Below are 144,179 nucleotides of genomic sequence, written 5' to 3' on the forward strand. Positions count from 1 at the left end.
GCCCAGCTCTGGGGCCCCCAGCATAAGAAAGACATGGACCTGCCCGTGTGGGCCACAAAGATGATGGTGGGGCTGGAGCACCTCCCCTGTGAGGACAGGCTGAGAGAGTTGGGGTTGTTCAGCCTGGAGAACAGAAGGCTCCGAGGAGACCTTATAGCGGCCTTCCAGTACCTAAAGGGGGCTACAGGAAAGATGGGGAGGGACTCTTGATCAGGGACTGTAGTGATAAGATGAGGGGTAATGGTTTCAAACTGACAGAGGGCAGATTTAGGTTAGATATAAGGAAGAAATTTCCTGTGAGAGTGGTGAGACACTGGAACAGGTTGCCCAGAGAAGCTGTGGCTGCCCCCTCCCTGGAAGTGTCCAAGGCCAGGTTGGACGGGGCTTTGAGCAACCTGGTCTAGTGGAAGGTGTCCCTGCCCATGGCAGGGGGGCTGGAACTAGATGATCTTTAAGGACCCTCCCAACACAAACCAATTCTATGATTCTGTGATTTCTACCACAGCCCTTTGACACCCTTCTCTCCATTGCTCCAACTGCTCAGAATAAGCACAGAACGAACCCGTAAAACTGTCAGAAGTTTACATTTTTCCTCGCCCGTTCCCAGCCGCTCGCACACCCAGCTGGCCAGGAGAGAACTGTTACCCCGGCTGATGGGAAACGCGCACAGGGCCCCACGCAGGGCTGCGGGGCAGCCCGGCAGCGCGGCCATTCCGAAACCGGGAACCGCAGCCAGCGCAGCCCGAAGACGACGACGCCTCCCGGAGGGCCTGAGGAGAGCGGCCCGGCGTACCCCAGGGGCCGTCATTCGGCGGCCGTGAGCCCCAGTACGCCGCGCCGCAGGGCCCGGCTGGCTCCCCCGCGACGGCTGGCGGCAGGGCCGGCCCGGCGGGGCGGGGCGGGGGGGAGGCCGGGGGCAGCCTCTCCCACCCCGGCCCGGGGAAACCGCTGACGCCCTGCGGCGTCGCGCGACCCGCGCCCCGCCCCCCGCTCGTGGTCCCTCCCCCGCGGTGGGAGGGGCACGCGGCGGCCCGCCCCCACCTTCCCGCCGCCTTATCTCGCGCCGCGGGGATAGCCACTTGCGTGTCGCCGGGTGCTGACGTCACGGCGGTGCGCCGCAGAGGTAGCAGCTGGTGCCGGCTCGTGGCGCGAGCTTCGGAACAGGCGGAGGTCTTTCGTGCCGGCAGCCGCCAGCCGCGGCCGGGGGCCGCCACCGCCCGGGGCCCTCCTTGCCGCCGCGGGCCCTCCTGCCGCTGCGGGCCGCGCCGGTGGGCCCCGGGGGGCGGGCTGCGAACTGCCGCCTCGGCGTGGCTGGGCGGCCTCCCGCCCCTCTCGGCGGGGTGGGCGGGCTGGTGGCGGGACGCGTGCCGCGGAGCTAGTCGGTGCTGGGCCGGGGCGGGTGTCGCGCCGTGCCGGCGGGAGGGAGGGAGGGAGGGAGGGAGGGAGAGGGTAGGCCGGGGAGAAGGGGGTAAGGCAGCCTCAGCGCGGAGCAAGCAGCGCTCGGGGGCGGGAGCCCCAGAGTTACAGCGTAGCGAGCGGTGCTGCTCTTCGCCCCCCGCGTAGGCTGCTGGTCCGCCTCCTGCGTTTCTGTCGGCGCTGCCCGGTGCTGTGCCGTGCCAGTGCAGCGTGGCTTCCGCGGTGTGTGTCGTCTTCCGTGCTGGCTGCTGTGGGCCGCTGAGGATAAGGCAGCTCAGCTTTGTACTTTCTGTGGCTTGGCAATGGCGAAGTGCTTTCTCTGAGTCAGAAGAAAAGAACCGTTACCTAATTCCGGGGAGCTCTTTCCTTGTTTCTCCTTGAAACGGTTTCCAACCTGGGTAGAATTGATGGGAAGGCCTCAGAGGAACATGAGCCATGAAGCTGTGTGGTTTATTGACAGAACTTGGTTTTGTAGTAAAGGGCAAGTGTTCACCTTTAATGGTGTTTATCTTCTTTCTACAGGTTGAAGAACAGTAGTTGAAGCTTTGCTGCAAAGCAGATTATTCTCTAAATCAAAGGCAGGGTCAGTGCAGCTGTGGTGAGTTATTTCTCTGGTTTGTTACCTTAGAAGACAACAACATGTAAAATGTAGGAATGTGGTCATAAATACAGTACTGATACTGGTTCCAAATTATGCTTCCATGTACCTTGCTTTCCATGTCTCACACACGAAGTGATGTCTGTAATGTATTTGCTGTGCTTTCAAATTAGCATTCATAATATGCAACAACTACCTCAGTCTTCACAAATAGTGAGTTCCCTATGGGTTTTAGTTTCTTGAAACTTCCTTTCAACACCAGTTTTTCACCACTCTTTGCTTTTCTCATCCTTTCATTGTACCATTCTGCAGAAGGATATTTAGTACCATATGAATAAATGACATAATACAAGCTTTCATTTCCCAAGCTTTACATATTAAGTTTTAAAACTGTGTCATCAGAAGCAGATTTTAACTGTGGCTAAGCTGAAATGGTTTAAAGCGCTCTTCAGAGTGTGAGGGCAGACTGAAACTTCCATTTCTGTTTTTAGATCTTGCACACTAATTTGTTATCATGTGTTCTGTCATATCTTTTTGAAAACCTGTTAAAATGAGGTGAGCTAGGAAGAAGTCAAAGGAATACGATCGGTCTTGTGAGGTTGGTCATCCTGTAAGCTTACTATTAAACATGAAAAATATTCTTGTGTTGCTTCTGTGTATCCATTTGATTCTGTTGTCAATACTGAACCCTATAACAGTTTCTTATGAGTTAAATCCAAGCAAATTGTTGGAATAGTCTCACTTTTTTACTACCTCTCTTTTTTCTGTTAGGAGTTTTTGCTCAGTTTGGTGCTTTTCATTTAACCTGGAAGGCCATTCTTCTCAATATTTTTCATGTAATCTGACTTCTCGTAATATTAATGTCAGCCTTGCTCACTGCTGTTCTTTATTCCTGTGTTCCTCCTTGGTCTTTGTTCTATCCTTTGTGTCTTCTGCATGATGATTTTTCTTTCAGACCCAAGTTTTGGTTTCAATGTTGCCTTTTTGTAAAAATAAATTTGTGGAAGTTCTGTTCCTCTGTTTCTGTCAGCAGTAGTGTGGGGGGGGAAAAAACCCTGTAACTCTTTCCTACTTAGACATTTTTATTAGTCGTGGCTTAAATTGGGCAAAGTATAGACAGCCTTGTTCATTTACGTAAAGAAAAATCTGGGGTTTTTTTGAAAAATCTTGGTAATGCTTAACATGAGTCATTGTAGTGATTGTGGTCATTAGTGTAGTTGTTTTAAGTAGCACCTTGAACAGCCAGGATACTGCTGGTACTTTTTGTTTTACTGCTCAGTAGGAATACTAACATATGGCATGATTGATATGGGGTACTATGATGTTAGAAAAGAGACTCATGGGAAAGTTTATGGAAGGCTGGACAGAGATTGGCTATAACTCCTAATGGTTCCTGATTTTGACAGTGTTCTTAAAAGCATTGCTAATATGTTGTATTAGTATCACTGTGAATGCTAGCATTCTTGTTACTTGTTTCAGAAGGTGACCCATAAGTGGTTCTTGTGGCTTTTCAGAATGGTAACTTTGTTTTTCCTGTTTTCCTGAAAACAAAAGCGCTGGAAAAGACAGTCTTTAAATTTCTGCTTGAACCTACCAAGGTGCAGTTTGTAGCTTTATTTATTTGTTAGTTATACAGTCTGCTGACAAGAAGTGTTTGGCTCTGTCCTCTTTGCAAGTGCCCTTTGGGAAGTTAGTTTTAAATGTCTACAAAGTTTTCCATTAGCTTCCACTTTTAGCAGAGTCCTCAACTTCTCATAGGTAACTTGCTTTAGAGCCCAGACAATCTTGGTAGCTCTGGTCTCTCTCCAGTTTCTACCCTTCTTTCTTGAACTGGGGAAAGGGAGAACTATGATGACAGAATTGAAGACAGTATTCTAGAACCAATCCTGGATGCTGAGATAATGGATAATGGATAATGGATGGATAACGACATGCTTAGAGGCTCTTGCTGCATTGCTCTTAATGCAAAGACATAGTGGGCTACTTTATTATCAGTGAGAACACATTGTATTTTGGGTGATGTATTTACCACTTTGTCTCCTCATTTCATAGAAACTTAACTGAATCCATTCTTGCTCCTCATTACAGTGGAAGAGAATGTATTGAATTCTTAACAAAAGATAACAAAGTACAGGATTAATTGCTTGCATATCAGTGAGTTGTTATGCTGCATTCTTTGAAGTCCAGAAAAAATGAAGTGTGGAGGCATTTACTGATGAAATTCTTTGTTTTGTTCTCTTGCAGTTCTTGACTTGTTTTTGTAACTGATGTGATTTTTAAAATTTGGATGTATTTCAGTGTTACAGGAAAGGTGGCTGGATACTCTTTTGCCTGTTTCAAAAGGATTGACTACTCAGGAAAAACATTTAAGAGACTTGAAATATTCTCTGAAGTAAACTGAGTATGCAGGTACTTTCTTCAAAAGGGAATTAAAAGAATGAAGAGTAGAACAGAAGTGAGTCTTGGAGTTTTGCCAGTGAAAGGGGAGGAAGGAGTTAGGTCATGGGAATGGAAGTGCAGGACACTGGATGGTAATGATGAACAATTGGTATTGGTACATGTGGTTTCTCATTGTGCTGAGGGGTAGCATTTGATGTGTTGCTTATCTTCTAGGTGTAACTGAGTCTGTTTTTTTCCCTGTCAAGTGAGACTTGAGAATATGCTGTTGTCTCAGTTCTGTGCATATTCAGTGGGATCTTGGAGAGCAGCTTTTCCTTGTTGTGTGTGATTAGGCTCTTTTCCCTCATACAAGAAGAAATTCTGGTGTGGCAATAGAGCCAGGTTTGCATTTGCAACTGACAGTATTGAACATTCTCTAATGGAAGGGATTTCTTTTCTTTCCTCCCCAACCTGCTGTGTGCTACTTAATTATGACAGCAGTGGGTATGGGCAGCAGAAAGCAACATTCCTGAAATTGCTCAGTGTTTATTGTGAAAACAGTCTGTGATTAGTAAGTAAAGATGGGAAGTGCTGATCTTAACCAATGATTAAACGTGGAAATTCTGGCCTTTGTGACTTGAAGTGCAGCCTCTGCCTTCCATGTAAGAAAATGTTGTTTCTAAGATTGACAGACTTTACCAGCATTTCTATACATGCCTCGTGGCTGTGAAGGTACCCGAAAGACAGCAGCTATTTAATACCTCCTCTGCTCATCTCTAAGACAATCTGTACAAGTTGTTCAACAGTGAGTTAAGCTCTAGATGTACGCAGCAGACTGGGGAAAAATTCATTGTCCCTGTGATGTAACCCATCTATGGTGTAACCCATGTCCCTCTGCCTTTGCTGTGCAACAGCAAAGCCAGATTTGTAAGAGGTGAAAATTGTCTCTATCCCACAACGTTAGAGCTGATATTCGTGGACCTCTGCTGTTCTGTGGGGTCTAAGAGCATCTGTATGACCTCTGTGTAAATTATGATCTGATTGAGGCCCTAACACATCAGTTAAAAAAAAAAAGGATAGTGGAGGGGGTCACAACAACTTAAGATTGGAAAGATCTGGGTTTAAACTCCTAAAGTACAGCTATGTTTTATCTGCAGGAATTGATTTCACAAAGGCACCTGTACATGGCAGTAATTAAAACTGTGTTTTGGGAGGATCCCATTAAGACAAGGAATAAACTGATGCCCTCATTGAGTAAATCATCTTTACCAAGTGTATGCAAAGGATCAAACTCCCAGTAGAAATCCTGTTGGTGAGAAGGAAATTCAAGGAGAGACTTTGTCAGAGTTGAAATTGCCTGTTAGGACCTGAGCCTGTAATGACTTAGGACACTGTTGGAAATCTGTATTCCTCCTTCCTCTCCTAGCCACTTCTGGTGTCTGTGGAACAGTGTCCTCAGATGGCTTGACATTTTGGCTTCTTTTTTGGTCCACAGCCCCCACCCTGCTTTTGGCCTTTTGGGGGCAATTATGAAGTTGGCTCTGTCATAATATGTAAGTTTGCTCTAAATTTACATTTTTGTTAAGACAGAGAAACAAAAGAAGGTTGATATAGAGGGGATTAGATCCCAGGAACTTGTGGTTTTGCTTTTAGGAATTAGGTTTACTTGAATGTTCTATAGCTGACAGGATTGCTGAAGGTATGCTATTGTTTTGTTTTTCTGGATCTGGTAATTGATTGCTTTTAATTTTTTAATATTTAAGAAAATAACTGCTTTTCTTCCCTCTAGTGTTATGATTGATTTTTGTGAGGAAAAGGGGGGTTGATAATACCACGGCATTGCATTTTGTTGGGAAGGGAGATCCCTAAATGTGGCTACTCATTCACTGTTATGGTACTGGTAAGCACCCTGCTACAAAGTCATGGATCTCCTGACAGCTGTCATAGTGTTTGTTAAAACTGCAGTTTGGTAAACACCTTAAGCAGGTATAAGCCAGCAGTGCTGCTGAAGAAGCAGTGTATATGTTGCACAGTGAAGAAGCTGCTTGTGCCTGTTCTGCCTGCTTTTTATGCCTTCCACTTTTACCTGTCTAGCAGTGTGGTGTGGAAATGATTGGGGAGTTTGATCCAAACAAAACTGTGCATTTTTCCACTCCCTCCAGCTTCAGGTATTTAAGGGGTACTGGGACAAGCAGAAGATCGTAATCCTTATTTTGGTGACCATACCTCTCTGTATCAGCTTAACTTTTTTGTACCTAGCTTAAACTGCAAATTCGAGTCTGGCGCAATAAGGATTGATTTGAAATAGTTTTTTATTTTTCCTTTTTATATTAATGAAAAATAAGGCTAGTGACTTACCAGGAGAAAGGAGAAACTGTTTAGAGGAATTTCTTAAATGTAAAGCAGTGGACAGCTACTTGTTCTGTATGGGTTCTGATAAGTTTGCAATGGGCTCTTCAAAATCCCAGCCATAATGAAGCATTGTTGTCATTTGTGCATCTTGCCATTTGTATTTGGTATACATGTATCAGATGTTTTCAGTTAATTTTTTGCTATCTAAATCATACAGAATTTATGGCTTCCTTAAGTTTATAAATAACATAAAATATTTTATCTAAAAGTTGCCCCATCTTCAGGGAGGTGATTATTTTAATCTTTGATTTTGTTATTTTGCTTGTGACAGCCTCATCTAATGTTGCATGAGGACTGTTGTTTAATTGGGGTCAAAAAGCAACTGTGTAGCAAATTCATGGAAGACATTCTCTTGAGGGCTGTTAAATTTAAATTCCCTGTCTCTTACTAAGAAATCCTTGAACCACAGTTTTCTGGAGGATGGAAGAGCATTATTCAGAAATATCACTAGATGATTGTCCTGATTTGGGCATCTACTGTGGTCTTTGACAGGGGCAGAACACTGGGTTAAATGAACTCTTTTTCTGACCTACTAAGGTTGGTTTGGTTTTTCTTGGGTTTTTTTTTGAGTAACAGCTGCTCCAATATTTAAATGAAAATACAAACCCTTTCAAGAATGAGAAGTGTTAAAAAGAAGCTTTGCAAATATTTGTCTTTGGGATTTTTTGTTGTTGTCCTTAGATCAACCAGCTAATTATTTTGAAATAAGATAAAAATCCTCATGGTTTTTGTGTATGTATTGTACTAACTTCAATAAGTAAGTCTTCTGATGAGAACTGTCCTAAGTACATAAATTTTTAGTAGAAGCACTGCTGTCTTGGGGGCACCTTCCTTTTCTGCATCAGATTTGAGGGTAGCTGAGCAGTAATTTAGCTGACATGATCTTAGTTTTGCAGAGCAAAATCAGTTGTTACATAAATGCTCCATAATCCATTTTTTCCTCAAATGAACATGTCCTTGCAATGAATCTTTAGCAAATATCTGGGTATGTGCTGCAGATTCACTGTTGCTACACATACAGTAGTTCTCCAAATAATGAGAAGCCACAGGAAACTCTTCAGCAAAAGGCCTAAAATCAGCTTCTCTGAAGTTGAAGTTATTTAACATTTTGTACACCATTTTACATACACATGCTCTGCCAGCTTACTAACTTTCAGAAGTTCTCACTGGCTTTCATCTAATAATAAAACCAATAGTCTGCTATTTTTTAGTTGAGTAGGCACTTCGAAATTATACTTTATCAGGTCTTGTTTGATGGTGTAAGATAAGACTATTTCTTTGGACAGTAATTTGACTTTTGAATGGAAACAGACAAAATCACTTCATAACATGAAGTATAATTTTGGTCTTGCAGGAATTGAGCTATGATCTCCTCCTTAGTGCGAACCCTATACCTACTACCGTTATGTTTTTCTCTCATATACTTCTTTTTGTCTCTCCCTTTCCTTCACTATCATTTATAGGTGCTCTAAAATTGTTAGCTATACTATGTCCTTCAATGCTTTAGTGTTTATACAGTAAAATATGAATATATCTTTTTATTGTTGTTTTTGTGTGTACTTATTTTACTTGTTTTTTGTGCTGTGAATATGAAGCTCCTATTGTGTTCCTTGCAAGTTAACTCAGTGTTTTTCAGTGTTGTTATGTTGCTGCTTCCTGGCCAATTTTGGCTGTGCATGATGAAGGCAGCCTAAGGTACTCAAGATGTCAAAAATACCTGCAAAAAAGAAGGAAGTTCAGGATATTGCACCTAAAGACCAGTGTTACTGCCTGTCCTGACAACAACATTATGTACTAATATTTCATGATTTTTTTAATGGAAAAATTAAGCTAGCAGGACTTTTAATGTAACATCAGTCTTGCCTTGACATTGATTCTTTGTGCTGGGCACTATTCCACATAGGATAAACCGGTACCAATTGGATTTTGTAGTCTAAATTGGGGTCTTGGTTCCCTGGAAATTCATGGTCTGTGGAGCAGTGAGCTGAGAATGTTTAAGTTATGCAAAGCTCTCGTAATTGCAGGAGTATTTTAGAGAGTCTGCGAACTGATAAAGATTGAAATGACTGACATGAGTAGATATGAAGAAATAAAGTAGATTGGTTTTGCAGGGTGAGGTAGGTTGACCTTGGCTGGCTGCCAGGTGCCCACTGAGCTCATCTATCACTTCTGGCTTCTCTACCTCCTCTGAAGCAGCACAGGGGGATACGGACTGGGGGTTATGGTCAGTGCATCATGTGTTGTCTCTGCTGCTCCTTCCTCCTCTCACTCTTCCCCTGCTCCAGTGTGGGGTCCCTCCCACGGCAGACAGTCCTCCATAAACTCCTCCATTGTGAGTCCTTCCCATGGACTGCAGTTCTTCATGAGCTGCTCCAGCATGGGTCCCTTCCACGGGCTGCAGTCCTTCAGGAACAGACTGCTCCAGCGTGGGTCCCCCATGGGGTCACAAGTCCTGTCAGCAAACCTGCTCCAGCGTGGGCTCCTCTCTCCACGGGTCCACAGGTCCTGCCAGGAGCCTGCTCCAGCGCAGACTTCCCATGGGGTCACAGTCTCCTTTGGGCATCCACCTGCTCTGAGTGGGGTCCTCCAGGGGCTGCAGGTGGAGATCTGCTCCCCCGTGGACCTCCATGGGCTGCAGGGGCACAGCCTGCCCCACCATAGACTGCACCAGGGGCTGCAGGGGAATCTCTGCTCTGGTGCCTGGAGCACCTCCTCCCTCTCCTTCACTGCCCTTGGTGTCTGCAGAGTTGTTTCACATATTCTCACTCCTCTTTTCTGGCTGCAGTTGCACAGGGGTGTTTTTACCCTTCTTAAATATGTTATCACAGAGGTGCTACCACCATCACTGATGGACTTGGCCTTGGCCAGTGGTGGGTCTGTCTTGGAGCTGGCTGGCATTGGCTTCTAGCAGCTTCACAGAAACCACCCCTGTAGCCCCCCCACTACCAAAACCTTGTAGTTTAAAACCCAATACACAGGGCAGTTATAGAAATTAAAAAGATGCATCACATGGGAAGTATAAAGCAGAGGCTGAGTTACTTGTTCTATTCAGTTAATGCTGTAAAGAATTATCTGATATTATGGTTCATACTTTTGAAAGTATACTCTCTTTAACCTTAGGACCTTCAATTTTTAGTCTTGTTAAGGATGATTGGAGACTTACAGACTGAGAGTTCTTTGTTTCTTAGTTGTGCAGGGCTGTTAGTGATATAAAAGGTCTTTTAATCTTGTTGCAGTTCTGTTAAGGTGATTGTTTTCTCAAAAAATTATAATTTTAAACCTATGTCAGAATAAGATCTCATTTCTCTAGCTTTACCATCACCATAACAATTTTACAACTCAGTCTTTTTTTTCTTGAAGGCTGGGAAAATAAACTGGGTTTCTTAGTGTTAAACAAAAGTAGATCCTCAAGCCTGTTGAAGTGAAACTGTGCTTAGTTGTTTATTTAGAAAGCTTAAGTATATATTTAACATGTATCTGTATTACAATGTTTACATAGGTTACAAACAGGAGTTTTTATATACAGAAAACCAGTTTTAATTGTCAGACTTCATAGTTGCTTTTATATATGTTTTTAATTTGTTGTAATGCTGTTTCTGTGGTCATAAATGTAATCTGTCATCTCAAAAGCAATGCTTAGTTTTGTCTGTAGAGTTCAAGAACGTATTTATATTGGAAATAAGGCAGTTGGCATTCTTGATTCAGCTGATTAACATTTTGTATGCTAAATAGATAATGAAGGAGTACAAATTTATTAAGGAAAATTGAGTTTCATTTAGGACTCCAATTGTGAAACCATAATTCATCCTCTTTTAATCGATATAAAATGTCTAGATCAATTTGAATTGGAATTTAACTACCTGAAATGAGTAATTTTCTCTTTTGGTGAAAAACTGAGAAAATACAAAAATGTTAGTACTCTGCCTCTGACTCTTTCAGACAACCCCATGGTTTACTTCACCTACAGCTGAAGACATCACTAGTTGTGTTTTTTCCTAGTTTGCTGTGCTTCACAGGAGAGGTAACTTGTTTAAAATCAAAATATTTCCTGTAATTCCTTAAATCTAGTAAATGTGCTTGTAATAATAGACTTAATGCTTGCTTTCTCTGCTGAGATTTCTGAAAGCAAAATAGTTTAATTGGTGTACCTTGATACTGCCTGTGAGTGGGTGTAATGCTATCTTACGCAGTGTAGCCTAATGAAAAATTAGTGTGGGGTGTTTAGATATTATGAATGGAAAATACATGTCTATATTTGCTGTCTTCTTTTCTTACGTGTTTTTCCTTCTTTTTAAATGTTCTCAGATTTTCATGGATCTCAACAGTGCTAGCAGTATTGTTTTGCAAGTCTTGACCCAAGCTACTAGTCAAGATACTGCAGTGTTGAAGCCAGCTGAGGAGCAACTGAAGCAGTGGGAGACACAGCCAGGTTTTTATTCAGTCTTACTGGTAAGATACAGTGGAAAAGTACTATTAAGTAAACTTCGGGTAATTTTGAATGTGGCTCTCTAGAATACTGTTGAACCATGACCTCTGTCTGAGAGAAGCCTTGAGTCATCATGCTCCAGCTACTGGTATCCTTATGCTGTGCTGTGGTAGGCATTGTCATCGCTGTTTCTCAAAGCAGAGTCTTTTCCCAAGTATTCAGGAGAAGGAGAAAATCCAACTTCTAGTTGCCTGAGGGAGTGGGCTCTAGTGCTAAACCTGTTGTTGGCCTAGTGTGAATTGTATAGTGGGAGGCCAAGAGGACCCTTGTCAAAGGAATTACCATTACTACCCCATGAGGCAGGGACACTTGTGTATACCAAGGCAGTAACCACCTTTTCTTCATTGTGGAGGTGATACATCATGATGTTTCATAGCAGTTCCCTCATGCTTTTCATTGGACTAAGTTTGATACCCAGCTGGGATTGCTTGCCTTGTCAGGGGAGAGAGACTCCCAGGGAGATGAGCACCCCAGGCTGGTAGTAAGGTTCCTGAAATGGGAAAGGTGAATACTTCTAAAGGTACTACAACCATTGATGAGGTAGATACATTTAATATGGTGCAAGGTGATGAAAACATAGTCAAAGAAGGAGACCCAACTGTTTCAGAGAAGACACTCGGAAGTTAACAGTGTTGTTATTTTATGATTTCTATGTGTATGTTTATAATAGTCTTAAAAACACAGATAAACTGATTTTCCTACAAACATCTATCTTCAGTGCATAAGATGAATGATTCAGAGTTGTGGAGTGACATGTTCTAGTCTCTGTAGACACTCCGTTTTGGGGTTTTTTTGGAAAGTTGAAGGCAAGTTTGGAGATTTAGGGAAAGGGGTAAAAAAATGTTACTTGAGCTGTCAAATTGGGTTTTACCCAGTGCCTTTGCTGGTGATAAGTGATCTTGATAGAAAACAGCAGAAATTGCCACCGACTGGGCATTCTTTATTTTCTGGATGTTTGCTGTGAGAGTTTACAGCTCGGATTGTAGACAAGTTGAGTACTCACAGTTGTAACTGAAGTTGATGTGAGTTAGTTTTAAATATAAGGGCTAAAACTGCAGCGTTTAAAAGGATCAAATGCTGTCAATTCTGTTAATGTGGTTAAATAGCCCTGTTTATGACACATCAGCCTTTCTTCAAGTGTGAAATGTAATCTTCCAAACTAAATAGAAGTAGAGAATCTCTGTTTCATCATAATCCAGAGCTTGATATACAGAACAAGAGTCACCATAAAGCAGTCTGATAGGTGCTAACAACATGACAACAGGGTGCAGCATTTTGTTTAGAATTCCGGTAGCAGTTGGTGACCATCCAAAAAGCATGTCCCACCGTTTGTGTTCTCTGTCTCTCTTTACCCTTTCTAACACTCAATATATCTCTTCTGCATTGTGATGGACAGTAACTAAAGTTTTTATGTCCATTTTCTTGAACCCTCTTTAAGAGCTGTTTCAGATTCTCATGTAGTAAAAGCTCCTTTACCAGGGTGAGGTTCATTCCTATGAGGACAGGTAACAAATATCAGAATAAAGTATAATTAGATTGTAGTAATTGGTAAGTCATGACAGGAGCAGAATAAAGTCACATCCCTTAATATTAGTAAAATTACAAACACAAATGTTAGTGATTGCTTACATCTATAGTCATATTATCCATCAACATAGAATCACAAGAGGTTTTTATAAAAACACACCCTTTACCAATATATATAAGTACAGTCTTTGAAGTCTCATCTGGATATATTTCAAAGTGACAAATATTTTGTTCTGTATTGAGATGAGTGTCTTGAGCCTTAATAGTATAACTTTCACAAATAAACCCCTGTTGTCCACGTACAATACATACGTCCATATCAACAGTTTGCCATTTGTTCCCATTCCACTGGGCCCATGTTGCATCAGATAAAGTATAGCTCCATTATGCTTCAACCCTAGTGCAATGATAGGATATATAGGGTATACCAAAGCATTGTGTATGGTCAATACAAAAACTGTGGTCTTATCGTCAGTGGCATTGTAAGTGAAATTAACCAGATACCACCAGGGTTGGAATTCCCTCTCAAATTCCGTTACATTATCCCAAATCATCTTCCGAATTTCAGTAGGTAAGGTACCTTCACCTTCTCATATAATTGCAGCTGCCATTGATTGTATCCATAACTGAGCTTGGATGCAACTAAGGGCTAGAGAGACGTTATTTTGCATTGTCCTTACTGCATCTTGTCACAACCCGGACTGGAAGCCCAGAGAGTCACAATGGTTCTGTGATCCTCTTGGGTTAAATTAAGGTGAAACAACACCAAACAACTGGTTAAAATGTTTTACTTGAGGTAGAGAACAATTTAAACTTGGAAAAGGATAATAAGCAATGTGGTCTCTTTATAAATCTATAAGAAAGGAAAGAAGAAAGAAAAGAAAAAGAGAGTCAAAGAAATCTAGTCACCACCCCTGGATCCAGTGTTGTCTCAGGTCGGGTAATCCTGGGTGGTGGGTGCACACACAACAGTTTTCTGTTTCCTTTTAAGTTCATCTTATCAGCTGATTAGTATACTAGACAAAGAGAGGCAGGTATTCTATGAACTCATTTCCATGAGAGATGAGGAAAAGGTGGAGCATGGGTTCTGTGCATGTGTTGGGGGGGGAATGGGGTACTTTAACCCTTTTGTCCAATTGAGTCAGTAGTTGTGATCTCCCCCTACCACCTTTACCTTTTCCTCAGTTTTCATTTCTTGGGCAATTATCCAGTCATTAGCTCCATCTGGTGTTGGTTGTTTCTTTCCTACCACACTTTTAGCTCTTCTTTGAGGCTATAGCCATAAATTAAAGTGTAGGTCTTAACCTGATATGGTTTTACTCAGTCTACATCTCCTCCCTTCAAGGCTTATCTAAGGAATTTGGTTATACAACTGCAAGGAAGCAGAGCCATGCACCCTTCGATACTCTCTGTGCTTCCCTAGGCAGATAATTCATTCTGTAAACTAACCACCAAGGCCACAACTTGTCCTTGAGGTTTTCTGTGTCAAAGAATGTTTGAGACAATACTTCCTTTGGTTCTTTACACATCTACTTTTAACTGGTGGTTCCTTTCATTTGTTTCTTACCACTGAGGTGGTATGTCTGATAATAGCCACTGGTTAACTCCTAGAGCTAAAAGAGGATTGTAAAGGGTATTTCAGCCCTTTCAGGTCACTGATTACTGTGGCCAATTTATTAGCAAGCACCTCAGCATCTATGCTGTTTAAGACTCCTAGCCATGTTCCCAAGATGCCAGTTACATCTCTCTTTGGTTGCTGTGGAGAGATGAAAGTCTGTCCATGTAACCAGGTCAACCATCCTGTGTAGGATGTACTTAATGGGGAACAGGTAGGTTTAACAGTACAAATATTGGTCTGCATTGATAATTCCACCTGTTTGAGAGAGTAAGATGAGTTAAACAGTACTTGCTGTTGACCTGTGGTTTTGATCATGTAAGGACCACTGTTGAAGGTGTAAGGGGTTAAACCATTAGGAGGTCGTGTTAGTATAAGCTTAGAAATTTATGGGGGTGTAGTTGCCACTGTTGTCTAGGTGGGTGTTATGTTAGGCTTGATAGTGTTTATCTTAAATTTAAATGTTAGTCCCAATTTATGATGAGCCAAGAGCAAGCACATGTTGTACTAAAGTAAAATTATGCCAACAATCTAATTTTTCAGAAGCACATAGTTTCTTATTTCCACCTCTTGGCTATGTATTATTTACAGAAATCTGAGTTGCTTTCTCATGTGTAGACCCCTTTACCATCCAACATCTTATCTAAATCTCTTCTCCTGCCTTTCCCCAAATTTGGGGAACTTTGCCAGAAATGTTATTCTGATCTCAGCCCCATTCATTTTCCAAATACACTTCAGTTCCATGCATAACTGTGGTGGACAGATTAAATTTCCCTTGCTAGAGTGTATTTCCATGCCTCCTGTGTATTTGATGTGAGCCTGAGACCATGGCCACTCTGGGATTACTTGCCCACAAATCAATGGGAGTTGTATCAAGATCAAAGAAAATCTCGTATTGATTTTTGAATCTTTGGAGAGGGTCTTCATCTGACAAGATGACCTTCCACTGAGGTTCTTTTAGCGCTGATGCTGGTTTTACCCGAGTGTAGTGAATCCAGAGTTCAATTCCTTCTACCTTGATTGCAGTATGGGTGATCAGGAGGACTTGGAATGGTCCTTTCCACTTTTAAGAGGTTCATTGTTCCAAGTCTGGATGTGTACTGAATCTGGATGACAGGGATGTGCTTGAACATCTGGGGTCACTGGGGAAGCTAAAACAACAAATCTATGCAAAGATAAGAGTCCTCTTCCTGAAGATGTTGCGTATTCCCTTAAAACATGGTTTCCCATTATATGGCTGTCCCCTGGAAAAACAGTTATTTAGTAAGACCTTCCATATAGAATTTCATAGGGGATCACCTTTTCTTTGGAATTTGGTTGAATTCTTGTTCTTAAGGCTAAAGGAAGAGCCATTGGCCATTTAAGTGGTATTTCTTGGCAGATTTTACTAATTTGTCTCTTCAGACTCTGATTCATTCTTTCACTTACCCACTAGATTGTGATCTCCATGGGGTATGTAGGTCCCACTTGATTCCTATTATTTTGGATAGTTCTGCACAACCTCTGCTATGAATGAGGTCTTCTATCTGATGACATTCCCAATGGAACCATGAATCTGGGTATTATTTCTCCTAATAGGACTTTTGCTACCTCCCTAGCTTTGTTGGTGTGACAGGGAAAAGCTTCAGGCCATCCTGAAAAGGTATCAGCCAAAACTAGCAGGTACTGAGATTGTCTTGCTGAGGTAGTTCTGAAAAATCTATTTGTCAGTAGTCTCCAGGGCAATTGCCTCTTTTTTGGTCCCTAAAGGGGGTCTTTATATGAATGGGGGTTAGTTTGTAAACAGATCTTACACTTGTTTACCACTCTCTTAATTCCTGTTATCCTTACGCTGAGCACTTGGCTTCTCAAGCTATCTATAATAGCTTCTATCCCCCGATGTGTTGCATCATGTTTATCTTCTGCTAGCTGCTTCATTACAGCCTGTGATACTATGACTTACCTATAGTGACCCACCACCCTTCGGGATTCCAATGAGCTTTTAATATGGCTGCCAACTGATTATCCTGGCGCTGATATTCAGGTGCCCCTTTAGGTAAGTTTGTTTGTCTGGATGCTATAACAACTAGGATGCTTTTGTCTGCTACCTCTTTGGCTATTTTATCTGCCAATTGATTTCCTATATTGGCTGGAGTATGTCCAAACTGATGGGCCTTGCAGTGCATAGTGGCTACCTCTCTCAGTAACTGAACACTTTCTAGTAATTGCTTGATAACATCCCTGTATTTGATTGGAGATCCCTGTGTTGCTAGTAGTGCTCTTTCCTTCCATATTGCTCCATGGGCATGTACCACTCCAAATGCATATTTGGAGGCTATGCAGATGTTGACCCTTTTTCCTTTTGATAGTTCTAATGCCTGTTGTAGTGCTCCCAGTTCTGCCTTTTGGGCTGACGTGTTTATGGGTGAGGGTTGTGCTTCCACAATCTTAGTCTGAGTCACAACTGCGTAGCCAACTCTTTGTTTTCCTTTGTGTATGTAAGTGCTCCCACCTGTAAATAATTCCTCCTCAGGGTCTTCTATCGGTGTGTCTTTTAGGTCTTTTCTACTTGAATAGACCTGTTTGGTTTGGAGACAATCATGTTGTAACACTTCTTTTCCAGGTACGGGGTCTAGAAACATTACAGGATTAAGGGCAGTAGTTGTCTTTGGTTCCACATCTTCTTGCTCTAGGAGGACCACTTGGTACTTTAACATCCTGCTTGGAGACAACCAGTGGCCCCTCTTGTGTTCCAGTTTGGAAACCACCATGTGAGGCGCGTAAACAGTCATTTTCTTTCCCATTGTTAATTTCTGGGCTTCTTGAACTAGTAAAACAGTGGCAGGCATGGCCCTTAAACACGCTGGGCATCCTTTTCTAACATTTTCAAGCTGTTTAGAAAAATATCCCATGGCTCTCTTCTGTGATCCCATGGCTCTGAGTTAATATTCTCAGAGCTTGGTGTAGTCTCTCATGTACAAAGAGTTCGAAGGGTTTAGTTAAATCAGCCAAGCCCAGGACTGGGGCAGTCATCAAAGCCTTCTTTAGGGTTTGAAAGGCAGATCTGCATTCGGGAGTCCACTGCAATATCTTTGATTCTTTGAGTGTTTCATACAATGGCTTCACAGTTAGTCCATAATTAGGAATCCACAGCTGGCACCACCTGACCATTCCCATAGTTCCCTCACTGATTGTGGTTCTGGTGTTTGTCAAATTGCTTCCTTCCATTCTGTTCACAGGCTCTGCTGTCCTTGTGAAATGGTGAACACCAGATATAGGACCTGGGTCTTTGCTATCTGTGCTTTTTCCTTGGATACACAGCAGCCAGATTGTCCTGGAAAGTCTAGCAGACTAATAGTTATTTGAATGCACTCATTCTGCAAGGGAGCAGCTATCAGAATGTCATCCACATATTGAAGAAAAGTTATATTTTCATTCTTTTTTTCTGTATTTCCAGTTCTCTTGCCAGTTGGTTTCCAACCAAGTAGGGCTATTTTTGAACCCTTGTGGCAATACAATCCAAGGGAGTTGTGTCTTCTGGCCTGTACTCAGACTTTCCCATTGGAATGCAAAGTGTATGACTGTCCAGCTCCAGATGTATGCAGAAGAAAGCATCCTTTAAATCAATACTGTGAACCATTTATAACTTTCTTTCATCATTGTCTATAGGGTGTAAGGATTAGCTGCTATGGGTGCTATGGGTGTATGTGCTGCACTATCTGATTAATGGCCCTAAGATCTTGTACCAAACTGTACTCTTCCAAATGGGGCTTCATTACCAGCAAAATGGGAGTATTGTAAATTGATTGACATTCTACCAGCAATTTATATTGCATAACTTATTAATTAAATTCTCCAATCCTCTTCTGATTTTAAAGGATATTGCTTCTGCCTTACCGGTCAGGTGTTAGGTTTTAGTTGTTTCTTACTGGTTCTGCTGCTCTTGATCTCCCTGGAATACTGGTGGCTCTGATGGCGTGACTGCATTTTCCACCTCTGCTGGAATCTCTTCCTCCACCTTTGGCTGATGTAACATAAGAACTTGGGCCTCCAGAGCCTTATTCTCTGGAATATGTACCTGTCCATTCTCAAAAGTTATTCAGGCATCTAATTTGCTTAGTACATCTCTGCCTAGTAGAGGCATTGGACACTCCGGCATGTATAGAAATTGATGTGTTAACAACTTATTGCCTATTTTGAATTTCAGGGGTTGGAAAAATGGCCTGTTCTCCCTTTTCCCAGTGGCACTAACTACATTCACACTATCTTGATTAAAAGCTCCTCTACAGGTATTCAAGACAGAATATGCAGCTCCAGTGTCTACTAGGAAATCTACTTTCTCATTTGCCAGCATCAGTGTAACTAGGAGCTCAGCTGAGGATGATTCCCCTGGTCCTCTTTGTCTTGTCCAAAGTCATTAACATTGCAGCATGTTTGGGAAAGGTTCCACCCACTCTCTCCCTTCCTGGACATTCCCCTCTCCAGTGTCCACTTTTCCTGCAGATAGCACACTGGTCCCTAGCCAGTGACTGGTGCTCGAACCCACCTCTTTCAATCCTGCCCTGGCCTCTGTAACCCCCTCTCTGTGTCTCTTGTTCTGTTAATTAATCTCCTTTCCCAGGATTGAGAAGACAATCACTTATACTTTCTAAGCTGCTTCCAACAATTTATTAAGGTTTCTAGAATCCTCCCCCTCCAATCTTTGAAGTTTCTTCTGGATATACAGAGCTGTCTGCCCTACAAACAAGGTAATTAAATGCAGCGCACCTCCTTCCTTCTTAGGATCCAAATTTGTATATCTCTGGGCTGCAGACATTAACCGCAGGGAGAGGGAGACTAGTTTTTCACTTTCTTACCTGATACAATTTAGACAGATTAATAGCCTTTGGAATAGTATGCTTCATGCCAAAAATAATTAATTTTTGGTATCTGGTTAATGGTTCTCCTTGAGCCAATTTCTTGGGATTCACAGAATCACAGAATCATCTAGGTTGGAGAAGACCTTGAAGATCATCTACTCCAACCATTAACCTAACATTGACAGTTCCCAACTACACCATATCCCTAAGCACTATGTCAACCCTCCTCTTAAACACCTCCAGGGATGGGGACTCCACCACCTCCCTGGGCAGCCCATTCCAATGTCTAACAACCTGTTCTGTAAAGAAATGCTTCCTAATATCTAGTCTAAACCTTCCCTGGTGCAACTTGAGGCCATTCCCTCTTGTCTTATCACTCATTACTTGGTTAAAGAGACTCATCCCACGCTCTCTGCAACCTCCTTTCAGGTAGTTGTAGAGGGCAATGAGGTCTCCCCTCAGCCTCCTCTTCTCCAGACTAAACACCCCCAGTTCCCTCAGCCGCTCCTCGTACGACATGTGCTCCAGACCCTTCACCAGCTTCGTTGCCCTTCTCTGGACACACTCGATAATTCAATGTCCTTTTTGTAGTGAGGGGCCCAAAACTGAACACAGTCATCGAGGTGCGGCCTCACCAGTGCCGAGTACAGGGGTAAGATCACTTCCCTGTCCCTGCTGGTCACACTATTTCTGATACAGTCCAGGATGCCATTGGCCTTCTTGGCCACCTGGGCACACTGCTGGCTCCTGTTCAGCCGGCTGTCAGTCAACACCCCCAGGTCCCTCTCTGACTGGCAGCTCTCCAGCCACTCCTCCCCAAGCCTGTAGCGCTGCTGGGGGTTGTTGTGGCCCAAGTGCAGCACCCGGCCTTTGGCCTTATTGAAACTCCTCCAGTTGGCCTCAGCCCATCGCTCCAGCCTGTCCAGGTCTCTCTGCAGAGCCTCCCTACCCTCGAGCAGATCAACACTCCCACCCAACTTGGTGTCATCTGCAAACTTACTGAGGGTGCACTCGATCCCCTCGTCTAGATCATCAATAAAGATGTTAAACAGGAGTGGCCCCAAAACCGAGCCCTGGGGGACACCACTCGTGACCGGCCACCAACTGGATTTAACTCCGTTCACCACAACTCTTTGGGCCCAGCCATCCAGCCAGTTTTTTTACCCAGCAAAGCGTGCGATCATCCAAGCCTCGAGCAGCCAGTTTTGCCAGGAGAATGCTGTGGGAAACGGTTTCAAAGGCCTCACTAAAGTAAAGGTAAACAACATCCACAGCCTTTCCCTCATCCAGTAAGAAGGTCGCCCTGTCGTAGAAGGAGATCAGGTTTGTCAAGCAGGACCTGCCTTTCATAAACCCATGCTGACTGGGCCTGATCATCTGGTTGTCCCGCACGTGTTGTGTGATGGTACTCGGGATGAGCTGCTCCATCAGCTTCCTGGGCACCAAAGTCAAGCTGACAGGACTGTAATTTCCCAGATCATCCTTCTGACCCTTCTTATATACGGGTGTCACATTGGCCAGTTTCCAATCTGTCGGGACCTCCACAGTCAGCCAGGACTGCTGGTAAATGATGGAAAGCGGCTTGGCGAGCACCCCAGCCAGGTCCTTCAGCACCCTCGGGTGTATCCCGTCTGGTCCCATAGACTTGTGTATGTCTATGTGATGCAGTAGGTCACTGACTGTCTCCTCCAGGATTATGGGGCGTTCGTTCTCCCAGTCTCTGTCCTCTGGCTGAGGAGGCTGGATTCCCTCAATACAACTAGTCTTGTTATTAAAGACTGAGCCAAAGAAGGCATCAGGCACCTCAGCCTTTTCCTCATCACTTGTTGCCATGTTTCCTCCTGTGTCTAGCAGGGGTTGGAGGGTCTCTCTAGTTTTTCTTTTGCTGCTGACATACTTATAGAAACATTTCTTGTTATCCTTGATTGCTGAAGCCAGATTAATTTCCAGCTGGGCTTCAGACCTCCTGATCTCTGCCCTGCATAGCATCACAGCATCTTTGTAATCACTGTGAGTGGCTAGCCCCTTCTTCCAAAAGCTGTAAACTCCCCTTTTCTCCCTGAGTTGCAGCCAAAGCTCCCTGTTTAGCCAGGGTGGTCTTCTCTGTTGCCAGCTTCTCTTACCACACCTGGGGACAGCCTGCTCCTGAGCCATTAAGACTTCCTTCTTAAAGAGCATCCAGCCTTCCTGGACCCCTATACCCTTCAGGATCATCTCCCAAGGGATCCTTTGAAGCAGGTGCCTAAACAAGACAAATTCAGCCCTTTTGAAGTCCAGGATGTCAGTTCTGCTTCCCCCTCTCCTGGCCTCTCTAAGAATAGAGAACTCTATTATTTCATGATCGCTGTGCCCTAGTCGTCCTCCAACTGCCACATCATCCACCAGTCCTTCTCTGTTCACAAAGAGGAGATCCAGCAGGGCACCTTCTCTGGTTGGTTCTCTCACGAGTTGCGTCAGGAAGTTGTCTCCCACACATTCCAGGAATCTCCGGGACTGATCCCACTCTGCTGTGTTGTATTTCCAGCAGATGTCTGGGAAGTTAAAGTCTCCCACAAGAACAAGGGCAAGCGATCATGAGATTTCTCCTAAATGCCTATAGAATATTTCATCCACCTCTCTGTCCTGGGTGGGTGGCCTATAGTAGACTCCTACTACAACATCTGCCCTGTTGGCCTTCCCCCTGATTCTAACGCAAAGACACTCCACCCTGTCTTCACTACACTTGTACTCAAAACAATCATAACAGTCCTTAACATACAGCGCCACCCCACCACCTCTCCTTCCTTGTCTGTCCCTCCTAAAGAGCTTGTAGCTATCAACTGGCACACTCCAGTCATGGGAGACATCCCACCATGTTTCTGTAACAGCCACTACATCATAATTTTCCTGTTTCATCATGGCTTCAAGCTCCTCCTGTTTGTTACCCATGCTGTGTGCATTGGTATACATGCACTTCAGATGGGCTGATGTTTTGCCCCCTTCCCCCTTCAAGTCTAGTTTAAGGCTTTCTCAATGAGCCCAGCTAACTGCTGCCCCAAGATCCTCTTTCCCCTCTGGGACAGGTGCATCCCATCTAATGCCAAAAGTCTGCAAAAATCCTGTATACCAACCCATGATTGAAAAATCCAAAGCCCTGCCGGTAACACCAGTCTTGGAGCCACAGGTTCATCTGTTGAGTTCTCCTGTATTCTTCATCCATCCCCCCAACCGAAGGGATGGAGGAGAACAGAATTTGTGCCCCTGACCCCTTAATCAGTTTCCCGAAGGACCTGAAATCTCTCCTCATTGCTTTAGGACTTCTCCTGGTAACGTCATCACTACCTACCTGAAAAACCAAGAGCGGGTAGTAGTCCTTGGGTCTCACTAGAGCAAGGAGTTTTGCCGTGAGGTCCTTGACCCAGGCCCCAGGGAGGCAGCACACTTCCCTATGAGTCTGGTCTGCATATTGGGCCTTCAACACCCCTTAGAATGGAGTCACCCACTACACTGACTCTTCTGGGGTTCTTTTTAGCACTGGTTTTAATACCTGGTCCAGAACGACCTGGTCTTGGTGGACCTTGGTCTTCCTCCTTGTTTGTCTCATTCTCTTCCTCCTTCTCTTCTTCACTCAAAAGTTCCAGGGCCCCAAATCTATTGTGAAGGGACACCATGAAGGGTGAGGGAGGTCGGGAGAGGATTTTCCTGCCTCCCTGAGTGGGGACCTGTTTCAAGCCTCCCCCATCTCTCAGGTCCCCTCCTTCTGCCTGGTAGCAAGAGGGTGAGGGATCACCTGCCTCGTTTGGAGCCTCCATTTGCTCCTGTTGGTTTAGGGGTGCTAGGGTGTCACTCCACCAATCAATCTCCCTTTCACACTCCCTAATCCTTCTTAATCTTGTGACCTCTTCTTTGAGTTCTGCCACCAGGCTGAGCAGGTCATCCAGCTGATCACAGCGCACACAGGTGCTGTCACTGCTGCCCTCCGGCAGGACTGACAGGCTCAGGCACTCCCTGGAGCCCGGGACCTGGACCGCTATGTGTTTGCGTGGCAGCTCCGTCTGGGTCGCCACATTCTTTCTGGTGGTGGTTTTGACGCAAGTGGAGACCATGGTTCAGTCTACTCATGGAGGACGATAAGATGAAACTATCTCAGATAAGTTCTAGACTCAGATGGACTGTGCCCTGTCCCCTCGCCCTGCCTGCGCAACTGCCATGCCGCAGCCTTCTGCCGTGCCAGGCCCCGTTCGCCAGCCCTGTTCCCCCGCGCTCCCTGGCGGCTGCTCTTGTACATGAGGGGCGTGGGGCGTTGTCTTTCTGGTCTCCGCCCACTCTGAGTCCCCTCTGCCCTCATTCGCAGGTCACTCTTCCCACTCGGGGTGAGGTGACTTGAGGCTCTCCCCCTTCCCTGGGCTTCGGCCTTCTCATCTTGCTGTTTTGCTGTGGGTTTTTGATGCTTTCAGAAGGGTCCCCTGCTGCTATCCTCCTCTTCAGAGCCCCTCTCCTTAGCAACTTCCATCGGGATCCACTGGTGGGAAGTGATCATTTTTAGTTCCTGGTTGGGCATTCTGGGCAGGTATCCTCTCAACCTCCTCTTTTGCTTTAGCTACTACCATAGTTCTTTCGTCAAGAGTTAACAAAGTGTCTAACAGCACTTGCATATCATTCCGATCTGGATCTTGAGTTTTAATTATGGTTTCAAATATTTTCACTACCTTTTCCGGATCTTCTCTGTGTGTCCCTGCTAATTCGTTCCACAATCTCAAGTCGTGAAACTTTAACTGTCACTGGCCCTTGCCAAAGAGGGGCTTGCAGGACCTCCTCCCTTTCTGTGTCCTAAGTTCCATCCTTCTTGTTCTCAGTTCTACAGGACTAATCCCTCCTCCTTCATCAGAACCGGAATCATTTTCTGCTTCTCCCAGTCTCTCTCACCTTGGCAACTGCTGTACTCTGTCCTGGGGCTACCAATAAATCCATGTCCTCTTCCCCTGAATTTCCATACTTAATACAATGCTTTCTGATACTACAGGCCAAACAACACCTCTTTAGTTTCTTTTCTTGATCGTTTTCTAAAGCTAAAACCATAGGGTCACTTGGCAACGTACCACAATCCTTTTGCCATTCTGGTTGATTTTGCAATGAAAAGAACAAATCAACATAAGGCACTTGCATTTCCCTTCCCTCTGACAAAACAACATTAATTGTAACAGAGTATTATACTTCAAGGTTCCATTCTTTGGCCACTTTTCTTGATCTTCTGATATGTAAAATGCCTGCTAATGATTACAGTATTCAACTAATTGTTTTCTGGGAAGGGGATCACTTCCGACATCCTCCAATGTTTTAATATACATCTCAATGGCAATTTCTTTAAAATACCCCTCTCAGACCCCTTAGATGATTGACTGGACCCCATATTAGAACAAACAAACAAGTCACACGCACAAACACTGCACTATCTAGCAAAAATGTACAAATTGCAGTTATGAGCTCAACAGTAACCAATACCCTGGCTGTCACTCCAGCTGCAAGCAAACCTTTGTTCATACAGCTGCCACTCTGTGCAATCAAGCCTGGCTGTTACTCCGTGCAATCAAGTCTTTATTTTTGTCCAGACCCCCCTTTATATCTCTTAAAGCCTGATCCAACGGAAAAACATTTCACAGGAATATCTTTCAGTAATGCCATAACAAATCCTAGGGGACTTGCTCGAAATTCACCAGACCAGGGGATTGGAGGATCTCCCTGTAAAACCTTCAGTGGTGCCAAAGTCCTCATGATCCCATGACTCCATTGAGCATCAGAAGCGCTGTCCCCTCTATGTCATCAAAATTGTCACCGAAATTGGGAGTGAACCTCTTTAACAGCAATGTAGCATTAAGAAGTAGGCATTCTCTTTATTGCAGCGCTGGATGCACAGGGAATTGCTCTACCTAATGTGCCCACCAAAAGACAAAGGCACACTCATTATATACAATAAAAGAAAAATATTCATGTAATTTCTGAGAAGTACCCGCCTATTTTAGGGAATCTAATGCATATGTTAATACATTGCACAAGCGTACTAAAATTTGGGGAAGGGTTGCTGAGGGGCTTCCAGGGGGTCTTCGGTGGTCTCTGGTGGTCCCTAGTGGTTGTTGAAGAGGTGTTACTTAGTGTCTTTTCCATGAACTCTTGAGTTTTTCTTTTATGTAAGGTCTTGTCTTGGCTCATTGCTCTGTCTGTAAAGTTTCTCAGGTTTCTTATCTTGGTTTCCACAGTTGTCTGCCCTTCCCAGGATGTACCCATGAGAGTTGCAAAAATTGTGTCCTTGAGTGCATTCTTTCCTGAAACCCCTTACATTCTTGCTCGAGGCCCCTTGCAACACTACTAGGTCACTGTTTTGCAGTCAACATTGGTAGTCAGGATGGTTCTTGGCACATATAAAGATAATGAAGAAATATCCTGGAAACTGGATTCTGACTAGAATGAGAAATTATTTTGCATTGTGCAGTGCCACAGACTTCTGAGCTGTGATATTAAAGAGTGTAACAAGTGGTTGGTCCTAGGAACTATTACCCTTTTATCCCCTGCTAGCTGGATGAGATTAGAAATACATTTGGCCTATATGTTGGGGTTTTAATACCTCAAGTATTAGGGCTAGTGATAAACATCTTTTTAATCCTTAAAAATTGATGTTTAACACATTCACTTATCTGTTAAATGCTGACTAATACATTTTGTTTATATACACCTGTACATACAGAGGTGTGTGTATTTATACATATGCCAGTGCATGTGCTGATACAGTTTCTAGCATGTCTGGTGTGTGTTGAGTGGTTTATAACTGAATCTTTTTTTTTAAAACAGAATATCTTTACAAATCATACCCTGGATGTGAATGTAAGATGGTTAGCTGTGCTGTACTTTAAAAATGGAATTGATCGCTACTGGAGACGGGTTGCCCCACAGTAAGTTCTGATTTTTCTTCTACTTAACCTTCTACAGTAGGTTTTGTTACAACTTGCCAAACTGGAAAACAGTAAATTCCTTGGTTGATAGAAGTTACTTTAGAATTCATGGTGAAACTGTTAAAAATGATTTAACATTAGGGCTCACTAATGAACCCTTCTGTTTTCATGTTACTTCTTACAGCTATGTTCATGTTTTACTTTTGAAGACTTAAGTTTCAAGGCTGTTTTGTAGCCTTGAAGTGATTTTGAAGTGATGTCATAAGTATTATAATGCGAACATCTGGACTTTCTGATAGTGGCAGACGTGAAAGGTAGGAAGTCTCTTGGAGAGATTATTAGGGCACTATTTCATTTAAACTGATGCATAATTCATATAGATTGTGTACATGAGAGAAGCAATAGCTGTCATGATCGCAAGTTCTGATCTTCATTTTTTGTTGTTCTGATAACGCATGACAAACGCTTTCAAAAAAGCTAAAAATCTAACCAGTATTCTTAAGCACCACATCATTTACTTGAGTTATAAATAGTGCCATCATAATTCGTAATACCTGCAGAATTATATACTTCTCAGAGTTCTGTGTGAAGTTTTTTCTTTTTCCTTTAAAAAGTAAGTGTAATCTCAAAAAGAGTTTCAATTTTCCTTTGTTGTTTTCAGAAACTAAGAAGGACCTGGAAGTGTTCAGTTTGTCTCTTAAATGCTAGTCATATAAATAGGTGGGACATCACTGTCAGGTAGGGTGTAAGTTGGAATTCCAGGTCCAGTGTTTTATGGATGTTTAAATATTTTTAGTTTAATCTAAGCTAGTTCACAAAGTATGCCATAATTTTCATTGTGTTCTTTTTTTGAGATAGTTTAATGTATTTTGCCTTACATTGTAAGGTTTTCCAAAGGTCTGCCAAAAGAGAGAAATTGGTGAAATTCTGCATCTGTAGGACACTTTGTAGACTCCTTTGTTACTATGTAAAACACTAGAGTTTTTGTATATGTGGATCAGTATACAGTTGTGAAACACCTGCAAGTGTTTGGATTGTCTTTTTTGTGAGAGGAAAATACCGTCTTTTGCAAGGAAAATGTCATGTATCTTTGACATTTCTGGTTAAAGTGATGAGGTAACGCTGCTTACATTACTGGTACTTAGCAAGCATTATTTTAAGCAATTAAAATGTATTGTTTCAATTTGTTAATGTTTTTGGATAGATACTAGTAGCACTTCTGGTGAAAAAACCATGGTTCATTTCCTGCAGAAGTAATGACTGCAATTTTACTGTTTGAACTGAGGTAAAAATTGAATAACAGTCTTTCAATATACTTTTCCTGTTGCAAATCTAATGTGACTGGCTATTATTAAAGATTCCATGGCATAAATCTATATTAAATTTCCAGTATAACTCCAGTTCTTCCCCATTTATAATTTTTCTGTCATAAATTTAATGCAATTAAAGTATGAAATAAATTTTAAAAAATTATTGGATGCTGTTAAAGATTCCATGTAGTAAATATGTATTAAATTTCCACTATGTTCACTTGTTTTTCCATTTTTAATTTTCTTTCTAAACTTATATGTCACATCTTGTCAGTATTTTGCACTCACCCACCCAGGTCACTTTTCTCTTAGCAGAATATGTTGAGGGCATTTTGAGAAATGCTGCTTTTAAACTGTAATTTCTCAGTTTATTGTTTTGTGAACCAATCGTACTTTGGATAGCATGATTTTTGAAGGTTTCATTGTACAGGCTGAATTTTTGTTCTTTCAAATTTCTCATCTTTCATCTTGTCTCTCGCATCAGCAGCTGTCCCATGTCCATCATGGGAGTACCTCACAGCTTTTTCTGATCTATTCAGCCTGCTTGACCAGATGTTGGATTTGGAGGTGACTGGTTTCTACTGCCTTTTGAAGGAAAGGATTGATTTTTCATACCTGTGTTTTTGTCAGTGGGATGCTAACTCAGGTCTATCTGCTTTACTCAGCTACTGATTTTCACAAAATCTAAGGAAAAAAATCACATCATGGCCAAATGTATTTTAAATTTCACCAGTAGCTTGAAGAATTGTGAGAATTAGAGTGAGGTTCTTGCAGACAGATTATATATTCATAGAGCCTTAATTCCGTAGTAATTCAGAGTGAAATACAGTTCTTCTAGAACTATTTGTCTTGAATATTTATGTACTTGTGGAGAACTTTCAATCATCAAGAACTTACTGGGAAAGTTAAATGCCTCTATTGTACAAGTGTGCTGAAGTTATTTTCAGCTGAATCAAGCAGGACTAGCTTTACTCATCTGCTGAGTGTTCGTGGTTTCTCAGCTGCTACTACTGCAAAGCAGGATAATGTTGAAATTGTGAACTCTTTGGACAAGTTCAGTACTTGAGTGTTTCGTTATGCTAATGTACATAGCAACAGAACAGTGAATACAAACAACTTTTTGGTAAGAAAAAGTGATCCTTCTAAAATATTTTGCTCTTTGCACATGTTCACTGATGCTGTTTGTCCTATTCATGTTACTTATTACCTACCTGCCTTGGACTTCAAGCAGCATTTTCCAGTGAGAGTGATTTTAGAGATGGGCCTGTGAACTCTTCCCCTCCTGCTTTCTCAGGCTGCTTTCCAGATTGCTGTGGAGAAGAGCCTAGGGTTGTCATAGCCTCTTTTCAGGCACAATTTGGCCTATTTTTTAAAATTTGTTGTCAGTTTCCTCCAAAGGTGCTCTCACTTCATGATTTTGTATATGTGTTTATTTTCTTCAGAAATGGCTTTTCTTGATTTTGAGTATTATTAAGAGTTCTTTTTCTTGAAAGTGTTTTTGATTTTACAGGGAGTTACTCTGAAATTCTGTCTGTTGTGGACTTTGTTCTCTGATTTGATTACTATGTTGGCAACTTTAGTAATACTTCTCAAATCCATGTTTTCATTTGTTTGATAACTGTAACTCTTTGGATTTGGATTTCTGGTTTGCAAAATAATAGTCATCTTTTTAAAAGCTCAAAAATATCTTTTAAAATATTTGGATATGTGTTTCCCCATACCACCAACGCAAAAAACCATCAGAAACTTTGCAATTGTAAATTGTGAAAGACTACAACATAAATACTTAGAAGTTCATCTTTAGAAAGACTTGTTTTAACTTTTCATTTGGTGTAATTCACTGTTGAAGGCAAAGTGTGTTGAATGATACACATTCTTCTTAACTTCTAGCCTGCCTATGACTTTCGTATGTGGGCCTTTCTTGCAATGTATGAAAGGAGGACAGAGGCAGTGCTGCCTGCGGCCGTGCCTGCGCCTGCTGTGAGGGCGACCCGGTGTCGGGGTCCCCTCTCCAGCAGATGTCACTGCCGGGTTACCTACACAGTAAATCCTCTGGTGAACCGCTAGAGATTTCCATTCCCGTCACATAATGCAGTACACCACTTGCGTCTGCATTGATTTCTTAGATATTTTTTCATTACTTTTTGCCAACTTTGCTTATCATAAGCTTCTGTATTTGAGGCATTCATCCTCATGAGTCTACTTCTTTTCCTTTGTTTTGTTTGTAATGGCAAAAGCTTAATTACAGCAGTTTTATTTATAGTAAGTAAGGAATTGAATGCTTGCTGCTCTTGGAATATACGTAAGATACGATTAATGTAAATATGAAAAACTAATTAAGGCAAGGGGCCTCATGAGTGCACAAACAAGGTAGCCGAAATAGTGTAGTATAACAGGTTTTTCTTTTTACAAACCAGGTTTTAGGTGCTTTCTGTTATCCCTGAAAGTGAGTCACTGTGCAAACTACACTTAATTGAGATTAGATTTCTTGATTGCATTAATAATAGCTTTCAAGTTTTAGAAACCACTTAAAGTATGTCTGTGTGTGTGGAAATGATATACTGCATTTTTAATTAAAAAATAAAAAGGAGCACAGAGATTTATTTCCCTAAAATATCATCGTGTGGCTTTAGATTAATAGCTGAAATAGTTCCCTGCAGAAGAACTTACCGTTGCAGAAATCTTTGTAAACTTTACACAAAATGTTGTTGGGCGTAATTTAATTTTATGTAAAAAATATCTTAAAGCCTGTCTTGATAGTCATTTAAATGTGGTACCTGAGTGCTATAAATTACTTTTGAAAATAAGACCTAGTGTGCAGTTCTGAGTCATGAGTGAAACAGTAAATTGCCCCCCTTGTGTACTATACTTAGAATGATAAGTCTTTGATTTAAGAGATAGTGAGTACTTGTTATATACAGGGGGGGGGAAGTTAAAATATTGTTGCAAATGTTTGATCTTAGGGTAAATCTTACCTCTGTTTTTTATTATTTTGAGATGAATATTTAGTACTTGTCTAGATTAGTGTAAAAGCTGTGTTTTATGGAGCTTTGGGCATCATTTTAAATCTCATTATATAAAACTACTAAGTTAGTATCTATGCCTGAGGTCAGACAACAGGAAGTGGTTGTGTTGGTGTGTTTAATCTTTTTTATTTCCAGCTCCTAGACTTCATTAAGATGTGATGAGTGCATGCGTACTTCTAAATTGTTGCAATGTCAGGTGAAACACTCATCTAAACAACCCTGCGTAACAACTTAAGTCTTTGTATGTACAAGAAACAGCTTTCTAGGTGCTATCAGTGAATGAAAGTGCATTTTTTTTTTTCTGATTGTGTAATCTATAAGTATCAACAAAGCCTTTTTAAAAGCAGTTTGTTTCCTTCCTGGAACTTAAAATTACATGGGTCATATAAAGTCTGTAGTAGTACAGGAGTGATGTATGATACTGTAACTTTTAGTCTTTAACTGATAGAGGTCACTTAAAAGGAAATATAAAGATAGCATAAAGTTGCACTTGATCAAAAATTAATCTTTGTGGGTTAGAATTTATCCTTCTTACTAGTTTTCCCTGCATCTTTGAAGATTCAAAGGTATAATTTTCAAAGGATCCATATTTTTAAGTGTAGCTATATGACTTGCTTGTAGAAAAGGATTTGTGGTAGAAAAGGATTATTGCTTTTGCCAAAAGCTGTCATCTGATACTGTGATTGCCTTGTGCCGAGCACCTTTTTGTCATTATACATAGTATACATCGGCAAAGTCATGCTCCAGTCATCAATCCCCACAGTAATAATTGTATAATGACTGTCTAATAACAATCAGTTTATAGTTTGTACAGTTTTCCCTTATTTTCATAATATATCTGTGTACCTTACTCTGAACTTTCTCTTGCCATTTGTGTTTTCAAAGGTCACATCAAAACCTGAGGTTAAAAGGCCTCATAAATATTTGTCTATTTCACTGTTCCGTCTCTCTTTAAATATCTTTGAGATAGTGGAAAGACAAGGGATTTTGTCGTGTGGTTTATCAAACTGAGATACATTAGTTCCAGGAAAGTTATGTATAAAAGCAATCTTCATCCTGTCAAACACAGATGCACAAATGGAAATGATCATTTAGTTTCAGTCTAGTAATAGTGACAAAATAATTCTAAATATGAATTAATAGTTGTTTTAATTGAAAGTTAAATAATATTCTAATATATTGTGACAGTGCTCTTTCTGAAGAGGAAAAAGCTACATTGCGTGCTGGACTCATCGCCAACTTTAATGAGCCAGTGAATCAGGTTAGTGGTGAACGATTGTTACTCTCCCAGCAAATGCTTTTAATGGTGTATAATTTGGTTTCTCTCTTTACAAAGTGTTTAATAATAATAATAAAGTTGACAAGTTGCAGTTTACATGTTGCCTTTCAGACAGATCTTTATGTTGCAGTGAGATTTTTCTCCACAGATCATAATTCGTAGAATCCAAAATCATAGAATCATTTAGGTTAGACACAACACATTTTTTGTTGGAGTGGCAGTTTATGTTGTCCCTCACTGGTTATGCAACCGCTTGGTGAAATGGCTTAGGGAATGGATGTAGCCCAGAAAACCCCCCTTCTTTCCTTGAGTGGTTTTTCTTTTTTCAGCTGTATCTGTTCTCTGATCTGACTCCCAGTATAGCCATAGAAGGAAGTGTGGTGGTGTAGCAGGAAGGAGCTGTTGAGAATGCTGCATAAACCCACCTAAGCAGTATTGCTGTCACATGTCTAATCACAGCATTAATGAATTTAAATAGGCACAATAAAGCTTCAGTATGATAGTGTCTTGTCTTACATACAGTGACTAAATTTAACCTACAGTTTTGATTAAAATAAGAATTTATAAATTGAGTATAGAGCTAATGTTAGGGGCTCAGAATATGCATATGCTAGATGATTCAGTCTTCCTTCTGCAAACTTATTCTTGCTCATGTAAGTATGAGATTCTGCAAGGAAGTATTTGCTAATATTTTAAGCCAGGTCTTAAAGAACCTTTCCAAGAAAATACAGAAATTATTTGCATAAGGTAAAACTTAAAAAGAAAAGGTATAGCAAACAAATAATTCTGCAGACAGTTAAGTTTCGACTTTTCAGGGTTCCTCGATGGGATTAATGTTATTTGTAGGATTAGAGCAGTGTATCAAAATTAGGGTAATGTAGTCTTTGTAGAAGACCTTTGTGCAATGACAATATTGAGTAGAATTTTTTTATTTCAAGTGGAATTTTTTAAAATGCTAGTCGGCATAGAAAATATCTTTAAATTTTTAGTGCAGGTCTAGTTTCAATATGAAAAATGGGACCAATTATTACTTATTCCATGTCATGTTGCACCATAAAGCGTGTCATTTATGCTACTACTAAGGAGTATAAAATTTATCAAATTTTTAATTTGGAAGCAGTTGCATGATATTTACATTTCTAAAAACCTAATGTTAACTGCATTGTATGTAAAACAATTCAACCTTTTAATAATTTTTCCATATCACCATTAGTATTTAATCAGTTTGCTAAGACAATAGTATGGTATATTTTATAGTTACAAATTCCACTGCTGATGAAACAGTTCTGCAGTTCTGAGACTATAGTTGCAGGCTGAGATTGGAACCTTTTTAACTGACACTTTAAAGACTATCAGCTTTATATATTTTTTTGTGTGTCCTTATGATATTTTTGGGATGTAGTCTTTTAAGATGTGAAGGGCTTTGTTTTATGCTAGCAGCCTGCTCCTAAATTTGGTCAAACAATTGTTGTGATATCGAAGTATGTTTACAGAGTCCATTTCCCCTTCCTTCTCCCTTGCTCCCCAATCTGTGTTGTACATATTGTGAGGTTTCCTTTCAGAGGCAGCTTTCATTTAGTCCCCAGTCTGCTTGATATGCCTGAGTTTTGATATCTTGTGTTCCTGATAAGTGCTCTTTTCCAGTTGCAGATACTTCATAACACAGTTGCTATCTGCTTGTGCTTTCTGCATCACCGAAGGTAGAAAAATTGACCCTTGTATCTATAAAAAGAAAAAAACAACCCAAAAATATAAGAATTAGACATAGTTTTGAGATGTGATGATACAGTCTGACTTCTGAGGAGGGGGAGAAGAAAAACAGAACATACCGTCTGTTGGGAGCATAATTTCCATGCCCTCTGAAGATACTTACCATATGGGGGGAACAGAGGAAGAAAATATTCCTTGAAATGTATGACAGCAGATCTTTTTTCACTGAAAAAGCCAGTCCTCTAGGGAGATGTACTCTTGGCATCCCTGGAGAGGTTGCTTCTTGTATCACATATGGAGAAGAGTTTATTTGCTCCCTCCTGCCAATCGACATCACTTGATCCAAAAATAGATTAGAGTCTCAGCTCTTCCTTGCTCTTCCTCAGTGTCGGTTTTCTGAAGCAGTTTTTCTCCCTAAGCAAGTGAGTAGGAATGAATATTGTAGGAAGTTTTGCATGGTGGTCAGACTTCAGATGAAATGTCGAAGGAAGCAGTAAAGGAGGACATGGCTATTCCTTCTTATGCCTGTAAATTGCTTGGATTCCTTTTGGTAGCATAAGAAGGTAACTTCTTCCCTAACCTGGAAGTGTGGTGGTGGTTGTAAGGGTATGTTGAAGGTGAGAGCATCTTCTTCATTAATCCAATCAAGGACCTTTTCAATGTGAAAAGAGTAAGAACAGGGAAACAAGAATATTAAATTCTGGGATATTCGAGGTGGGGTTATGAGACACTATAACACTATACAAAATTTATTAAGGAATGTTTAGAGGAAGGGAGCTGTGTAGTAGCAAAGTGGGGAATAGACAGAAAGAGGGTATAAAAGGGCCGGTCATGTGTAAACCATGACTGGTCAGTACCTGTGTCTCAACAAACCCTGCACCTAAACACCACTGTCTGTCCTGTCTTCTGATTGAATCCTTCACAGCCTTTCTATGTAATTTCACTCTGTTCATTGTGTGTGCATGCTGCAAGGACTAGGTGCCAGCTACTGGCAAGACTGGTGTGAGTGGGATTTGGTGCCAGCCACCAAAGTCAGGTGGTGGGGGTGGTATAGGTGCCCCTAGACTGTGGTGTGAGGAGCTGGAGTGAATGAGACTCTCAGCTTCAGACACTGGGACAGAACTGTGGCTTACAGGCACGTGTGCCTGAGGGGAGGGAATATCTGTGTCTAAAAGCTAAAACTCAGGTATAGCAGAAATAAGGGTAATATGTATTCATCAGTCTCTGTAGAAAGTGATAGAAAAGATCACAAAGCAAAAAATGGTTCTCAAATATTTCTTCATTTATGTGATTTCTAGAACAAATAAGTTTAGTGGTCTTTATGTAGAATTTAAACAAGGTAGCCAGCTTAGCATTTTATATAAATATTTACTATAAACATGAAATAGAAGAATTTTTTCTCCACATCTATTTGTATTCAGCAAACTTAAAAATAGTTTGAGAAAAAACACAGTTCTAGCAATCCATATTAGGCTTTTTGATTCAGGTTTTATTTGCCTGTTAATTTCTGCATTGTACATTTCCTAAATGATCTTTGACTTTGTGGTATCTATGTCATGTTTTTGCTTTTTTGCAGATAGCAACTCAGATATCTGTACTGATTGCTAAAGTTGCCAGGGTGGACTGCCCAAGGCAATGGCCAGAACTTATACCCACTCTTGTAGAATCTGTGAAGGTCCAGGATGATCTTCGACAACACAGAGCACTACTTACCTTTTATCATGTTACAAAGACCCTGGCATCCAAACGGCTTGCTGCAGATAGGAAACTTTTCTATGATGTAAGTAATGTGATGCAATATTGTAGAGCGTGCAAACCACATATTGTACATGCTTGCCACTTCCCATGGTTAGCTGGCAGTGCATTAATGGCAGGTATGTTGACTTTAATGTCCTGCCTTGAAACAGACGTGCTCTTACTTTGGTGCATATACGTACAGTATGGAGTAACTGGAAGTCAGGTTCTAGGGAAATGTTTGAGATCTTTATTTATTTTGCATGCAGCTTGAGTGTTACTATAATAACTTGTGTTAAGAAGCAGAGCATCATCTATAGAACAATATCTGCATATCAGCCTTATGTTATCATGCCATGCAGCAGATCTTATTATATATGAATTTGGAGTGGTTTTGGAAGTGTGCTGTGGATTCGTAATTCAATATAGTCTTTAAAAAATACTGGGTTTTAGGCTTCCATCCCACAGTATTTTTGGTTTTTATCATCAGTGGGAATGTGTTTGGGGTTTTTCCAGATCAGCTTCTTTCTCCAGGTTAATTAAAAGGCAAGATGTGAATGCAAATGCCAAATCTTGTCTCATGCAGTTTACATTCTCCAGTTGTAAGAATCCACTGATTAGAACACAAATTTACCTTTGGCTTTAGGCTGTTGCATCTCCAATCTCATTTGGAGTTAGGCAGTGATGTAGTACAGTTAACAATTCAGTGAGTTAAACATCTTTTCCAAACATGTTGCATTTGAATTTCAAAATTTTATTTTATTCCACCATTTTAAAGAAAATATTATAGCTCAGATAATGAAGACCATTTCTGAGAGTTTACCATTGTAAGAAAAAATTTTCTGGCTGTATGATTATTAAAGTGAAATTTTAATTGTCAGGGGTCTGAGAAACTGAGGGCCGGCTCTTGTAAAAGGACAGAACTGAAATATGATGCTAGGTGATGTCTGTGTAGAGGAACAGTGTTTTCTCTCTCTGCCATGTATAGGTATGGGTGAATATAATCTCTGTATAGGAAACATTTGTTTATGTTTTGAAATTTATTAGGCTATTATGCATAATCTGGACAATTGAACAATACAGGTTTTGGTATACTCACAGATATTAATTCCAAAGCAATAGAGAGCGAGCAAGATAATGACTTCTTTTCTAGAGCTCTCCTAAATCAAGATGTTGTGTATACAACCTGGATATGCATCTGGAAATACTGTTAATGTTCAAGGTTAGAGCGACAAAATCAAAACCAATCCCAAAGCCCCACCTTCATAAAATAGCCACATTCATACCCTCCCAGTAGAGGAACAGAAAGGAATTTATAGGTTGTAAGGCCCAGTAATTGTTGTTAAAGTTATCATGTCCAACAGTACCTTTGCTGTATTTCCACCATCTTATGTGGTTCAAAAAGAGCTTAGTTACCTTCAGTCATTTTTATGTTTCCAAGAAACTCATTAAGTTTGTGTGAACCTTTTTCCTTATGGAACGCCATGTTTCCAGTATGGTATTTTCTCTGTATAGTCTTTTATTTATAGAGTGGGACAACTTCAGACATGCGAAGTAAAGGCTTATGATATTTTTTTTTAGATTTGTAAGCTAGTTCTTTTCAGAAATATCATTGAAATTTCTATTTTAATAAGCATGCTATTTAAGCAGGCTTTTTATGCTTAAGTGTTGGTTTTTAACTTGTCGATAATGTTCAGTATCAAAAGTTCCTCTATCATCCCCTTTGATGTGAATGAAAATTTTCAGTGCATTCAGTTTCACTGTGTTGGGAACACTGTATATGTTCAGTTTTTTTAACTTTAGGTGGGAAAAGGAAACTTCCTGAGCATCTGGCAGTATAGGGTTCACATTTATAAGGATTCATTTTTTTTTAATAATGACTGAATTGGATGACTTCAAAGTCTGCTTCTTCTGTCTCCTGGGAATTCACATCTGTTGGGTGGCATGTGACTTCTCTTGGGCAGTCAAAACGCCTTACGGAACAGAGCCATTTGAAGCTAGAAGTTCTAAAAGCTTTTATTTTTGAAATAACAAACTTTCTTGATACTTTCAGATAAGTAGTTGCTGTTGCAGTGTTGTGGGGTTTTTTTAGTGTTTGGAAACACTTGATAAATTTTTCATGTAACATGGTACTTGAAGATTACAAAGTCATGCTTACAGATAAGGCATCCCCTATTGAACTCTCTTACCTGAGGTTTAACAAGAAAAATGTTAGGTGTTGTACGGATTGTGATACACTAACTTTTAAAAACGCAGCTGACTTACCACTTCATTTTTCTGTTAAGTAGTACAATTATGATCACAAGTGCATTAACGATCTCCAGGGTAGAATTGGCTGCTTTAGTACAAATAAAAAAAATGTAATATCTGGTTATGTACTATTGGTGACATGCTTATAAACATCTATTTTCTTGCCTGTTTTCTGGACTTAGTCTATTTAATGAGAGTAGTAGCTCTTGGAAGTAAAACCAGTGAGTTTTATTTTTCCGTCTAATAAAAATGGGTTAAAACCTGTGATATTTGGGTTTTTTTTTTGTAAGAGCACATACCCATATAGCACATATTGGAGAAGTGATACCATGAATTTTCTGCAAGTCAGCAAAAATATCAGATGTAGTTTTTAACCCATTTGAGCCTTCCTGTTGCTTGTTTGCCCTGGTTTTGAAAGAATGCTCTTAGATTTTTACAGTCTATCTGAAAAACTTTTTTTTTTCCCCTGAAACTAAAGTTCTGCACAACTTCTATCTTAAACTAGAAGCACTTTTCTTTGCAGTCTTACCATGAAGTGCAAGAAGGTTTTGGGTGCATTGTGTGTTACTGCATACACACTATTCCGTTTAGTCTCTGTTGAAGTTCGGTGAGGTTTTTTATTGACTGTTCTGATTTCTTTACTGATTTGGCGATTGCTATCTGTTTGAAAGATGGTCATAAATAGGAATCTTGACTAGGAATCCTCATGATCACTGATAGCCTATGAAATGCAACATTGAACAGGTCTGCCATCTTTGATTTTACTGATACTATTGATCATGAACAGTTTTTATTTATGAAGAAATTTCATATTTATTCTGTAACTTGGGTATCTTCTTACCACCACCAGCATGCTTTGCCTGTTTTACTGACTACAGGAATTTAAGGCATCTAGCCCCATGACTAGGTCTTTAGGTCCTGCCGTAATACAAATTATAATTGCTAGTTGAATGATTTCAAATGTAAAAGTGTGGTGGGTCCTCCTAATGGATACTGTGTGTATTTGTGGTTCTGTCCCTCCAATTTTTAATAAAGCAATTATTGTTTAATTTTTTGTTTAGTACTAAGGTACACTGATCAGATAACAAACAAACGGGTTTATCCAGAGTATATTCTACCATTAGGACTATTATTGCTGCTTGGAATTGTTTTGTTCAATTTTTATCTGAGTTGTTACTTTTTACTACTATGATTAGTATTGGTGTAGTCTATTTAAGAGACATCCCCCCAATACTCAAAGTCAACCTCCAAAATGTGAGTAGGTTGAAAGTATTGGTAATAATTTAGTGATGTGCTTTTGCAACTCCACAAACACATCATTGAATTATTAAGAGTTTCTGCTGTCTCACCTTTACTCAAAGGCACTAAATCAACAGGTCATGTGCTTTTAATTCTGTTGATGTAACACACAGCAGAATAAGTACAGTTTCTTCCTTAACTATGAAGCTGTCAAGTGCTACCATAACTGAATGAGAAAATCTTTATTTTCTGTTTATACTTCAGATATCTTAATCAGGTAAGCACTGTTTGGAATCTGTAACATGAACTGTCTGAGATTTGTTCAGTGCTATCTGATTAGAAACTATTTGTCATTCTATATTTTAAATCATTTGAGGCAAAAAGTCAGGGTTTGCAGCTGTCAACAAAATAAAGTTAGTTTCAGTGCAGGCATTGTTCAATACAATTTATATTAGAGAGGTAACTGCTAACGGTGTCCCAGAGTAAGCTGATTCAGATATTAACTGTGCTGCTTACACTTTAAGTCTTGTAGAAGAGGAGGTGACGAGGAGAGCTGGTAGTCTTTTGAAGCCTCATATCATATTATAGACCTGTGGCCATAATGACAATCAGATAAGAAAGGAGGCCTAAACAGTTGCCTTTAAAGTGGTAGAGTCATAGACCAAGTAGGAAGGGAAGCAGGTGAGTCTATCATAATATCAAACTAAGACAAAATGTTTTTGTGGAAAACATCTTTGGATCAGTACAACAAATAAGCAAGTGAGACACTGTGGCATGTGATATACAAGAAGATGGGTTAAATATTTTAACTGACCGAACTGGCCTTTAACATTTAGGAAGTTGTTATGCTATAACCAAATTCGTGAAATCAAATGGTTGTTGGTCTGTCTTCCTTCTGCAGCTTGCATCAGGTATTTATAGCTTTGCGTGTTCCTTGTGGAATCATCATACCGATACGTTCCTACAGCAAGTTTGTACAGGGGATGAAGCTGCAGCTACAAATTCACTAGAAAGAACCTTGTTGTCATTGAAAGGTAATAATATAGGAAGATATTAAATATAAGGAATCAAATAAGTTACTTCACAGTGAACGAGTAAGACTTCTTTGGTAAAGAGCATTCTCTAACAAAGCCATGCCCATTGGGAAAACCAGTAATCTTGGTTTATTTTACTTGTACCTTTAGCAAGGCAGAAGGGGCATTGTTCACACAGAAGGGGGAGAAGGTACTCTTGTTTCTCTGAATGTACCATTCTGATATGCATGTTGTAAGAAGTCAAAGTCTAGGAGGTGGGAAAGTGGATGGCATAACTGGGTTCTTTTACATGTGTTGTAATTTAGGCTTGCATCTATCTATCTTTAGGCAATTAATGGAGGAAGCTGAGCTATGAATTTTGTTGTGTTAAGTTCACTTTGTGTTCAGTCAAGACATAGCCTTAGGAGTCAGTGTAGGTTTTAGGTTGATGCTGAAGTACTTATCAGTGAAATGATTACATATCCTTACTGTACGTTGCTACTTTGAAGAATTGAGATGTTTGTGTGCAGTCCTTGTGGTGTAGATGGTACCTGTCTTTAATTGTTTCAGAAGGTGCAGCATGCAGCTTCTCTGGGTTATTGGCAGTGATAAACCTGAGAATTCATAAGATGGCTTATGGGCCTTATTTGACTGTACTTGGCCCTTTTCGTGCTGCAGAACCTCTCAGGTTGAAAACTTACAGCTTTTGCAGAATTATTCTTGATTTAGTAATTTTTGTAGTTCTCTTCATTATTTTACATGTAATGTACTGAATTTTAAAGTAATTTCAACAAGATTAGTTTCATGTTAGGTATGGTTGAGGCATCCAAAGGCCTGAAATTAAATTTATTTTTTTAATACAGAGAATTGGAAGACAGGCAAAGTAACTGTAATTGTAACCATGTTCTGAAATCTGTTGGGACAAGGGCTGAGAAATATCTACACAAATAACACATTTTTTCCCTAGTGCTTCGTAAACTGACAGTCCATGGGTTTGTAGAACCTCATTGGAGTGTAGAGGTGATGGTAAGTGACATATATCTGTTTCTAGTTCTAGATTAGAAATCTTTTGTGATGATTTCATGTGTTGTTAGAGCTATGTTTAGAAAACGTTGAAAGGCATGCATTTGTGTTATGTAAAGAAAGGTCAAGTAACACATTCTCAAAGTGTCCTCACATCATTTAAGAACCATCAGATCCTAGCTAAATCTTAAACACTGTGGCACTAATGGCATGATGTTTAAAATAAAAGGTACCCCTTCCAATTTGTGTCACAGGATAGTGACACCCTGTTGCCTACTGAAAGATATCCTATGTGTACTGTCCCCCATAATTTGAAGAGGATGTTTTCATTTAATGATGAATGTAATGTCATACTTGTCCTATCAAATTCTATTAATAGAATTTGTCTGAGATGAAAGCTTGTTATATGCAGCCCATCTAGGGGAAGAAAAAAACCCAAACCCAAGTATCTCCCTTAATCCCAAACACTGCCTGCTTCGCTGAAGGAATGGGATACCTATGACCTTCCTAAACTAGGAAGTTGAGAACAGGAAAGAACTGGATAAGCAGATTATAAAGCACATGTCTATATTTACCTATACCTCTTCTCTTAGAGATGCTGTACTGTTTGTGTGGTACTAATAAGGTCAGCTTGGATCATCTATGCAGTCTGCTAGCTAGCTAATTATTTGTTTTGTGAGGAAATTGTCCAAGATAATCAATTAGTTCAGTTAAGAGATAAGATGATGTCTGAACTGCCTTCAGTTTGACTCAACTTTCTTCTCATAATACAGTGCAAAATAAGCTTCATCTTTAAAAGACACGTACCTTTATATTTTTCAGGGTTTTCTACATGCAGTGTTTGAACGGCTAAAACAGTTTCTGGAGTGTAGTAAGTATCTGAATATTTTTTCCTTGGTTGTTAAATATTAGAAGCTGGATGAGAACATATTATGGTTTAGTGCATCATCAGTAATCATTTAGGTGCAAGGTATTTTTATGAGTGCAAAGCTATTACTTTAAATGCTGCTGAAACTGTCACAAAAGGCTTCAGTAAAAATGTCCTTTTATAGCAACAGACTAAAATCTCACCAAAATTATACTTGGCATTATAATGCCAATGAAAATTAAATCTTAAACCATGGATTGAGAAAGTATTCATATTAAAGTATATAGATGCTACTAAATCCCAGATCATTTTGAGTTTTCTACATTGAGAGAGTTTTAGGTTTATTCTTTTTCCTGGAGTTTGTCATATATTTTGGTATGTGTCAAATGGGAAATAAAGACCACATTCAGCTGCATGTACTTTGTCAGCTGCGTGGAAGAGTAGTAGTATGAGACGGGCAACCACAGGTTAACACAGTCAACAGAAATATAAGCATAATTGGGAGGTGTTAGTGCTTTTGCAGGGAAGTTACCTGAAGCAAGCAAAAAGGAGATGTTAGGCAGTATTGCATGTGAACTCACTCCTTTTTTTTTCTTGTTTGTACACTTGTAGTAGACCCGGTGCAAGCCATTCATTCATTTGAAGCCTATTAGGTCGTTCTTTCAGGATTCAACACTTTTTCCTAAGAATAGATAACTAAACTGAGTAGAAATAAGTCTGATTTAGATGAAGATACTTGGCTCAGGAACCTGTCCTTAGGTGAGACAGGCTGATCTGGGCTCTGAGCCTTGTTTCTAGAAGAGATGGAAACTGCCACTGTGTTCAATGCCAGAATAAAGTACATTTTTTTGCTCTTCTAAAATGCAGGCTTCTTTGCATGCAACTGTTTGGTCCTTCTACTATACTATAGTCATGCTTTTTCTGACTTTCATTTTTGGCAAGATAGTTGCCTAGCTTTAATAGACTAAATTGAAGGCCATCCCATCCTAAAGCTTAGTGGTTATTGTATTCCCTAGAACATGAAGACTGTGTGGTTTGAATGTCCAAAGATATGAACTGAGCTGCACCTTCACATTTCCACTTTTCTAATCAATAAGTTGTTTTGCAAAATCAGGCATGATTACCTTACAAGATTAGTGTTTACATTTATTATATCGTGTTTTTTGCCTGTATGTCTTCATTATGTCTCTTTTTGTTTTTCTCTTTTTTATGAAAAAGCTTTATCTGTTTTTTGTAAATTCAGAATGTTTTCCAGTGTCCATAATGAATTATTTTTGATTAATTAAAAAAAAATTTAATGAATTAGTTTTAAGTTTCTAGAAAAGCACGTAGTATTATGTAGTAATGATGTGCCATAGTTTTAATAAAAGGGCATTTTCATCTTTTTCAATGCTTTTTTACTTGTCTGTGTTAGCATTTGCTTGTATTATTTTAACTATCTTTTACCACCACACTGTCTCTAATGATGTCCCGATTGTTTTATTTGACTGGTTACAGTGAATTTTACTGCGGCTGAGAGAAACGGTTAAAGAATTTTTTTTTTCCAGTACTTGTTACCTTGAATTTGACTTTGAGTTTATTCTGCCATAGAACTGTTTGCTGGCTGCTGTAACTGTTGAACTCCAGATAAAACAAGTTGTTCTCCAATTTAATCTTTTAAAGCTTAGCTATCCATAAAGAAAAGGAAAGTCTGAAAAAATCATAGTTGTTAAATATCTGATTTACCAGGTAGAAGTATAAGAGCAGAAAATGTATGCAGAGATCGTCTAGAAAAGACTATAATTCTGTTCACTAAAGTGGTAAGTAAATTCTCCATTCAGTTACTGATAGTTTACTGTTCTGGAGGATCAGTCCCCCTTCAGGTATGTATGTGTGTTAAAGCTGTTTCAGATCTTTTAAAGAAATGGAAGGTACTGCAACTTAAAACTTCTTTGTTATGAGATATATTTTTAAATTTTTTTGAAGGAAAAGGTATCTGTTTACTCATGCTGACATAAGTTGCAGGAGTGAAGAATACATTTCCGTAGCTCAAACAAAATTAAATGCATTCCTTAAGTAAATTACTTAGCTAGGATTTGCTCAAAAAATTCTGGAAGCTTTGTGAAAACATTGGTATCAGCACTGATGAATAAAGAAGAGATAAACTTTTCATCCTATCTTTTATAAGTTGTTAGATTGGTATTTCTAAGGCCCTGTTAGTTCTATTGAATAACTAGCCACTTTTAGTTTATTGAGAGAAAATTAGCAACTCTCTTACCCTCTGTGAATTTTGTATTAGATAACACATTTGGAGTTGTCAGCTAATTCTGGGAAACCATTAATTGCATATATTATCGGAAGGTATTTTTAGCATTGTCACTTGCTCTGTTTTTAAAAGATATAAAACCTACAGAATTCCCATTGTTTTCAGATTCTATTTTGGGGCCATGGATCTTATTTAAATATTCAGCCTAATTAGCAGAAGTGGGAGGCACCTGTCAGCTTCACCAAAATTGAACTGAAGGTGCTCTGACCCAACATTTTTAGTCTTTGTCATAGTACTTCTTACTTTGAACTAACAAGCAAAGTACGTGAGGCATATGCATCTTTTTACTTAGACCTGAAGAGAAAATACACTTTAATAGATAATCTACCACCTGTAGAAATTCAGGTGCAAACATTTAGGCTTAGGCATTTTTGTAGTAGTAAAAGGAGATCAAAGGAATTGACCAGTGCATTCTAGACCACTAGTTGTAAAAGCTAAGCTGAAGATGCAAGTGCTTGTACTGCAGTGGAAGAGGAGAAAAAATAATAAAATATTATTTCTCTCATGCTTCTTTTACTTAGAATAATTCCAATAGGGATGAATTATCTGATAAAATGTTCAGGGTTTTAAGTGTCGCTGTGTTTTATATACTGTGTTGCTAGCAAGCTGGTCTAGCTGAAAATGGGTATTGTTTTTTAAGCTTAAAAAAAAGGTAATTTTGAAAATGAATCACGAATTTCAGGGCAAAATAATGCCTTATTAACCATTGATACTGATTTCTTCCTAATTTCCCATCTGTGTTCAGTTTTCTCTTCTAGAATTTCCTATAAATTGGCACTTGGTTTTGGTAACTAGTTTATGAAAACATTTAATAAGACTTGGACAAAAAGTGTTTAGACTTCTCTTTCTTGCTCTTCTACTTCTCTAACTTTTAGCTTTTGGACTTCCTGGATCAACATCCATTTTCATTCACCCCTTTGATTCAGAGGTCATTGGAATTTGCTGTAAGCTACGTTTTCACAGAGGCTGGTGAAGGAATTGTATTTGAGCGGTTTATTGTACAGTGCATGAATCTCATTAAGATGATTGTAAAAAATTATGCATACAAGCCATCAAAAAATATTGAAGGTACTGTTATTTGCTAAAAACATTTTTTATATCTTTAGAAACATTTTACTAGTTGTTCCCAACAGTAAAACTCCTTTGAGACATTCTTCTGAAGCCCTTAATGATTTAACAGTTAGAAATGTATACTTCTGTCTCTATATTGATAATTCTTATTTTGATGGTTAAAGTATTAATATACCTAGACATTGGCTTGCTAAAGTAATTTTAAATACACAAGGGGTGTGAATATCTTTTCATTATTGATTGTTTTACTTTTCATTGAACTAATTTTAGAAAGTATTGAAGTGTGGAATTTGGTTTATTTTCATCAAATGGTTTGATGCATCTTTCCCTTGAGAAACATTTGATAAAATGGGGTATTTGCTGTAACACACTAATACTGGTACTCTGAAATACAGAGACACAGTGAATTTGACATGCAGTTGAATATAAAGCAGTTCATGTGTTCTGCTTTGTTGGACTGTGTTTCATTCAGAATCTTCATACACAGCTGTACGTATGGATAATGAAAAATAGAATTGAACTATATTAAAAAAAACCTTCCACATTTGGTTTGACATTTATCAATGACTATATAACAATTAGCATTCTCTTTCTAAATCTGAAGAAAGTTTCATGAGCATACTGGTATGTGTCAGAAAGATTACACAAACCCAGCATTTAAAATTCTTCAAAATATTTATGTATTTCAGTGTTATTCCGTATTTTTATAATATGTTAGAATGTCATAAATCCACTATTAACAGAAATTTCTGCTTGCAAAACTTCATAGTTGTGTTTGAGTTCTTGAAACAGAAAAGTGGTCACTTGAGACAAGAAGAATATAGCACATTCTGATAAAAGCTATAGCACTTGACTTTTTGAGAAGTGGGTGATTAAGAAAAAAATTAAAATAGAAAATTTATTTTTCTTAATTTCTGACTGACATGTAGTGTATGTCTTGGTTGTATAGCATACAGTATTTGGTTTTATTGCTGCTTTCTTTAAGCAATATTAACTCCTAAAAACCTGAAGTTATTTTTAAGGCGATTTGGATAAACTTTTTGAATGGGTATATGTGAAACTTTCTTTGAGTTCTGTGTGTTTTTAAATTCAGTAGTGCTAAATAAAAAAACCCAAAACCATCAGGTAAACAGTTTTTCTTTTCATCTCTGTAGTAGCTGAAAAGCATTATAAATAGTCTGTGAAGCCCTAACAACCCTTTAGTCTAATTGTGCTGTTAGAGAACTTGCTTAAAAGTAAAGGAATTTGGGAGTTTAACTTAAAAAAAGGTCCACCTGAAAGTCTGTTATGAAAGCCTGCCATGAAAATGTATTTTCCTTTTTTTTTTTTTCTCAGAGGATAAGGATTTCTTTCTAATTTTACTAGACTATTGTTTGATCATTAAGCCGCTTAATTGTAATTTGGAATTTTCTATGTTTTCTTGCAGATAGCAGTCCTGAAACTCTTGAAGCACATAAGATAAAGACAGAGTTTTTCACATATCCAACACTAATGGAAATATGTAGGAGATTAGTCACTCACTATTTCCTGCTGACAAAGGAGGAATTAGCCATGTGGGAAGAGGACCCGGAAGGCTTCAGTAAGAAATATGCTGTGTAGTTGGTTGCAGTTTATTTAGATATTGGTGTAAGAGTTTCATATCTGCATGGCCTCTAGAAATTTCTTACTGCAATATTGGCTGGTTTATTTTCTACAGTCTTGTCACATGGACAAATATTCCCTATAGAGATAGTTTCCGTACCAAGAGGTTTCTCAGTAGTCTTATACCCACATATCTAAATACTAAACTATTTGAACCGTAGTTGAAATAATATTTTTTCATTTTGTTCGTGAAATAACAGCTGTAGAAGAGACAGGAGGAGATTCTTGGAAGTACAGTCTCAGAGTAAGTATTTAAATTTGAAATAAAACCATTCAACATTTCTGGATACTTTTCTTGATAGTCTTGATAGAGAGATGATATTTGGCAGAAAGATAAGCTTGTGCTTCTCAAAAAAAATTTAGTTAAATTTCATTAGAATATATAAATTAACTTTGTTCCATTGTATAAATTAACTTTGTTCCTTTATCAATGTTCAAATGTGCTGAAATACACTGGAAACTATGCACTTCATATTTTAGGAGGGAGGGAAAAGGAGTTTGCTTCAGCATTTGTATTGTGTAGTATCTGGTGGTGATTAAACCCAGTAGAAGTTGTCTCTACTTTAAACTGGTAATTGATGATATCAATTATAACTGTTAGTAGACATGATGAATGAAGAAAGTTTCAAATGCATCTATATTAGCATTTTTGTTCAAATCCGGAAGTATGCTGTTGTAGTAAATCTCCCAATTATCACTGCTGTGTCTTCCTCTGCAGAGACATCTCAAAGTTTATTTGCTATGTTATATTAATTTTAAAACTAAAAAACTGAACCCTGTGCATCTAGTGTGTTTCAAGTGCAAATGGGTATTCAGTCCAGATGACTCAGAGCTAATTGAAAAAAGAAACTGTGACATACCTACAGTGGTCACTGGCTCCTCTACACCAGCTATTTCACTCGACAGCTCCATTGTTGTTCTACTGCAGAACTGGCCAATAGAGATACAATCATCAAACTCTTGTTAGAGTTAAACATACTCCATAGTAGGAAGAGTGGTATTTCATATAATACTAATTTTGCTGCAGTGTATTTCATTTTAAATTACGACCTTTGATGTGAGCTATTCAGCATAAAATGTATTTTAATTCCCTTTATTTTGGTAGATTCTAAAACAGATCTTTTAATTTTTCAGCCATGCACAGAAGTTCTTTTTATTGATATTTTCCATGAATATAATCAGACTCTTACCCCTGTGCTTTTAGAAATGGTTCACAGTCTGCAAGGTAAGTTCTTTAAAAAATAAAGGAACTGTAAAATGTAGAATTGTTTACATTCACTTTTGTCAACTGTTAAACAATTTTACCTTTGTGATATCTAATTTTATATAGTTCATTCACTCTGTATTTTTGAAAAGGCATGTTAATATTTTAGAATTATTTCTAAACCTACCGTAAGGAAAATGCATTATGTATCTAGGAAGAGGAAATCCTAAGGATTCTTTACTTTTCATCATAACTATTTTAGATGACTGATAAAGATTGGGGCATTTCTACTTTCATGAGGTCTCACATTTTCTTGAAAATGGTCAAAAAGCTTAATAAATTCTGTAGCTTACTGGGAACTTCCTGTTCAAATGTTGCAAGGCAGTTTATGGTAATTCTGATATGTCTGCAAAAATCCTGAGGAAAAAACCTTTAAAAGAAAAAATTGAAGTTGTGCTCTCATTTTGGAGAGTCTAGAGGACTTTTATGCAGAAATGGAGAGTCTAGAGGACTTTTCTGAAGAATCTGCTTTAAAAATTTAGTGGTTTTCTGTATGAAGATGGAAGTCTTCATAGACTGAGGAATGCTTCAACTTTTCTTTCTTTTCCATGATTCTTTGCACCCAAACTATATTTTATAGTGGCTATGAAAGATAACACATGGTAGCTGCTGCCTTGTTTTCCTTGTCATTTCAGCTTAGGTTGTTTCCCCAGGTTGTATCTTACCTGACTTAAAATATTTTTATAGTTGAACTTATCAGAATGGATCAGTACTTTCTATGAAATAGAAATAAATGCTCACTTTCTGAGGGTGGTTTCTGACTTCACAGAATCTCTTCATTAAATACTTTGTGTACATAAGTTTCAGGATAGCTTGCTGTGATACTGGGAATGGTAAAAGGTTCCTTATGACAGGGTTTTATTTTGTTTTCCAAGAATTATGGAAGTTAATACTTTCATGCTAAAAGGTATACATACGCTTTTTTTTTTGCTCCTGAAGCCCCTATTAGTCATTTCTGGATGTTTTCAACTTGAAAGTTACTGCTGAAGTACTAGATGATATTAAGAATTCATTAATTCTTAAGATTTTGGAAAATCTTTACTTATACATTGTAAGTACACATGCACACATATATAAAGTATATAGAAACTAGGTCTAGGACTCTGCTGGAAATAGTATCATGTGGTCGACAGTCTTAAGCCATTTGCAGGTTTTGAGTCTGTTCTTGCATGTTGCTGTTAAAAATAAATTTTCAACTCTGAAGTCAGTCAAAAATGGGGTATGAAAGCTGAGATTTGATTTTGATGTATTCACTGAAGAAAGTATCAAAACGAAAATAATTGAACTTGTGAATTAAACAAAAATAGTGAAGCAGTCTTAATTCACAGCATACTTATTTAAAGTGTGTTAGTGCAAAGTTGTTTGCATTCTTTGTTTTAGTTATGCTTTTTTCTTTATTTCATCTTTGTCTTGTAGCATCTACCAACATGGAAGATACCAGTGCTATACTGATTAAAGATGCTGGTAAATTAAATTTTACTTTACCTTTGAAGTTACAGAGCTGCCTTTGTGTATGTGCTTGACTTCTTAAACTTGCAAATTCTTCATATTATTTTTTAAGACTTTTGGAAAGTAAGACCTCAGTCCTCTTTCTACTTTCACTTGATGTCAGTCTGCACTTTTCAAAATGCTTATGTAAAAAATATGGTGGTTTTTTTAGCTCTTTTGTGAAACAAACTGTTAGACAATCTCCCTTACTGTCCTTTCCTCTCTGCAAATAAATGAGCTACAGTGCTTCCATGGAGATACTCTGTCCGTTTTACAAGTAAGGAGATTTTATGGCAAAACAGAAAAATTGCCTGAGACCTCTGATGACACCATTCTTGATGTTAGAATAAGACCTTCATTGTTCTTATGGTTTTTAACTATTTTCAAGAGTCTGAATTTTCTTCTGTAATAACCTTTCTTTTACTAAAATTTCCTCCACAGTTCGCTTCATGGTCTGCTAATGTCTCCTTCAGAAAGATATGCTTTAGCTTTGTTTTCTTTGTTATGTTCAGGTTATAAAAAATGTTTTTTGAAACTTAAATTAGTCTGATTATATAGTATCAAAAATTAAACATTTAAGCAAACAATAAGCATAACTATTGTTTTTCCCCAGTGTATAATGCGGTTGGACTGGCTGCTTATGAACTATTCGATAGTGTGGATTTTGATCAGTGGTTTAAAAATCAACTATTAGCAGAACTACAGGTTTCTCATAACAGGTAAACACCTTGGTTTGTTATGCCTTCATCATTTAAATATGAACTGTTGATATGAATCTGGTAAGATATAATGTCTAATAACTGTGAACTTGAAAAATAAATATTTAAATGTATCCACTAAATGAGCAGAGGTATGAAATACATATAGATAACTGATAGTGTCACAGAAGTGGCAGTGTTCCTGACAGCTTCTGTTTGTTTAAATTACTGTGGTGGATACTTCCAGGGTTCTGTAAAAATATTGTAAGTCTGTCCTCTTGCATATATTTGAGTTGACTAAACTCTTGCAGGACAACTACTTTTGCTCATTTCAAGAAAGATATTTAGGCCTCCTGAGAGCCCAAGAACCCTTTAGGCAGCAAAGTCCAGTGAAATCTGTGGAAACAGTCTCTGTAAAACTGTAGCTTAGCCAAAATAGTGATTTGTTCTTCTCTACTAGTTCAAATACAAACCTTCTGTAACAGTCTTCGGTTAATTTTACCAGTAATAAAGTGGGGAAGTAAGGATTTGGGTTGTGTTGTAAAGTGTGAATAATTACAGTCTGGTTCTATGTAAAGAGTATTATTTAGCCCATCTGCTGTGGTTTTTCTTTCTCACCAAGGTCCCCTTCACTTGGATGGCCTTCCTATTAGTACCTTTTTTGTTTAGCAGATGTCATAGGGTGTTTTGAAAGATCGTTTTTGGCATCTCAGTACAGATGGAACTGTCCATCTCCACAACTGACAGAGAAGACAGTGTTCTTCCCTATTCCTCAAACTGTCACTCTTCTCTCAGGGGAAGGACAGTGACTGCTATTGTATGTGCTAATCCTCATCAGATGAGTTCTGAATCACCCTTTGACTCTGAATAAGTATGTCCTATTTTTCTCATCAGTCATTATCAGTGACCCTAATGTCCTTTGAAGAATTTTACAAATTTTTCCTTCTACGTTTGCAGTTCATTTTACCAGCCATAATTGTTATCTGAAATAGAAACTAATTTGTTTGCTAATACCTTTAGGAACTAGTATAAATTGTAAATGATTTTTGATAATGAGTTGCTAGCCAGCTTTTTGTGTTTTCAAATGCTGGTTATAAACATTTTCTTTACAAATACAGTTCAGTTGCATGTAGAATGGAAAAACCTGCTAAACTTACAAATATTAAAATGCTTCTTTTCATTAAAATATACCTTTTAAAAAATGAATTATTTAGTTTTAGATATATAACCTTATTTAAGAGTCACAGAATAATTGCCACAGTTGTTTACCTGATGTCTCCTAATGTTTTTATTCTTATTAGTCTTTTTTTATATGGTCTCAACTTCACCTTGCTATCTGCTAGTGGCCAAATACTCTAATAGTTAGGCTAAATGTCAGAAGAGCAGGAAAGCATGGGAGATCTTGTATATATGATCCTTTTTTGTTGTGCAACACCAGCACAGATCTCTGAATAAAACTGCCGTGGTATTTGTAGCACATGCTGGCTTTGCCATTTTTGTTATGCACACATGTGGCATAAGTAAAACTGACAGCAGTCTTCTACGGCTGATATAGTTGAATTTACAGTTGGGAAGACACCTGATCTAATCATTTAGTTGGTATTTGTGATATCCCAGGATGAAATTCATGTGGGGACAGAAGCTTGCAGTACAAGTAATCCAGAAGTTTGAAGCCTTGTTTGCTTGGACTGCTTCTACTGCCAGCATCTCTGGAGACCACCATGGCGATAAGGGAGATGGTATTAGTAGTTTGAATGAAGTGCTGCTTTAACAACAGCTTCAGGAATACATATGGAGTTCAGATAAAGCATATTGGAGGGTATGATCTGCTGTCCCACAAAATGTCCCATGATGATTAGCATGCTTATTCACAAACTGGTTTATGTTTGGGAACATAAACCTATGTATTGTCAGCAGTGACTGTACTTTGCTGTGCTTTGTTTTCTTTGAAAGTTTCATTGTCTGTTGATAGTGAGTCTGTCAACCATAGCCATAGCAGTAGGATAAATATGGGATTAATGAAAAAATATTCTCAAAGATTTTTAGAAACATTTCGTTGCCAAATTTATCACTTACCATAATATTTAGTTTTGTACTGATTAAGGAGAAATTTTTCTGTAGTATGAAAATAGTTTACTGAATACAGTTTTTTGCAATAACTCAATCTTAAGACAACTTTTTCTGCTGAAAGTATTGATGTGACCTACTTTGGTATTAAGTAACATACCTTTGACTTGAATGTCTGAATGCTGTCCAGACTGCTTAAAGTTACTCTCCTATGACTATTGCAACAGAAGCTGTCTTATTTTGGAATATGGTCACTTTTCCCATGTGAGCTTTAGGTCCAGCAGGCTCAATCTGGTTATACTTAGTGTGTGCTCTAGTGATGTTCTAAGAGGTGAGCTTTTTCCAGAAGTACTGAATGTAGAAAAGGTAGGACCTCAGAAATGAGCACCTTTGAGCAGAAGAATTTCTAGGAACTTCAGTCATTTAAAAAATTTATATTTTTTAACATAGGTACTTATGTTGTGTCATTTAAAACTGTTCTGTGTGATAGTGGTTTGAAAACTACCCAATGACAATCTCAAGAAAAATCTCTTGATTTTTAATGTTGTGATTTTTACAGGGTTATATTGGGCACGAGTATTCTAAGAATAGAAAAGGTTGTATCATCACAGCTTCTCTAACAAATAGAAGGACAAGTTAGTAAGGCAGTGTCTTAAGTCATGCTTCAGCATGGGTTGTTCATGCTTCACTGACACTTAATCTCAAGCAACACTGGAACGTTATTCCTCATTAGCTTTGTGTTCCAGTCTAGTGAACTGCTGTATACATGCTACTTTCACAACTTTAATTTTTTCTGAAGGTGTGCTTCGTTAACTCTCATGGTTATGGGAAAGTTTAGTAAATCACATTTATTAAATGTAAAGAAGCCTCGATAATTTCAGTTTAAATTGCTGTCTTGATTGCTTACAACGCAGAAGTTCATCAAATGAAAAATACATTTAGGGTAACATGGTAAAATAATTTATTAGTTAAAATTCTGTGAGTAGGGTTCATCTTTGCATGTCTGCAAATTAAACACTTAAATCTGAGCTACTCTTTGCGATCAGCCTTTATAATCAGTGGAGAAAAATAGCACCTCTCTGGAAAGCTTTTCCAAATCATTATGTTAGACAGTTCAGCTCATTGTTCTGGTTCTTCTTTCCATTGACTCTATGCTGTTTGATTTGCCCTCCTGTTGCAGCAGTGGTGCAAGATTAGGTAATCTCAGTTCTTTCTGAGAACAGTTTTAGACTGATGACATGAAATACTCTGGCATTTGTAATGCAGTACTTAAGCTTGCATTTTTAAATTTTTAAACCTAAATGTTTGAGCATAAAAGGTGAAAAGCAGTAGATACCATGATGTCAGTAATAAATATAAGATATATTTTTAGTTTCTTTTATTGGTGTGCTATGCACAGAATAAACTGTATCTCTAGTGAGACCTTCAAGATTCAGTCATTTAGGATGAAAGGTATATTTTTCAGACTAAGTTGGTGTTTCCTGAGACTTCTAGTGAAGAGTTTTGATGAAAGAATTCTGCACTAAAGTTCTAAAGTCGGTCTTGAAAAAACTAATGGGGAATAATGTTTTCCTAGTGATTCTTAGATTTCTTTTTCATCAGAGAATTCTAGAATAGCAAGTATGATGAGTTCATGAGTACAATTTTTTTTTCCCCTCTACTTTTAAAGATACAAACCAATACGCCGACGAGTAATTTGGTTGATTGGACAGTGGATTTCTGTAAAATTCAAATCAGACTTGAGACCAGTGTTATATGAGGCGATTCGTAACTTGCTTCAAGATCAGGACTTAGTGGTAAGTAAAAATAAGTAATGTTTTGAATTATACATTTGTTCTGTAAACACAGGTGAAACATAAATACCATACCTTGTGTAAACTTGATTGAAAAATTTCATAACATCACACCGTAAAGTCTGTTGTGCCTTGCAAAAGATAATCTGCTGAGAAGTTGTGGGGGTGTTTAATTGTGGAGATGTTGAACAACAAGGTCAGACATGAAATGAGCTCTTAAGATTTCACTAGGTGATGACTTTGGTGGGAAAATGAATGGCAATAGCATCAGTCTGTTTTTTTTTCTACGAAGAAAGTTGTGAAGTGTCTTGAGATAAATAATTTATAAAGAAATGAACACTTTGTGTAGATAAAACAGGGTTATTCTGTGACTAGTCCCTGCATTATATAGCATTATTTAAGCATCAACATAGTTATCTGTTAACAAAATGATAAATAGCATCGGTTGCTAAGATGGTTGAGTACCAGTCTGTGGTTTTCTGCTACAATTTTGGTTTAGCAGGTGAAGTTGAATTGAGAAGCTGGTTTTGTGATTTTCTTTTGTTTTTATTTTTAAACAGACCTAGCAGGCAACAAATATAACAAATAAGCCTAGCTAGACTGTTAGTTAAATATTGGCAGTCATAACAGTTATTTCTGTGATTCCAGACAGGAATGTGCTTCTGTGTTGATGTTATGACTGTTTTCACTTAAAGCTTTCTGAACATCTGAATGTCTAACAGTGAAGAACATGCTGACTTGTTGAGTTTATTTGATTCTGTGCTTTTTGGGTGACAGCAAGTTGTGAGATAATCCCAAGTAAACTGCTTCTTTATTGCAAGAGTTTTTATCACAGGCTAGATATCTTCTTGTTTAATTCCTTCTTGACCTTCATGAAGGTTTTGCCAGAGTGGTTTCTCCAGGTGGTACCACTTTAGTGATGGCAAAGAAAATGTAAAGGATACTAAAATGAAGGCAAATGAAAATGTTTGAGTTGAACTAACTGCATTTCTTAGAGGATGACAGAACACATAGAATGATTCAATTGCCAAAACAGCAACTGGTTTGATACTGTCAGATATTATGTTGATAATCAAAATGTTTAATGGATGTATGCATGATGCTTCTTGACTTTTGTCTTTAAGGTCCGTATTGAGACAGCTACGACACTGAATTTAAATATCCTTTTATTGGCAAAGATGTTTGGTTAGTTCTTAATTCAGAGTTACTGGAAATTAAACAATTTTAAACTTATTACCAAATTCTTCACATTATAATTTTTGTATATCCATTTAATATTTGCTTATTTGAGTCTTGTATCCATCTGCAATCAGTATTGTTGTTCCTTAATAGTTGTTTACCTGTAGATGACTTTGAGTTCAGAACTGACCAGTTCTTACCGGTAAGAGCATTTATATGGGCGTAGATCCATAGAGGAAGCCAGGAAAAAACATTTTCCAATTTAATTTTAAACCAGGAAAAAAATAATTTCAAATTTCATTTTAAACCACACTATTTAGCAATCTCTGTGTATGTATTTTTTTGTCTTCATAGGCCAAAATTTGTGAAGACATACTGCTTCTGTTAAGGTTGCTAATATGCAATATATAGACAATTCAAAATGTTTTAGAATTAACTATTACAACTTCCTAGCGTTGTGTTTGGTGCTATATATACTGTGTGCTACCAGATGCTAAGTTTCTTCATGCTAAGACAACATGAATACTGTCTTTAATGTCTCCACACCAATGTGACTTTCCCTTACGTCTGTTTCACACAGTACTTTCTAACCTGCTGTTTCACACAAATATTAAATACAAGTGTATGACTAAAATAGTGCCTTAAAAACATAGACCTTCTTGGTTTCCTATATTTGTCCTTTACAGTGGTCATTACTGTTGTTATTAAGTAAACAATGAAATGTTGCTGTAAATCTAAAGGTTTATTTTGATATCTCAAACTTAGCAGATGCTCTTATTTCATTATGACTTCCATGTTAACTGCAACTCTCTTGAAAACAAAACAAATGCAAAGTGCATCTATACTGTAAACACTGGAATTGTTTAATATGTCTTTTTCAGTTCAATATATGTCTTGTCTACTGAACCAAAAACTGGTAGACTGTACCTCTGCTTTTACCCTAACATAGTGCTCTTTCTGGAGAGACGGCCTTCAGCGTTATAGTATTTGAACTGAAGACATATTTACACTTGCTAAAACATGAAAATTACATATGTTCAAACTAATCACTGTTGAACTGTTTTGTAAGAGCATATCTGATTTTTTTAATCCTGTGTAGTCAGTGATTGGTTAGTGTGCATTTTTCCACATGAAAGAGTAACATTTTGCACACTCCATAAATGTCTTTCAGAGTTCATAGATGTTTTAGAATTGTAAGCATACAGGAAAATCACCAGTTCATGTCACCAATTGTATTTCTGATGGTCTAATCTGTAGTTTATTTTTCTTTTAGTATCTGGAATCCATGTTTACACTGCTCTTTCAACTACTTCAGGAAGTAACACAATGTGACACCAAAATGCATGTTCTTCACGTTCTGTCTTGTGTGATTGAAAGAGTCAGTATGCAGGTATCTTATAGATTTCAGTGTTAGCTTTGTACTAAGAACACAGAGGAGGACTTGATGTTGTTAACTTATACAAAAATAGTAAGAAAAAGTCATTTTTTAATAGACTGGTTATTGTTATGGTAGGTGCCTGCATTCTTTGCATTACTTGGTTATCTTTTCACTTTTCAGTTCTCATTTAGCTTTTGTGTAAAATGTTCTTGCTCAGTTACTACTTTATTTACTATGTATTTTTTGCATTGACTCATCTTTTAGGGTACAGACTTTCACTGCTTATCTTACTGCATTTCTTGCAGTTTTCTTTTTTTAATTGTAATTAATTCTAATTGTCTTATATCTGGACTAGTATTTTATTGAGTCTTACATATTAAGAGACATCTGAGGGACAGAATGCTTCACACTGCTAGGGACTGTGCAGTTAAATTTGTAATCTCTTGTTGGCACTGATAGGATCACAATTGCCTATAGAGCACTCCTCTTAACTGCATGAAAAGTTTCAAGTTCACATTATGAATTTTCAGTACTTTCTTGTAGTTTTAAAGTATATTCTTCAGCTTATACATAAAGAAATTGAAGATATTTTTGCAGAATTAAAAAATGAATTGTTGACTGCTTTTGTCTTAGTTTTTTTTTGTGGTATTACTGTATTAAGGACAGAGATAATGCATGGTCTTGAGCTTATCTCCTCTTTCTACAATTAATCCTCTCTGAGAGCCAAATGAAGCTTTCCTAATTGTCCCTTGTAGGAAAAATCAACATGACAGAAGATTTCCATGCATTTTAGATCAGCTAGAGAAGCAGCAGAAAAAAACAAATTGAGAAAGAAACTTTGAGTCTGTTTAGGTTAATTCCTAATTAAGTACTTTAGAAGACAAATAGATTAACCTTTTAGTATTGTAGAGCATAATAGAAAAAAATTTAGGTTGGGACAAACCCTCTAGAAGTTATGCAGTCCAACCCCTGCTCAAAAGATGGATAACTTCAGAGGTTATTCACCTTTTTAGTATTTTTTTACCGGAATTGTGTCTGGTCTTCCTAAAGGATTCTGTTATTTAGGAATCCTGTCTAAATGAAGAATATATCAATATGAAAATATCTCTGGTTATCAAATTAAGTATTTTTTGTGTTGTATTTACTGCTTAAGCCTTATTGCCATGTACAAATGTTATCGTAAGTAATATGTTTTCTTCAAACCACTATGCAGTCAGAAGTTACTTCAGTCACAGAGTATGGAATATTGTGTTTTAGGAAGAGGAAAGAGGACTAAATTAAAGCAAACTGTATTTTTACCATGACAAAGCAGCTCTTAGAGAAGCTCTTAAATATATCAGAATTTAGTGGGATAAATTAATGGTCTTGTTTCACATATTAAGAAACAAATTTGTATTCTGAACTTCAGGTACGACCATATGTAGGATGTTTGGTTCAGTATTTACCACTCCTTTGGAAACAGAGTGAGGAGCACAATATGCTACGATGTGCCATTCTAACCACCCTAATCCATCTCGTCCAGGTAGGGGATCAGAATCACATAAATGTTGTCAGTATCTCCTACAGTTCTTTCTCAGACATGCCTACATGTTCTGTGTGTGTATATATATGTATATATGTAGGTAAAATTAAGGTACATTTTGGTTTTATGGCTTTTAAGTCTCACAGTAAAGTTGGTTCTCTGGTAGTGGAGGTAAACACGGCTAATGTTAAGCATTTAACTATTATGTTGCCGGGGGCTTGTTCAGTAGAAGCAGTTCTTTAGGCAGATTTGCTTGTGTTCTGGAGGGTTTTGGTTTTGTAATCTTGGAATTGAGCTTCCTTTAGTGACTCTATGGGAAAGAGCTTGTTCTGGCTTCCTGTATTTCCCAGCCAGCATTAAGAGTATTGGTCTCTTAGAATTGTTGTGTATGGTTCAGACTTGATTCTGCAGTGTAGGCACATCTGTTTCCTTCTTGCTTTCCATTCAGTTCCTAGGGATGGGGAATTTCTATTTTGGTTGCAAATTTTCTGTGAAGATGAGACATTTTTAAATCATAGGCCAAGATATGGGCTACCACAAGTTTCACTTTGCCTGTTCTTTAAATTTGCCTATTAATTCAGGTTAGTGTCAAATGTTTCTTGTTTAATTCATAACTGTTAGGTTTAATGTTGCTCAGGGGTGGTGTTGGGATTGACTAATTGTGGGTCATCTTTTTTGTTTAGAATTCCAACCCTTTTATTGTTACCATTTTCACCATTACCTTCCTACTGCATAACCTCTGATCCCTATTACGTCCTTTGGCAATGCTTTCTGCAACATTTTTATATAGCATATGGGAAAAAATACTTCATTTCATCCCTTAAATTTCCTAGCTTTTCTGATGTTCTTTTCTGCTTTGTTTATATGTGATATGAAACAGAGATAATAGGAGCTCTGAGCTGCCTGCTTTGTTATGTAATTGATTTGTATCACATCCTGTTACTTGTATTTCAATCTCTTTGGTTTTTTTTCTTCTTTTAAGAATTTATCTGCTCATAGTTTTCTTTTTAGCTATATTTGAATGTCTCCTTTTTAATATCCATTTTAAAACAGGTTGGTCAGAACTATGAAAATGTCTGAGAGTCAGGGACTACTATCACCTTACTTTTGTTCATGACTGTGACTTCTAAGTGCAATAAGTGATAGTAATACTGAGAATAGAGGTGAACATAGTGATTCTCAGACCATTGTTTTTCTGTAGATTTTTGATTTTTATATCTGTGTGTTGCTTGGTTCCAGATTTTGCCTTATCATATTCATAGCTATGTTGACCAATATTGTATTTAAATGGAAGTTGCTGGTAATCTGTAGTCAGATAAATGAGTTTTGATGTTTTAAAAGCACAGTATCATTAACGTTAGAAAAGACCCTTAAGATCATTGAGTCCAGCCCTTAACCTAGCCCTCTCAAGTCCATCACTAAACCATGGCCGTAAGTGCCTCATCTGCATGTCATTTACCATTTTATACCCATTTTCCTGGGCAGCCTCCTCCAATGCCTGATAACTCTTTCGGTGAAGAATTTTTTCTTAATACCCAATCTAAACCTCCCCAGCACAACTGGAGGTCATTTCCTCTCATTCTATTACATGTTACTTGGGAGCAGAGACCAACACCCACCTCACTACAACCTCCCCTCAGCCTCCTTTTCTCCGGGCTAAACAACCCCCATTCCCTCAACTGCTCCTCATAAGACTTCTTTTCTAGTACCTTCACCAGATTTGTTGGTGTTTGGACGCGCTCCAGTCCCTCAGTGTCTCTCATGTCAGGGCCCAAAACTGAGCATGGTATTGGAGGTGCAGCCTTACCAGTGATGAGTACAGGGGGATAATCACTTCCCTAGTCTGCCTGGCCACACTATTTCTAATATAAGCCAGGATGCTGTTGGCCTTCTTGGCCACCTGGGCACACTGCATGCTCACATTCAGCCAGCTGTTGACCAACACCCCCAGGTCCTTTCGTACTGGGCAGCTTTCCAGCCACTCTTCCCCAAGCCTGTAGCGTTTCATGGGGTTGTTGTGACTCAAGTGCAGGACCCGGCACTCAGCACTGTTGAACCTCATATCATTGGCCTCGGCCCATCGATCCAGCCTGTCCAGATTCCTCTGGAGAGCCTTTCTACCCTCAAGCAGATCAATATTCCTGCCCAGATTGGTGTCACCTGCAACTTACTGAGGGTGCACTTGATCCCTCATCCAGACCATTGATAAAGATATTAAGCAGAACTGACCCTAGTATGGAGGCCTGGGGAACACCACTTGTGACAGGCTGCTGCCTGGATTTAACTCCATTCATCACAATTCTTTGGGCCTGGCCTGTCAGATCTGGGTGGCAACACCATACTGGCCTCCACCAGTAGTGACACCTCAGAGGACCCACACAGTGTCAGATACACAAACACAATACACGCAAAGATGATCAGAAGGCTTTTAGTACTTTGGCGTCCCAGCAGGGGTTAAATAATTCAAGGATTAAATAATCCTTGAACTTGAAATATATAGCAATATCTGTGCTGTTTACAGTAAAAATGCAAACAGAATGTACTGTGTTCCTGAGAAAAGTTTGACAAATAAAATAATACATGGTTATATTGCCTGCAGGATCCTTGCTATTAAGCACTTCTTTCATATGGACGATCTTTAATGTGCCATCCTACCTACTCCAACCCCTACTATATTTCAAAAAAATGTAGTAGGACTTGCAAAGATCAAGAGATCTGCTCCTAGGATGTAGGGCAGTGTCGATATAGAAACAGACTGCATATGCATACAATCTTGGAACTTGCAGAAATGCATGACTAAGAAGATAGTATTGTAGAGGTTAACAGTGGAGAAAAAGTGGAAGGAGAATCACTAGACATTGCCACTGAAGGAAAAATTAAAGTTCATTTGAAAGTGGATTTAGTTCAAACAAAGAGAAGATATATTTTCACAATAAACAGATTATGGAACTTCTTGTTACTGGCCCCTGTGGAGGCCAGAAGTATAGGTGAACACAAATTAGACAAATTTATGGAAGATTCTTTTCCTTTTAAGACAAGTTTGTTTAAATAATTCCACAAAGAAGCCTTAACTTAGAAACATCAAATAGTTTTAAATTTAACACTTTCCAAATATAGTAATTATGCAAAAGCAGCATTCAACTAGCCTCAGTTCTCTTAAATAGTAATATTACAAATTGGGCAGTAGTTCCCAGTTTAAGAATTCCATTCCTTTTAGTATTAGTTTTAATTTATGATTAGTTTTGACAATAGTTATCTCTATTTTTTTTTTTAATTTGGGTTTTATTATTAAATGATTGCTGAAAAAATTCTTTACGCTGCATTCTTGAGAAGACATCTTTGTCTGTAGCTCATGGGTCATTTGAAAAATAAATCACTGTGATCATTCTGTGAATCTTTGTGTAGCAATGAAAACAAACCCTTCTCCTGATTCTTAGAATACCTTAAAAGATTTAGTATGTGGTAGGGTCTAAAGAGTAATAACATTTTATTTAGCAGTTAGTCCTTTAGTATTTAGTATTAGAGCTGTGACTTTTTCCAGAGAGAGAATGACTAGTGAATGTTTTTACGAATGTGTATTGTTTGTAATTCTTGCAGACCATTGATAAGCTGCTTGTTTCCAAAAAACTTATGTAATTTTCTCAAGACATGTTGAGAGAAAGCTTAGGAGTATCAGACTATTTTGTTGTATGAAATGGATGCAAGCTCAACCTTTGATTTCTTTAATGCACATTTATAGTATGAGAATAGAAAACAGTATCACAGATATTTTTCAATGCTATTCTTGAAATGCTTGATTTGATGTTTTTGAAGTATTTTACATTTTTTTATTTACTTCTATAGGGACTGGGAGCAGACAGCAAAAGTCTCTATCCTTTTCTACTTCCAGTTATTCAGCTAAGTACAGATGTTTCTCAGCCTCCACATGTCTATCTTCTGGAAGATGGTTTAGAGTTGTGGTAAGAATTTTTTATCAGTTTCTAATTTTTAAAACGTTATTTTTGTATCCTCAGAAGAAAAAAAGTTAAGAATTTAGATGTTCTTGTTATCTTACATTGACATCATCTATATCATACCTTTTCTGAGAAGAGATGAGGTTAGGAAGTTAATAAAAGAAACACAGTTAAAAATAACTGAGTAGGTAACCTATTTTCAGGCAGTTGATACTGTGATAATGAACAGCAAGACAAGAAGTCTAGACTCACTATAATGTGCATGCTAACTAAGTTGGACATGCTTGACTTCAGAAGCATGATGACCTGATGATTCTCAGAGGAGGTTGCTGGAAGAGATGGTGAGTTTATAAGGATAAAATGTAGAAGTTATGTTTCAGATCTTAAACTATTTGGTGACTGAACATAAAACAAGAAGTGGCACTATGATCAGTTTGCCACGAGCCCAATTTGTTTATTTCTGGTACAGCTGACACTCTAGGAGGAGGAAACTGTTAACCTGGACCAAATTCAGCACATCTCTTTCCTGCAGAATAGGAATATATTGAGTTTGTCTTGAAATAGTGATGTATTCTTTTGATCTAAATTGTAGGTGGGCATTTGAATTACAAATTCTTAACCTACAAATGATCTGTGCTATGTGCAGCAAAAGATTTATAATGCTGTTGATGGTGGGGCAGCAAGTCAAAGTGCAAGATCTCCACAAAATTTGAGGCCTTTTTAGTGTATCAGTTCAGAACATTTATATCTTCTTAATAATACTGATCTTGAGGTGGTTATTCTGATGCCTGTGCAGAAGAATGATATTTTAAGATGTCCGAGAGCATCAGAGGAATCTAGATTGAGCTCACGGAGACAGTTGGGACTCTAATGGCTTCTTGAACCAAGAGCAGAAGCGCAGCTAAGATACTTTACATAATCAGAAATGTTATTTAAATACAGTAATCCCACATCTAAGATTTAGGAACAAACTGGAATGTGTTGCTGTGGTTTTAAGTTTGAATTTAATTTATAGCTAGTTTTCAAACCTCAGGAATTTTAAATTGTTATAAACAATGCAGAGCATATAGTTATGCTTTTATGTATGGTAATCAATGCATCATTTCAGACCTCAAAAAAAAAAAAGCAGAGATTTGAGCTGGTTGCCACCACAGCTGCTCCTTTGAGGTGTAGAGCACTACATGCGTTATCCTTACACCATGAATATTCCCCTCTACCCATCTTCTTTTAGTTCCCAAGTTGGATACTTAGACATTCTCACTGTTGCATTTTGGAGGTTATGTTGTCTTTATTAAAAGGCAGTAGCATGTTTTTCTTTTTTTTCCTATCTTAGCAAGACCCATGCCTATACAGATGGGTGTGTTGTAGGGAATACTGCTGCGCTTGAAATATGCTTCAAGTAATTGTGTTATACATTATTTAAAGATCATATAGATGGTTATTAGAAGTTACAAAGTCTTACATCTGTCAAAATGATTGCTCAATTTTATTCATGGATCATCTGAAATACTTTGCTTCATCTATTCTTAGGTTAGTGACGTTGGAGAATAGTCCATGCCTTACACCTGAGCTCCTGAGCATATTTCAGAACATGTCTGCCCTTCTTGGTATGTCTTTTACTAATGAATTTCTGGGGTTTTTGCTACTGCTTGTGGTGTTCATGCATTAAGTAATGCTGCTGTGACTACAAGAACTAAGGGGGCTTGTAAAATTGTAACTAATAAAAAATGGAGAACAAGCTTTTATTGTTTGACTTTCCCATCTTCTTTAATATTTATTATCTACTTACCATAGTTCTCTTTTTCACTAAATTGAAGCTGCTTTATACCCAAAAGATAAGACAAATTTCAGTTTATAATTTCAGAGGTTTTTTTAAGTTCCTGAAATTTAACACCAAATGTGCTGAGTTTTAGTGATATTGTCTATATGGAATACTTGCCTGTTTTGCTTACAACCAGAATGATGATTTCTAGTCTGAAGAATTGAAGCTTCCATTATTAGCTTTTCTATTACTCACTTAATAGCTATGTAGGATATTTTCAAACTACCTAAATATGTCTATAAGCATATTGGTCAAGCAACACTGAAATTAAAAGCCTGAGTTGTTGACAAAATATAAACTTATTAATGAGGATTAAGATTCACTGCTTAGGAAATACTGATATTTCGGGTGCTTCTGCTTTGTTATTAAAGGGAGTATAAAAATTTTGTAGTTTAATTTTATCATGTAATTATGTTTTTGTCTAATGAAATCTTTAGCTGTCCTTTTGTAGGTTGTGGAGCTAATATAGCAAATACGTTAGTTTTTTAGAGGAATGTGTTTATAAAATTAGAAGTTCACTTTTTAATTGACTTGGTTTTGGTACTTATTATTTTATTCTGACTAAAGATCACTTGAAAGTTACGTCATGGTGGGTAGGTGCAAGATGACACCTGTTATTTCTCTGTGTATACTAGATCTCTAATGACAAAACTGCTGAGGAAAGTAGTGTTTTGTAGTGGTTTTGCTATTTAACTCCAGAGCTAGCTTTCAGGTTCCATAGCTGCCAAATACTTACTATTTGTCTTCATTCATATCTACACTCCTACCCTTCCTCCTTGTTCTATGTTAGTAGTAGATAGTATCTGCTACAGGAAGCTTGCACTATATAAATGGTTGTGATTTACATAGTTGTCGCGCTGTTGATCTGCTTGAATTAAATTCAGAAATACTCTGTATTTGTGGCTTGTTTACATTTCCTACTGCTATTTTCTCCCCACCCTGTCCTCCCTAGTCCTCATGTGATACTTTCTAGGGTAGACATGAGTATGAATGGAAACCTCATCATACTCTTCTAAGAAAAGGTGGAGGTATTCAGGAATAACTCTACACTTCTAACAGTTTCCTTGTTTTATGAATGCATCTTGGAGATGCATAGGAGATGCTTTCCTTTGGAAAAAAGTATAACCTTGAGGGATTGTTCCTTGTTCTCAAAAATAAAAGCTGTTGTATGATGCTGGTAGAGCAAGTAGTACAGTTAAGCTAGGTAGGTTTTCCTTAAGGTGAGGTTTCAAACATGCTTATGTCAAATTGTTTTTTTTATCAGGGATAGAGGTGAGTGGCAAAACCACAGCAGCTGATGTGTAATCAGACTGATTTCCTCATATAGACTTCTGGTACTACTTTACTTCCTGAGCATTTTTCTGAGAAACTTGTTTTCAGAGTGCTCTCAAATAAGCAAATAACAACCAAAATAAAATTTATTTTCAACACAATTGACTGGCACTCCGCAAAAATACAAATGGCAGGTTCAAAAGCCCGTGAGAGGAGAATAAAACTATCACCATGCAAACTCCGAAGGTTTAACAACAACCCAAAATGCTCAGTCACTCACCTAAAACAATGAGGTCTCTCAACCTCGGGAAATTTCTTAAGGCAGAGTACTGTCCCAAGGGGAGAGTCCTTGACCACAGCATGCTACTTCAGGAGGGACCAGCTCCCCAGGGGACTCCATTTATACCTGAGCTGAATCTGATCTGTTGTCAATATCAGCCCTTATTGGCTGAGGGCCCCAATTACTGTAAAGTCCTGAGAACAAGTGCATGGAAAAAGGAAATCCATGGCTGCTACATTTCAGCAGCCAGGAAGCACCATTTTCATTGGGTGGGTGCACCTGCCACACAGTCAGAAATTTTGATTGCTGTAGGCCAAAATGGTTTACATTTTGCCAGAAGATGGAAACCATTCTGGTATACTCTTTGCGGGCAGTTCCCTTCTGTTTATATCAGGAGAATCAAGCTGGACAGCCTTCACATGACATAGCTGTGGCACTGTGATGTTGAAATAGAGCTTGAACCTTGGATTAGTGCTAACCTCATTTTAAAACTTGGTAGTTATAAAATCAGTACGATACTGCTATTCAGTACCCCTCAGGCAGGCACTTCATTCAGTATACTTGAAGAAGGGATGCTTCACTTAAATCCAGTGCAACAGCACAGTTTAAGCTGCAGCCACCTGCAGAAGAAAATGCGTTGATGAGTGATGATGAACTGTGCAAGTTACAGAATCACAGAATCATCTAGGTTGGAAAGGACCTTGATCATCTAGTCCAACCTTTACCCTAGCATTGGCAGTTTCCAACTACACCATATCCCTCAGTGCTATATCGACCTGACTCTTAAACACTTCCAGGGATGGGGACTCCACCACCTCCCTGGGCAGCCCATTCCAACGCCTAACAACCCGTTCTGTAAAGAAATGCTTCCTAATATCTAGTCTAAACCTTCCCTGGTGCAACTTGAGGCCATTCCCTCTTGTCTTATCACTCATTACTTGGTTAAAGAGACTCATCCCCAGCTCTCTGCAACCTCCTTTCAGGTAGTTGTAGGGGGCGATGAGGTCTCCCCTCAGCCTCCTCTTCTCCAGACTAAACAACCCCAGTTCCCTCAGGCGTTCCTCACACGACCTGTGCTCCAGACCCTTCACCAGCTTCGTTGCCCTTCTCTGGACATGCTCGAGTAATTCAATGTCCTTTTTGTAGTGAGGGGCCCAAAACTGAACACAGTAATCGAGGTGCGGCCTCACCAGTGCCGAATACAGGGGTAAGATTCCTTCCCTGTCCCTGCTGGCCACGCTATTTCTGATACAGTCCAGGATGCCATTGGCCTTCTTGGCCACCTGGGCACACTGCTGGCTCATGTTCAGCTGGCTGTCAATCCACACCCCCAGGTCCCTCTCTGACTGGCAGCTCTCCAGCCACTCCTCCCCAAGCCTGTAGCGCTGCTGGGGGTTGTTGTGGCTCAAGTGCAGCACCCGGCATTTGGCCTTATTGAAACTCCTACAGTTGGCCTTAGCCCATCACTCCAGCCTGTCCAGGTCTCTCTGCAGAGCCTCCCTACCCTCGAGCAGATCAACACTCCCACCCAACTTGGTGTCATCTGCAAACTTACTGAGGGTGCACTCGATCCCCTTGTCTAGATCATCAATAAAGATGTTAAACAGGAGTGGCCCCAAAACTGAGCCCTGGGGGACACCACTCGTGACCGGCCGCCAACTGGATTTAACTCCATTCACCACAACTCTCTGGGCCCGGCCATCCAGCCAGTTTTTTTACCCAGCAAAGCGTGTGCCCATCCAAGCCTGGAGCAGCCAGTTTCACCAGGAGAATGCTGTGGGAAATGGTGTCAAAGGCCGTCCTGAAGTTGAGGTAAACTACATCCACAGCCTTTCCCTCATCCAATAAGCAGGTCACCCTGTCGTAGAAGGAGATCAGGTTTGTCAAGCAGGACCTGCCTTTCATAAACCCATGCAGACTAGGCCTGATCATCTGGTTGTCCCGCATGTGTTGTATGATGGTACTCAGGATGAGCTGCTCCATCAGCTTCCCAGGCACCGATGTCAAGATGACAGGCCTGTAATTTCCCAGATCATCCTTCTGACCCTTCTTATAGGTGGGCGTCACATTGGCCAGTTTCCAATCTGTCGGGACCTCCCCGGTCAGCCAGAACTGCTGGTAAATGATGGAAAGCGGCTTGGCGAGCACCCCAGCCAGGTCCTTCAGCACCCTCGGGTGTATCCCATCTGGTCCCATAGACTTGTGTGTGTCTATGTGATGCAGTAGGTCACTGACTGTCTCCTCCTGGAATGTGTGGGGGGTCATTCTCCCAGTCTCTGTCCTCTGGCTGAGGAGGCTGGATTCCCTCAATACAACTAGTCTTGTTATTAAAGACTGAAGCAAAGAAGGCATTAAGGACCTCAGCCTTCTCCTCATCACTTGTTACCATGTTTCCTCCCGCATCCAGCAGGGGATGGATACTCTTCCTGGTCTTTCTTTTGCTGTTGACATACTTATAGAAACATTTCTTGTTGTCCTTGATTGCTGAAGTCAGGGTAATTTCCAGCTGGGCTTTAGACCTCCTGATTTCTGCCCTGCACAGCCTCACAGCATCTTTGTAATCACTGTGAGTGGCTAGCCCCTTCTTCCAAAGGCTGTAAACTTTCCTTTTCTCCCTGAGTTGCAGCCAAAGCTCCCTGTTTAGCCAGGGTGGTCTTCTCTGTCGCCGGCTTCTCTTACAACACCTGGGGACTGCCTGCTCCTGAGCCATTAAGACTTCCTTCTTGAAGAGTGCCCAGCCTTCCTGGACCCCTATACCCTTCAGGATCATCTCCCAAGGGATCCTTTGAAGCAGGTGCCTAAACAAGACAAATTCAGCCCTTTGGAAGTCCAGGATGTCAGTTCTGCTTCCCCCTGTCCTGGCCTCTCTAAGAATAGAGAACTCTATTATTTCATGATTGCTGTGCCCTAGTCGTCCTCCAACCGCCACATCCACCAGTCCTTCTCTGTTAATTAAATAACTATAACTATTATAATAAATACTAATTGTATTACTAGTATATAATAAATACTAATAAACTACTAATATATAATTATAGTTATATTAACTATTAATATAACTATTAAATAACTATTCAGTCTTAGTTCGATAGTACAGCTTCTCCAGTATACAAGTGGCAGTATTCACCTGAATCTTCTAGAACTTAAGAACAAACAGTTTCTGTCCTTCTCATCATGGTGATGACATAGCTGTCAGAACAGGGTGTTTTAATTGGGAAGTGTGCTTTCTGAAGAATGCAGAAATTAATTCAAATTTTGAGATCCTCAAATTTAAAGTTTCAAAACTGCAAAGTCTTGTGGCTCTTCACTGTCTGAGATATGGCAAAACAGAAAATCTTTCCCTGGCTGGTTCTCAATTCAGTCTTAAGTTACCTAAGTGGAAGCCAAAGGACAGATACGGTGAAGGGAAATTGAGTAGATGGCTGCCTTGCTTATGTCTTTTGGAGCAGGGTGGAGAACCAGCAACAAGGTGCTCCAGAAAATAATTTTGTTGAAAATACAGTGTAAGAAATATGAATCTCCTGACCTTTAGTTTCTGGATTTATTCTTACTGAATGGTATTACTCTAATATACAGATAATGTAACTTTTTCTGATGTGTTTAACTACTTCATCAGCATTGAAATCCTTCAGAAAAAGTGTCCTATTAGAGGTCAACATGGTTGAACTAGAAGAGCTGAAAGGAAAGGAGAGAAGTTCATACATAAGACTTTTGGAGATTAGTGGTATATAGCAGACCCTGTCCTGGTGAAGAGGAGGAAACAGATGTGACAAGAAGTCATCAAACTAGAGAGGGAGAGAAGACTTTCTATCATCTTCACAGGCAGATTATAGCTTTTTGAAGTCTTGCATAAATGTTTCTACTTAGAAGTATTCATCCCACAAACTTCTGTGGGAATTAAACAGTGTATGTAGATACAGTGCAGCTTTGATAACTCAGTCCAAAGGGACTGTGGAAAATAATATTGATAACCATGTATAGGAAAGTAGATGGTTTGATTATGTTTAAGGAGACAATAGGCTGGATTGTGTATTATTCAGGTTGGTTATTCATTGTATTGTAGCTTTTGCTTCGTGTTAATTGCCTTTGTGGGTCACTTGATTGTGACTGTACACAATATTTTTTCAGAAAATTCAGGAGTTTTGCAGTAATAGATTGTCGGTTCTGATTCAGGACCCTTAAGAGCTCTTTGAGCATCTAGTATTTTCCATTGGATTTGGGAGTTCAGCCTAATAATCAGAGTACAAACTTGATTTATGATTTCCATGTTATAACAGTATGTTTTCTTCAGCAAAGTGATATAAAACTGAATGAGATATACTGCAGGCTAAATTATGGCTGGTACTTTTTCAACTGTGCTATGAATATCACTTAATAGAAAGGTGTTGCTGTGTTTTTTTTTCCAATTGGTAAATGCATGTTTAGACGACTGCACATGAATATATCATCTGTTGCACAGGTTTTTTTAAGTGCTCTTAAGATGCTTGTGAAGACTTTGTACTGCACAAACACTTGCTTGTCTGTCATGGTTTCCTGGCTCACCAGTAATACTTAGAAACCTGAACTTTGAAAGCCTCTATGCTGCCTCCTCTTGTGCTTTCTCTGCTGGAGCCAGTTGTCTTATTGAGAAGAATATACCTTCAGTGTTCATTGACTTTCATTCCTAACTTAAATTTACAGCCTGGAGAAGTAATTGCTTGCCATTGCTTCTCCTGCATCTTTTAGGAGATTTATTTTAAAACATGCTTATCTGTTGGCAAACAATTCCAATGTGATGCATAAAAAATTGGTTTGGGATTTAGGGTTTTTTTAATGATTCATTTGTTCATACTAGGTTTTCCATTATTTGAACATGCTTTTGTCATAGCCATACATCACCATAGGTATATGTCAGTGCAGTGACATCTCTTTAACAGTCAACTGAAAGGGGAAAAATATAGAAATGTTTTTGATTTTTCTTTTTTAACTACTCAAAAAGTAATAAGCAGCTGTTCCTTTCCAGATATTTGTCCTGAAAAGAGCTTTTCGTATCCATTTCAGGATTCTACTGCTGTTGGCACTGGATGTCAGAGGAGTTGTACAAATCAATTAGATTTGCCTTTTAAAGTAATTAATGCTATGCTTAAATATTAAAGATACAGGAGTAGAATGTTGCATTTGATATGAAGACTCGATTTCACTTGCATAAATGACCGTCCTTCAAAGGCTGTAGTGCTATCACTGATGTACAATAATTATTCACAGCATACTTATCACATTTGGTTTTCATATCAGCACTGCTGCTAATGTTTAAATTTTCTTGAAATATAATTGCCCTGTAGAGGGGTTGCAGAAGGTCTTTAATCCATCTCTCAGTGTAGCAGATTGAATAACGTGTAATGGAGGAATACATTACTTCTCTGAGGATGGATGCATTTCTGCACTGAGACTGCTTAAAATGACAGCGGAATCTGATACAATTGCAGGTTGGGAATATGGCCAAAGTCAAAACATATCTGTTTCAAGAAGCATCAGGTTTAACACGCCTGTGCTGTACTTGTAAAGTTACTGGCAAAAAGCAGGTTACTGGAACTGGAATAATTCCACTGATTCCCCAAAAAGCTCATATGAGTGCATTAATTCAGAAAGAGATATATTTGATTCAGGAAAGCCTGTCAAGAGAATTGATACATAATTGGGTTTTAAATGTAATCAGTTGAAGGTGATCTCTTTCTAGAAAAATGCTCTTATTAAGCATTGAGCTCTATGCACAAATGAGTGACTGAAATTCTGTCAATTCTATGACATCAGTCTTATCAGTTTTTTCATTCTGGCCTAAAATAACTTACTACTAGTAATTTTGCTACTCATACTTTATTACCTTTGTATCAGTTGTCACAGAATCACAGAATGGAAAGTTATGGAAAGCTTGGTAGCACTTCATGTTTATATGACCATTTCTTTACAATTTGTCTACTGCATCAGTGTCTGAAACTTAAAATAGGGCTGTATGCAGTAAGAAAATAACTGCAGACCTCTAAGGACAATGCAGTAACTTCAAAAAATGTGTAACACTAGTAATAGGCTACTAAAGCTAATTTACAGATGTATTGGAATCTTTTGATGAGGATATTGGATGGAAAGGTGAAAAATCATCTCTTTTCAAGTCAAGATATGTAAATATTCAAAATAAGTGATAACAAGACATGACCTGTCCAAGCACTGAGATATGAAAGTAGTCATGCATTCAGAGCTGTTCGATGGCCATGTCAGGTAACAGGAACATTAATGTCCTTTCCAATGGGAGGGAAGAGAAGAGAAATTGCTACAACTCCTCAAAACTTTTCAGATCTTATAATGGAAAACCAGCCATAGTTTGTCATGTGACATCTCTTGTGGAAGTTTTTCTGTATAAGCATCACTGTGTGTAAGCCACACCTTCATACAGGCTGTATTCATGTAAGCCACATAAGACATAACAGGTCTTGGCCAGCTGCTGCTGTTAGTTTAAGATGGTAAGAAATTTTATTTAAAAGTACATAGAAGTATTTTCCTGTTGGGTCTCCAAGGTGATTTTATTGGAATATTAATTAAGCATGGTGGAGCAGAAGTCCACTTACTTTACCAAGAATAGTTTGTCTCCCAAGCTGGTTTTAAGAAAATTTAGCAAGCCCTTTGAGGTTTTTTTAGTTTTCTGTTTTGTCTTCAGACAAGGAGGGCTGTTTGCTTTCTGCACTAGTATCGGGCTCCACATGAAACTTTGAAACTTTTTGTTTTGCTATGAATTGTGTTTATAGAAGTTATGGGGTGATTTTTTTAAAAAGACAGTCTTACAGGTGCTGCCTGAGGACATCTTTTTTCTCTTCAAACTGCTGCTGTATACCGTCTCCTGTGTGATTCTGTCTCTTAAATGGATATGCTTTCCTTACTGAAATGCTTTCCTGACTGAAATGCTCGAGGTATGGCCTAAAGCTCAGTGTGTTTCAGTCTAAAGGCTCAGTGCCATTTGATGTGGCATCTGGGTCAGAAGAGCAGAACTGCAATCTGTTTCACTCCTTCTACTCAGCATTTACTGACTCAAATGTGAGAGATAATTTACCAGTAATTGCAGGTCTCTTAAGTGCATGTTTCATTTGTTCCATCTTTATCTTAGCCCACTATCACATCCAAAACTTGATTTATTTTTTTTTTAATTAGCATTGGCTTTTGAGGTCATAGGATTTCTTGTCCTTCCATTTGAGAACATGAGAGCTGTTATCCCTCTCTTGTCATTGTTTCTGTCAGGGAGACAGAAGCTGAATGGTACTGAATTGAAGATATCTTTTTTCTATTTGTAGGCATCTGTCACTTAAAAGCTGTGTGAGGAAAAAGACTTTTAGAAGTTAATCTTTTACCTTTACTTCAGTTTGGTCATGAGGTTCTGAATTGTGATTCCCTTTTTTCCAGAACTGAGTTCAGAAAACTTCACAAATTGCTTTAAGATCATCAATGCTTATATTTTCTTATCATCATCTGATTTTTTACAGGTATGTTACCATTATGTAAAGAATCATACTAACATCTTAGTTACCTACTGGCAAACTACTTTCATGTTGGAAAAAACGATACACACAAACACTTATACTCTTATTTATGTGTATACAAGTATATTGTTCTAATGTTAGCTCTTTATGGCACATGGTGGAAACTCAATCAAATCAGATTTGAGAAAGATTATTATTTAGAATTAATGTTTTGTGGATTGATTCAGTACTTTGGTACTGAAAAGGTCCTATGTGTAGTAATAGGTATTCTAATTATCCTACCAGATTAAAATTATGATCGTAAGTTCTAGCAAGAATTGAACTGGAGATATTATGCCTTGTTCTCACACCCTCATGAGAAAATTCATTGAAATTGATGGTTTAAACAACCAGCAGTATTAAAAAAAAAAAAAAAATGCTTAGATTAGATTTTAATTAGTTTAGGAAAGACGAGCATTTTAACAAACACGATCTTTGAAGACAAGCTGGGTCTTTGGACATAAGTAATCCCTAATGTGTTGAGTTTTGAAGTATATGCATAGATACAAAATATGTTTGCATAATACCTTCTTTTTCATTTAATTACAGATGTATGCTGCTGACTTATGCCGGTCATTTTGTGAAGTTTTGAAGGACACAACTACTGATGGCCAAGTTCAAGTTTTAAAGGTAGAGTGTAGTAAAAATAATACCCAGATATTCAGCTCTTTACATCTGTTATTCTTGCTAGTGTTGTCGGGTTAGAGTAATTATTTTCAAGTATGATGAATGTAGAACATGTAGAAGAAGAAAACTTACTTAGCACGCATTGATATTAGAGACAGTGGTGTTTTAAACTACATATTTAAAGTGTATGTGCATGTATAGAAAGTGCGTATATACACGTGTATATACACTTCCCAGGAGAAGGTTAGTATAGCCTTAAATAGAGCACCCTAAAAGATAATCACCTAACACACTGTTCCTATACCCTTTCTGAAATGCTTTCATTAATTCATCTGATTCCAAGGTGTTATCCTTAAGTAAATGAGTTCTAAGCCAGTTTGAGTACTCTTTGTATAGATGGATTTATATTAAGATTCCCTGGTATCTTTCCCACTTGATTATTTTCTAGATTGCTAGAGAAAGGTGGTTAGTGAGGGCTTGGATCTTCATGAAAATAGTTTGTTCTACAGCCTGGCAACAGCACACTTAAAACCGCCAGATGACAATCACTGTATTGTGAAGATAATGTTATGTGTAGAAAACCTTGAGAGCATTGAGTTGCAAAACAAGAGGTTTGGGTCAAAGTAACTTGATTGCATATTTGGCTATCAGCAGACTCATGGAAGGTGTAGAAAGCTAATCAAAATTGTTTGTTTTTCATTGAATTTTAGAATGGAGAAGAGTACCACAGAAAATACTTACACTTCCATTTACAAAATAAAAGGCCAAAATCAATTTGATGAATGAGTTTTAAGAGTTGTCCTAATTCAGTTTTCAGCTTGGTTCAGAATTCAGAAAAAAACCACATTATTTGGACAAAAATGCAACATCAAGAAATTATTCAACCCTGAAGTTAAAATCATACTTGTATATTAATAATCTAGGTTCATTTTGAGTGTTTCTAATCATAATGTGTAAAGGTAACTATCTAATTTCTGTACCTAGTCATCCAAATCTGAGTTTTATCTGTACCCTCTCAACCAGTATTGATCTCTTTGCTAATACAATCAACAATATTATAGCTACTAATTTTTTTAATATTTTCCTTTTTCAGTATTCAATATCAATAAGAAAAATAATCATACGGTTCAATTTTTAACTGCACATTTGAAAAACTGGCAAGATAAGGGTTAAATAATAAGTCTGCATACATATGTGTATTATTATAAAAACGGTTTCGTTGATTTCATGATTAAATGGGTACCAAATGATGAAGACTCACTTTCTTCTTCATTTCTGTATGACTGCTAGAACCTAATAGGTCCAGAGCCTTGCTTTTCCAGTCTTTATTGAATGTTGGATGTATGTGCTCTCTACCACATCCTTTGTGTAGTGTACCTGCATTTGTACCACAAGAGTGTTCAGTTTGCTTTTGCCATAAGCTGCTATTGTAATGGCAACAACTGTTACAGGTTTCTGGAAGTACTAAAAAAACCTATTTTTGCACAAACTTCAAATGTTACTATGAAAGATATTATGAAATTCATAAGCTTTTGAAATATTAAACATGATACTTTAAATGTACCTTTTGAAGAATTTCAGGAAATAAAGTTGGAGTATGCAGTGAAAGATAGTTGAGTAGTAACTGTAGTGTATTATTCCTTTGTTTCCAGTGGCTTCAGTAACTGGGAACTGTGTTGCTTGTAAAAACATGGACTTGAATTCAGTTCATTAATAATTCAGTGGAGGGGAAAAAAATTAGATCCCACCTACCTCTGCTTGCAGAATTCCAGGTCAGATAACAGGAGAAGTTCTTGTAGTTCCTGCTGAAAGGAGCCTAAGGACTCTAGTTCTGGGCTTTAAAATGTCAATTCCTCTCTACCAATATTATTATTTGGAGCCTATAGTTGGGTAAATGTTTGATGCAGCAGCTTTTAATCAGATCTCTAAAATGGAATGCTGCTGCTAATACAGTATAGCATCTACTTGGCTCCCAATGTGGCCTTGCATTATCCACAAGGTTTGTCCAGTATACCTTGAACACCTTCCTAGTATGCCTACTTGCTTCCACAGGGATAACTGAGTTATCCATGTAAGTATTTTTACTAAAAGCAAAATGTTTTGTCAGGTGTCACTATGCTGACTTGTTAAACAAAATACCCTTAAGATAAATACTGGAAACAAACACCTGGAGAGTTCTCTGAAATATTTTCCTACAGACAGCTTTAGCTGGATTGAAAATAGACATTAGAACAATAAATAAACAGATGAGGTTGAAAAACACTAATTGGAACTGGTAAGATGATTTATCACAAGATTGCTTTGGCTTGATGTGACTTGATTTTCTGATTATCCAAGACAGACAATAAAAGGTTTGAAAAGACTCTGCACAAGGAACAAATTAGTTAGCCAAAACTTCCAATACCCAGAAAAAATGAGTGGGGGGAAAGTTATGTTCACTTCCATATAACAGTATATTAAAGGTCTAAATTGAGAGGCATTGAAAGGGGCCAACTGCTTAACATCTCTCAAGGCAAGAAATACAGGGCATTAAATGAAGCTAGTAGAAACAAAGTTCAAAAAGAAAAAAAGATTTAGGGGAGACTGGACAAGAGCACAGAAGAGTAGTTCCTTGTGGAAGTCCCTCTGAGATGAAAGTAGGTGGAGACTGAGAAGACTGTTTAAGGGAGGTACCTTTATATGCTTTATACGTATCAGCGTGTAGATGTGTGGTCTCTGCCTTTACACTTGGGAGTGAACAGGCATCAGTCCATTATTCTCACAGTCTCTTCCCCTCTTCGTCTTGGTACAAGGGGACACCCCAAACAGCTGGCTGAAAGAAAACCTGAAGAACACAGGGAAAAAAAATTACTTCTGGAAAGAGCCTTAAACTGCTGGTACTCCTCCCTGCCAACCCACCTCATCAAACTGCTTTTTCTGGAGCCTTACAGGGCCCTTCCTTCCAACCCACCTTACCAGCTTTGCCAGGGTGAGGAGGTGCTTGACTAGGTGGGTTTTACTTGGCATGTCAGTTTTCATCAGGTCAGTTATGCAGATCAGGTTTGCAGAATACTTCACTAAACTATACTTTCAGCAGTCCTGGGATTTGCTGATATTTAATGGTAAATGTCCTGTCAGGACTTTATAAATAGATGAGTATATGTAGTTTTAAAGCTTCAGTTAAGATTTTTAAATGTACTTTACTAATTGTCTAATTTGTTTTTGTTCTTAAGGTTGTGGAAAATGTCCTAAAAGTGAACCCTGTTTTGGGTCCTCAAATGTTTCAACCCCTTCTGCCATCGATAGTCAGGGGGATTATAGATGGGGAGGTAAGAGTTGCTCTTTAACTACTCTCTACTTTTCCTTTTGAACAGGAAAGTACCTTCTGTTATCTGGCCCAGTTTTTTCATGTTGCTGTTGCATTTTCTCTTGTTTTAAGAGCATCTGGTAGATCTTTGACAGCCTTTTTAAAAGTATGTAAAGGTAACATAATGCAAGAGTTAAAGCAACATATCACTTATTTTGTCATTTAAGTGTTTATTTTAATAAAATAATGTTGTTATGCTGTTCCTTCATTATTAATGCTAATAAGGTGCTGACTGTGTTTAGTTAGATCTTTTGTAGGTGTTGAAGTTTTTTGCTGGGGTTTTTAAAAGATGTTTAAACTACTGCTTTTTAAGTGTATCTGCACCAGAGAAGAATAAACTGGACTAGAAGACTGACTTGACCTTCTTTTTGTAATTGACATATCTAATACGAAGAGCTGATAGATGTGAGAATGTTTTGTGTGAGATACCTTTAAGATTTTACTTGCTTAGATGCCTTCTCTCTCTTTGCCTTCAACAAATTTCCATGTTGGATAAAAAGGAGTAAAATCCAATGTGCTTTAACTGTGTTCAGCCTTGCAGTACTGGCAGGAGGAAAAAAAAAAAAACCCTATAATCAGCAGAATCAGTGGGCAGAATTCTCTGGTTTTGACTTTTTTGATCAAAACATCTGCTTTTTCCAGTGTTGAAGACTTTCAGATGTCAATGTTTGGTTCCCATTATTATTGAGTTAAATAAGATATTTCCAAGATTAAGCCAAATAATATTACTTTTTGCTGTGCAGAACAGAAAAGAGACACTTTGTTTGAACAGTCTGCAGTTTAAGTTGTTACAAAACTAGAGAGCGGATTATTAAAATGTCTTCTGATGTAAGACTGTAATAAATTCATTGCTCCTATTTCAAAAAAGTATTAATCTGGGTTAATTTTTTCAGGTAAATGTTTGCTTTTTTTCAAGTACAAAATGCTTACTGTTATATTGTTAGATACTGAATTTAATACAAAGAAATCTGTTGCTTCTTCTAAAATTAAAAGTAATAACAAAAGATAATAAACCTGATGAGTTTATGTCATGGGTTCAGCTAGGATTGGGTTAATTTTCACGGGAAGCTGGGAGGGGGCACAGGCAGGACTGGTGATACAAACTATCCAAGGGGATACAGACATCATGTTGACATCATGCTCAGTATCTAACTAGAGAAGCTGGCCAGGAATGAGAGGTGATAGTGACTCTGAAAGGGGCTGAATGTGGGGTACAGAGTGGTGAGCTGTTGCATTGTGCATCACTTGCTTTATATATATTTGTTTTATTAGTATTGTTGTTATTGTAATTTTCTGCTCTTCTTGTGTTGTTCTATTAAACTGTCCTTATCTCAACCCACAAGGTTTTACTTTTTTTCTTCCAATTCTCCTCCCCATCCCACGTAGCAGGGGGGCAGCAGGGAGAGTGAGTGCGTGGCCGTGTGGTGCTTTGTTGACAGCTGGGCCTAAACCATGACAGCTTATCCAGTTAATTTTGACACCCTTGCCTATTAGTTGTTGGCAAATACTAGTTATAGGCCCCCAGCATAAGACAGACATGGACCTGCTCAAGCAGGTCCAGAGGAAGCCATGAGGATGGTGGGGGGGGCTGGTGCACCTCCTTTATGAGGACAGGCTGAGAGAGTTGGGGTTGTTCAGCCTGAAGAAGAGAAGGCTCCAGAGAGACCTTATAGTGGCCTTCCAGTACTTAAAGGGGAGGGACTCTTTATCAGGGAGTGTAGTGATGGGATAAGGGGTAACGGTTTTACCCTGAAAGAAGGTAGATTCAGTTTAGATATAAGGAAGAAATTCTTCACTGTGAGTGTGATGGGACACTCCACACAGCTGTGGCTGCCCCCTCCCTGGAAGTGTTCAAGGCCAAGTTGGATGGGGCTTTGAGCAACCTGGTCTAGTGGAAGGTGTCCCTGCCCATGTCAGGGGGTTGGAACTAGATGATCTTCAAGGTCCCTTCCAACCCATTCTGATTCTATGATTCTAAATGTATTACAGCTTCTCTCAGTGAAATAAGTAACAACTACTTCAGAAATACTAACCCCTTCTTAATGTTACTAAAATTGTAAATAGTAATTTTGAACCACAATCAACTTTTAAAGTAATTTTTAAAAGGGAAAAGAATTGAGACACTCTGGTAATGGTTGCTTGCTCAGTCTTGTCTTCTTAGAGGCTTTTAAATTACAATTTATAATTTCAAATTTATTAAAATACATCAAGAATGCATGCAAGTATTTTCCATGTATTTCTGCTGTACATGTTAAGTATTGTTCTCTTAATTAAACTAAGTCCCTTTTGGTTTACTTTTGTTTCAGAGATACCCAGTCGTGATGTCTACTTATCTGGGGATCATGGGTCGAATTCTACTGCAAAATGCAAAGTTTTTTTCATTACTTTTGAATCAGATGGCATGTGAATTGGGTCAGGAGGTAAGGATTTTTTTCTTGGTATTTCAGCTGGATTGCATGTGAAAAGTTTTGCATTCTTTTGATCTGAAGGAACTTTTCCCTCTGTTTTCCATTCTTGTTCCTTCCTAGTCCACTGTGTAAAGGGGCCCTTTCCCCTTCTTTGGTCCTTCCCCTGAACATCCTGTAACAACTTTTGCATGTTCCCATAATTACCTTAAAACATCTCATTAAAAGTTTCTAAATTGTCTTCCCGCTGCATCCCATAATAAGCCACATAACCTCTTTAGTTTGCATGGTATTGCAGGGTGAGAGTTTCTTTCCTTGTGCTGTCTTGATGGGTCTTGCGGCAGGGATAATGGTCTAATCATTCTCCGTTGAGTTTCTAGGAGTATTGGGTTCAGTGTGCTCCAGTTACACTGATATGGTTACTGAGATTCTTTTGCTGGAAGTATTTTCTATGTCTTAAAGTGAAATTTTAGTAATTTCCTTATCCTTACGTGTAATAATACAGTTTTCAAACAGATAAAGACAAATCTTTTTTTTCGTTTGTCACCAGTAAAGGTAAAACAGAGTAAGTTCACATGCTTTGTATGTATTAAATTGTTATGGGAAAACTGAGCAATTCATGGTTCTGAATCAGTGCTCTGTCTATGAATTAAATGCATTTCTAACTTCTCGGTTACAATTAATGGTGCTGGGGGTTCAGGGCCTGGAAGCACTTTCATAGAAAATTTTGAAAATACCTGTTGCTTGCTACTTCTGTCAGGTATACATAACTGTATGGTGTCTTTCCCTGGCTGAATAATGTATTCAGTTGGTAGAAAATGTAAAATAAATTATTTTCTAAATATGCTGAAGTACTCATATATGAAAAGGAACATTGTGTTTCCCATTGCAGTTGGACCAAATTCTTGGTAACATGATTGAAATGTGGGTTGATCGGATGGATAACATCACTCAGCCAGAAAGAAGAAAACTTTCTGCGTTGGCATTGCTTTCACTTCTGCCATCACTGAATAGGTAAGCAAATGTACAATGCACTAAATAAGAATACTTCAAAGGCCCCTAAGGTGGTTTTTAAGGTATTTCACAATTTGGCAGATAAATACTCCAATGTAAGTAGTTTTATTGCCTCTTTTTTTTTGCCAAGAGAAACTTAAAGAGGTATAATTTTCATTATACGTTATATTAACTTTATTTGGTTTCATAGCAATATAGTAACCTTTCTTGTATTTCATGGAAAATGTCATTTAGTAAAAGTGAGGAAAGAGCACTGCAAATTTTATTGCCCATTCTTGTATTAATATTGAACTAGCTGCTTCTCTTATCTGTGATTAAGTAGTTGCTTTAGTTGGTGTGTCAGCATTTTGGTGTCCCTTCCAAGGAACAATGTTTTTTCAGTTTTCTTTCCTGTTGTGGGTAGATCTGAACTTTCATCCTGGTTTTCCCCTTTATGACATTAAATGGAAGAGTTGCTGTGAAAGACTGTGAAACCATTTTTGCACTGTAGATTTCTATAACAAGCAGCTTTTACTGTTTTAGTTTCTTTAGCCATCATCATTGCGGAATATACATACAAAATGAAAGTTTTTAGTGAAAATGCTGAATAGTGTTACACTGGCTTCTGAATTGTCACTACTTGGATTCATGTGTAACACATGTTTAGGTGAGAGTTCAGTCCGTACTTACCTTATTTATTCTTGTCTGTTTGGAAGTCAGGAAGACAAGATTGCATGAGTTTACATTTAGTCTGCCAGATTTCAAAGTCTTAGCTATTGTCTAATGGGAATTTAGACGTTGCTCATAAATTCTAAAGCTATGTTAGTATCTGTAAAGCTGTAGAATATATAGTCACGACCTAAAAAATGAGGGAACTCTTATGTGTAAAACTTAACGGAGCTTCATTGCTTTTAATGTGCACAGAAGCTTTCCTTTTTTTGTCCCAGATCATTAGGACAAACATCTAGCCAACGGTGAACCAAGCAGGTGCTTTATGAGGAAGCTTTTTTCAGTAAATGTAACAATGTTATATTGCTTATGAGTATATTCCAAATGTTCTTAAAGAGGTGTTACCTAAAATTTAAGGTGCTAAACTACATGTCTGACTTCCAGTGAAGTTTCTTTTAAAGAGAGGAAGGAAAAAAGAAATTGCTTTAGGTAACTGTGTTATTTAGACCTACCTTCAGCTGCTCCAAATTCCCTGCTGTAAAAGTCAGTTATTTCTGGCAGTCCTTAACATAATAAAACCTTCTGCAAATGACAGCTTTATTTTTCAGATACTAAAATCATTTAAGAAAGCTGCTTCTCAAACAAAGAGCCTCTCTTTAGTGGACATATTTATGTCAAAGCTATGAAAATTTTAGTACATGACTGATAGTTTGAAAGGGCCAAACATACCTTCAGACAGAACGTGTGAAATTGATTCTTTCAAGTGATTGTTCCTTCTACTACTAAACAATGTGAGTTGCTCTGGTTTTGCTGTTTCATAGGGATTATATTACATATGCTTGCTGCATCTCACATCTGAAACTTATGTTAAAAATTTTTCAGAAGCAGGCTTCTTGTGCAAGTCCACTTGCAAAGTTTAAGCAAAAATGTTTTAAATATAAACAGTATTTAAAATATTTTGATTCATATAAATGTTTTCAAGAAAAGCTTAAGTAGTTTTTCCTGTTGGAGTACCTCACTAACCAGGTTTCTGGTTAGATATTTCTTTGGACATCCGCTGCCAGTTCAAGATTTCTCAACTGCAGAGACAGAATTTTGTCTCCTGAGAATGGCCATGAGTTGGGCTTGCTTGGGAAGGCCAAAGTGAGCATGAAGTTCTACCCTTGGCTTGGTTCTGTATGACAGTCAGAGGTGGTACCAGTGGCAAACTCAGATTCCGGTATAAGGAAAACAGGCATCTGCACTGTATCTAGCACTTTCTGAGGACTTTGCTCATTTTGCCAGTTGCTTCCTCTCTAGCTGGAGCTGTCCCAAGTGCATCAGGTTATTTTAGAGAGGAAAGGGAGGGAATAGACAAAAGTCTTGGGGGAAAGATAAAGACAACATGTATTCTCATTCTTCGCTCAAAATTGCTTTATGGATAAAATGTTGGGGAAAATATTAAGAAGTGACCTTTTTTATTCTCCCTTTAAACTCTATAGTATTATTTCATTGCTTTTAGATACTTTATGTGGTCATGTTTATAACTATACATATGCGGACTTGGGACTTTCTGCTTTTTAGGGGAAGCAAAAGTTTACATCATTATTCATTTAAAACCAGTATGGCAAAAATAATTTAGTTTTTCAAATATAGCACCTTTGCCAGTGTCACAAGTGAAGGATTTTAGAGCAGATAAGATGGGAATTGCTGCAGAGCAGTTGTAGTTCACAGTGGTTCTCAGGCCAGTTAGTTGGACTAAGCAGCTTATAAAGTGACAGTTTATTAGCCATGTCATAGCTTTCTTGTCTAGGCAGTATCATCCAGAGATTCATGCAATGACATGTCTAGTACCAATAGTACCATTGCATTGTCATGTATGCATATAGTCCTTCTATCCAGCATCCTGTTTATCTTCCTACACACAGCTGCACATTGTGTTAGTCTTTAGATATTCATGTTAAAAAAAGAACAATAACTGCTTCTTTCCTGATTAGTGTGTTGCAGCACCTTTTCACTTAGCAGTGATTTCCTGGTATTACTTGGGGGTTTTACATAAAGATAAATGCTACCTAATTATCTGCATTTGCTATCTGGCCATTCAATGTTAGTGGTTTTTGTCTGATATATGCATCCATATTTTCCACATTTTATACTCTTACTGCCTGTTTGCCACTCCTGCCTATCCATGTACATTTTCATTCATTTATTAAAAGCTCTTTGTACTTCATGAAATAAATCAAAGGCCTTTGTCTTTAAACTGATGTATATAACAGTAGGGTCCAGTAACAAGATTAAGGCAGTAAGGATACACTTACAGAGTAATGTCTCCGTGTTCAGCACATGAGGGAAGTATGCATGGACACACAATAGCTAAAACAAGGCTTTTGAAAAACACGAAAGGACTTGAGTTTGGTGGAGGAGAATCATGTGATCTAGGGTGTGACACATGAGAGGTGATGGCAGCCTGGATGAGTACATTCACAATGTCATAATTTCCTAGTCTAGTTTGTCATATTCCAGTGTGTCTGCAATCTTAAAGGCTTGTTTGTGAACCTACAGCTCCAAGAGTACTCTTCTAGTACAGTACGGTAGATGTAGTTGGGTTTTATTAGATGTGCCCTTGGTCCCCAAGATAGTACGTAGCGAACATGGTCAGGAGCAGCAGCCTAACTTTTCTTTAGGCCATCGTGGAAAGGATGTGGTCCCCTACCACTATCTCAGGTGCTACATTTTGAGATACACATCTTCAGCATTCTTCGTATTTCCTGACACCAAGGTGCCTAAAACTGTACCTCTCCCCCTTCTTGTACCTATATATATATCTGGAAATAATCAGCTTGCATACTGTGCTTTTGTCACTTTGTATAATGTCAGCATTACAGTGTTTTAGAATGTCCTTATTTTGGGATATTGAAAGCTTTTAATGTTTTACTTAGCAAAGTAGATATCTTTTTTAGCCTTCCAATTATGATCTCTGTATCTTGGAAGAACACAAACAAGACTGAAAGATACTTAAGAGTGATAGGGATATTTTAGTCTCTAATAGGAAAAGTAAACAGGATTTGGAAAGATGAGTCAGTGATTGGCTTAGCTTGGTGCCACGTTGAAAGCTACGCACTCTCCTTTTGCCGATGTTACTAATGCTATGCCTATCATTCTTGTGTGGGAGGTTGCCCAGTTTGCTTTTACTCAAAGTCAGTGCTTTCCAAAATATTCCACTGATTTTGGTACTTGAGGATTGGCTCATTCTTGGTGGACCTACCAGTGTAGAGTGATGCCACTCCAAAGTAGAGGAGACTCTACTAAGCTTGAAATATGAAGCATTTTAATTGATCTTGTCTTTCTCCTTTTTAATTTATGGTACATGAGTAGTATTTCCAGATGCCACTGTCAGTTTTTCCCCTTTGAGTCAAATGTGTTTTTCTGGAAAATTATTGTGAGGAAAAGGTTAAGAACCTAAGAGGTTCTCCAGGTTGCTCTGCTCCTTTCTAATTGTTATGTAAATGAATGTCTGCTTTCTTCTGCTGTGTATCAAATCTGATATGTCAGCCAGTATGAGTTCTGCCAGTTAGATAATTGGTATTCTGTGAGTAAAAGTACTTATAATATGCAATTATAAGTCTTCATTAGTTTATTACAGATTTTTTTTCTCTGTCATTTCTTAAAGTTACTTTGTTAGAAATTTAATTTTCCTCTCAAGATCTTGTCTATATGTAAAGTTAGGAAATAGCAAGAAAGTGTCTAATAAAATGTCATGTTCTTCAGGGTAGCTTAAAATTTATAAAGTCAAAATTTGTTACATAACTAACTTGTACATCCTTCTTTCCTTATAGGGATGATACTCTGAAGCTATTTCCCTATCTTCCACTCCTTTGTTTAATTCCTCTAGTCAAAGGTGTGCTCACCCATGCATCTAATAGAGTATTAGTATTAAAAGGAGCTCTTTAAATTATGATTTTGCAGTTGTCATCCCTGTTTGGCCTTGGATTTTAGTTTGCCTGACAGGTAACAGTGCAGTTTTAATGCTATGAGTGAAAAATGTGGCTTTGGTCTTAGTCTCAGTATCAGAGTCAGCATCATTCAGAGTGTAACATATAGTACGATGACTTCCTTAATTGTATGTCACATCACAGCATTGGCAAGAGGATGCAGTCTTTAAACTTTCCTTGCTCACAGTCTCCATTAATTTTTCTCCTACACCCAATTGTTAATATGGACTGGTCAGGAACAAATTATCATTGCCTCTAAGACCCATAAGGCTTGTTTACAAGTGAAAACGTACCGAGTGATGACAAGGGATTATGTCACTAACTGCAGCTGAACTGCTGCAGAAAACAACCTGCAGTCATAAGGGATTGATTGCTGCTGATACCATGCTTTTGTTTGTGGCCTATATAAAGAACTCCAGAATTCTTTTGTAAAACTCTTCTAAATGTAACCTACCTTAAAATTGAATGTTTTAGTTATATAAAAGATAGCAAAAGATGATAATGCACTAAACAGCTTTTTTCAAACATTTTATCTTTGTCCTTTGTAACGTGCAGTTTACATGTTTGCAAATTGGTTATTGAATAAACAGTGACTAAAGCATAGCGTATTATTAAAGATGTGTTACAATCTTGTGATTTTTACAAAATTTTTTAAAAAAAATTAATACAGATTTGTAGCTGCTTTTCCACCTGAGTTTGTTCTGAGCTGTTTTGGTACAGGTACTTATCCCCCTGCCCTATACTTTGAAATATGAGACTGCTTGAGAGTAGCTGAGATTTTTGGTGACTTTTCTTAACAGTGCCAGACTATTATGATAAGATACAAAAGTGGCTAACAACACAACTCATGTCACTAGAAGAACTTCTGCAAATAAGTATTATTTTAGACATTAGCATTTCATATTCAAACAATTTAATGGTCAGGTGAAGGTTTAAAGCAAAACATCAGGTTTTGATATTAAGGAAATATCTAGTGTAAAGAATGTTTCTATTTTTAAGGAAGAAATAGCTTTTTTATTTTGTGTATGGGTATTCTCTGTAGCGGTTTTCAGGAAGTCCACTAAATGTTTGTTTCTCTTTTTGTAAAACTTTTAGAAGCTATCAGTCACTAACACCCAAGTGCATGCCCATCCCATCTCCTAAACTAACAGGCAGTGTGCTGCTGAAAGCTGTACAATTGCATTTAGCTTTGAATCAATTTCTGGAATGTGAATTGTTTATTCTGGTTGAAATTTGGGAAATGACTTTGCTTTGAGTTCTTTAAACCTTTTGGTTTGAATTGCATTCATAGTGAGTACATTTCTTACTGCTTTTGTAGTTTGAACAGAGTTTACTAAATATTACAATGAATGGTAAAGGCTGAAGCTATATAGTTATTGTCAGCATATCACATCTGTGGATTTCATTGATGGCCAACCTTTTTTGTTATTTTGTTCACAGATTTATTGCTCACTCAATAGAAGACTTTATTTTTTGTCAGTTTGCATGACAAATGCAGTTTATTGGTGCAATAATTATTTACTGTTAGGTGAGAAATTTGCTCTAGCAGTTTCTTAAAGTAAGCCCTTAGTTTCATAAGAGCTTTCTGTCATATTCTTTTACTAGAGTCTAAAGACAAATAAGATTTAGAGAAGGGAAACTTATTTTCTTATCCTCAATGGGAAAAATAATTCTATAGTTTTCATTTCTGTTTCTCAGCATGTTGCAAAACCTTCTTGGTAATTTAATCAATAATAAATGCCAAGTTTAGAAAGGAAAATAAGTTACAAAGACAGCTTCATAATTTTGAAATAGACTTTGTGATGTGTGTTTACATATACAAATGTTTAGTACTGTGGGTTTATTAAACAGGAGTGGTTTTGCTGTGTTATTAATTTCTGTGCCTGTGTCTCTCTTTTGTAACTAACTCTGTTGCTATTATGAGAGTGGAATAGCACTCAAACAGAAATTTTCAGTAACTGAAGCAAGATTTTTACTTAGGCAAGAATATGAAGTACTAGGAGGAATCTGCAATGTTTGAGATTATCTCAAAATTTCCGATTATCTGGATGATAATGAGAAAAACAAGGGATTTTGAGGTCTGCTAAGTTAGCATTAATAAGGTATCCACAGCAGATGTTACTGGATATAGGTAGGTGAAATAACATTAAATACTGATGTGTATGCTACCCAAGCAGTATGTTAGTAGCTGAATTACTTTGACTTGTGGTTGTATCTGGAGAATGATGTGGGCAGGAATTGGTAGGTATTTGAACGCAAAACAAGAAAGTTGTATCATAGCCCGCCTGTGGAGAATTGAAAGAAAGAAGGAAGACCTGTAAGAGGAGGTACTTGCTAAATATGTGGTTGGAGAGCAAAAGATAGTTTCACTCTTGTAAGTTCAAAAGAATAATTACAGTGCTAAAAACTGGTCATCCTCTGTTTTGTAAGCCTTAATGTAATTTTGCAATGACTATGAGAATGAAATCCCTCTCCAAAAGTTGGCTTTAATACATTTTAAAGATGGGTAGCTTTAGAGCCTGTTTTTGAAGTTGTTGCATATTTTTCTGCTATACATAATTTGGAGTTGGATGATATTTTATGCTAGCTGATATTCATAACCTGTATTATATTGCCTTTAATCTAACAGGGATCAGTGAGAAAATAGAGGTGATTTGGAAAGCCTGCACTAGGTGCAGTGCTTGTATGGTCTTTCAATTACTTGGACCTGTCATTTTATGCACATTTTGACAAATTGCTGTTGCTCAGACTTCATGCTTGTATTGACAAGGAGTCATTGTTGAACTAGATTTTAATATATTAAAAAGCAATTACATTAGTAACTTTATCAATGTTAGCATATTAAGATAAAATTCACTTCAGGATTCAAAAATAATTTTCTCTCTTGCCATATGAAGCTGTATTCAGATATAAACCTGGCATTTCTATCGCTGGACAACAAAATTTGCAGCGACTAAAATACATACTATTGGAGCTGGCTAAACTTGTTTGAAAGAAATGTTTGGGGTTTTCCTGTTTAAGTGTTTTCCTTACAGTTTTCAACTAGTAATGAATTTTATTGTTTAAGTACAGGACAGTTTGAGAAATGCTGATCCAAGTTATATGTGTATCCCAGTCTTTTTTATGGTTTTCCCCAAAATTATATCAGTTACGTGGCATGTAATTTTGCCTCTTGTTCTTAACAGATACTGCTTTCAGATGCTTTAACAGTGTGTACTATTAATGAAGCAATACTTGGAAATTATAACCTGATAGGATCTGCGGGCCTCCAGGCACTGTGTTTACAAAGTGCAAAACAGGACTTTCTCCACATTTCCTAGTGCAAATTGAAAGGAGCCATGATCTCAACTAAGATTTTTTTCTTCCTCATTTTGTACATGGGATCTGAGAATCGCAAAGGTCAGCGATGGGCTCAGAACCACAGTGGCAGCTAGGGTTTGAGCAAAGTTTTTATGAATATTGATAAGGTACCATTAGTACAAGACCACAGAGACATCCAGCCACTTAATGAGCACCAGCTTTCTTTTATCTGGTCACTATATTGGTTTCTCTTAACTTCCATGCTGTCTGGTATCACATAGAGCTTCAGCAATTTCTTCAGTCTTTCTAAATAAGTTAATGCTGACATTTTTCAAAAAGGGAGACCTACTGATATTTGTCTTTTAAAACTTACTTTTTAGATTGGGACTTGCTTCTTTTAGCCCTGTGGGGTTGTTTCACACAGAACATCTTGAAAGAAGTAATTTTTAATGATTTCTTCACCCAAATAAATATCAGCATAAATGGACTATAGGTGGTGAAGCTTCAGTAGGAGATAATTTCCTGTTTGAAGTAATTTTTCATTTTTGGTCAATCTCTGTTTTCCCCACACCTGACTATTTGACTTGAATAATATTTTTCTATTACTGTTCTCTCCCACATATCCAGGATACTTCTATAATCATGCTGGGAACTGTTCAAAACTATGTAGTGTTTTCCCTTTAAGGCAATGACATACTATTTTATTTTATTTTTGTTTATATCAGTGAATATGTTAAATACCATGAAAAAATAAAATGTGAAAATAAATAGTTAAATATAAAGAACAATTAGTTTTCCTATTGGTTTAATGGTCTCAGAAAAAAGAACCAAATGCAGTTCGAATTCTGGGTTGTAACTGATACAGCCTTTGCCTAAAGTGGCCCATGGATCAATTTTACTGGTTCTCCTGATTTCTTACTTTAGACTAGATATTGTAAGAGATATTGTAGATATTGTATTGAGTCTGATAGAAATGAAGGTTGTTAGGTTTTTTGGTTAATTTTTGTCTTTTTTTTTTTTTAAAACATTCCCCTCCATCCCAAAACCTAGATAATTTTGGTCAGCTCAGGTTGAAAAACAGAAGGAGTATTTCTCTTGAATCTGAATGTTTTACAGATTTCAAACATAAAAAGCCAGTTATATATGGTCAAAACCATTTTTTTAAAACTTCAGAAACGTAAGTTTCTTTTGGCAGAATTTGGAAGAAAGCCTCTTCAAAACATGTCCTTGTGTTTTCTGCTTCCTTTGCTCATGTGCTTCATGCATTTTGCCCCTTACGTGAACTTGTGCTTCCTGTGGGAGAGCATTGTGGCCAAAGTGACTTGATTCTTTTTGTGTCTCTTCCTTGGCTGTGGCTACTGATGGGCTTTGTCATCTTCATTTTGCTGAGGGGAAGGTCTTGTTACAATACAAATAATGATTTTATAGTTACATTGCTATTTGTAGGTGTAGTCTCTCTAATCTGCCATCTCATTTTGTTGTTTCCCCTTTTCTCCTTTGATGTGATTTTGCAAATCTTTAGTCCTTGTGATGGATAAACTGAGGATGTAATCTCCGGTACTTGAGTGGGATATTTATAGCACACACATTTGCACTAAGTGTTTATCTCCACAAGGGACACTGCAGGAAACAAATGGTGTGGACCAAAGGTGTGGCTGTCAGAATATACATAGTCTGTTGTAGATAAATTGGCTTTAAAAAAAAGTGGTGTAAAGTGAGATTTAACAAAGTACCTGGATCAAGTCTGAAATACAACTACGCAGCAGTTTAGTACCACATCATGTGTTTCTCATCTCAAAGATTTCGTGGGTTTCCCTGGGATTGCTGGCAGGCTGTGCCTTGCCAGAGTGCAGGAGGTACTGGGGCTCTGCCCTCCAGATCTCCATCTTCTCCCTCTCTGCTGGGCTGCTGGAGTGTGTGTGGCAGCAGTGGTTTGGCTCTGCAGACAGAGAACAGTATAAGCATTGCTACTGATTTAATAAAACATTTGGGATTCTGGCTGAAAAATAAAGGATTTACAGATAACGCAGTGGTGCTGTTACAAATAAGTATGCTTTATTCTAAAAGTTATACCTAATTTAAATAAAACACTTTTGAGCTCTCCTAGTTAAAAACAGTACTTTAAAAACCACAAATTGGCAACAGTTACAAACTAAGATAGTTCTTGGTTTTCTAGAAACAAATCATTCAGATTTCCTTTCCAACAATATTCAGAAGCATAGATAAAATGGCTTCCTGTCTCAGGGTTTCCTGTATCCATGGCAACCTGACTTTAACCACTTCTTTCTTAGTTTCCTGGACGAACAGTTGCAAATCCTGGGGCAAAATGCGAGTGCTCTAGTACACGGCAATACTGCCTTTACAGAGGTTTCACCGGTAAGTGTAGTCGGTCAGCTTCTAACTTGCTCCAGTGAACTGCAAAACAGCAAAATAACAGAAATAATGAACTTCAGATTTAGGTAAGGAATTGTTTGTTTATTTTGAATGTAACTCAGCTTTAGAAAAGTAAAATTCAAATTATAAATGAGCCTCCAGTAGATGGAAACTTGTTTCCAGTTGGCATTCCTACTTGAATGCTACTGAAGCATTTTCTCGGCATTCTTAACTATAAAAAATAGTTAATAAACAGTATTTTGAATTTACTAGAAGCTGTTATTTTGGCAGCTTAGTTACTTTCATGCTGCAGCCAATTAAATATTTTCTGGCTAGGGTGGCAGTACATTTGTTTCATTGTTCATCTCCTTTGAAAATTTTTTCAGTGTAGTTCAAACTTATACTTGGTAAGTTTTATTTTTAAACTGCTTATTTGACATCAAAGGTGAATATATAAAATACCAATCTTGAAAACAATGCTTATATTTTAAAGGCTGTACATGTAGAATCTTCAAGCTTTTGAATTAATAATATTTATAAACTTCTTTTTATCTCTACTAGCAAAGTCAGAGATGAGTGAGAAGGCCAAAGACAGGGATATGTGTGGTCTGCAAAGTTCTCCACCCTGCCTGGGAGCATTCCTGTATATCCTTAATTGTTTTCTTTTGTTGCTGCTCCAGAAGGAGGCTCTTGCCTGTCCAGCAGCTTGCCAGCTCTGCACAGGGAGACAAGTTAGCTGCCGTAATTTAGGGCTTTCAAGCATTCCACAAAACTTCCCAAAAACGACAATTCTTGTGTACCTCAGTGGCAATAATATATCACATGTCACTTCAAATGAACTAAGAGGCCTTCAGAAACTTGCTGCGCTCTACATGGATAACTCCAGTATTTCGTATGTACACCCGAAAGCTTTTGTGGAACTCCCCCAACTGTGCTACTTGCATCTAAATAACAATAATATTAAACGCCTGGATCCAGGAATCTTTGAAGGTCTTTCCAATCTTCATTGTTTGTACCTTCAGAATAATCAAATAGCTTTTGTTTCCAGAGGATTATTTAGTGATCTTCTTTCTGTTAGATATTTAACACTTCAAAGAAATCGTCTCAGTGTCCTTGGAAGTGGGACTTTCTTGGGAATGATAAGTCTCCAAACACTTAACTTAGCCAATAATAAGATTTCACGGATATCAGATTCAGCATTTCATCATCTTGAAAATCTTGCATATTTGTTCCTTGAAGGTAACAACTTAACACTTGTGCCGTCGAATGCTATTGGAAGGCTCAAAAATCTTGAAAGACTGTCTTTGTCTCACAATCCCATTGGATCAATACATCCTTTTGCATTTAAAGGACTTAACAAGCTTAGATATCTGTCTTTAAAAAACATAAAGCTAAAATGTATTGCTGTAAATGTGTTTTTTGGATTAAACAATCTTAGGCAGTTAATCTTAAGTTATAATGATTTAGAAAATATCAATTCCAGCACTTTTACTTTATTGAACAATTTAATGTATCTGCAGCTAGACAGAAATAAAATAACCAGTATTGGCGATGGTACCTTTGAAAAAATGGGACAGTCACTTAAAATACTCAGTCTAGCGTTTAATAATATTACAGAGTTACAGCCTGAAGTTCTCAAGCCCTTAGTGTCTTTAACTCATCTACAAGTCAGTTATAATCCTTGGAACTGCAGCTGCAAAATGCTTGGGTTACTTAATTGGCTAGCATCATCTCCTGTTGCTGTAAAAATTCATTGTCAGAATCCCCTGAGTATGCGTGGTAGACCTTTGCATTACATTAAGTGGACTCAGTTTGCAAACTGCAGTAGCCCTACTGCCAGCCCAGAAACAGCCTGGACTCTAGGATATGTAGGCGTCCATCACAGCACTACCACTTTGCTGATGGCGTGGCATAAGGGAAACAGGCACAACACGTTTGAACAGTTTGTCAATGCAGAAACTAAATATGTTGCTTTCTGGGAAGGAACTACAGCTACATCTGCTAACCTGTTGCCCTATGAAGAAAATGCTGCTGAAGTTCCATCACGGGCAACTACAGTATTATCAACATTACCAGTGCAAATACCAGTACAGCTTATACCTGTTAACAGAACCATAGAAGGAAAAGGATTCTTTCCAACAGATGCTGCTCCTGTATCATTAAAAACATCCCTATTTTGTACACAACAGGTAGAAAAGCTGAATCAGGCTTTTGACATTTTACTAGCCTTTTTCATTCTGGCTTGTGCTGTGATCTTGTTCTTAACTTGTAAAATTATTCAGTTTAGGCAGAAACTAAAGGTGATGGAAAACTCAGGGGAAAAGAGAATAGAATATTATGGTTTTTATCAGCCTGGCAGATACAACATAACTGACCCAGTGCAGTCTCTAAGTCGGAATTCAATGGAGCATTCAGAATTGGACCAAATTAGGCTGCTCAAGCGAACAGCATCTGAAAGTCAGGCACAGGTCATATTGTTTGAACATTCATCACTGTAACTTATCTAATTTGATTTGATGTTAACTTTATTGTGATCTGAAATCTCAAGAAAGCAAGAACCCAATTTTCTAAAAATACCTTCACTGATTAAAGTGGTTGATACAATTGTGGAAAATGGTATAATTTGGGTTCTGCATCATGTGCTTCCTCCATGTTTTGAAATTGATTATTTTTTTTAATTAGATGTCATTTAGATCTGATATGGCTAGGTGTATTATCCTCTGTTCCTGTTGTAGGAACCTTTCACCTGTAACTCAATATACACACAGTATAAAATACACATTTATTTTGATTTTACAGTACTTAATGGTATAAGTTTCTATAGAAATTCTATAGCTAACTGGAAGCTTGAAGCAAGCAAAACATCAGTTTTTTGCAGGCTTATGAAGTTAAGAAACCTGGGGAATGAGAAAAAAAGCAATGCTTCATTTATTTATTGTAGTTTCAACTCTGTCTCTATTAATAATCACAGTGAAAAAAAAAAGTAAGCATATTTATATCTAGCATGTTCAAACTCTCAAGAAAAAGAAGAATTTAAAACGATACAAATTTTATTGATACCTATGCCATTTTAATATACAAAGTTGTGTATTCAGTCTGTATTAATGAATATATTAAAGTGAATTTTTTGTTAGTGTGTATCTGTATCATTTCATGATAATACCTGAAACTGGAGTTAATAGGGAAACTAAATTTCTATTGGATTGAAAAACTGACAATGTTTATTATGTCTAAGGTCATAGAGCTGATTAATTATTGTAAATAAATGATATTTTGTCATCTATATAGTAAGAGTTTGAGGGAGTTTTTGGCTAGATAAGACACTGAAACTGAAGAAATATGCTACACTTTAAATATATAATTCTGGATGAATTACTGATGATATTTAAGAATTTGTGGTATATATTTGGAAATGACAAGTTCAGGTCAAAGTACGTTTTCTTAGTGAAGACCTAATTTTAGACTTCATCTTTGAAAGATGGATATTATTTTACTATACAGTTTGCATTTGTTTTAACTTTTAATTTCTATTTTGAATATTGATGTTCTGTGTACATGATTGTCAGGTTATATCTAGTGTTTTGTAGCTTTATTTTCAACCTGGATTTCTGATTTTTTTTTTTCTTTCTTCCTTCCTTCTCACTCCAGTAATTTAAACTTTATTCAGGAAGAAGTCATAAAAAGTATGTTCTAAATATTCCAATCTTGTAAAACTTTCAGCTAGCTGAATGGGACTTACTTTTGTAGATATTGTCTTTAAGGCCTGTGCCTTAAACTTCAACCACTTGATTTATAAGCAACACAAGTTACAGTTAGATCATTTTGGTCAGGGGAAAATGAAGAAAAATGTTTTGATAGTCTGTCCTCCATGGGGTCAATTTAAGTTATGTGGAAGTATCTTGCTGTTTCAGGATCCAGTCTGGGGACTGAGGTGTTTTCCAGATGAACCAGAACTGCTCTCAGGGTTCTTGTTCTAGCCTGCCTGCTTTCTGCTGGTGTAACTCATGTGCGTGGCCATGTTCTGCTGCTCTCTATTGTCCTGTTTGTTCATTTCCAGGAATGACACATATTATTTGCTACCAGTATATATATTGACCTTGACTGCACTGCATGGGTGCGAATGTGCAAGCGTGCCTCTGTTGTTGCTTGTTATGTGTGTCTATTGAATGTGATAAAATATTAATTTACTATATTGTAATACTATATTTTACTGTAATTTACTGTATAATAGAATAAATACTTCTATTTTATAGAACACTTAATTCAACTACTTGGGCAAATCTTAAACTATTTTGGGTTGCTTGAGTAGAAACAATTTCTTTATCATTTTCTACTTGTAGATCAGATGTTAAATGTAATGGGTAGATGTTTTTAAGGAGGGAAAACATTGACTGTAATTAATGTTTAACTTATTTTTTTTTCAGTGGCTAATCCATTACTGTCTCTTTCTCTTTAACCAATTTTTGTTACTTTTGGCCTCTCCTATGTAATTCCTTGTGATAAGTGATAAATTTGTTTCCATTTAGTAACAGCTGCTCAATCAGTGATTGCACAGTAGTAGGTTCTGCAGTTTTATGTGCTATATTTCTAAATTTTCAATTTCATATGAATGTATTCAGAAATAATGGACATACAGTAGAAGCAGGTTAAGTTTTCATTGCTGGAAATGATGCTGTGCCATTATTAGAGGAGTTTTGGGAGTGGGCAAAGGTTGAGACTGAACAAACCTAGTTCTCAAAGAAATCTGACAGGGGATAGCTCTGTTTAGGCTCTGATTTCCACAGCTGCTCTCTACAGAAGAGCACAAGAGGTTCCCTCTGAAGGTTCACTCTTTCCACTGACAAGCAGCTCTAGGAGTTGGTTGCCAGGTATGAGTCTCACCATCTGTACTGATGGAGCATGAAAGAAATCGATGCTGTCAGAGCTGTTTGCGCAAGCAAAGAACTGGAGCAGTTGGAAACCATCCTTTGGAGTGGAGTCATTCTCCAATATTCAGCTTGCCAACGATTTGGATTAGACTAACAAGTAGTTGAGAGATTCATTCTGCAGTTGTGGGGGAAATGCCCTTCTTCAGTTAGTAGCTTTTGTATTTAAATGTTCTCACTAGGAAACAGATCCTTTCGTGTACACATGTGATTCATATGTCTTAACTCTTAAAAATCATTAGAGAATATGTTAGAAGACTTAATTGAGTCTGCCCTCATGAAGTGACAGCACGCTTTGTGATCATCAAGCTTATGGTCAGCCATAGGACTCTCCTGCAAATGTTGCCTTAGCTGCTACACTGCTGATTTAGGAGCTCCTTAGCACTATGCAGCTCCTAAGGGGTGTGTGTGTGTGTAATAATTATTTACATTGCTTGGAGTACATGCAAAGTAATCTCCATTTGTTCCACACCATCTCTTTCCTTGGCTAATGAGATATGATTAAAGAATTAATAAATCTTTCTCAAATCTACTGTACACTAGTAAAGATACGAAATCAAGCTTTTCCCTTTTTTGATGTTTATTGCTTCATCCTCGTAAATGTAGAAAAGCAGAAAATATTTTCTCCTCTTCCTTTTAATGTCTAAAAAAGTTTGTTTTCTCATGCAGAATTTTTCTTCCCTTTTGGATAGGCTGAGGAAGATGCATAGCAGATATGGGGACCATTTTATTTAAGTATCCCTAAAAATTTATCATGATATATGTTTTAAGATGATGATAAAGCTTTATTTACAGTGGTAATCTGTGTAATTGAAATCTAAATTCTAAATTTTTGCGTAAAACCTTACAACAAAACCAGTGTTGAATACATAGCTGAGTATTAGAGATGACAAACAGAATGAAAAAAAACAAATGTTACTTTTTTTCAGAACAGATGTGCTCTTTTTTTTCTTTGCAAGGCTTTTATTGTTTTATCTGTCAAATTATGCAATCTTTGAAATAAAAAAAAGGGTTTGAGATTATTCATGTACAAGCTGCCCTAAGTGTTGGCTACATTTAACTTTCATTATAGCAAGGTGAATTTTATTTACAGACAGCATAAAAGATCCTTTCTGTAATAAAAAAAATAAAGTTAATATGTGTTAATTGCATCTTTGAAACTGGGTTCTGGAGTGTTTTAGATCCTGACAAGTTTACAGAAGTTATAATCCTCTAATTCTGGGCGTGTTTGATAATTTTTGCTGCATACCAAATGAGGTTTTGTCCTGATAATTTAGGGAAAATGGGTAGTTATAAAACCAGTTATAACCTGATACTGCTGTTTGTTCCATAGCTCTTCTGGATTACATGCAATCCAAGGGGGGAGCTGGTTAAATGGTGCCTTCTTCCTGAGTTAACATTTTAGTATGGACAGTATTAACTGTTCTGTTTTGAAAGTTCAGCTAAATACATTGTCCCTGTCTTTTCTGAATCTACTCGTATGACTACAACACACTTCTTGCAACAAGCAGGCTAATTTTAGTAATCAATGTATTACATTGATTTGCGTGGCTCGCTCTCTCTTGTATGAAAATGAGGCCTGATGCATTTTACATTGCCATTGAACTTTAATTGTGGTTTCTTTTTTTTCAAAGCACAACGAGCTTATGCTGTCTTTATTTTTCACCAGCATGTGTCTTGTATTCTAAAAATAGTTGCATTGTTTAATAATTCCATACTTGGTAAACATTTCAGTGTGTCTTTGGTAGGAGGAAACTTCATGTCCCATTTAAAGGCAGAAAGAGGAGGGAGAAAAAGGAAGTTATTATCTTTACTGAAAGCTGCAGGCAAGAGTTGCCACGTTTTGAAACGTCATCTACATTTAGCTTTGCTTTCCTCAAAAAAAGAAAAATTGCTGTGAATTTTCTTTCACTGAAGAAAGAAGTAAAATATCATTTCTCACTTATGCCATAAATTAAAAATATCCTCTGTAAGTAAAGAAATCAATGATTTCTTTATGTGCTTTGGAGTTAACTATCAAGAACAGTATTTTGGGTCTTCAATCACTATCCTCCATTTCTGCTGGAAGTATCACAGATCCTTGGAAACACAGGTTACTGAAATGGGCCTCCCTGTGTACTCCTATCAATCTGAAGCTTGGAAAAAAACCAGAAAGTTAATGGGCACTATGCCTATAGTATTTATTTACATGTTGGTTAATTAATGTCCCTGAATAAATTGACCATAATTAGTTCTGCAGCTGATGAAAAAGCTATGCCTTCACTGGGTCAAACACATTTCTCTTCTTCCCCCCCCCCCCCCCCCCCGCCCCGTATAAAATTTCTGCGGCAGTTAGGGATTCTTCATGCAGCTTCGAAGGACGAAGTATAACTACCAGGTAATGGATAGCAATCTATATTATTGATTAAATAGTGCATACATACAGGGCATAGTTTACTTCTCGAAGATGCAAAATGTTTGCATTTGTTCTCTGTTGAATGCCCTGTGTCCTCTATTGACATGAATCTGAAGACAGCTGTTTCCTTTCTCATGTTGGAAAATATTAACCATATTAATGGCATTTTCCTAGAGATGTGTTTCAAAAAGAGTATGAGGCAAAAGAGCTTTAATGGGAGGTGTGCTAGGTAGGAATCTCTGAGTCAAGTAAGGAAACCTGCTCTGTCTCTGAGGGCTCCTTCCGCAGGCAGTGCTCACTTTCTCAGTGGTGCTGTGTGGTTGGAAGGCTGTTTGCTTGCTATCTGCAGAACCCCACAGAGATTGTCTCACAACATGTAATACTTTGCTACTCTGGATGAGATGGGGAAGCTTTTAGGCAAGGGTGAAGGTACTTGACGATGATAATAAGAATAAGCCAGACTGAGTGAAAATGTCAATTTTCATTTTTTAGAATTTAAGAGTTTCAGGTTTCGTTATACGAAGTACAGTTCAGATCCTGGCATTTCATAGTAGCTGAATAAAAAAGGGAACAAAAGTAATCCTTTGGAAACAAAGTTGTCATGAGATGAATCATAATCTTATCAAAACAAATTTAAGGAATTTTATATGCTTAGTATTCTAACTTGATATACATTTTTTCCAAAGCATCCATTACTATATAATGTCTGTTTGTAATATACACAAAATTTTGTTGTATGTCTGACAAGTTTTTCAAATGCAATAACAAATGTACAAGGAGCTACAGTTTATCCAGTTTCTCAGTTTTCATTCCAAATAAGAAAAGAAAATGAAAGAATATTAAGAAATAGATTTGTCTATATTAAAACCTAAAGGCCCAAACTAAAATACATGAACTTAGTATTCAGTACCTTTAGACAAATATGGAACATGTCTGCTGCTGTCTAGTAGAGAGCAGGAGCATCTTTTTGGGAAAATTAAGCCTAAAATTCCAAACAGGTGTAATAAATTGCTTCAGTCAATGGCAGTCCCAGGAAGAGAACTGTGGTTTACGATCACCAGTTAGGCCATTTCTCTTTCTTTGCTGCTTGTAGCTAGAACTCTTGCAGTCTTCTTGAGATGAACATCTTTTCACTTGCAGTATGTCTTCACCTTTTTTAGTTCACAGAGTAGGAGTCCATGCACCAAAGTCCCACAACAGTGCATCTCTGGCATTAGACCCACAGCAGCAGGAAATTCAGCAGAAACAGCAGTCACAGCTGCTTTCCATTAACTAGGAGCTGTGGCACCTTCTTTTTCCATCATGGGGAGATCATGTTTCTATGCCCTTACACTACAGGCACATCAATTCTCAAGGCAGGGTCAAGTGTCTAAATGTAAGTGTTTAGTGTCATTTTGGGTGATGGGGAGGTATCCAGTCTGGCCTTAAACTCATGTTGGTGAAAGGTGCTTATGTCTTTTAGGTCCTGAGTGATACCTACCAGCCCTTTGCAGTTGTCTTAAAAAGCCTGGTGTTTCAAATGGCAGGATGTGCTGTGTTTAAATAGCAAAAATCTACCTCACCTTTCTCTCTATAGTCAGGGAAGTGGTGTTTGTGCAGAACTGGCTGCAGATATTTTTCACCTTGTATGGGGAGTCATTCAGCTGCCTAGGAGGGTGAAAAAAATACTCCTAAGTCTGGACAGAGAAAACAATAGGAGAGTCTAGCATATGTACAAGCTGCCCCTTGCTCAGGGGTTTGTGTTTAGATTTTGCATTGAATAGGGATGGGAGAAAATGTGTAAATGTGTTAGGAATATAAGCCAGTACTCTGACCTCCCTCCTAGCAGCAGTATGCCCTCCCTGCTCAGTTCTTGGGTCCTGTGCTAACGTATTTTTTTCTTTTATTGCATTTTCAATTATTTCTAAGTTTTCAACAGTAACACATGAGGCTTTATTCTATTTAAGAATAATGTTTCTTGAGTATTTTTGAAGCCTTTGTGAAATTAAAAAAAAAAAATTAATTAGCTGCTTGGTAGCATGCTCAGCTAAGCAGTAAGCAATGAAAATACTGCTTAGTAAATGTGCTCTACAGTTATTGAGCAAATTTCCTGTTTAGTTCCTTTAGCTAAGTCACTTTCCTGTTCTTTCCCAATGTTATCCAAGATAAATTTTGTTCTTTTCCAGTGTTATCCAAGATAAATTTTGTGGTATCATCAACATTTCAGTGGAAGGGCTGCATGATGTTATGAGTGAAGATCCTGAAACAGAAACATACAAAGAGTAAGTGGAAAATCTAATTTTTGTGGGTTTCAAAGTAGTAGTACTGTTTTATATGTACTGTTTTGATTGGAAAAATACGTAGGCAGTTGACATGCAAGAGTTCTATTTTCACAGGAGTGAATGTTTTAGTAAGATAGGAAATTTTTGGTCTTAAGAAAAAATAATGGTAATGAAGGGATGAAGGGCTTCAAATGGCAGTCAATATAATCTTATATTGTTCATTAAGTTAGCTACTAAATGATGTGTTAAAATGTTTATATGCTTAGATTTCCTTTTTGCTGACTTGGCTATTATATGTAAAATTACAATCCCACAAGCTTGTGTGTTGATAGGGTGATAGCTCACAGTTTCTTTGATGTGGCATCTGTAGTTTAACCAAGATCTTTTCCTAAATGCCTCAGCCTCATTAAGTGGACCTAGTATACAATACTTCGTGGCCTGGAGAGCTTGAAAACCTATCCCACAAGGACAATGCTCCCCCTTCAGTTGTTCCACTTAACACACCTGCTGCTAGAGGGCATACCTCAAAAGAGACTTTCCAGAGCTGGGAGCAAGAGTTTGTGGCAGGAAGGTGGTGTCAGGGGTGCTTGGAGTGCACTGCCGCCCAGCACCACACTCACTCATCTTCTGCAGACTCCTAGGTTACTGGTGATACTCCATCAAACCTGGAAAAGTAATAAAACACTGAATAGTAAGGATTTTTAGGACAGATCTTAATGATGTTTTTTCTAACGATTACATGGTTTTAGAATGATGGAGAGTTGTAAGACATTAAAAACAGGTGCTCTACAAGATGTCCCTACAGACACTATATTCTAACAACAGTATTTTCTGTTAATTAGATGCTAAGAATCAAATGTTTTCAATGTTTTCTAACTTTCAGATAATTACCTGGTGATGGAACAGACTATATCTGAACTAATTAATTGCCTAAGGGGACGTTTGCTGGCACTGAAGCCAGCTGGCACAGAACAGCCTGCATGCAATCTATTAAGTTTTCCTCCACTTAAAACAGGTGGTATGCACACTAGTGTGCTCTGAGAATGTCCATACATGCTGAGCCTGATCTGTGCCCAAGAACTGCTTGCAAAAGTACTTTTTTTTTCTACCTCTCAGTAGAGAAGATGTAACTTCAAAGTCTGGCAATGTGCTTTGGCACCGTGTTCTATTTACTATCAGAGACAATGTTAGGGTCACTTCTATTTCTAAACATGTTACTTTGCCTGCACTTGTTAAAAACAGTTATCACAGAGAAATAAATAAAACTTTGTCTTAGTACATTTCATATTTTAAGCTTGAAGGCCTGTAGAACTTGTCACTGTACTTTTCCAAACTCTGGACACTGTTTTTGCTTTATAAAATATAGACACACTGAACCAAGGACATATTCCTGTTGGCAGATATGGAATGGGCTGTTAGAAAGATTCTGACATTTGTGTTCTACATTTTGACATCATCTGAAAGTAAATAAAATGAGAGCAGTCATCTGGAGTTGTGTGCTATTCTGGCTCTGCAGGTTGAAGAAGAATGGTTTTAAACGTGAACTGGCTCAGAAAAAAATTGTGTACTCTGCTGACCATCATAGTATCTATTTACTGTAGTGCAGAGACAAAATATATACATGTTTAGCACAGGAAAATCAAAGCTGAAGCAATATAGAACTGCAGCCAGTAAAGGATAAAGAAGGGGTAAATATGCACAGGGAAAACTGTACACATTAAATGATAGTGATGGTTTAAGTGTAAGCTAACCATGAATACATTTAAAATGGAAATGTGAAGAAACCGTTGTAGTTAGAGCAATGAAATTTTGGAAGAGCCGTTCCAAATACAAAAGCTGAGATAAAGGTCTTGCCAGTTTTTAGATGGAATTTTGATCAGATTCTGAAAATTATTACACGATGCCCTGGCTTACAGTACAAAGGGATTACACTCAAGTTTTTCTAGTCTTTATGTTTTGCATTGTAGTGATAATTACAAGAAAGCTTTACAGACTTGAGATTTTCTGGAACAGGGAGCATTCCATTGCTCTAGTCTTGTCTCACCAGTATTCACATTTTTTCAATTTTATCTTATTTTTTTATTCCATCCTCTCCTAGCTTTTTTTAATTACTTTGTGGGACCTAAAATTTATCACCGTCTGAAAAAGTTAATTCAATCTTGTTTGGTAATTTACATATTTTTGTCTCCTTTTTAATAAACTGACTTGTGAGAAATCATGCCATTTATGAGCAGAGGAGACGTGATTTGCTGTATAATTTTGAAATAACTAACTCCTTTGGAAGTGGCTTCTGTGTTAGCATTTGACTCTTCTGCCTTCCTGTTTAGCAAGTGTTTCATACAGCTCTAAACACGTTAACAGAAAACTGAATATATAAACAGAGTAAGTCTGAACATTTTCACATAAAATCACAACTTCTTCTCATTTTAGTAACTTTAAAACAAGTTATTCATCTTAGCTACAGGAACATTTCACCTGTTAATGGAACGCAGCAATTAAAAATGCAATCAGCAATAATGTGCACCTGTCCTGGTGCTTCGTAATATGTAGATTATGTGTCCTTCCTGCCATGAAACATACCTAATATAGGGTGGCACGTTGTTGTCGCCTGAGTGATTTTTAAATCCTTTTGGTTTCTAAACAGATTTTCTAGGAAAAATTTGGTAAAGTGGTGGAATATGTATGTATTCTTTCCACATAGAGAATGTAAAGTGAATGGAAGGCATGTTTGCTCTAGGATAGTTTTCACCAGTGTCTTTATAAAGTCCATTCAAACTGTTTCAAGAGACAAAAGAACCTCTGGAATTTAAGCTATTATTTTTTTCATATTTTCTGGTTTTACACTTGCTACAAAAATAATAGTTACAATTTGGCTATTACTTATGCATATTGGTACCTACCAGTTGAGGGTGGAGCAAAACAAAAAATAAGACATTTAAAAGCTTTGCTTTACCTGCCTAGAAAAAACTCTTATAAATAAATGACTGCAGAAGCTAACTCATTTCTGTCTATGTAAAACATGATTGTTCAGTGTCTTGCAGATTTTAGTGTCTAGAACCAATAGCAGTGACCATATTAGTTTTCAGATCCTCTTGTTAAAGATCTCACAGGAAAACATGGATGTTATGAGAGATCTTTGCTAGTTTTACATATGTGCCACTTTGATTTTCATGTTGATAGGATACAGAGTGCTTGTATGCACTTCCTTGGAAAGATTGAAAAATTCAAGTTAGGACAGTAGACTTTTCTATATTTTTTTAAACCCATGTAGTCTGTTTTCTATATGCAGAAATGCATTTTTAAGCCACAACTTAAGTTAAAATGTGGAGGATAACATTATTATGTGGTGTAGGTGACACAGAACATGCATTCAGGCTTCTTTAGATTCACTGTTCTCAGAAAAAAATTACTTGCTAGCAGATTGCCTGGCTTTCATCAAACTCTCTCTTATCTGTCCTGTTTTTAAAAGTGCTTTAAAATAACTTTTAATGATAATATATGTTAAAAGTAGTCTTATTCCCATTCTTAGCTGCATGTTGATGTCTCATTTTGAAGAGCTCAAAGTTACAGAAGATGAGGAACCTCCCACAGAACAAGACAAAAGGAAAAAAATTGTAAGTTTTAGATCTGTTATTCAGTTATAGAACTGATTATGTGATTCACTTGTGTCAGACTAAATTCTTTGCCTTTGGATTTGGTTCATCTGTTCTTGGAAAATTCATCTCTTGAATCAAAAAAAGGAAAATGCTTTGATGACAAACTTTACAGCCACAACACTTATGCTTCTGCTTTGCTTTTGAGTCTTGGAAAATGTTGCCAAAGTAAAGATCATCTGTTCACAAAATCTGGACATTATAATACTAAAACACTATAAAAAGGATTTACTGAAAAATGGAGGGAGCTAAAGCTTACTGAAATGTCATTGCAGACCAAATTTTCTCATATTTAAAACAATCTTGATTTTATTGGATTATGTCTTTTACCTGCACAGCCATTGATCCATATGCTTGCATAGAACCTTTTTCTAATGGAAAGAACTCTTAATAAGGAGCATCAATTTAGATGAAGATACCTGGATTAGGTACCATGTAATTGTGCTATTTTTGTCCAACCCAATCTGTGAATGTTCGTAATCTAACTTATTTTTGCAAGAGATCAGAGAAACTGGTTCCTCACACAGAAAACTGCAGTGTACAGATGCTGTGGAGTAAAACAGTCTGAACTGCTTGTCATTGAATAATTGCGAAACATGGGATTGGGTGATTGAGTAGATGTGTGTAGCTCTGTTGGACATTTGCTTTAACTGACGTACGTGTATCCAAAAGAATACTTGTGGACAGTCCTTTACCACTTTATTTCTTGGAGCAGATAAGAGCTTGGATGGCTTTTGACAGTTTGCATTACTTGTTTTTTAAATCACTGAATGCTTTTTGGTTTGTTAGTAGGCTTTTTTTAAAATACTAATCAATATATGGTTCCTTTATTAAGAAGGAAAATTACACTAAAACTGTTGCATATTCTTCTGCTATTAGCAATACCTTAAGAAAAATTACTACTGTCTTGCAATTTCATATATAAACAAAATACGGAAATATTATTTTCTATGGTCCTTTAAAATGTATTAGATAGTTCTGTAATTCAGTTACTCTTAAAAGCATCTCTAGACTGTCTTAAATTTGGTTATATTTTCTTCCACCTTGTGGGTTTAAATTAAACTCTAGACACTTGTTGCAGAATGATACTCATTCTTAGCAGTTTTGGATAATCTCTTGACATATATAGGCAGAAATATCTTTATTGATAGGGATTGATGTATCTATATCAATAGGGACAGAGATGTGTTTGGTTTGTCAATCAGATTTAAAAGACAAAGTGAATTTAAATCTACGGTCATTTCATGGTTTTAGTTTTCTTTGAATATACTCAAATTTTATTTCTCCCTGGCTGAAGTTTTAATAACTTTCTTGAAGAAATTATCTTCATTTTTCAGTTACAGGTTGACCTTAATAGTTTGGACATGTATTTAGGAATTCAGACTTGTTATATTTGCTGTGGACTACCTTCAACGTGGATATATCAGGAAGAATGAAAAGTAGGGCACATTGGTTTATGACCTGTATTATTCTTCCCTCCTAGATGATACAATGCAACAGCGTAGTGTTGATGAACACAGCCATAAAAAGGACCTGTTCTAGGGTCACATGCAGTACAGTCAGTGGCCATTTGAATAAAGAGAAATGGCTGTGGTTTGGTAAGGAGGAGCCAGAACCATGACATGACAATGCAGGTTTTGATTTAGAGCAGCCCCCAGGGAGCGCGAGTGACCAGGAGCACGGCGAAGAGGGCGGGCAAACAGGGCGCGGGTGCGGCAGATGCCTGCGGCGCAGCAGTTTGCGCAGCAGTTCGCGCAGGCAGGACGCAGTCCATCTCCAGGGTCTATAACTACTGAGCTAGTTCTCATCTTATTGTCCTCCACGAGTAGACTGAACCATGGTCTCCACTTGCGCAAAACCACCACCAGAAAGAATGTGGTGACCCAGACGGAGCTGCCACACAAACATGCAGTGGTCCAGATCCTGGGCTGCAGGGAGGCCTGAGCCCATCAATCCTGCTGGAGGGCAGCAGTGACAGCACCTGTGTGTGCTGCGATCAGCTGGATGACCTGCTCAGCCTGGTGGCAGAACTCAAAGAAGAGGTCACAAGATTAAGAAGGATTAGGGAGTGTGAAAGGGAGATTGATTGGTGGAGTAGCACCTTGGCACCCCTAAACCAACAGGAGCAAATGGAGGCTCCAAACGAGGTAGGTAATCCCTCACCCTCTTGCTACCAGGCAGAAAGAGGGGACGTGAGAGGTGGGGGAAGCTGGAAACAGGTCCCCACTCAGGGAGGCAGGAAAATCCTCTCCCGACCTCCCTCATCCTTCATGGTGTCCCTTCACAATAGATTTGGGGCCCTGGAACTTTTGAGTGAAGAAGAGAAGGAGGAAGAGAATGAGACAAACAAGGAGGAAGACCAAGGTCCACCAAGACCAGGTCGTTCTGGACCAGGTATTAAAACCAGTGCTAAAAAGAACCCCAGAAGAATCAGTGTAGTGGGTGACTCCATTCTGAGGGCCAATATGCAGATCAGGCCCGCTTCATAGGGAAGTTGCTGCCTCCCTGGGGCCTGGGTCAAGGACCTCACGGCAAAACTCCTTGCTCTAGTGAGACCCAAGGACTACTACCCGCTCTTGGTTTTTCAGGTAGGTAGTGATGACATTACCAGGAGAAGTCCTAAAGCAATGAGGAGAGATTTCAGGTCCTTGGGGAAACTGATTAAGGGGTCGGGGGCACAAATTCTGTCCTCCATCCCTTCAGCTGGGGGGATGGATGAAGAAGAATACAGGAGAACTCAACAGATGAACCTGTGGCTCCAAGACTGGTGTTACCAGCAGGGCTTTGGATTTTTCAATCACAGGTTAGTATACAGGACACCAGTCCTTTTGGCATCAGATGGGATGCACCTGTCCCAGAGGGGGAAAAGGATCTTGGGGCAGGAGTGAGCTGGGCTCATTGAGAGAGCCTTAAACTAGACTTGAAGGGGGCAAAACATCAGCCCATCTGAAGTGCATGTATACCAATGCACACAGCATGGGTAACAAACAGGAGGAGCTTGAAGCCATGATGAAACAGGAAAATTATGATGTAGTGGCTGTTACAGAAACATGGTGGGATGTCTCCCATGACTGGAGTGTGCCAGTTGATAGCTACAAGCTCTTTAGGAGGGACAGACAAGGAAGGAGAGGTGGTGGGGTGGCGCTGTATGTTAGGGACTGTTATGATTGTTTTGAGTACAAGTGTAGTGAAGACAGGGTGGAGTGTCTTTGCGTTAGAATCAGGGGGAAGGCCAACAGGGCAGATGTTGTAGTAGGAGTCTACAATAGGCCACCCACCCAGGACAGAGAGGTGGATGAAATATTCTATAGGCATTTAGGAGAAATCTCACAATCACTTGCCCTTGTTCTTGTGGGAGACTTTAACTTCCCAGACATCTGCTGGAAATACAACACAGCAGAGTGGGATCAGTCCCGGAGATTCCTGGAATGTGTGGGAGACAACTTCCTGATGCAGCTGGTGGAGAACCAACCAGAGAAGGTGCCCTGCTGGATCTCCTCTTTGTGAACAGAGAAGGACTGGTGGATGATGTGGCGGTCGGAGGACGACTAGGGCATAGCGATCATGAAATAATAGAGTTCTCTATTCTTAGAGAAGCCAGGAGAGAGGGCAGCAGAACTGACATGCTGGACTTGAAAAGGGCTGACTTTGTCTTGTTTGGGCACCTGCTTAACAGGATCCCTTGGGAGATGGTCCTGAAGGGTATAGGGGTCCAGGAAGGCTGGGCGCTCTTCAAAAGGAAGTCCTAAAGGCTCAGGAGCAGGCGGTCCCCAGGTGCTGTAAGAGAAGCTGGCGACAGAGAAGACCACCCTGGCTGAACAGGGAGCTTTGGCTGCAACTCAGGGAGAAAAGGAGAGTTTACAGCCCTTGGAAGAAGGGGCTAGCCACTCACAGTGATTACAAAGATGCTGTGAGGCTGTGCAGGGTGGAAATCAGGAGGTCTAAAGCCCAGCTGGAAATTAATCTGGCTTCAGCAATCAAGGATAACAAGAAATGTTTCTATAAGTATGTCAACAGCACAAGAAAGACCAGGAAGAGCCTCCATCCCCTGCTAGAAGCAGGAGGAAACATGGTAACAAATTATGAGGAGAAGGCTGAGGTCCTTAATGCCTTCTTTTCCTCAGTCTTTAATAAGACTAGTTGTATTGAGGGAATCCAGCCTCCTCAGCCAGAAGACAGAGACTGGGAGAACGACCCCCCCACATTCCAGGAGGAGACAGTCAGTGACCTACTGCATCACATAGACATACACAAGTCTATGGGACCAGAGGGGATACACCCGAGGGTGCTGAAGGAGCTGGCTGGGGTGCTCGCCAAGCCACTTTCCATCATTTACCAGCAGTCCTGGCTGACCGTGGAGGTCCCGACAGATTGGAAACTGGCCAGTGTGACACCCATATATAAGAAGGTTTGGAAGGATGATCCAGGAAATGACAGGCCTGTCAGCTTGACATCGGTGCCTGGGAAGCTGATGGAGCAGCTCATCCTGAGTACCATCATACAACACATGCGGGACAACCAGATGATCAGGCCCAGTCAGCATGGGTTTATGAAAGGCAGGTCCTGCTTGACAAACCTGATCTCATTCTACGACAGGGTGACCTTCTTACTGGATGAGGGAAAGGCTGTGGATGTAGTTTACCTTGACTTCAGTAAGGCCTTTGACACTGTTTCCCACAGCATTCTCCTGGCGAAACTGGCTGCTCCAGGCTTGGATGGGCACACGCTTTGCTGGGTGAAAAACTGGCTGGATGGCCAGGCCCAAAGAGTTGTGGTGAATGGAGTTAAATCCAGTTGGCGGCCGGTCACGAGTGGTGTCCCCCAGGGCTCAGTTTTGGGGCCACTCCTGTTTAACATCTTTATTGATGATCTAGACGAGGGGATCGAGTGCACCCTCAGTAAGTTTGCAGATGACACCAAGTTGGGTGGGAGTGTTGATCTGCTCGAGGGTAGGGAGGCTCTGCAGAGAGACCTGGACAGGCTGGAGCGATGGGCTGAGGCCAACTGGAGGAGTTTCAATAAGGCCAAATGCCGGGTGCTGCACTTGGGCCACAACAACCCCCAGCAGCGCTACAGGCTTGGGGAGGAGTGGCTGGAGAGCTGCTGGAGAGCTGCCAGTCAGAGAGGGACCTGGGGGTGTTGATTGACAGCTGGCTGAACATGAGCCAGCAGCTTCCTGGCCTGTATCAGAAATAGTGTGGCCAGCAGGAACAGGGAAGTGATCTTACCCCTGTACTCGGCACTGGTGAGGCCGCACCTCGATGACTGTGTTCAGTTTTGGGCCCCTCACTACAAAAAGGACATTGAATTACTCGAGCGTGTCCAGAGAAGGGCAACGAAGCTGGTGAAGGGTCTGGAGCACATGTCGTACGAGGAGCAGCTGAGGGAACTGGGGGTTTTAGTCTGGAGAAGAGGAGGCTGAGGGGAGACCTCATCAACCTCTACAACTACCTGAAAGGAGGTTGCAGAGAACTGGGGATGAGCCTCTTTAGCCAAGAAATAAGTGATAGGACAACAGGTAATGGCCTCAAGTTGCACCAGGGAAGGTTTAGACTGGATATTAGGAAGTATTTCTTTACAGAATGGGTTGTCAGGCATTGGAATGGGCTGCCCAGGGAGGTGGTGGAGTCCCCATCCCTGGAGGTGTTTAAGAGTAGGGTCAACATAGCGCTGAGGTATATGGCGTAGTTGGGAACTGTTAATGTTGGGTTGATCGTTGGACAGGATGGTCTTCAAGGTCCTTTCCAACCTAGACAATTCTGTGATTCTGTGATTTACATGGGAAATACATCTTCCCTTGCATGACACTTGCCTTTTTTTTGTAATGAATTGCTTGTGATTTGTTCCTCAGATGTTCTTTAAACATTCAGCTTAACCAGCTTTTCAGCCTTTGTTTCCTTGGAAGGTGTACACAGAATAAATTGTTCTACATGAACATCGAAGCTTCACTTTCATTTCAGATCTCATAATCTAAGTTGTAACTATTTCCACAGTTACTGTGTTTTCTAGATTCCTAAGCATTATGTGAAAACCCTGTTTTTCCCCTTTTAGTACTCTTTTTTAAGAATAGCTTTCTGTTTTACTCTTCTCATTCCTGTATTTAGCTGATTATTGACAATGTATTTCAGACTTGAGCCTTCTATACTGTCATTTTTTCAGCTAACTTTAGTATTCATTGGTTTCTTATTTCTAAGTGATTTCTCACAGCTGTTAAAGCAAGGAAACTCTTATTTGTTTTGAATGTCTGCTATAACTTAATTCTGAATCCCAGCTGAAATTTCTTAGTCTAAATTTTTGTGGATTGTGCAGCAACTGAGACATGCCAGTTCTCATGGCTGTTTATTTCAGAATGATACAGGTCATTTGAGTAGGTCAGTAGTAGTAGAAGTGTCAAATAATAATTGGGATTGTTAATCATGGCTTTCAAAGCACAGCTAGCAGTTGATTTGAAAAACTGGATTAAAACCAAAACATCACCTGGGCCCATTCCTACACACCTATACTGGAATTTTTTTCCTCTCTAGGAAGATCAGTGCACACACTCAATTCATGTAACATTTAGAACAACTGCAGTAGCAGGTACCTCTGGTGAAGGAAAAGTGGGAACAAACATTTGAAGTGAGAAGAGGAAAAATCAAGAAGGACCTAAAGGGAGTCTGCAATCAATTTAAAGTTTCTAGTCTCCTGTCCCACTTCATTCCTGAGGGGTTTCTACCTTCTATATATTCCATTGCTGAATCAGCAGCTTGTACCAGGGCTTAGAGCTTAAACCTCATAACACAATAATGAAAAGATAAATGGGATTCCCTCTTTCAATATAATAACGCTTTACAACTTCGAAGGCCACTAATATGAGAGAAAAGATAAACTGGCATGGTCCATGCTAAGTATCACTTCCTGATGTTAGCACAGGGTCTACATATTTTTCTTTGATCTATCCCTTTATCCTGTCATTGGCACCTCTCTTTATTATTATGCGTAGCTCACCATTACTAAAGAGAGCTTTAGCTAGGACAGTGCTTTATAAGTTTATGATAATTTTATGTAATTGACAGTTGTAGATACTGCTATATTTTTGCAAATATATTGAAGAAAATGTAGACAGGTGGAGAGTAATTCATGACATTGAGGTCTATACATTATGTGCAATGCAAGTGACTTATTTTTATATGCCCTTAATGTATATTTTTAAGAACTCTGGCATCATTATTCAAAAAGGGAGTTAAGCTTTAGCAGCTCTTTATTTGAAACTGTGGAGCAGAAAAATTAAGTACATTCAATTAAAAATCTTATTTAAAGTCTTATTTAAACTTGAAGTACTCATGCTGGTGCATGTTTTAGGTGATGCTTATATATAAATATAGGTGGCTTGGGAGGTTTTTTTATTTCAACCTAGTATGGGAAGAAGCTAGATTAATTGTGATTTTACATCTTCAGGAAAATAAATAAATGAGTTACAGTGTAATAAGCTAGATGATCAAGTTTTATGTGATAATGTGGTTTACTAGAAGTAATACTTTTACTTCATTGTTTGGGGTATAATTTCTCCTTATGCATTTAATTATCCACAGATCTAATGCAAGTCCTACTGAAATCTGTTAAAAAGCTTTGATATTGGGAGCCTTTCGTACTGTCTGACTCCATTTTATAATCACTGTTTAAAGGATACATTCCGTCCTTAAACTATTTTTCCAGTCTTTCCCAGAGCATCACAGTTACGAGATACTAACGATCATGGTAAATATGTATGATTTTATGTCCAGCATTCTTGCTTCCTCTTTAGTGTCAACGTATCCATACTTAAACTGAAGAGAATCTCTAAGTTCTGGAAATCCTTTCAACAATTCAGCAAAAATTTTCAACGAAAACAGATATGACCAAAACACTTTTCCAAGTTTTACTTGTTCTTGCATTTAATGCCATTCCATTGGCTTGGGTCATCTCTTGTAGTGATTAGATCACTGTTTCAGTACAGAATAATATATGTTTATTGGAAACTGTGATTTTTGACTGTAGTGTTGTCTAAAGAGATCCACCTAACAAATATTGGTTCAAACAACTGGTAATTCTGCAGAATGCCATTGATGCTGGCAAGCGGAGTTGGTTGTTCTGTAAAACCTCTGTACTGCTTTTCTGATTCAAACTGCTCTTTACAACCAGTGAGATGGAAGATTAGTTTCTTCCGTCCAGCCCCAAGGTAGGCACCTGTGTCCAGATTCAAGATTAACTTGTAAAGTAACTAGATTCAAAAGCTAGTCAAATCAGGTTTTCACTGAGTGGTGTAAAGCACATTTCAGTAGTGTGTCTTTCCTTGCCAAACTTATGTTTCCTGTATGTAGCTGTTTTGACTAAGAAGCTGTTGGAATTTTCTAGTTTTTTTTTTCTTTTACTGGAAATTAGGTGTGTTTTGCTCTTAAGAGAAACAGGAGCATTTCAATTAAAAAAAAAAACTCTAGCCACACACCTAGGAACTCAGCACACGTACTTTGATTGAAAAATACAGTCCTTGACACGGTGTTTACAGACTTAAGTAGCCAGTGTTAATATTGATATGGTTGTGTTCCATGCTGGACTGATGTTGGATGTTCAGTGCTTAGCAAGCTGGTAACTCAGTTTTTAAGAGGATGATTCTTCAAATAGAATAATCTGAAAACATCTTATGGGTCTTTTCTTAAACCAGATACTATTTCAATTTTTTCGTAATGAAAATACAGTGAATAAAGATCAGAGTTTACTGTGCTACCAGACTTACAATTTTGATTACTTATTCAGCTAAGATTGCAAATGATTGTCTAATATTGTTGACAAACATTATGCCAAGCTATTTCATTTGTTTTGATACTTCTGAATACAAGTTCTAAAAATGCAGCATGAAAGGAAAGCAAATGTATTATTGTTGCAGAAAACTTTAATTTACTTGAAATATTTTTGATGTGACTATCTGAATGAAATCAAATTAGTGTATTAACTCCTTAATTAAGTCTGAAGACTCTTAAGTGCCATTTGGCTTACAGATACTAGATGTGGCTTCTAGCAGCAAGCATTAATCATACTACAAAAGTCCCTACTGGTTCACAGTACTGCTGCTTTGAACTGTGAGTGATAGGTTTATGCCTGTTGCAATAAACTAAGTGGAGTTTTTGCATTGGGTTTGTGTGGCAAGGTTTTGGTAGTGAAGGGGGCTACAGGCGTGCTTCTGTGAGAAACTGCTAGAAGCCAATGCTAGCCACCTCCAAGACCCACCGCTGGCCAAGGCCAAGCCCATCAGTGATGGTGGTAGCACCTCTCCGATAACATACTTAAGAAATGGTAAAAAAAAACCCTGCGCATCTGCAGCCAGAAGAGAGGAGTGAGAGTATGTGAAACAACTCTGCAGACACCAAGGTCAGTGAAGAAGGAAGAAGAGGAGATGCTCCAGGCACCAGAGCAGACATTCCCCTGCAGCCCCTGGTGCAGCCCATGGTGGGGCAGGCTGTGCCCCTGAAGCCCATGGAGGTCTACGGGGGAGCAGATCTCCACCTGCAGCCCCTGGAGGACCCCACTCAGAGCAGGTGGATGCACCTGAAGGAGGCTGTGACCCTGTGGGAAGCCCACGCTGGAGCAGGCTCCTGGCAGGACCTGTGGACCCGTGGAGAGAGGAGCCCACGCTGGAGCAGGTTTGCTGACAGGACTTGTGACCCCATGGGGGACCCACACTGGAGCAGTCTGTTCCTGAAGGACTGCAGCCCGTGGAAGGGACCCATGCTGGAACAGTTCATGAACTGCAGCCTGTGAGAAGGACTCACAATGGAGCAGTTTGTGGAGGACTGTCTGCTGTGGGAGGGACCCCACACTGGAGCAGGGGAGGAGTGTGAGGAGTCCTCCCCATGAGGAGGAAGGAGTGGCAGAGACAATGGGTGATGAACTGACCACAACCCCCATTCCCCATCCTCCTGTGCCACTATGGGGGAGGCAGTAGAAAAAATTGGGAGTGAAGTTAAGCTAGGGAAGAAAGGAGGGGTGGAGGAAGATGTCTTTTAAAGATTTGGTTTTATTTCTCATTATCCTACTTTGATTTGACTGGTAATAAATTAAACAATTCCCCAAGTTGGAGTCTCTTTTGCCCATGATGGTAACTGGTGAATGATCTTTCTCTGTCTTTATCTCAACCCACAAGCCTTTCATTATATCTTCTCTCCCCTGTCCAGCTGAGAAGGGGGAGTGATAGAGCGGCTTTGGTAGGCACCTGCTGTCTTCCCGGGGTCAATGCACCACAGTTTTGTACAATTTCTCACTTGTCCCAATAGAACATATATTAGTAAATATTCAACAGAAGTGTTTCAGTTACTTTCCTATCTAATGCAAAGAGTACATATAAAGTTCACTAGCTTTACTGAATTTCTATGAAAATGTGGAATTATAATACTTCTAAAATCAAAGTAATTATGTACCAAAGTTGCAGTGCATATGGTAGCCTATTCCTGTAACTCCCAGCATTGTGCAAATCCAGCAGCTCTGTTAAGAATAAAAAATATTAACTTCTGTAATGTATTAAGTTTTGTCGTCTTCACTTCGGTGTTTTTTTCAAGATTACTTGTTTCTTGGTAACATTGCAGAGACGATTATTTGGAAACCCATTGTCACCTGCCATGAGGCAGGTGCTAGAAGGTTAGCACCTCTAAGAGATGCGGGAGAGCATCTCTATAATTATTATTTTAAGAGATGCTAGAGATAGCTCAGACTTGAAGTTCCAGCAAGCTTTGCAAATAAGCAAGTATTCAAAGCCTTCATTTTCAAAACAATACAGCACTTCCGTTCAGAGTTTGAAAACCATCATTGGGCTGCTAGAAGAGCATTACACATATACTTGTATTCTAGTAGCTTGTTAAAATTGGGAAAAAAATTGGACTTAAGTTGAGACTTATTAGTGAACATTGCAAATGAGATGTTTATGTACCATTGACGTAAATCTGGTTTTCTTCATTTCTTTTTTGTTTTTTTTTTTTAGGTATCAGAATAAACTTTGTAACACGAAATTGCTGATTAGGTGAATTTGTCTTGGCAGAGTAGAAAGAAAAATTACTCCCATTCTAAATCTGTGTATGTAAGGGTTTATGGTAGGGTCACATAAATCATACAGTTAACTAAATATGTAGACTAGTTGGTTTGTGGGTTAAAAGGTTGTTAAAGAATGGCTTTTTAGTGGTGTTTCCCAAGGTGTCTAGTGGTGCTTTGTTAGGGTCACCTGTATGTGTCCCAAATTACAGTTGTTGGTTAACATGTAAATTGTTCAGAAACTGGTAGATTCTTTGCTTGGCAAGACAGTCTTTTTTTTTTATCCTGTAGATTATGCTAATGCTGTTACAAAAGGATATCACTAACTGTGGCAAATTTTGGTTACAGTAGCTGTGGTATAGAACTTTTGTTAGAAAAGTCTGTTTATATTCTAGAGACCAGTTTACATTTACTGAGAAGAATTATTACAGAATACTAAACTGTTGTTTGCAATTACTCCCCTTTTCAAGAGTGTAATGTTAGAAATAAATAATAAAAAGATCATATCTTACCTTTGAAATGTAAAATAGCTGGATAGTAGAAAATGGTGAAGGATTGAAGGCTAAAAAGACAATATTAGGAATACTGAGGAATGACTGAGAGATTTACAGTGTGAAAGGTGAGATGACCATAATAAGAAAGAAGAACTTGTAAGCACTGATGGAAGAGGCTAAAAAGCAGCCTCCTTTTTCACTGGAGTTGTTAGTAAGAAATAAGACTAACTTCTCTTTTGTGGTAATTACAGTGGTTTTGCATGCTTTACTCCATCTTATATTTATGTGGCTGTTTCAGTCTTTCCCCCTGGTTTAGGTATAATATTGTTTAATAAATAAGTAAATAATCTTAAAATTTAATGTCTTTCACTCCATATTAAAATTCAAATATTTCTTTTTTGTATCATGCCAAAACAACAGTTGTTGGCAAGTTTAATATGCCAACATGGCAGTTGAGGCAAGTTTAATATGCCTCATTTCTTTGGAAATAGCAGTATAGCAGGGTATTATGAGTTCAGAAGTCTTCTATTTCAGTGGGCTTTAAGATCTAGCATTATATTTTTCCTGACCTTCCAGCATAAATAGTAGTGTTGTTTGGTTTTGATACTAAGATGAAGAGATCACAGGTCTGCAGTAATTGCCCATTTATTTCAACATTATACTTCTTTATGATGTGGCAAGCTCCAGGTGTCCCCACCTCCTGTCCCCTTTCATCCAGCCTGGTGGACTGAGGGACAAATGCTGCGTAACTCTGTGTCCTTAGCCTGATCACACCTGTCTTCTGATACTGAAGTTAAGAGTAGGTCCTCTGTCAGTGTAGCCCCTTCATTTACCTAGCAGTTAACTGTGGAAAATAGTGGAACTGTGGAAAATGCTCTGTCCCTCCCTGCCAAAAAGAAAACTGCATAATCCAGCTGGATTGATGAGGTTGTATAGGTACTAGTACTGAAAAGTGTGTCTATTTTTTATGCGTATGGACAGTTTATTGTAGTTGTTGTTTGTCATATAATCTAAACTAGTCTAACTTTTTCACTGTTTTGTTTCCTTACTAATAAAATGTCAGTTATATCATGCCATCTCTAAAGTGCATGTCATGGTAACATCTGATGTGTTTTCTAGGAGTTATGGCAAACTCATTCATCAGTAATTAACAAAGCAGCTTTAAAATTATTTTACTTTATAGAAGGGTGAAGTCTTACAGCAGACTCAGTCCATGATTTGAGACTGTTTCAAATAGTTTTAAACTGATATTTGCTTTTGATAATAATTAATTTGATCTTTGCTTTACAGTCTTTTTCCTCTTGTTTCTCAAATAAGTACAAAGCAGAAGATTTCTTTCTTGAGGTTATAAAAGAGATGAGTAAGTTGCAGAGTATTTTTTAGTGCATTATTACATATTTTTCTCTTACATGTTTTCCACAGCTTGCACTGAAGGACCCTGTACACACTGTGTCATTGCAGCAGTTCGTCTATGAGAAGCTAAAGGCACAGCAGGAATTACTGGGAGAACAAGGTTTTCAGGCACTTATGGAAACCGTGGATACAGAAATAGTTGCACAGCTACAAAAATTTTTACAAGGCTTCTAAATAAGCAGAAACAAGATTTTGTATGTTCACTTTTCTTTTCAAAAAAATAAGAAGGAGCTCTAGCCTTCCATCTTGTCTGGAAGAGCCTACTGAAAGCTGAAAATAACTTGTGTTAAATAAAAAATAAGTTTCTGTTGTTGCTATCAAACTAATTTTGGTAATGCTTTATTTTTTAACAATGTACTTAGGGTTTTATCATCAAAGTAACACTTCCATGATTCCTAACATGGTATGTGCTGTCCTAGATAGTACCATTTTTTTGGTACCATTACTGGCTTTTTGGTTAACAAAGCTGCATCATAAACTGAGAGGTCTGAAGAAAGTTAGTAATGTATATTAATGAGAAGTGTCTGTTAATCCAGCAGTATAATTCAGTATCAGGAGCTGCTTGTCTTGATACTGTATATCTGTAACTTTATCTTCTTCCTGTTACCATTTCTTGACTGTACATTCAACCATACAAGCAGAAAGAGTTAGGAAAGCAGTAAGATGCTTTTAAAAATCTGAGCCTTTTTCTTTACTGACCCTTTGGGCAGAAACTGTGTTTAAAACCTTCCTTCTGTTTGCAGAGGAAGCCTGACCATTCCCCGCTCCTCCTTTGGCTTCAGTGGCAGTGGCTGCTGAGGCTCTTGCACCTCTGAATGCAAAACCTCCCCTTTACCCAGCTGTTAGCATCTGTCTGCAGAAGTTGTTTGATAACTCATTGTGTTTCTGGCTCTTTACCTTGGCATAGGGAGGTTTGTCAGAAGAATTGTTACAATTTGTCTCTTATCTGCGTGTCATTTCTTTAATTGTCCACCGCCATCAGCTCTCACAAGAGTTTTGGCTGGTTATGTTTGGCACTTGCAAGGGAAGGGACTCAGTGTGCTAATGGTCCCTTTCAGCTGTGAACCGCAGTTACCAGAACCTAGTGGCATTTGACTGAAATTGCATTTATTGCATAGTTCATCTGCAGAGACCCTCAGCTTTTGGCTCAGTGTAAAACTAGCACAGATCTGGTTGGCCTTGCTAGCTTTGACCCTGCACAACATAACTTTGTGGCATACAGAAGAACCTCAGTTCAAGAAGAAATACTTTTCTATCACCATTCCATAAAATCACTGCCAAATGGTGCTTCCTGATGTTTCAGAGCAGGGGAGATCCTACCTGCTGTAGTTCAGCGCTGGCCAAAGGCCGCTCTCTGCATTTCTGCTGCATGGCTAAGCCTCCAAGGTCCCTGTGCAGTGTCTTGCAGTCAGGTCAAACTTGTCAACACAGCTGCGTGTGGCTGAGCCAGACCTGCCTGCCTGCGTCATTCTCTGGGATGTTCAAGCCCCCGTTACCTCACATGGTGGAGTGTTAACTGCAGTTTATTTTAGTGCATGGTAACTAACGTTGGCACAGACTGCCAGAAATGATGGACATACTTTTGGCTAATGGCACGATAGCATTGTGATTAACTTTGAGTAATGTCTCTGAATAAATGTACATATTCATTTTCATACGCATTAGGGAACAAATTGAATTTGTCACTAGGTGTTTAGCTTTTCATCTTGGAAGATTTTACTCCAAGGCTTGGACTATAAATGAAAACTATCATCACCATAACTGCTTATATGACAACCACTGTCAGCACACTGCAAAACAAGTGTCCGTCTGTGCTCAGCAGCAGTCTAGTACTGAGAAAGTGAAGAAATTTCATCTTAAAACAGCAGAAGAACTTTATTATAATATCCTTATATATTAAATCCTTATATATAGGATTAAATTTTCACTGGAAGGTTGTGTATCAGGACTGCAGCAAGCTTTAGCCCTTTTCATTTTTGTTGAAATTTCTGACTTTGTTTTCCTTCTTCTCCAAGATGCTAGAATACAACAAATTGCCTGACACCAAAGCAGTAAAATACAGCTTTTAAAATTCTTGTGAGGAAAGATCTTTAATCCTGTTGCACTTTGAGCTTTGTTTTTCAAGGCAAAAAATGATTTAAATTGGGATTTTTTTTCTACAACACAATTGAACTCCTAAGACTTACAAATTTTTATCAGTTTACCTTTCAGAAGAGGCAATGACTAAGTTGAAGACAAATTTTTTCCATTTCTGGTAAGAGTTCAATGTCTTTGAAGGTATGTGGTGAAAGACACCGAGAGGACTAATTCTGCTGCTTCTATCTTCAAAAAATTAACTTTGGAGTATCAAGGAAATTACCATTTTTAGGCTTTTGGCCTAACTGAAGTGTTAATAACCCATCTAATCTCATTACATTTTGCTGATTTTTTTTTTCAGTTTCTAAAGGTAATTTTATCCATGCTATAATTTAATCCTATTAAGTAGTCCAGGTGTTTGTCTCATACAAAACAATTGCTGGAATAATTTTACTTATGGAAATGCTTTCAGGTTAGATAACCTGTAGTATGATAAACTTAAGGTTGGATAGCCTGAAGTATGATAGATAAGTATGTTAAAGCTCTAGATTTATGAAGTTAGGAAAAAAACCTATACAGGTATGTGTATAAAATGTGCACATAGGTAGATGTATATTGTATATACATGGGGCCAGGAGGTAACGGGCACTTGTGCTTCACTGTGTCTGCCCTGTTCCAGCAGGGCCAGTTGCATTGCTGCCCCGGTGGCCAGGCCTGCCAGCTGCTGCTGCCACAGAGGTGCTCCCTCCTTACAGCAGGTGCCCTGCTCCCATGGCAGGGCAGGCTTGACGTTCCTGCCATGCTTGAAGTGGGCAGGGGAAGGTGTCTTGCACTGTCACAGTGTTTCGTGCTTTGCCAGGAAAGAGGTTGCGGCCTCGTACCTTCTTGTGTCATTTGTGAACAAGTCCGAGGGCCAGGCCGTTTCCCAATAACCTCTGGCGTTGTGGTGGCCTGGGAGAATGCACAGTGTGGTGGATGCCTGAAGATGCTGCAACACTGCATGCCATCCCGGGAGTCCTTGTGGCAAAGCTGTTGGAGAAAACTCCGCTGCTTAACAGGTAAGCTGGGTGCTCGCGGCATCGCTGATGGATTGGCAGGAGGCATTCTGCTGGCCGTGCATCGACTGAGAAGGGGTTCACCCGTTCCAGGGAAGCCCCAGAAGATTTGCAGGAGGGAAACCTGGCTCCTGAAGTGCTCTACTGTCTTGCTGAGGAAGAGCTGTTGTGGTTGCTCTGCAAGTTACATTACTTAAGCAAATACTGCCCCGAAGAAAAGGGTGTTGAGTGCTAAGAGTTCATCCTTCCTTTTGTGATGTTGTCTGTTTTCCAAGGTTTGAACCACAATTTTTGTTTGAAAAGGGACCATTGTATAGTGTGTACTCCTTAGCAAAGAAAGCTGCTCATAAAGATCCTCTTTGTTTTCTTGTTGGTCCCAACAGGTATTCAGACATCTCCCAGGGTACCAGGAGTGTCATCTGAAGTGCAAAGTGGAGTCACAGCTTGTAACCGCAAATTGTGACAGATAGGCTTATTTCCTCTGGTTCAGCAATGATAAAATTACTTCTGTAGAGCAGATGTGCTATCAGGTTTACAGTCAATATCATTCAATAACGTTTAGTATGCTTGACTCTTTTTTAAAAATTTTTATTCAGTTCCAAATGCTTGTGATGCTCCTAAATTGAAGTTCATGGTGTTCTTTGAAATGAACATGCCACATCTTCACTCAGCAAAAGCAGCACCTTTGTAATTACATGTTTTCAAAGATTTCCAAATTCATTTACTTGTCTCACTTCAATGCTGCTGCTTAAAAAAAATAAATGATTACTAATTTTAAAGTGTTCACAATTTCTGTTTTACTGCTAGCAACAATTAATAATGATGACTAATCATCAGATAATCAGATTTCATTAGTTCTGTAGAAACTTTTCATAAGGTACAACAGGTTGTTCATACCAAATTTTGCTGATGCTGGGGAAAATGAAATCAAATTAACTGGAGTCAACGCCCTTTAAAAATTTATTGGGGATTCATAAGAGGTGCTTAAAAATGTTATATCCTCTGCTGTCCACACTGGCTAGGCATCATCTTATTAAGCTGAGTGTGTACTACTGCACTGACTAGTATGTACTACTTTCTTAAAGACAATGATCATGAAGGAATTTGTTTTCAAGTTTACACAAAATGGGTGATCAGTTTCCAAAGAGTGGTATAAAATGAAGTGAAAAGGAGCAAAAGTGAATTTTCTGCAAACAAGCAAATTCCACCACCAATATATAAATGTAACTAAAGTATACCCCTTGGAAGTTGATTATACAAAATAAAATCACATCCCACATTGAGGTATGTGTAATTTCAGCAGTGGCTGTTGGCAGGTGACTAAACCATATCTCCTGGGAGGGAGCTGTGCAAGTAATTGACTTTTTCATCCTGTTCCTGAAGAAGGAAAAGATGATGGGTTGGCCAAAGTATTTTACTTGACCCAAGGTTTAATGTTTATTTCTTTCTTTAGATTTCTTAACCTGCTTTTAATAAAATACAAACTGATTTTTGAAGTCAAGCTGTCACTTTTAAACATGTCAAAAGCCTAGAACACTTACAATAAGTATTCTTAGGTAAAACAATCTGCTGAACTTGCATGTTGCTTTAGATGGTAAGAAACTAGTTTTCAGTTTTTGCATTTTATTAACCTTTGGAAAGCTTATCCAATTCTATTATGGAATGTAGTGCTAATAAAGGGGCACACTGGTGTTTAAAACAACAACAAAAAATTAGTCATGTTGACTGTGATTGTGGGTTGTCATCACTTCCCACAGCAATTTTAACTGCCTCCTAGCAAGAAAGATTATTAAAGCGGCAATTAAAAATAGACAGAAAATGTTTAAATGAAGCAAGTGTTTGACCCAAAAGTTACATTTGTTTTTCCAATATTTGTGCCAGCAAAATCTTTGATGTTACTCAGGGAAAGTAACAGAATGCTGTGGGGCCTGTCTCATGGTCGGTGGCTGTGGTTAAAGCTAGGAATGTTTTGCAAGATGTTCATGAAACCAACTGAATCAGTCATATGGCTGATATGTTAGGTAGATTCTGAACAGAAAAAGTGTAAATGGTTATCTTGCTGCATGCTAGTGTTTCAGAAATACACCATGAATAGTTTCTGAAGTTCAAGTATTTTAAATAGTCTTTCTCTCAGTGGGAAATATTCTAATTTTTGTTGTTATCATTTGATTTTCTTTTTGTTAGACAAGGTTGACAGAGGTATCTTGCAACACTTTTCCCCATTTTTCCAGGATACTCAGGAAAACTAGAAACCCTCTTACAGCAGAAATGTGGGAATTTGTACATGCGAACAGAGCTTATAACTCCTGACTTGCTAACTGAGCTTGCAAGGAAAACATTAGAACCTAAAAACATCACTTTCACCCTGATGGTTCACTCACCCGATCTTTAAACATCAAGCAGGTGTGCAAGGAAGCACACAGGTGTATACTTGTATGTGCAGCAAAATGTTTTTGTCTTGTTCAGCTGCTGAAATGTTTGGTCCTGTGTTTTCCCACTCTGTACTATTAGAAGTTGCTTTTTGTTTTACTACATCTGTAGCAAATGCCTGCTGTTTCACTAGCACTTGTGTTTTTCAATTTTTAAATACATAAATGAATTCCCTGTATGCAGGACACCGAGCACTCTGGTCAGGGATAAAACAGGCAGAAGCTGTGTGTGTAGGAAGCAGTGAGAGTCCTATATTCTCATCTGCCTTCAAGGCTATTTATGCACTTTTTTCAGTGATACTGTAACACAGCATGTGTCATTAGTCCCAGGATTCCAAGAGTCCTCTTCTAGTGTTTTGCTGCTAGCCATGCTCATTTGCTGAAGCAATTGGATGTATTGTCTCACTTTTGAAATTAGGTCCAGAGCCCCACAAGCAGAATTGTTCTGCTCTGCAGCAGTTCCTTTCCGTCCTCCACCTCTTGAAATACCTGTGCGGAAATCAAGAAGTTTATTTGTGCCTCTCTCTTGAGGTTCTGCAAGCACAATGTCAAAAGCATGACTGAATAAGAGCAGTTGGACTTTCAGAAAGCTGCAGCACAGAGGCTGGTAAGGAGGCTGGGGGGTCATGCAGTCAGAGATGAAATTCTTATGTCTAAATAACTGAGCGGTAGAAAGCAAGAAGGTGAATAAGCAATTTTCAACCCAGCAAAAGATTAATAGCAAGATGCCACAAGGTTTTGTATTAGGACTGATTCTTACCAAACTTTATTACTGGTTTGGAAGCGTTGATGAATAGTGAACTGGGAAAAATTGCCAGTGAAATAGGAACTGCAAGGAACGTAACTGAGCAGGGTGGTGTACCAACGCAAAGGCAGATGAAGCTTTGGTGCTGGGAAATGCTGATCAGTCTTGCAACAGATGTTCAGAGTCAGCCCTCATGTGTCATGTTTTCCCTGGGGCTGGTGAAATGAAAACCTACAGGATTCACTTGAGGGAGAATTTGAACAAGCTTGCACAGCTGGAAATGAGATTTCACAGAATCATTTTGGTTGGAAGGTACCTCTTGAGATCTAGTCCACCCCCCTGCTCAAGCAGGCTCAACTACAGCAGGCCACCCAGAACCATGTCTGGTTTTGAGTGTCTCTACAGACGGAGACTCCACAGCCTCTCTGAGCAACTTGTTTCACCACTCTCACCTCAAAAAAAGTGTTTTCTTGTGTTTAGATGGAATTTCATGTGTTTCAATTTGTGCTACTTCCACTTGTCCTGTCAGTGGGCACCACTGAGAGAAGTCCAGCTCCCTCTTCTTCATTCCCACCCGTCAGGTATTTTTAAATGCTGTTAAGGTCCCTCAAGATTTAAGAGTGTCTCAGTGTGGAGAGGTTTCAGGGGAAAAGTTGCAGAGTAAGTGATGGGCTGGAGAAATCCTCCCTCTAAGGAAGGTGAAGTGGTGAAACTCAGTGAATTTTAAGGTTACTTGGTGTGGAAAAGAAACAGGATTGTTTGTGGGTTAGAACAGAGAAATACTCAGTAGTAGGGTATGGAGACTGGATGGACCCATAGTAACAAGAGGATATGGATTTCCACAGACTGGAGGGGTCTTACAAAAAAATTACGTAAATAAAGAAGTAGAAATATCTGAACCTTGATAAAAGTATTTCAAGAGCAAGACCAGAAGGAGGTAAAGACCTTTTCAGGAAAGGTGATGTGGTATTTTATTTGGATTCCTTGTAAAGGGAGGACTTCTGATTTGGGAAAAGGCAGACTGGGATTTGGAGACTTTCTGCCTTGAGGCCTACAGCTGGCAAATTAATTGTGGAAGAAACTACTTGATCTTGTAGTGTTTAAGGTTGAATTTGTTCACAAAGTCTGTGCTGAGGTTGCAGAGCAAAAGAGAATAATTTTGTCCTGTTTTCTTAGGTGAAATTGCACAGTTGGTGACAGATGAACCCTGAATTTGTTGTGTAGTTTGGAGGCATCTCATGCACCCAGCTATGTGCATACTTGTGTCACAACACAAAAGCAGCAGTGTTGGCTTGGACCATTTGTAAAACAGTAAGGAAGATATTTACCTTAGGTTGAGTTGGGAATATTGACTATTTTTTCATGACAGCATAAGCACACACCCATGGATCTCACTATCTCTGGAGTTCAAGGCTCTTATTTTACTATATAAGGATATAAGTGTGAGTTAAATACTGAAGACGTACTGGAATGCCTGATGTCTTATTGTCCACAGGCATTGAGTAGAATAATCTGGTTTAATTTGCATTTTGTGTAAAATCTCTTTGTAAATAGTAAAATAATGACATAAATTTGCTTTAGAAACTTACCACTGTTCTGTCACTTTCTCACTGTTTCATAGAATCATTCAGGTTGGAAAAGACCCTTGGGATCATCGAGTCCAACCATCAGCCCTACTCTACAAAGTTCTCCCCTACACCATATCCCCCAGCATCTCATCTAAACGACCCTTAAACACAGCCAGGGATGGTGACTCCACCACCTCCCTGGGCAGCCTATTCCACTGTCTGACCACTCTTTCTGGGAAAGATTTTTTCCTAATGTCCAGTCTAAACCTCCCCTGTTGCAGTTTAAAGCCATTCCCTCTTGTTCTGTCACTAATCACCTGTGAGAAGAGACCAGCACCAACCTCTCTACAATGTCCTTTCAGGTAGTTGTAGAGAGTGATGAGGTCTCCCCTCAGCCTTCTCTCCCTCAAACTAAACAGTCCCAGCTCCTTCAGTCGCTCCTCATAGGATTTGTTCTCCAGGCCCTTCACCAGCTTCGTTGCCCTCCTCTGCACTCGCTCCAGCACCTCGAGATCTCTCTCGTATTGAGGTGCCCAAAACTGGACTCAATACTCCAGGTGTGGCCTCACCACTGCAGAGTACAGGGGGACTATCACCTCCCTGCTTCTGCTGGTCACACTATTCCTAATACAAGCCAGGATGCTGTTGGCTTTCTTGGCCACCTGGGCAACTGCTGGCTCATGTTCAGCTGCTTGTCAATTAGAACCCCGAGATCCTTCTCTTCCAGACAGTTTCAAAGTAACATGAGTGGTACAGAACACTTGAACCTAGCATACCATACCAGAGGCTGTTCTATTGTTATATTTTATTTTGAACCTTTTTTGTCATTTATTGTGAAAGATTCCAGGATGCTGTTTCTGTGTTAGATTGGCATTTTCCTATTCATTTTACCAAAGAGTAAAAAAGCTGTGTTTTTTTTTTTTTTTTAAGAGATACCTTCAATGTGTATTTCTTAGGCCACTGTTAATATACTTCATTACTTTTACAGACATATAGAATGTTAGCCAAAAGCTGCAACTAATTAAGAACTGTGGCATTAGAGAATCCTGCTGGCCCTAGATCTTGGGAAACTTTGATGGACTGGTAGTTGGAAATTGAGGAGAAGATTTTCTCAGGCTTTCAGAAATATTATACATTTGCTTCTATTGGCACTTGAGAATGATTCTAGGTGTGCTTTTAAAATTATTTTTAAACTAGTTCTCTCTGGCCTGGAGATTGGGATGGTAGCATATACCTCACAGTGTCACTCCTGCAGATAAATTTTGTCTGAATTGCACACTTCTGCCAGTGACTCTTCAGCAAAGTTTGAACACAACCAGCTTATGTTCTCTGCTGTGGTTTTTCTGCGCAGCTCAGGGTAGGACAATTTCAACTGCCTGCTTACAGAAAGCAGGTGAGTACAAGATAACCTTAGCAGGAGTTGAAGAGAAATGGACTGCCTTAGGGAGGAAGAAGGTAGAAAAAGTGCATTCTGGAGGAAAAGTATAGTTGAAAAGAAAAAGGAAAGTGATGAGAGTTGACATGGGAACAGAGGCAAGAAGTCAATGATACCAAACTATGAAAATGATAAATACAAAAGAATGTAAACCAAGAAAATCACAGGCAATAGTGTCAGAGTAATAATGTTCTGTTCAGTACGCGTTAGTATGTGTGCATGCACTCACCTGTGTTTCTGTGACTCTTACCAGGTTTGTTATATTTTTCAGATCTCCCCCACTGAAGTAGGCCCTTCTGAGCACATTCAGAAGTTTGACAGAACTTCTCTGGTTTTGGAGAAAGAAGCTATTTGGTGCTTAATAGCCATAGAAATCATGGCATATCAAGTTATCACTTGGCAGAGTTGGTATGCTGTTTGTCTATGATCCCCTCCTGTTTTAAATAGGAACTACAATGCATTTGCTTAAACCACCATGAACTCACACCAAAGGTGCACAGGAGTGGAGCTTCAGAGCTCAACATCAGCAAATCAGTGGTAAATCACCGAGTGATGATAATAGAATTGTTCTTGATCCTTTTCACATGCTCCAAATACAGATGATGCCTTACTATAGGCATCACTAGTGAAAACCTTGGCTTTGAAGTACGGGTTTGATTAAGAAAAAAGAAACAAAAAATTCCCAGTAGGATATTTGCCTTACTCTTCAGCGAGTGAGTGTTTTATGTGATTTTTATCTCTGGAGTGTCAGTCTACCAAGTAATTCACTCAAAGTTGCTTTAAGACTTCTTTCAGTAGAAATTATATAGAAATCTGTATTATTTCCCCTTGCCCACAGTTTTGTTTGCACTTCAAAGTCAATAAAATCTTACAGTAATAAAATCCCAAGCAATCCTAAATCCAGGCAAGTACAAGGTACTTTGTGTGCAGCTTCCAGGTTAAACTGAAGTTCTAACTCTTCTTCATTTTGCAGTAAATTGGGATAAAATAATTAATACAAGCTGTAAAGCTGTAGAGCCCATCAATAGGATAGATAACCTAAATAGAATTTAAAGTGAAAAAGCTGTGACAGCAATAATCTAGCTGTAAGAAATTGTTAAGAACTGTAGTAGAGGTAAATGATACCTAACCCAGGGCATCCATTCCTCTCCAGTCTGTCTTTTATGATGTGAAATTGCAGACCATAGGTCAGGAATAGACATGTGCTTGGAGTAAGGCATGGGAGGGTTGTCTCCACTGAGTTGTTTTGGGGCCCATACGGCAGAATAATGATAGTTTACTGCATAGATAATGTCGCTATTAGAGAACATAGTGAAAAATGGTGCAGAGATCCTGGTCATACCAAGTGGAAACTTAGCAGCGTTTTAAGTCTCCAAGTCAGAGCTGGCTGTCCTTGTTCCTGCAGAGTTGTTTTGTGTCCTGTGCTTCCAGGACTTGAGCTCTGGGCTTCTGCTACCTCCATACTGGTGCTGGATGCAGCCTGCTGCTTTGTGCTTTCCCAGAACCTGGCTTGTGGTGTGCAGGTGCATCCGCCCAATGAAAGTAGAGCTTCTTGGCTGCTGAAGTGTAGCAGCTTCTGATTGCCTTTGCTCTCAGGGCTTCATGGTAGTTGGGGCCTTTGGCCAGTGGGAGCTGGTATTGACTACTGGCCAGATTCAGCTGGGTATAAATGGAGTCCCCTGGGGCAGCCATTTGGAGCTTGTTCCCTGGAGCAGTATGCTGTGGTTGAGGACTCTCCCCTTGGGTCAGGACGCTGCCCAAGGAAACTCCTCAAGGGACCTTGGGTCGGGACGCTGCCCTGAACAGATCCTCAAGGTTGAGAGTCCTCGCTTGTCAGGTGAGTGATAAAGCATTTTGGGTTGCTGTTAAACCCTAGGGAGTGGGGTTTTGTAAAGCGTTTTGGGTTGTCATTAAACCCTAGGGAGTGGTGCTTTGTTCTGCATTTTGGGTTGCCGTTAGACCCTAGGAAGTTGTTCTGTTCTCCTCTCACAGCCATTCGAACCCGTAATTTACAGAGAGCTAGTTAATTGTGTTAATAATAAATTTTTAGGTTCTGGTGGTTGGTGGTTTATTTGAGAGCCTTCATAACATGTGGGTAACAGGCTCTGCAGGAACCAGCTCAGCTCTAGTGAAGTTCATGCAGAGCCAAAACTATTGATCTTGGTTGCTCCAGAGCTGGCTTTGATACCGATGTCTTTGTACTATTGTGTCTAGCACTCCCAAGTCAAGAAACACCATATTTGGATCTGTCTGTGTTAGGGTAGGTTCAAGTAAGGCCTGTTAGTTATGGCCCCTCATACCAGCAGCAGTAGTGCTTACCTGTCTGAATTAACCTGGAATTTATAACTTATGCCCAAATTACTTCATATCTGAGCTAATAAACATTGTCAAACCAAGCTCGGTCAACATCATGGCAATGTTTCTGTACCTGCTGCTTTCTTAATCTGCAGCCTGAATGTTCTAATACATTACTGAAAACAGTGTCTCAGCAACACTAAAGCCCAGTTAAAAATACCTCAGTGGGTCTAATTTGTCCACAGTTGGCCTGCACTAAGAGCTGTGGAAAGGAAATGGGGTTCTAGATGACATGAAGTGTGGGCCCTTCATTTGTAGTTCACCCAATTCTCCTTGGGCTCATCTCATATTCAGAAAATGTACTGAAACTTAGAAATTCTGCTCCATACTGTGGCTGCATAAGTGTAAGCTGGATGGGAGGTGTGTGAAGAGCAACGATGATTCCGCTCCTAAGGTGGGGGGCTCTTACTGGAGCAACACAAACCCTATGGATTGGATGAACTGTGAAAAGAATTAGAAAACTGCTTCATGCTCACTCATACTGGCTCTGTGTAAAACTCTGACTATACATATCATTTATATGGCTGCAGTCAAGTATTTTACTCATTGCTTCTGCCCTCAGGACAGGCAGGTGTTGAGCATTGTATGCTCCTGTTATGCAGCATCAAGGGCTTGATGTTGTGTCACACCACGTGGTGCACTCTCACTGCAGTGACAGAAGTGGTGGTTAAGGCACTGCACACAGAAATGCTGCATCTTTTTCTTTGGCTCTAGATTCTTCTTGGACCTTGTTACTGTTCCTAGGCATAGTATGTTGTGTTCCTCTGTCATACTTCACAAGTAAGGGTTGTTACTGTTCTAGTAAAATAGCCTAGCTAAAACTATAAGACTCTATTTCATGATGCTTCTTGCTTTAGATCGTATTAAAATGACAAGCAAAAACGAACAGGTGTGTGCTAACTGAAGAGCTATTAAATGATGTGGCACTAATGATCTCTACCAAAAATACTGGAAGTACCAAGGCAAATTCCTCTCGTTAAATTGCTATAATTTGGAGCAGACTGTAAATTACAGTGTGTCTCAAGGGGTGGCACATTCATCAGACCTGGGTTTAGCTAGTTGCTGTAAAATTTGCTGAAAGTATATGTTTGCCTAGTGACACTCTGCATAAGCACAGAACAACCTCTTTGTAGTAGGAGAGTATCCCTTCCTACTTAGGGACCTGAAGAAAGGAAGAACAAAAGCCATATAAATGGGCAAATGGCAATTTTTAATGGTAGTACACAGGAGGAAGAGGTATAATCCTGTATTGAGTGGAATTATCGTAACAGATGATAGCACATCCTAACAGTGTGATATGATTTTCTGTCCCTGTAACTGATGAATGGAAAGATACAACTAGTGTTTCTGAACACAAACTCTTGTTTCTGAATACAGAATGACAATTACACCTGAGAGGTTATTGCTTTTTGATGTTCAGGAAGGACAAAAGGGGGTAAATCTATTGGACCTGCTTACATTAGCAGGCTTTATCAGACCTCTTTATTCAACTCTACAGCTGAATATGGGCAATGCCATTAACACCACGTATTGCCAATCCATTACATCATGTGTTCCATTGCACTACTGCTGTGGTGTTTCTGTGCTAATATAGAGGCTGTTAGCAGAGCTGAAGTTCTGCTAATTAACCATCCCTTCAAAACAGTAATGTAGAAACCTATAAATACATTAATTAATACTTTGTTTCATAAGTTAGTAGTTTTTTCATGAATGGGAAAAGTATGTGATGGTAAATGGTCTCACGAAGATTTCATAGGTAGGATTTTGGATTGGCTCTATTATTTATAAGTAACAAAACAAGTGCTTTTCCTGAGATTAAGTTTTTGAAACAGACTAGTAGGATGCAAAATATACACAGGGTTTTTTTTTTTACTTTTATTGAGAAGGTCAGATATATTAGTTGCTATAACTTCACTATCCAAAATATATCTATCCTGTCATCAGAGATTTCCTGTCTCACTGAGTTGCACAATCTCTTTGCACACAGTGTGGAAAAACAAACTATGAAAAATATGTAAAAGATACTGAGCTGTCTTCTCTAGTGGTATGAAATGTTTCAGCACACAATGAGAAAGTGGCTCTGAGTTTTTCAGAGGAAGATTTCAGCAATTTGCTTACTGGACTGCTTGCAAATGTCAGTCTTCTGTGCATTAATGAGGCAATAAGTAGGTTGAGAACAAAGCTACTGATAGTTCTGGTGATACATTTGAGGTAAATGAGGGGTGTGATGTATAGAAGTAATTTGTTTCTCTGGGGAAAATATTTGTGTCAAAAAACATCAGGCAGTGTGAATTAAGCTGTTCACCAGCTGCATGTATTTTTGATATGTGTGCTTAAAAACAATAACCTGAAAATAGGTGGGCATTTTGTTAGCCTCTGCAGTGTTCAGGGGGCATCTGTTTTGTGCAGCCTTACTGATAATGGGCATACAGCCTTCATCTAGGCTTTAATTCTACAGCTGTCATAGATCAAAGAGAGGGTGTTTATTAGGCAAGACATTTTAAACCAAATTGTCAGCCTTTTTGTCCTGTGCATTCAGGAGTTATGATGACTGGGGAGAAGAGAAGGTTGTCGCAACGAGGAGTGAGTTGTTTTGCATTTTTAGAGATTCATTACTTAGAGAATCATTACTTAAAGAGCTGGGATAATGTGTGCGTATTCATACAGCTTCAGAACCAGTATGTGGTGTGTCTGAGAACAGCTTTACTTTGTACAGTATTTTTTCCATCATAAGCTTAACAGTATGCAGTATTCAAACAAGAACTGTCTTGGTTTACTTGATTTTTGGCTATGACGCATCTGGCCAGCCTTTTGAAACATGTGAATAGTTTTAATGTATGCAAATACCTGTGAAGTTGCATAATTCTCGATAGAGGCACAGAGTGAGATGAGCCTTGTGAAGTATAAATAACCCAGAGTAGATGTGCATACATCAGAGTTAGTCATCTCAGGTCCTCAGAAAGGGACAGTCTGTAATAATTCAGATAAATCAGATGCAAAGGTAGTAGTTTCTCTGCATTACCAATACAGCAGTGTAGATGTAGATATGTTTGCTACATGGGGGAATGGACCATTTGTACTTAGGGGAATGTTGAACTAACTTTTTTCTATATTTTATGATGTGCAAAAAAGGCTGCAGTAGCGTTTTTTATAGTTTGTTGCTGATGATGTCTCTCCTGAAGCTGTTTAAACTGTTCTTTCACATTTCCCTATGGCTGGTGAACTCTCTGAAATGAAGGATAAAGCCAGGTAGCTTCAGCCCCTATTGACTATATTCCACTGACTTGAGCTGTGGCCCTTAAAACATATGGATACAGTTTTTCATTCCCATTTTTCTATTAATGCTAATCCTACATTTGAAAATCTGTTGTTGTATAGGCAGAAGTAGAACTTGGAATCATTTGTACCTGCCAGGCCTCCAAACATATGTCAATAAGGGGAAATTGATAATCAACCTGTTCAGGGTATGTCTTTTGCTATACCATTTTCTTAAATCCATCCTTGCTGTCTGTGAATCTTAGTGTTGTTCTTCATAATTGTATCTTACCTCAGAACAGCCCAGTCAGTTTTGGGTTGACCTGCAGTTCTTACTATGCAGAAACTGAGATTTCCTAGAGCCAGCACCTCTGAAACCTGTGCAAATCTTAAGGTACTAATACAATAACAGCAGGCGCTCACACTGATGAAGCATATTCAACCGCTGAGCCAAACATAAGGCTCAAATAAAACCAGCTTCTGTTAGTATAGAGAGACTTCAGCAGCAACTTTACTTTCGCTGCTTCACTTCATTTTCTTTTTCTTTTCTGTTTTCTTTGTGTCCTCTTCGCAAGGCGTTTTGCTGTAACAAGGAAAGAATCTGTATGCTGATGGTCGGATTGATGACATAAAGGGTTTTAGGAGGGTTTTACTCTTCTTTAAATGGCCTTCATATGTGGCAATGGGTTTTCTTGATAGGCTTTTAGTGAGAATATGATAGTATTACAGAAGTAATGATATGAGGTGCTCATGGAGATACAAAGATGATGCAATGGTTTGTTGAGAATGCTGTGGTTTGAGTGCTTGTGAACAAAGTCGAGACAGAAATAAAATGTCCTTTTTTATAAAAAAAGTTAAGTATCAACTGAAAAATTCCCCTTGAGATGGTGGGAATTTGTCATCAGATATTTGGGCCAGTGTATTAATATAATTCTTAAAAAAGGAGAAGCAGAATCTTTGAAGGTTTGGAAGTTCAGCTCCTGTGTTCCTATAGAACCTGTTGATGATACTTGTCAAGGGCCAATCCTTTAAAAATGAAAACAGTAAACACTTTGGACTTCTTACCATTTGGTGCTTTTCTATAATAAATGCAGTGTGTGTATGTGCATATGTTGAGTGGGAGGTTCATAGCTGTTCCTCAATTATCTATTATCTACACTCCTATTTTTATAGTATTGCATTTATTTGCTGGAGATAGTTCTGCAAATTTCTAAACCATTGTTGGTGCCTTCACCTTATTTTGATGGTTTTTGTTATACAGGTTAGAACAGGAGGCAGAGAGGGTTAATAAACTGAATCTTGGTCTCATTTTTGGTTATCAAACCTCAGGAAAATCCTATTCATCATCTGCAGTGTCTAGTGAATGACAGTAATGGCTGCATAGGTTATATCATGTTCTGAGATTAATTTAGTGATGATGATGTTGTTTAAAAAGCTCAGAATAATCTCATTTGACTAAAAGGTTTCAGGGATCACTGAGTTTCAAAAGGCAAATATAAGGTCTGATGGAACCAGAATCAGCTTTGTTGTTGTTGAACTTAATGTTCACACTGAGTAAAAATTAGAATGGGCTGATAAAATAGTAAAAAATACAAACAGATAAGTACTGGTGCACTTCTGTATTCTTTTTGTAGGGTGTGGTTTCTAGAGTGAGAAAAAGGATGTTAAAATGGAGCAGAAAAAAAATGTAGGTGTGCTGCTTTGGTCCAGTTAAGGTAGGATAGGAGAAGGCAGAAATTTGTGTGTCGTGTCTAAGTCGAGACAGAAAAAAAAATTTTGCTCTTGAAAATTCTGGTGGGATTTCAGTCCTGTTTTGCAAGACAGTTTGGTTGTGTTGAATTTTAGGTAAGCATCTGAACTTTTGGGATCTTTGTCTGGGTGCATTTTTTAAACTTCTTAAAGTAAAACCTTGTGCTTTTTTTAAATATGGAAGCTGAGTGATGAATGTTTGTCTCTTTGACAGACCAGTTTAGGTCAACAGGACTCAGGATTTAGCACTGAAACTTCCAGAAAAGCCAAAAGGCTGCAGAAGTGCTATTTCTCTTATTTTTTTCTGAAGCAGGAGCTACTTTCAGAGTCTCTTATCTGATGATGTAGGTAACTTTCATTCATGGTTACTTCTACTCTCTGTAATGCTTTTGCCTTGATAAGATTTTATTTTCTTACAATACTTTCTCATACCAAATAATATGTTGAAGCTTAAAGCTGCAAGAAATTTTTCTTATGCTCCCTAGAGCCAGAGCAAGAAACATTTCAGTTGGTTGAGTTACGTATATCTCTATCTGTATATATAGATATATATAAAATTTTCTTGATTTTAAAAACAATGTTCTATGAGTTAAAGGTATAACAAAAATTATTACAGAGATCAAATGCTTTTCTACTGTCTGGTTTATTTGATGTCAGAACACAATATGGAAGGAATTTTAGTAACAAGTATCACAAGGGCCCAGGGTGAATCCACTGTGCTTCCCTGTATTCAATTGGGCTGCTGGGCTCTGGTCATACTCTGTCAAACCCATTCTGGTTTGCAGCTGGCAAAGAATGGGTAGGTGTGAGACTGCCAGACTAAATCTAGATATTACAGAAATTAACGCTGCAGATGGTACACCTCCTTTTGGTACTTTGGCTTCTTTATGTTGAAGAGTGGGCTGTGCATGGGGGAATGGAGGTAGAAAGTGTCAGGGTGACAAAGCAGTTGTCTAGAAAACAGAGGTTGTAAAGCTGGAAAGCATAGGGAGAGAGGCAGGCTGCTCTGGGTGTACTGTGTGTCCTCCATATTGTCACCCTGGTTCAGCTGTGAGAGGCAGTGCTTGTCCAAAAATACAGGCTAAACAGGACTCTTCCTGCCTTGTTATCACCACAGACAATTTTAATAGTGCTTTAAGGTGTGGTTGGGAGGCCAATGCGCTGGATACGTAGAGAAATTCTGCTTACAGTTAGGTTTTCTGTTCACTTCTTTATTTCTCAAAGGCAATCTCTTCTGGGACTGAATCTGCTCCTGTTCCTGTATCCAGGAGTCACTTGCTCCCTATCCCCCCTTTTGCTCCCAAATACAGTCTGTTAGTAGGAAGCTGTATGTTGCAAAAATAGGTGCTTTCTCCACATGTCTGACTATTGACACATCTGAAGCTTATGTCATGCTTGAAGAATTTAGTTGCAACAAAACTTAAATTATTTTCCCCAAAAAATAAACCTGGAAAACACCAACTCTCATTCCTTCATATCATTGCTTTTGGAGAGAGCTAACTAGCAACTCTTGTTAGAGATGAATGATTTTTGTTGATAATATGAATCTATAGTATGTTTGTATTCAGCAGTTTGTGGGTTAATTGATCCTATATTCCAACTCAAGAAGCAGTGGTTCTTTGTTGTACCCCCTGGTACCAATTCTAATTGTCTTGCTTCCAGAAATCAAGCATCTGCATTCATTAGGCATTTCAAGTGTTATGTTGACTTTTCAGAACTCTTTTGAAATGTAAAATTATGCTTAGAATTGTGTCTTTGGCTTTGTCTCAGAATTGCATCTTTGGTTTTTTGGGAATTGACTCAGATCAAAGCTAGAAATTTCCCACCAGGCATTTCTTAATTTTGTGATGCCTGCCTTAAGAGTCTTCATTCAGTTTAGCTTTCTGTAATTTTAACATATCTACATTTTCTGAACAACAAATTTGTTAGATATTCTAGGTCACTTAAGTCCCTTCATTTTGACGGTACATTTCTGCTGACATACCTTACCATCTTATGTTTCCTATAATATGTGCAGTTTAAGTTATTAATAAGTGAAAGCAAGATTAAATGTATAAACTACAAACCTGAACAAAGTACAGAAAGATCAAAAGTGCCTGAAGCAGTGACACCTCATCTCTTTTCCAAATAACTAGTTTAAAGGACAGAAGGTATCAGCACAGAAGAATTCAAGTTTGCTCAAAAGAGCTTTAATTTTTTTTTTTTCATTCAGCTTGGAAATATGAACTGTAGCAATCATTTTAAAAGATGAAAATGTTACGAGACAATCACTTGTTCTTTCCTTACCATTTTTCTGATAAACTGTGATTATAAGAGAGAGCACATAGTTCTCTGCAGATAAAGTACAAATAGGCTTTACTGTTCCAAACCATTTCTCCTCAGTGTGTTTCTGACCTTAAAGGTGAAGGAAAAAGCTGCAACAATAAAAATAGTGAGAGGGAATTGCACAAAGCACTGGCAAAGATATTGCGTTTTCAGGAGAATTAGCTGGGATGAATGACTAGGGCATTATAGTTCTAATCTCTATGATTTTGAGCTTCTAGCTGCTGTTGCGTTGCTTGCAGACTCTGGATGAGGTTTTTGGTTCAGAGGTCTAGCAATTCTTGACACTTCATTGCTCACAGACTGTTACAAAGGCTCTCTAATAAACAACCAACCACCAAAAATTAAAAATTTATTGTCAACACAATTAACTAGCCCTCCACAAATTACAGGTTTGAATGTCCGTAAGAGGAGAACAGAACAACTTCCTAGGACTTAACGACAACCCAAAACGCAGAACAAAGCACTGCTCCCTAGGGTTCAACTACAACCCAAAATGCTCTTATCACTCACCTAACAAGTGAGGGCTCTCAACCTCAAGGACCTGCTCAGGGCAGCGTCATGACTCAAGGGGAGAGTCCTCGATGAGCTCCAAATGGCTGCCCCAGGGGACTCCATTTATACCCAGCCAAATCTGATCTGCAGTCAGTAGTGGTTCCCATTGGCCAAAGGCCCCAACTACCGTGAAGCCCCAAGAGCAAAGGCAATCAGGAGCTGCTACACTTCAGCATCCAAGAAGCCGTATTTTTGTTGCGACCTGCCACACAGATAAACATATTCTTTACCCACCTGTCTCAGCAGGATGAGTAAGGGTAGCTTAAATTGCTGACTACAAGCACTGCAGATAAATTCCACATTATTGGTGACTCTGGATGGTGCTTGGAAAACCAGTAGGCTTGGAAGGTATGTCTGCAGTAACATTTATTCTTTATCCAGCAATGAGGATCAAATCTTAAATTTGCATACCCATTTTTCAGATACACTGATGAGTTTGCAGTTTGCTTTGTGATGATCAGTTTCCAGTTATAAGAACTAGACTAAAATGAATTTTACATTTAGTTAAGCATGATTTGATAACATTGATATCTAACTTCTTGCAAGTGCTAACTGGAATCAATTTATATCTTGACCATATTTTACTGGCAATATATATATATTTCCAGTGTTACCCGTGTGCATGTATGGACATAAAGATTTCTCAGTTTTCTGTAATTTTTTTACTTTTAGCCAATGATGCTTTCATCATGGATATTACCCTTTATGGCGTGTGTGACTAACAGTCTCTTTCCTGGCAAAATGAAGTAGAGGTGTGAGATTCTTTGCTTTATTTTCATTGCCCAGTGGCCTGAAATATCTTTGGTCAACAGTTTTGAATCCCATCATTCAGGTGATTTTTTCTCTTGGCCTGTAGATCTAGAAGAAGGATTTCTACAAGCTTCAGAAACAGAACACTGAATTAAAAAAATCAAACGGATGTGATCAGTGGTCAGTTTTGTATACTCTTTGTGTTAGTGGTTTATCATATTTTAGCTCTAGGTTATTCTTTCCTGTATATGTCAATACTCAGTGATATCCAGCCTTCACTGTGCAGTGGTACTTACATTAGTGTCGGTCAAGAATGGATTCATTGTACAAGGCAGAATTGCTATTGGTTTGTCATCTGCAGCATGTTCTCTGACTTGCACAGTGAGGGAGAAGCAATGCAGCTTTATCCAGCTGAGGGAGCAATAGCACTGCTTGCCCTCTTCCAGGTTCATCCTTAGAGTGATGGTAGTGTCACCATTGCTGCAGTGACCATCTTCACTGGGAGTAGCAGAGCAGGCCCTGGGCACCTTGCTCTTGTTCTGCTGCAACAACAGAAATGTGATTCTAAGATCTGTCAAGTAAACGTTACCTAAGGGACTGCCAGTGCTTACTGTGGGCTTCTGCATTCCTGCCCTGCTGGCTGCTCCGGAGCTGCTCTTGAGGAAGACACAGAGGTGTCCTGCAAACACAAGGACCATGCAAATCTACTCTATGGCTGCAGGGAATGACTGTGTATTTATGAAAGGGTGACTTAGGGTCAGCTCAGTTTGGAGGGCAAGAATTGTTCACAGGTTTGTGGTGAGTTGTTTTTTTTCCAGTGAGTTTGTCAGTTGTCCTCATTCTACCCTCTACAACACCATCATTGATTCCACCAATACTTCCTTGCCATGATGCCTTTTTCTCCATTAATGAACTTGACATGGAAAAGAAAATGGTTGACTTGTTAGTCTATGCTTTTAATAGTGCTTTTAAATTTAGACTGAGTCCTGGAGCAGCACAGCCCTAAGCAACCTTTCTGGAGAGCTTGCCTCTGTGGTGAGGAACCCATTTCTTCAAACCACCCTAGTATGTTCGGTGGGTGTAAAGACTGTGATATATGTTACTGGGCACCCCTTATTGGCATAAGTTCATTTACATTAGCAGGACTGATTGTATGTTTGCCAGTGCAAAACACAAATATGAATCAAACTTGATGCAAGTCAACTAAAGTGGTTAATTAGGCTGAGTGGATGTTATGGTGGCTTATTAGATAGAAATAGTCTTGAAAGTATTTTTTATTTGTAGTTATACAGTCAATTTTGCTGATATGGGGAAAAAAATTATAATTTAAGAAAATGGATAACATACGTGAGAGCTAATCCATACTGTATATCTAAGGAGATAAACCACCACCAGAAAGAACGTGGCGACCCAGACGGAGCTGCCACGCAAACATGCAGTGGTCCAGATCCTGGGCTGCAGGGAGTGCCTGAGCCTGTCAGTCCTGTCGGAAGGCACCAGTGATAACACCTATGTGCGCTGTGATCAGCTGGATGACCTGCTCAGCCTGGTGGCAGAACTCAAAGAAGAGGTCACAAGATTAAGAAGGATTAGGGAGTGTGAAAGGGAGATTGATTGGTGGAGTGTCACCCTAGCACCCCTAAACCAACAGGAGCAAATGGAGGCTCCAAATGAGGTAGGTAATCCCTCACCCTCTTGCTACCAGGCAGAAGGAGGGGACCTGAGAGGTGGGGGAGGCTTGAAACAGGTCCCTGCTCAGGGAGGCAGGAAAATCCTCTCCCAACCTCCCTCATCCTTCATGGTGTCCCTTCACAATAGATTTGGGGCCCTGGAACTTTTGAGTGAAGAAGAGAAGGAGGAAGAGAATGAGACAAACAAGGAGGAAGACCAAGGTCCACCAAGGCCCGGTCATTCTAGACCACGTATTAAAACAGTTCTAAAAAGAACCCCAGAAGAATCAGTGTAGTGGGTGACTCCATTCTAAGGGGTGTTGAAGGCCCAATATGCAGACCGGACCCACTTCATAGGGAAGTTGCTGCCTCCCTGGGGCCCGGGTCAAGGACCTCAAGGCAAAACTCCCCGATCTAGTGAGACCCAGGGACTACTACCCTCTCCTGGTTTTTCAGGTAGGTAGTGATGACATTACCAGGAGAAGTCCTAAAGCAATGAGGAGAGATTTCAGGTCCTTGGGGAAACTGATTAAGGGGTCAGGGGCACAAATTCTGTTCTCCTCCATCGGTTGGGGGGATGGATGAAGAAGAATACAGGAGAACTCAACAGATGAACCTGTGGCTCCAAGACTGATGTTACCATCAGGGCTTTGGATTTTTCAATCATGGATTGGTATACAGGACGCCAGACTTTTGGCATCAGATGGGATGTACCTGTCCCAGAGGGGGAAAAGGATCTTGGGGCAGGAGTGAGCTGGGCTCATTGAGAGAGCCTTAAACTAGACTTGAAGGGGGCAAAACATCAGCCCATCTGAAGTGCATGTATACCAATGCACACAGCATGGGTAACAAACAGAAGGAGCTTGAAGCCATGATGAAACAGGAAAATTATGATATAGTGTCTATTACAGAAACATGGTGGGATGTCTCCCATGACCTGAGTGCGCCAGTTGATGGCTACAAGCTGTTTAGGAGGGATAGACAAGGAAGGAGAGGTGGTGGGGTGGCGCTGTATGTTAAGGACTGTTATGATTGTTTTGAGTACCAGTGTAGTGAAGACAGGGTGGAGTGTCTTTGCGTTAGAATCAGGGGGAAGGCCAACACAGCAGATGTTGTAGTAGGAGTCTACAATAGGCCACCCACCCAGGACAGAGAGGAGGATGAAATAATCTATAGACACTTAGGAGAAATCTCATGATCACGTGCCCTTGTTCTTGTGGGAGACTTCAACTTCCCAGACATCTGCTGGAAATACAACACAGCAGAGTGGGATCAGTCCCGGAGATTCCTGGAATGTGTGGGAGACAACTTCCTGACGCAACTCGTGAGAGAACCAACCAGAGAAGGTGCCCTGCTGGATCTCCTCTTTGTGAACAGAGAAGGACTGGTGGATGATGTGGCAGTCAGAGGACGACTAGGGCACAGCGATCATGAAATAATAGAGTTCTCTATTCTTAGAGAGACCAGGAGAGAGGGCAGCAGAACTGACATGCTGGACTTGAAAAGGGCTGAATTTGTCTTGTTTTGGCACCTGCTTGACAGAATCCCTTGGGATCTGAAGGGTATAGAGGTCCAGGAAGGCTGAGCACTCTTCAAGAAGGTAGTCTTAATGGCTCAGGAGCAGGTGAACCCCAGGTGCTGTAAGAGAAGCCGGCGACAGAGGAGACCACCCTGGCTGAACAGGGAGCTTGACTGCAACTCAGGGAGAAAAGAAGAGTTTACAGCTTTTGGAAGAAGGGGCTAGCCACTCACAGTGATTACAAAGATGCTGTGAGGCTGTGCAGGGTGGAAATCAGGAGGTCTAAAGCCCAGCTGGAGATTACCCTGGCTTCAGCAATCCAGGACAACAAGAAATGTTTCTATGTCAACAGCACAAGAAAGACCGGGAAGAGCCTCCATCCCCTGCTAGACGCAGGAGGAAACATGGCAACGAGTGATGAGGAGAAGGCTGAGGTCCTTAATGCCTTCTTTTCCTCAGTCTTTAATAACAAGACTAGCTGTATTGAGGGAATCCAGCCTCCTCAGCCAGAGGACAGAGACTGGGAGAACGACCCCCCCACATTCCAGGAGACAGTCAGTGACCTACTGCATCACATAGACACACACAAGTCTATGGGACCAGAGGGGATACACCCGAGGGTGCTGAAGAAGCTGGCTGGGGTGCTCGCCAAGCCGCTTTCCATCATTTACCAGCAGTCCTGGCTGACTGTGGAGGTCCCGACAGATTGGAAACTGGCCAATGTGATGCCCATATATAAGAAGGGTCGGAAGGATGATCTGGGAAATTACAGTCCTGTCAGCTTGACGTTGGTGCCCAGGAAGCTGATGGAGCAGCTCATCCTGAGTACCATCACACAACACATGCGGGACAACCAGATGATCAGGCCAGTCAGCATGGGTTTATGAAAGGCAGGTCCTGCTTGACAAATCTGATCTCCTTCTACGACAGGGCGACCTACTTATTGTATGAGGGAAAGGCTGTGGATGTAGTTTACCTTGACTTCAGTAAGGCCTCTGACACCGTTTCCCACAGCATTCTCCTGGTGAAACTGGCTGCTCAAGGCTTGGATGGGCACACGCTTTGCTGGGTAAAAAAACTGGCTGGATGGCCGGGCCCAAAGAGTTGTGGTGAATGGAGTTAAATCCAGTTGGTGGCCGGTCACGAGTGGTGTCCCCCAGGGCTCAGTTTTGGGGCCACTCCTGTTTAACATCTTTATTGATGATCTAGACGAGGGGATCGAGTGCACCCTCAGTAAGTTTGCAGATGATACCAAGTTGGGTGGGAGTGTTGATCTGCTCGAGGGTAGGGAGGCTCTGCAGAGAGATCTGGACAGGCTGGAGCGATGGGCTAAGGCCAACTGTAGGAGTTTCAATAAGGCCAAATGCCGGGTGTTGCACTTGGGCCACAACAACCCCCAGCAGTGCTACAGGCTTGGGGAGGAGTGGCTGGAGAGCTGCCAGTCAGAGGGACCTGGGGGTGCTGATTGACAGCTGGCTGAACATGAGCCAGTAGTGTGCCCAGGTGGCCAAGAAGGCCAATGGCATCCTGGACTGTATCAGAAATTGTGTGGCCAGCAGGGACAGGGAAGTGATCTTACCCCTGTACTCGGCACTGGTGAGACCGCACCTCGATTCCTGTGTTCAGTTTTGGGCCCCTCACTACAAAAAGGACATTGAATTACTCGAGCATGTCCAGAGAAGGGCACTGAAGCTGGTGGAGGGTCTGGAGCACATGTCGTATGAGGAACGGCTGAGGGAACTGGGGTTGTTTAGTCTGGAGAAGAGGAGGCTGAGGGAAGACCTCATCGCCCTCTACAACTACCTGAAAGGAGGTTGCAGAGAGCTGGGGATGAGCCTCTTTAGCCAAGAAATAAGTGATAGGACAACAGGTAATGGCCTCAAATTGCACCAGCAAAGGTTTAGACTGGCTATTATGAAGCATTTCTTTACAGAATGGGTTGTTAGGTGTTGGAATGTGCTGCCCAGGGAGGTGGTGGAGTCCCCATCCCTGGAGGTGTTCAAGAGTCAGGTTGACATAGCGCTTAGGGATATGGTGTAGTTGGGATCTGTCAGTGCTAGGTTAACGGTTGGACTAGATGATCTTCAAGGTAATTTCCAACCTAGATGATTCTGTGATTCTGTCCTGATAATTGTCAGCATTACTTCGGCTGTGATAAAGAAAAGTGTACTTAAAAATTCTCTACCATTTACTAAAACTATTGATTCTTAATATTTCTGTCTTAATTCTGGAATTTTATTAGTAATGCTTCATTATTTTTCATTTGTGTTCAGAGAGTTTTCTCCAAGGATTGATTCAATACTGTTACTGTCCTGCTTTAAAGCAGGACCCAGCTGAAGCTTTGCTCTGTTGGGAAAGAGGAATAAATAAAAGGGAGAAGATGCTGGTCAGGAACAGGTGGCACTGGGGACTAACCTGCTGCCTTGAGGGAAGAGGCAGGGGGAGGTGGAAGGAGTAAAAGCCTGTACCTGGAGAGGATGGTGTTACCTCCACCCTGGCTACTGCTGCTCTTAAAGTCCTGTGTCAGCCCCTTGGGAGCCACGAAGATTCCATGTAATAATTTAAAATTATTTGCATTCAGGCCAGGGTTAATGGAGTGTGCAAAAGAAAGTCCTTATTTTGCTGCTTGCTAAGCTTTTTACACTCTACCCTCAAGACTATCTCAAATGAACAATAGCATATTCTAAACTGTACACTTAAATCCTCAGTATTACCAAAATATAAATGTTTTCCTTGAGAATTTCTCTCCAAAGGCTGTGAGGTCTGTGAATTGAGCAAGGAAGAGAGAAGAAACAAATATGATACAACCAGGAGTTACTCAGCTGCAAGACATTAAACCCATTTCCAACACCATTCTTTAGAGGTTCATGGAACAAGCTCTATAGGTATACATGAACTGGAAAATTTTTAATGCTGTTAACTTCTTAGATTTTGAGCTGATTATTTTTTTCATCTTTTGCAAATTCCACCTTCTGTAACCCCTGTTAAGGAAAGTCAGGTGTCTTCTGTTCTTCAGCTGATGTCAAACCTACCAGCCACTTTTCTTCCTCTTGAAACTTAAAGATGTAGAAGTAAAGTTTAGTAATATCAGTGTTTGGAAATGTAGAGAAAAAGCTTGTCTAACTTATGATAATGAAGACAAAAATCTAAAAATGGTGCTTCCAAATGGGAAGACATCAATTTTGCAACTCTTCAGTAAATATTATGGTGCATGAACATTTGTTCGGGGCCTTAGAATTTATTAAACAAAAATAAAAATATAAAAATAGAAAGCTTTCAGACCAGGACAAAAGAAGTTGTGCAGAAAAGATAAGTGAAAATGCTTTCGTCATGGGCTGAAGGTTGCCCAGGTAGGCTGCCAAAGATTCTGGTGGTTAGCTGCTGCAGTACCAAATGAAAATTTGGCGTGACAGTCTTCTCATTTTCCAAGTACCAGGTTTTTTTCCTCCAACTGTCCTCTACAGCCACTGAGGGGACTGTAGAGTTACTGTTTCTCTTATAATCCTACTTGCTTAGGCACCTTTTTGGTGTTTAACAGCTACATATTATACTCCTATGTTATTGATCCCCTTGCTAATTATAGATAATAAAAGTGGTGCTAAGAAGCGTTGGGCTAGGAGATGACTGAGCTTGACATCCTTCTACATACAGCCAGTAGAGGTGCTCTTCCTCAGCTTTTTTGCTCGCTTTCATGAGAAGAATTCCTTTATTCAGCTGCTGCCAGAGCCATGACTGGCAACCAGCACAGCAGTGTTAATGCAGTACAGCTGTTTAAGTCCTGTCCTTGGCATGGATAACCTGCCCGTGGTGATCAACGTGATTGTGTTTGTAGTTAGTTGTGATTGTGCTTAAAATAAAATTAAAGACTATGTCCACTTGTCTTGAGTTACTCTGCACAGATGTCTTCACTGCAAGTT

At 38.9% G+C, this 144,179-nt stretch overlaps 2 protein-coding genes and 1 pseudogene across 4 annotated transcripts; 2 read left to right on the forward strand and 1 right to left on the reverse strand.

Moving 5' to 3' along the window:
- The first annotated feature begins 1,135 nt into the window (after window positions 1–1,135).
- IPO11 (importin 11) lies at window positions 1,136–117,105 on the forward strand. 3 transcript variants are annotated; one of them, XM_074855831.1, is made up of 32 exons: window positions 1,136–1,268; window positions 1,939–2,014; window positions 10,745–10,826; window positions 11,111–11,254; window positions 26,094–26,194; window positions 31,719–31,791; window positions 35,096–35,299; window positions 39,644–39,776; window positions 40,723–40,781; window positions 41,601–41,649; window positions 43,375–43,445; window positions 44,827–45,019; window positions 46,449–46,601; window positions 46,864–46,907; window positions 47,798–47,888; window positions 49,344–49,391; window positions 50,029–50,134; window positions 53,850–53,976; window positions 55,098–55,131; window positions 55,314–55,354; window positions 56,426–56,542; window positions 57,939–58,052; window positions 61,896–62,011; window positions 63,536–63,612; window positions 72,805–72,884; window positions 73,470–73,550; window positions 76,760–76,855; window positions 79,200–79,313; window positions 80,191–80,312; window positions 100,090–100,185; window positions 103,715–103,799; window positions 116,789–117,105. In XM_074855831.1, the coding sequence occupies exons 4-32, from the start codon at window positions 11,117–11,119 to the stop codon at window positions 116,951–116,953; spliced, it is 2,928 nt and encodes a 975-aa protein (XP_074711932.1). In that variant the 5' UTR covers window positions 1,136–1,268; window positions 1,939–2,014; window positions 10,745–10,826; window positions 11,111–11,116; the 3' UTR covers window positions 116,954–117,105. The 3 variants fall into 3 exon arrangements, with proteins under 3 accessions (XP_074711932.1, XP_074711933.1, XP_074711934.1); XM_074855832.1 differs by lacking the exons at window positions 100,090–100,185; window positions 103,715–103,799; window positions 116,789–117,105 and adding exons at window positions 90,523–90,690; window positions 91,166–91,266; XM_074855833.1 differs by lacking the exons at window positions 100,090–100,185; window positions 103,715–103,799; window positions 116,789–117,105 and adding exons at window positions 90,523–90,607; window positions 91,166–91,228.
- On the reverse strand, window positions 12,425–17,261 carry LOC141937820 (uncharacterized; annotated as a pseudogene).
- On the forward strand, window positions 91,177–93,887 carry LRRC70 (leucine rich repeat containing 70). The gene has a single exon (XM_074855835.1). The coding sequence runs from the start codon at window positions 91,177–91,179 to the stop codon at window positions 93,100–93,102; it is 1,926 nt and encodes a 641-aa protein (XP_074711936.1). The 3' UTR covers window positions 93,103–93,887.
- Window positions 117,106–144,179: the final 27,074 nt, after the last annotated feature.

Source organism: Strix uralensis, chromosome Z (assembly GCF_047716275.1).
Source record: "Strix uralensis isolate ZFMK-TIS-50842 chromosome Z, bStrUra1, whole genome shotgun sequence".
Taxonomy (NCBI): Eukaryota; Metazoa; Chordata; class Aves; order Strigiformes; family Strigidae; genus Strix; species Strix uralensis.

Excerpts from the sequence above, each read along its gene's own strand:
- LRRC70 (XM_074855835.1), top strand. The coding sequence starts at position 91,177 with ATGAGTGAGAAGGCCAAAGACAGGGATATGTGTGGTCTGCAAAGTTCT.
- IPO11 (XM_074855831.1), top strand. The coding sequence starts at position 11,117 with ATGGATCTCAACAGTGCTAGCAGTATTGTTTTGCAAGTCTTGACCCAA. Across the intron at positions 35,300-39,643 it reads ATAGGAAACTTTTCTATGAT|CTTGCATCAGGTATTTATAG; the intron begins GTAAGTAATGTG and ends TTCCTTCTGCAG. Across the intron at positions 47,889-49,343 it reads AATGGTTCACAGTCTGCAAG|CATCTACCAACATGGAAGAT; the intron begins GTAAGTTCTTTA and ends TTTGTCTTGTAG.